The following is a 140,411-nucleotide window of genomic DNA, read 5'->3' on the forward strand; positions in this document are numbered from 1 at the left end:
CCCTCCCCCACCCATGCTGGCACAGGCTCTCCGCAGTTGAGGGTGAAGGAAGGATCGGTGCTCCCCTCCCTCCCCCATCCATCCCCTCCTCCCCGCTGCTCTTCCATCTCCACCCTGCAGAGGTGAGATCCGGCAGGGGCCGTGATGTCAGAGGCTCAGCTGATGTCACCGCCCCAGCCCTGTGACTTCACTTGCCGGCTTGGGCAGGAGGAGCCGCGAGGAGGCTGAAAGACGAGAAACTGCCCCCCTTTCCTCTTCCTTCTCCTTTTTCCCTCTCCCCTCCTCCCCAGCCTCGGCTTGGGGCTTGGGACGTGCTCTGCTCCCAGCCGGTCTGTCGGAGGGGCTGGGGCAAGTGCCGGGGAGGATGGTGCTGCAAAGGTAACGGGCGTGCGCGGTGCTCTCCCTCCGGTCGTGAAAGTTTGCTCTGGTGCGCGAGGCGTGCCCGCTGGGCGCTCCGCTGTGCCGCGCGGCCCGGCCCGAGGCTCCCGGGGGGAGGGGGGGTGCGGGCGGGGGCGGGCAAGGCCGGGCAGGGCCAGGGCAGGGCGGGCAGGGGCCTCCCGGGCCGCCTTCGCTGCCTTGTCCCCATCAAAGGCCGCAGCTGCTCGAGTGGCGGCTGCAGCTTTGAAACTGCCATAAAGAGCGAGAGAGGGAGGGGAGCGCGGGGGATGTTCAGAGCAGTGCCCAGGAGGGTGGCCGGGAGAGGAGGGGCGGGAGGGGGGCTGCTCAGGCAGCGCCGTGGCCCCGGGGCAGCAGCAGGGGCGTGAAGGGCAGGGCCCCAGGTCAGAGTCCCAGGGGCCGAGTCACCCTCCCTTGCCCCTTGTCCCCGGAGTCCAGCCAGCTTCCGCGGCCAGGACCCCGGCAGCCAGCGAGGGTGCCCGAGGCGGCAGGGCGCAGGGCTGGCTTCACCCCCCCCCACCCCCACCCCATTATTTCCAGGCATATTCTTCTACCTCCAGCAGGCCATTTGTCAGCGGCGATTCGGGACAAAGGAGGGGGCAGTGGGTGGTCTGCTGTAAGTTGGGCGATGGGCACGGAGAGCTCGGAGCGCGGGCCAGAGAGAAACGCCAGCAATTAAGAGGCAGATCGAGGGCTTTGCTCATTCAGGCTGTCGAGGGAGCCGTCATTTTGTGTTAGCGTGTGTGTGTCTGAGGTGGGAGGGGGAAGAGAGGGGAGAATGACAGGAGAAGGATTATGACATTGTGTTGTCTCTGTTTGTGGTAAATGCAAATTTGGCCCCAGCAGCTTCCCGGGAAAAGCAGCAGCAAGTAACCCAGGCCAAGGCCTTGGCCCAGACCCGCCGAGGGAGCCCATGTGGGGCGGTTGGGGGTGTTTTTTTTTCCCTTCCCTTTTTTTCTGTCTGGCGTGTGCTTCTTCCATTTATTTTTACAGTGAAGTACTGGAGACAGACAGGCCAGCATGGCGGGGAGGAGCTGGTCCTCCCTCCTCCCCAGCACGGCAGCCCCCTCCTCCCTCTGCGGGATGCCCAGGCTGCTCTTCTGACCCCCAGCCGTTGCCCCATCTTGGCTGCCTCCCTGCTAGGTCTCTGTTCCCAGCCAGGGTCACAGTCCCATCATTCTCTTAGTCCGGGCGGCCTGAGGTCTCGGAAGGCTAGTTCTGCCCACAGCTGCTCCCCAAGGGTGACTGGAGGCTGCGAGCCTGGGACCGAGGCCCAGATGGGGCTTCGGAGATACAAAGCCAGGCTGGCCAGGGGTTTCTGTGGCCAGGCCGGTGTTGACCAAGTGTCCCAGAACCGTGACTCCTCTGACGGGCCCAGGAGGGCAGGGAGCTGGAGCTTGAGCCTGTCCTGGCCCAGAGAGTGACCAGAGCCCAAGGTTCCGGGCTCCCAGAGGGCACAAGCAGGCGCGGTGCCAGGCCCAGATGGTTAGTCCTTGGAGCGGGTCTCCAGAGAACGCCCAAGGTAGGGTCTTACCAGGGCCAGGCCCCAGCTCAGACCCTACCTCAGGCTCCAGCAGGGGTGGAGAGTTCAGAGCCGCGAAGTGGAGGCAAGAGCGCTTCTCAGATGGAGATGCAGGGGAAGGTTATGGCTGGCTGGGTCCAGCCTGTCACACACCAGCCCTCGGGCTGTGGCCCCTGTACTTGTTCTCTTTCCCTGGAAGCTGGTTCCTCCCTCCCTCCTCTTTTGCCCTGTTGAGTCCTTCTGGACTCAGTTTACCTCCTCCAGGAAGGGGGAGGCCTCCCTCCACTTAGATGGGCTGGGGGCCTGGGCCATGCCTACTCCATCCGCCCCCTCACAGCGCTGATCACACTGTGGTCACTGAGAGGCCCTGGGGTACAGGGACTTTTAGGCCACCCTCCCAGGGTTCCCGGCACCTGCCCAGAGCGGAGCACAGAGGAGGTTATCACCTGGAGGCCAGGGGAGAAGATCCAGACCCACAGATTCCCCAGGACAGGGAGCCACCAGGAACAGTCACCCTGCCAAGCCCCCTAGGAAGGGTGTTCGACTCATTTCCTTCCGGCAGACCCACCCAAAGAGAATTTTTCCCCATGGAGCCTGACAGGTGAGGGCAAAACAAGCTATGCCTGCGAGGGGGAAGTCTGCCCCAAGCTGCAGAGCCTTTTGTGGCTACACAACGTCCCTTCTGGAACAGGCGGTGGGCTTGTTTATCCGCCCTGGCATTTCCTTCAGGTCCTGGGCCCATAAGCCAACCCCCGTAGGGGAGCCAGAAAGCACTGCAGAGACTGTGTGAGTTGCAGCTGCCCGCCTGGCCTTCCTATGGAGCTCCCTTTGCCAGATGGAAGAGGAAGGAAGAGTGGCGAGGCTCTCCCCAAGGCCAAGATGCTGAGTCCGTTCCAGGCCCCGGGCTCGAGAACGGTGTGGCCCGAGCTGCAGAGAGCCCCAGGCGGGGCCGGCTGGCCAGGCGGCTCACTTCACCCAGCCCAAGTTCGCAGAGCCTGCCCACTTGGAGCGGGCACCCCCTTGGCACGCAGGCCGGCTCTCTCTGGATGCCCCCGATGGGATGCATCCCAGGAGCTCTGGAGTGAGACAGTTTGGAGAGGCAGTCTTCCCCGGCCACTTCCTGTCTGCGTGACCTTGGGCAACTCTCAGAGCTCCAGTTTTAAAAGGCAGGGCCCTGGGGACGGTCACCTCTGCCTTCATGCTCGAAGAGACTGCAGGTGCGGTGCCTGCCCCCAGCAGGTGTTCAGTTAGTGACAGCTGTAGTTCTGTGGAAGCTTGGCTGTCCCAGCAACCCAGAGGCCCAGTGAAATATTCTCTCTGGGGTACACTTGTGAATTCTTACAGAGCAATTGAGAGGGGCTTCAAGGAGGAGGTGGCGTTTGAAGGCCTTGAAGAATGAGTAGGAATTTGCCTAGGCTATGGCAGGGGAGGGGCTGCCATCAGGGGGAGAACAAGGGCACAGCTTTGAGGTGTAAGAGGGTCGTCGCCTCATGGAGCTGAAGCTCGGGGAGGGCTTAGGGAAGAGAGGGCCGTTGGCCGTGGGAGCCGGTTCTGGAAGAGGGTAGGACCCTGACTTGATGATCTGGGTGGCCAGGCTTTACACACATGTCTTGATCACAGCAAGCCTGTGTCTTAGGACGTCGCACTGTTCTCTCCCCGATCCTGGAAAGCAGGCTTGTTGGTTTTAGCCCCTCCCAAGTCAGGCCTCTCAGGCTGGTCTTCTGGTGGTGGGCTTCCCAGACAGCCCCATCTTTGAATTGAAGCGCCAGCCTGGGTCTTCATTTAATCTGAAGTTTCAGGACCCCTGGGGGTCAGGCCCCACTGTGAGTCATTGCTGGGGAAACAGAACGGACGCCTGGAGTCTGATTTGGGGGAGAGCTCCGCCCGCAAGAGGCAGGGTGCTTACTCCTTGAGCGAGAGGGCAGTGCAGATGGGGGCCTGGCTGCCTGAGATCACCCGGGGCTCTGCTGTGGACCAGCTGTGTGGCTTCAGGCAAATCGCCTGCCCTCTCTGAGCCTCAGTTTCTTGGGGGTGATCATAGTTCCTAAACCACAGGGCCATGGTGAGGACTGTGCAGTTGGCTGCACAGGGGTACTCAGAAACTGTTAGCTTACAGAAAAAGCCCACGAGAGTGAAGCCTCTAGCTCTCGCTTCATATCTGTGGGCCAGTCAGTTCCTCCGAGCCTCATTTCCCCTAGCTGTAATGTGGTGATAATCGTGCCTAGTGATAGTAGCTAACATTTATGAGTATTTACCGTTAGGTGGGCTCTAATTCTAGAACTATGTAGTCGCTTATTGAACACAATCTCTCCAGCTCTGCCTACCAGGTGAGGGGAGTGTGGGGATGGGGAGTAGGACATCACCAGAACGGAAACCTACGGGGAAAAACTTAAGATTTGGTGTTTCCTGGGTGAGGCTAAACCGGCCCCCTTGGTAGTGTGGGCAAGACCAGAGAGGATCAGATGGCTGGGGTAGGAGGCATGAAGACCAGCAAAGGGCCCACCCTCCACGTTGAATGGGCCACCAGCCGCAGGACCTCTTCATGTATGGCAGAGGCACCAACACACTCTCGGGGCCCTTGAGGTCAAGGCCCCACCCTGGGCCTCAGTTTCCCCATCTGTATGATGGGGACTTGGGCTCACTCACCTCGCAGGGCCCCACCCCCTCGAAGGGCCTTTGATTCTCTTGTCCCTGACTTTCTTGTGTGGCTTCCATGCAGCTTGGGACTTTGAAAGCATCATCTGCCCATCGATTTTTCCAGAAAGGGTGCTAGCTTCCCTTCTATTCTACAGTCAGCTGTAGTGTCTAGCCTTCTGCCCCCACCCACACACCTCACTTAGACTGGAGTCGGGGGCCGAGGGCATCCATCTGGCCCGGTAGGGCATCCATCTGGCCCCACGCTGCACGAGCTTGTTAGGGGAGTGCCCTAGGAGTGTGAGCACATGGGGCTAGGGAACCATCACATCTGGCCCACACCTGGCTGTGTGCAGCTGAGTCGCCAGGGAAGACCCAAGGGGTTCATTTGCAGCCTCTCCTGGAGCCGGACAGACTGCTCACCCCTTGTTCCAGTGAATCCTCTGCCGGGTGCTTGGGGGCACCTCACTTCCCTGAGCCTGGCTTGCTCCCCGGATGAGCAAGTCCACCTCGTGGGGTACCCAAGGCCAGAGTGTTGGAAACCGCCCTTAGGTGCAAGGTCACCGATGAAACACCTGCGTGGACAGCGTTCCGTGGCAGGTGGTGATGTCCCTGTTCTGCAGGTGGGAATGCTGAGACTCCAAGAGCTTAGGGAGCTTGGCCAGCATTGCATCGTCTTCCGCTTCCCCTTTCTTTTTCACATCACACCTACTACCGAAAGGGAGCTGGGGCGGACTATAAGGCTGGGAGTCCATATGAGGTAGGACAGATGAAGGGAGCCCAGAGACCACTAGGGGAGAGAGGCTGGGGAGATGAGAAACCTGTGACAAGGTGCTTACCTGCCAGCTTGTCACTGCTGGCCCACGCAGGCTATAGCGGGATGGGAAGAGTGGTCATGACAGGTGTGGGGGAGGGGAATCCCCCCCAGGGTCCCAGCCCTTGAAGGATGTATGGTAGTTCTCCCCCCTGCCTGGGACCTCTCTGCTCACCTTGGCTGAGTCAGGGTGGTGTGGGGTTACCTAAGGGCTCTGTGTGGGTTCAGATCCTGGCTCTGTCGCTCACTGGCTGTGTGATCGCAGGCTAATAATTTATTGCTCTGAATCTCAGTTTCTACACCTGTCAATGGGGATATTGTCAGACTTGGCCCTTAGGCTTGTGTGAGGAGGACCTGACTTAATGCAGGTTTACTCCTTCAGCACAGTGCCCACACGAGAGCTGTAGGAATGTTCTCACCAGTCATCCCCTCAAATCCGTTCGGATTCCCCTCAAACAGTCGGTTTCCTGAGCACCTGCTGTGTGCCAGCCCCAAGGCCAGGGAGCCAAGGATTCATCAGTCAGGCCCCTCCTGTGCTCTGGGCGAAGCTGCCAGGGCCTGGGGCTGAGCGTGTGGGTCTGACGTGTACTGGGAACAGCCTTCGAGAATTGGTGTGTTGGCTCCCACTGCTGGCGTGACAGACATCCTGATGAAATATGTCATTTTAAAACATTTTCCAAAGAAATTTCTGGAGAGTTTTCTTAACCCCATGGGGCCATAAGTAGCCTGACCATTGTCAGGTTTTGGTCTTGGCTTTGACACGCCTTGCCAGGGACCCCTCCTTTCCTGGACCTCCCTCTCCTCATATGTGAAAGGGGGCAGGAGCCATTCCCACCTGCGCGGGTGGACCCTGGGTGAGACAGCACGTGCAAAACGGAGTGTGTGAGGTCAGGACCACTTTCTGGCTGTTGAGACTTTTGGGTTCTGTTTCTGGCTATTCACGAGATGGCCACGGGCAGGTGCCTGTGCCGTGTCGTGCTGGATGCCGGCTGCCATCGGGGGGGATGCTGGCTCTGCTCTCAAGGGCTCCCGGAGTAGTGGCCTTGCTAAAACCCTTGAATTTTGTGATTTCCAGAGAACATGGAAGGCCCCTCAGGCAGCCTGGCCCCTTCCAGGGGAAATGCTGGTAAGTGTCTTGTCCTCTCTGTTAGTTTGTTCCACACGTTTTTGGAGCGGTTGTGTGTGCTGCGGTGAGGTGGGAGAACCGGAAGTCAGCCCCTACCCTCGATAGCTCGGTCTAGGAGGAAGGCTTTGAAGACTCCGAACCTGACTCACCAGAGGTCCTGAGGTTCGGGGGTGGCTGGATGCAAAGTCTGGGTTTTGAGAAGGTGCTCAGGCACGGGGCAGGTGGCCGGGTCATTTACAAATGAATATTAACTGTTCAGAATCTTTCAATGGCTCCCCCTTTTTGCCTGGGGATAAAGTCCCCATACCTTCTGTGGCCTGCACCGTCTGATTCCAGCCGCCTCTCCAGCTTTCTCATTTAACTTAAATTGCATTGGCCTCTTTTCCCTTCCGGAAACACAACTCGCTCCCTCCTGCCTCAAGACTTTTGCCCAGGCTGTGCCCACCGCCTGGGGCTCGCGTCCAACCCCATCATGTGACCCTTTCCTATCTTCCAGGTTTCAACTCAAATGTCTTGGACCCCCCAGTACCCAGTGTCCCATTATACACCCTCTGTGCCCCTGGCATGCTTTCTTACTAGTGTGTACCCCAACTTCACCAAATGATCGTACGTGTTGACTCGTTCTCTCTAATGGCCCCCTGACAACAGGGGCCTTTGGACTTGGGGCCTGGCATATGGTAAGGGCTCAATGAATGTCTGGAATGAATTTATGAGGAGTACTAAGGTAAGGTTTCGTGGAGGTGGTGGCACTTGAGTCTTGGAAGAAGTTGTAATTTCGGTCTCCAGGGAGGAGGGAGGGACTGCCTGCCTCGGGGAGCAGCCAAGCACATGGCAGGAACACAGCTCGCTTGGCCTGGCAAAGAGGCAGAACCGGACGTGTGAGAGAAAGTTGGAGAACTGAGCTGGGGCCAGCCAGGGGCTTTGTGTGCCCGCTGAATGGGAATCGATTTGAATTCTGAAGCCACTTGGGGCCCTTTGAAGACTTCCACGCCAGGGGCAGGAGGGTCAAAGCTGGCTGTGGGTCACCGTGACGAAGTCTGCTGCAGGGATGGGGTGGGCCGGGAATGGAGGCTGCAGCCAAAAGGACCTGGTGGCAGCTGGAGAATCCATCAGCCGTGCTGCTTGCTTTTTCCGCCGGAATCACACATGTGCCTTGTCACTTATCCTCACAAGCCAGCAGGGAGAGGCAGGGCAGAGACCAGGAACCTCACCCCCCGTGACCGCTTCCAGAAGACCATCACCTCGGCGGCCGGACAGCCGTTCCCAAATCACTGGAGGGATAGATGGAGTCAGGGCAGGAAGGGGTGGGTGGTGCATTGATGTCCACTTTTCTCGGCTTCTCCAGCCCAGGAGGCAGCATCTAGTTATGCATCCCCACACCTCTGTCTGGGCGCCTTCCCCCGTGGCCAAGGGATTATGACTTGGAGTTACCAGCCCATGTCAGAAGACGAGCAGAAGCATTTCTGTCCGAGCCCAGCAAACAAGATGCACCTCCTGGCCCCCATGGGGGCACAGCTCCCGTGGTCAGAAGCGCCAGGATTCTCACGTCCCCGATGTACCACTTAGTGGCTGTGTGCCTTCAGGCCTCTTGTTAGCACCTCTGGGCTTGGGTTTCTCCGGCCGTGAAGCAGGGGCTGCTCGGGTTGTGAAGGTTAAATGAGAGGACATACTCAGAGCCCCAAGCGCAGCGAACCCCAGAGGCTCAGGAAGTAGTGGCTGTATCTCGGCTGCGGTTTTTCTCCTCCTTTTCAATTCTTTGCAGCAAGCTTGGGTTTCAGGCTTAAAAAGAAGAGCATATCAACAAAAGAGGATGGAACAAAGTCCTTTCCCAGCGAGCCTCGGCATGCACCTCGGCATGTGGCACTGCCCTCCCGGGGAGCCCAGCAGTGATGGGGCTAAAAGTCTCGGGCTTTCAAGCAGAAATAATCCCAATGGAACAGAACCTCCCCATTGTTACCATGTGATAAGGCGATGCAGGGGCTCTGCGGTCCGACCTGCTTGTGTCAATTCCAACTCTGTCCCTTCCTGGCTGCTCTGTGCCTCAGTTTCCTTATCTGCAAAACAAGGTAATTGCATCCACACGGGAGGGCTGTTGTAAGGATTAGGCGAGTTAATGTGGGTGAAGTGCTTAGAACGTATGTGTGTCACTGCTGTCGCTAGACCGTTTCATCTTGAACTCTTTGTAAGCACTGGCAGGGACTCAGTGGGGCCCTGGAGCCCAAAACCTGGGTTCAGATTCCAGCTCTGCTATTTTCTAGCTGTGTGACCTCAGACAAATCTCTTAGCATCTCTGTGCGTCCATTTCCTGCTCTGTACAATGGAGATGACAGTCCCTGCCTCCTAAGGTTGTTCGGAGGAGTGAATGGGGTTGCCCAGGGAAGGGGCCCGACTCCCTGGAGGCAGGCAGACCCTCTGCCCCTCCTCCCACCCCGATGGAAACACTGAGACTAGAGCCATTGGCGGACATATGTGGCTGAGAGCAGGCTGGGCCCCTAGTTTAGTGACCTGCGCTACGCCATCATGCCAGGGCCTGAGAGTCAAGCCACTAGGGACAGGAGTGCCAAGTGTGCTGAGGGGTGATCTGCCCTGTGGTCAGGCTGCGGGGGGCCTCCAGCTGCTCAGTCTCTCCTCCAGTGTTTTCTGTCTGCTCGCCTGTGGGAAGAGTGAGCCCCCACAACAGCAGCTGCCACTTGGGCAGGCCACAGTCTTCTAGGGGCGGGGTCTGAGAGCCCATCGCCTGCAAGCCGCCCAGTCTCCAGGGCTTGGACATGTCCCTAGTGGGGAAGGGCTGGTGCTGACCCTGCAGACCCTCTCCTATCTCGTGCCTGATCTGCCTGCAGACTTCGTGACCCGCCAACTGTGTGCGTCCATCCATCCTTCCAGTGTTTACTGAGTGCTGGGAAGCTTGGTGGTTAAGAGTGCAGCCCGTAAAGACCCGGGTTCCAGTCCAGCATGGCCTCTTCCAAGCCATGTGACTCGGGACAAGTTAAATTCTCGGTGCCTCTCTGTAACCGCGGGGCCGATAACAGTCTCAGCCAACCTCATCAGGTTGCCGCAAACCCACAGTGCCCATTCCCAGTAAGCTTGGATCCCTCAGGGCTGTATTGGGATTCCTAACGTTATCATTTTTATGGATAGGATGCCCTGCCCTGCTCAGGATGTCTCTGCCCTGTGGATACACACAGCCCCGTGGGAGAGATGGATACAGTCCTTCACAGCCCTGTGTCACCATTGGGAGCTGAGGAGGGAGCCACCGCTTTGATCCTGGAGGGCTGGCGTGGAGGGCAGGGTTGGCCTCCTAAGCAGCGGCCCCTGTGAGACCCTGTGAAACAAATTCATGCGAAGAAGCATGTCAATGTAGCATCCGACCCCGCCCCCCCTCTGCAACCTCAGCTCTCCTTCCCCTGTGTGTGTGCTGGGCACAGCCTTCCTGAGAACAGCAGGCAGCTGCACGCACACACGAGTGTTGTTATCCCTGACTCCCTCTAGAGCCTTCCCTATTCCCTTAACCTTAGAGCCTGCCCTACTGTTGCCCCAGAAGGACTTATTGTGAGCCCCTGTGCTCCCTCCGTCAGGACTCACGGCCTAGCACACAGCTAAGTGCTCTGTGTGGAAGGAAAGCATGTCTACAAAGGATCTGGCCACGCCTGCTGTTCGTGCCTGGCCTGGGACAGGTCTCACAGGAGGCTGTGGTGGGGGTTCCTCACTCTGTTAACCCGAGGCTTTTGTAAGTGGTCTCCTGGAGGACGGCGAGCAGGCATTCCAGGCCTCCCTCTTGGTGTGTTAGAGTTAGCAGGAGGCAACTCCAGAGAGGAAGGGGAGCTGGGACCTGGTGAAGGATAAAGGTGAGGGCTGTGCACGTGCTCCTGAGAGCCAGAGAGGGAGAGAAAGGCCATCCGCCTGCCGCTGAAGGCACTGACACCCTGGCTCACTTCGCACAAGTCACTGATCTGCCGAGCAGGCCAGGCTCCTCAATCAATCCGTGCTGTCAGATGGTAGCGGAATCAGTGACCTAGAGGCAGAAGGCTCCATTTGTAATCCTGGAGTGGCCCAGGCGCCTGGAGGAGGGCAGAGGAGTTTGTAATAAAGAGAGTGACACAGGGTTTCCAAAAGCCATCTCTGCGCCGGAGGAGGAGGGAAAGGATTAATTTTGCTTCTGGAATTGAAACCACTGATTCAGTTCAATAAGTATTTTTTCAGTAGACTAGGTTAGGAGAGGAAAAAAAAAAAACAAAAAACAGATCTACTGTCCCTTCCTTAAAGTGGTAGGAAAAACAAGATTCTCGCAGATGAGACAAGAGAACAATGAAGGAACTCTAATGTGATCAAAGAGGACTTCCCCAGTTGAGCTCCGGCCACTGTGGAATCTTGGGCAGTAACTTGCCCTCTCCGAGCCTCCGTCTGCTCGTGTGTCCTGTTGTGGCCATCTTGTGGAACTGTAGCTGTTGTTAATATGTGCCTGGTATTGTACTGAATTCTTTATGCACACCTCTTTAGGCTCCCATGATACCTTATTATCCCCTTTTACTGCTCAGGAAACCAGAGCTCAGAGAGGTGACGTGATTTGTCCAGCCACACAGCCCAAGAGTAACCCAGATCTATCTGTTGGCCATAATGCCCACATGTTCTTTTTCCAAGTGGTACTGAAAGGAAAAGTGACTCCAGGCCACCAGGGGTAAAGAGATCCAGGCTGGCCTGGCCCTGGGACTGGGGAAGTTTCCAGGTAGAGGTTGGCTGGGCAATATCCTGGCAGGGTCCAAAGGGGTTGGGAGAGAGGGGGCTATAGAATCGGTCCCAGGACCGGAGGCAGGAGCAGATGAGAGCCTGGACTCAAGTTCTCTATCTGCATTCTTTCCTTTTTGAATGAGGCTCTCTGCACAGTTTGTGACCATTCATTTCATGTTTCAGTCCCTCTTTCTGAGACCTGAGTGAACTGAGGAAGAGGGGAAAGGAAGGAAGGATGGGGCAGGAGACTAAGGAAAAGGGCTTCCTTTTATGAGTTCTCTCAAGAAATTGAGGGTGCCCCCAACCCTCTGCTTAGAAAGCTCCCCCGCATCCTTCTAAGTTTGTCCAGAAAACATGCATGTGTGCTGGGAGTCCCCCCATCCTTTCGCTCTGCAGCCCTGACCCAAGCAGAAGCCAGCACTGGTCTTTTAAAAGTCTTAGTGCCAAAGAATTTGAAAATGAAACTCACAGAACAATGGAACTGTCAGAGGGCAGGGCCTAGCAGCCTCTTCAGCTCTGCCCCGGAAGAGCCCGGCACCCCGTTTGGCATGCAGGAGGTGTTGGGGAATCAAGTCTCCAAGAATAGCCCTGACCCACATTGGAGCCAGCCCCCACTTTGTGAAATTGGACAGGAGCCAGGAGAAATCACTGCCTTACTCAGCTACATCCTCCTGAGTGCCAGGACCAACTGAGGCCCTGCCTCGGATTCCTTTACTGGGGAGAGGTGTTGCCTGGCCAGGACCCTCCTTGGGTGGGCTGAGGCAAGGTAAAGCATTTCTGTCTCTGGCCAGGTGAGGCTGGAGGTGAAAGGGTAGACCCAGGCCCAGGGGAGCTTTGTACCTCAAATGGACTAAAATCGGTCCCAGGTCACACCTGGTTCCTGTCAACTTGCACCTGCTGCCCAAAGCACTCTTCCAGTTCCAAATGACTTTCAAGTTCGGTTGCTTCAGGAAAGGAAGCCACATACTCCCCTAACATCTAGGGCAGATGGGGGCCTAATTTAGAATCAGCAATGTTAGCCAACATTGGGAGCACCTAGTTCAAACTCCCCTCATCATATACCAGTCGGAAACTGAGGCCCAGACTGGAGAGAGAATTTGGCCAGATCCCTACGTGAGCCAGAAGTAGGATCACAAACACTCCCAACACATCCCACCCCCATGGGCCTTCTCCCTTTTGATAGCAGTGGGTCACAGGGAACAAACATCCCAGTGGTGGTTCTACAACTGAGATTTTCTTTCAAAAAAAAAAAAAAAGCCATTCCTTTGCTCCATAAAACATACATGAGGTTTGCAAAAGAAGGCTGGGAACGGCCCGAGGCCTTGGCACCGCAAATCCTCCACCTTATCTCCAAATTAATTCTGGACCCTGGGTCCAGTCAGCCAGGCGCTGCAGCGTTTTAATGCCGCCGCGGGCCAAGGCAACTGGCTTTCGGTGAGTATCTATTTTACATGCGAGGTTGGTGGGCCTCCCAGCTCCTCGCTTTTATTGCGGAGGAAACTGAGGAAGTTATCTGCTATCTAGAGAGCCTAAGTCATTCATCCAAGGACACGCGGCTCTACGGGGCGGAAGATGGAAGGGAACCAGGCCCTCTGCGCCGGACGGAGGGCGCTTGGCGGTCAGGAGCTGCCCCCATGCCTGGCCCCACTCAGCAGGTTCCCCGGGGGAGGCCAGGCCCTAGCCCGCGGGTTCCCCAGGATGCCAGAGGCGCGATTCTGGCGTTGGAGGCTCCAGGGAACTCCAGAAATCCCAGGGAGAGATTCCGGGCCACCAACTCCCCAGAAAGTTGGCTCGCGGCCACTCCCAGGACGGCCCGGAGCCGCCGGCCAAGATGGCACTGTGCGGGCGGTCAGCCGCACGCGCGGCGCGGGGCAGCTGCCTAGGGGAGCCCCGCGCGACCCCTGCCGCGGGGCGGGAGGGTCTCCGCCGCCCCGGCCCCGCCGCGCGCAGGCCTCCGCGCCGCCGCACGCGGGTGGGCACGCGCGCCCCCGCCGGCCCCGCCCCCTGCCGCCCCGCCCCCGCCGCGCGCACCGCCCCGCCGCGCGCCCTCCCGCCCGCCCGCGCGCCGCGGCCCGGAGCCTCCCCATTGGCCGCGCGCCGTCACCTGACGCTCTGTTATTTCCTGTGTGTTGGGAGAATGGAGAGAAAAAACCCGGAGCCGAGCCGCTTTCGGCCCCTGCGAGGCGGCCGCGGCCTCCGCCGGGGGAGCCCGCCCTGAGGCGCGCCTGACCAGGGAGCGAGCGCGCGGGCCGGAGCGAGGCTCGAGGGGCCACGGCCCCGGCCCGCCCCGCCGCCGGCCGGGGCGCCCGAGCTGGAGGCGGCGGAGGCTCCCCCACCCCCACCTCGCGCCGCGCCGCCCGCCGCCGCCGCCGCCGCCGCTCCCTCCCCTCCCGCCCCCGGCCGAGGCCGAGGGACCGGGCGGGGGGCCCCTGCAGGTAACCGCCGCCCGGGCCTGAGGGGGAGGGGCAGGGGTCAGAGCTGAGCGGCTGGGGCCGGGCCGGGGTGTTCGGCCTCGGGGGCCGGGGGCAGAGGTCCTAGCCCGGCCGACCTGAAGTGCTGAGCCCCCTGGACTCCGAGGCCAGGGCACGGGGTGCTGAGGGGAAGGTCCCTGCCTGGCCCGACCCGGGAGTGCAGAGAGGAGCGGCCTGGCCTGGGGGTGCGGAGGGGAAGGGGCCCGGCCTGGCGTTAGGGCACTGAGGGGGTCTGAGGGGTCTGGCCTGGGAGTCCGGTAGGCTTTGGCACCAGTCCTAGCCTTAGGGTGTCGGGGGAAGGTACCTGCTTGTCGCGGCCTCGGGTGCAAAGGCGGCGGGTGTGAGCGGGCGGCGCCCAGGGGTCCGCGGGGTCAGCGCCGCCCACCCCGGGACCCCTGGCAGCCCCCGGCGTCCCGCGGCGCTCGCCTCTTGGTGGCGGCTGGGGGCGAGGCCGGCGGGCGAAGGCTGGGCTTGGGGCGGGAGCGGCGCTGGCAGCCCGGAGTCGGAGCGCGCCCTGCCGCGGGAGGGACGGGGGCCCGTTTATTGCCATGTGAACACCTGAAGCCATGTGGACGCGGCAGCTTCTCGCCTGTTGGGGGCGGAGGACAGGTACCGACTGGCGGGGCGCAAGGTCCAGGCGCGGGGGGGCGGGGAGCAGAGCGCGGGACACACTTCCTGCGTGGGGTTTTCTCCTCCTCCCCCGCCGCGGTGAGCGGGGCGGGTGTTGGAGCCGGTGGTCCCGGGTGCGAGCGAGCGCCCGTTTAGGGGCCTGAGGTTGAAGCCCCTCGTCTCCTTCGGGGCGGGGGGAGTGGTTGAAGGAGAGCGGCCCCTCTGGGCCAGCTCGCTCAGAAGCGGCTGGAGGTGGAATGCCTCCCGTGCGCTGCGATGGGAGTGGAATTCGGTGTGTTTTGGGGCTGGGGGAGCGCGGAGCGGTCTCCTTCCTGGGCCTGTGGGTGGGGATTATTGTCTGTTTTTGTGGTTGTGGATGCTAGAGCTATCTGCCGGTCTGTAGGCATCCCTTTCGTTTGCCCTTAGGGGACAGATAAAAATTAGGACTTTTTCCCCCTTTTCTCTTTGCCTCCCCCCCCCCCCGAGATTAGAGGACTCTGGTAACTGCTGTAAAATGGATGGAATTTTCAAGCTATTATCTAACAGGCAGATCTCTGAATGATAATTGGACCCTTATGTTAACAGCTTCAGTGAAGACTTTTATGAAACATCTTACATGGGGTGGCAGCGGTAGATCTTACGTGGGTAGAGTGGGAAACTGCTGTGAAGTCCAACCTGGGAGACCAGGAATCTACTTCCAGGTTTGCCCCCAAATAAACTGTAACCCCGGCCAAGTTACCTAACCTCTCAAGCCTCCCAGTTTCCTTCTCTATTAAATGAGGACTCTCTTCTAGGTCAAACACTGCAGGGCTTGTGGGTAGGTTTTCTCGTTTGTTTTGGTTTTTTAATGTTTGTTTGTTTGTTTTTGGTCTACTACCTTGTGCTTTTGTACAGAGGCAGCCTTCTTGAGAAATGCGGGATGTTTCTCTGCTGGCTTTTAAGATCCTGTCCCACTTTTTAGTATCCAGCCTTTTCCCTTCTTCAACAGAGCATTGAACTTGGTTAGCATAGTTTTTCCTCAAATCCCAGATACTGTTCTGTGCTTCTCAGAAAGTGTACTGTATTACAGTCTGTGTTGAGTATGTCTTATGTTTTTTTGTCTTTGTACAAAAAAGTTACCAGGAGAAAGATTTCAGAGAACATTTGACTGTTTGGAAGTGTGCATAATGTAAATGTATGCGGGTCTGTGTATATTGGTTGGCCGCAAAGAGTTACAAGGTCTTTTTATGCAGGGAATTGTGGAGGGACCTTATTTAAAATTTGTTGAAGGCATATTTGGCATTTGGCTAATTTTTGAAATTTCCAACTTCAGTATTCTCAAGAGTAGGGATAAAGTGGAATTCTGTAATATCTCCTGTGAAATGGTATGGTGGTGGAATTAACTGTCACCTCAGGGTGCACTAATTGTTTGCATCCCCAATTTATTCCATAATGGTGGCCGATGCTTCCTCTCAGATGCTGCAGAACCCCAATTAGTTTCACTGATTTTATGGTGTGTGAGAGCCTCAGGCCATGCTATCGACTGGTTAGCCCTTTTAGACCAGCCTCAGCTCTGGTCTTGTCTGTCTTAAATTTCTGGTACTGTTGATGCTTGGAGGGCATGTGCCTAATGTGGTGTAATGTGTCTTCTCCCACTTTTTTTATTCGGTCTGTACAGTTTCAGAAAGGGTCTCAGCAAGGGGATGTGTGCTCATCATGTTGACTATGGAGATGGATTGGTGTAATTTTTCTCATATGTTAACATCGGGCCTGTCACATAGGCAGACGCTTTAATATGGCTACACAGAGTAATAATTGGAAGTTTCTCAAAATAAGTAATTTATTCTGTATGGGTATTCGAATTATGACCTAGTGTTTGGGGTGGGATTTTAAAAATCCTGGTTGCTTAAGTCGTAAGTCATTCTCACACTCACACATGTTTGTATTTGTGTTATAACATAACGAGGAAAAGATTATTATAAAACTTAGAGGTGGGGCACCTGGGTGGTTCAGTGGGTTAAGCCGCTGCCTTCGGCTCAGGTTGTGATCTCAGGGTCCTGGGATTGAGTCCCACATTGGGCTCTCTGCTCAGCGGGGAGCCTGCTTCCCTCTCTCTCTCTCTCTCTCTCTGCCTGCCTCTCTGCCTACTTGTGATCTTTCTCTGTCAAATAAATAAAATCTTAAAAAAAAAAAAACTTAGAGGTGATTCGTGTGTGCACGTGAGAGAAGGTTGCTAAGGCAGTAAGATGTTAGGAGACATGGGTTTTAGGTTCCGTAATCTCTTAGTGGCATACTTTTTTCTTTAATTTCATAAAATGGAGTGGAATGTAGTTTAAATCACATCCATTTAAACCAAGAAATTAAAGTTGGATGTCTGGTAAGTCCAGCTTTTTCTTCATATGGATAGGAAAGAATGCTAATATTTGTGCTGGCTTTTTATGGTTGTTTTTTAAAACCGTTATGCTAGGTTCTGTCCCAGTTGTTTAATTTGTCTTATACAGAATCTACCCAGCAGACCTGAGAGGTGTAAGTGATCTCTCCTTTTCCTGAGAGGTCAAAGAGCTAGTGAGGGTCAGAGATTGGCTGCGACCATCCTTAGCGTGGCTGCAAAGCCTGACTAGATGGGTTATAGCTCACTGCCTGCGTATGGCACAGATCATGTGGTGGTAGGTTGGCCTTGGAGTCTATACTTCCTGCTGTGCCCTATTTTTTTTTTTTCTTAAGTTATAGTGAAATGGAAATCTGGACTTGGGCAAAATATTGGAAAGCATGGTTTTTGCAGCTATGCCACCGAATCAGACTCTGGTTTAGTGACCCCTGGGATGTTTATACACTTTCACTTTCCCTATAACTAGCCAGTTTTGCTAGTGTACCTGAGATGTAATCTAAAAAATTTCTCCTTCGTTCCCAATTCTGCCATTCTGTCTTTGAGCCAGAAACTTCTTGTATCAGCTCAGAGAATGGTATATAAGGGGCTGTCTTTCTTCCGGTCTGTGCTGCCACACAAGTTTGCACTGCATGGTCTGTGTTTGACCAGATGGGACTGGAAAGATACATTTCCAGAAGACAGTCCCTTGTGTGGCTTAAGTTCTCTTCCTTGAGGTTGCTTGTGTTTAAGGCACCTTAGTGCTCATTAGATCTGTCTGGGGTTTCTGACTCTGCTGCCTTCATTTTCTTTTTGTGGAGATAAAAGTAACAAAATGAAGCAAAACCGTAAAACCCTGTTTATGTCGGAGTATAACTGTACATCAAAGTTACACATTTGAAATATAATGAAGTCTTGGCTTTCATGGGGCGTAATTTGGGCACATTGCACTTAGACTGGATAGCTTTTTTATTATTAGTTAGGCTGCTTAAAAGTCCTCTTAATACCTATGATGTGTGCAGTGTGGGTGAAAAGGTTCTCATGGTGACAAACACAATCAGTACTTTTCGCGTTAGAGCTGTGTTTGCTTTGTAGGAAATGCGCGCAACCCAGCAGGAAGATGAACTAGAAAGTGACTTATTGGTGTATCTGTGGCTTGTTATCTGATGCTTCATTGTGGGGAAGTTAAGAAAGAGAAAACATTAGCTGTAGGGGGAAATATCCTTATTGTGGTGTGCACATGTAAGCTGTTCTATAGGGAAGGGTGGAAGTTCATTGGAACACTTGAATGCCACAGCGCCTGATGGGAAGGTGGTTTCCATGTTTGCACATCACATCCCTGAATGTGGACGCAGGCCCTCTGTGTGTGTTCTAGTTTTCATTAACAGGTGTTTATGGACGGTTTTCTAAGCATGGGCAATGCAGTGGTGGGCAAGGGGGAAAAGGAACCTGCCCTGGAGATGGGCTGTAAACAGTAAGTAAATAAGAATATCAGGTAGTGATAACTATGAGATGAGAATAGAAAGACAATATGGTAGTGACTTGGGAGAGTCAATGTTCCGTCTTCTGAAGCCTTTGCTGCCAGCAGGGCAGTCAGACTTGGTCTGTGGGATGGATAAAAATGGCATTAAACAAAGTAAGTAATTTGCTTTAGCCCTGAGTATCTTGGGAAGTTAATCCAAAGAATAGAAGTGGGTTGGTTGAAGCCTTTCCTCTGTTTATATCTTCATGCTTTGTGATTGGGGACCTGGCTCAAAGGAGCTGAGAGGGTAAGAGAGAAAAAAACGATTACCCCCTTGTAAAGGGTAGTTCTGATTTAAAAAACAAAAAAAAACAAAAAAAAAAGTAGAAATGTGTTACAATATTGGTGAGTGCTGGGCGTTATTAGAAACACTCTTCAGTTGTGTTTGTGTGTCTTTGTTGTAATCATCGACTTGGTTAAAGCTTCAGGTGAAACCAACAAATACGAGTAACATCTGTGTGCAGGGCGCTCTGCTAGGCATTTCGTCACACAGAGGATCCCGAGCGACTGAGTGGAACTGTGGGGGCTGTTGCGGGAAGCAAGGATAGCTCGGAGTCAGGGGGCTCTGGCAGGGAGAGGAACAGTGCAGGTCAGACGGGTAGTTTAATCATAGCCTGGAGGGTTCATCCTCCCAGCCCTTCCCAGCCATCCTGCTGGGTCCCGCATACCTTTACTCACCGTGTCCCTGCTCTCTGGTTATAGAGTTCTGTAGAGAGCTGAAAGAAATCTTAGAAATCAGCTAGTGTAGCTAGCCCTTTGGCTTTACAACTCAGAAGAGATGCTGAGGAAAGTGGTGACTTCCAGATTCATGCAGCTTTACGCTGACGGAGTCAAGGCCAGGACTCTGCTCTTCGCCAGTGAGGCTGGTTTTCTTTCCACCATAGCCCATGCTGTCACCAGAAGATTGACAATTAATAGTTGCTCCTGAGTGGAAAACGAAAGGAAGTCTCTGAGTACTAATGTACCCACTCAGTTTGAAAAAGCCCATGTCTGAAGATGGGCTGAAGATGCCCATTTCCAGTCTGAAGATGTCAGGGCATGGGCATCTGGGTGGCTCAGTTGGCTAAGTGTCTGACTCATGATTTCAGCTCAGGTCATGATCTCAGGGTTGTGAGATTGAGTCCTGTGTCCAGCTCCATGCTGGGTGTGGGGCCTGCTTGAGATTCCCCCCCTCCCCCACCTCACATTCTCTCTCCTTGCTCTCGCAAAAAAAAGAAGTAGTAGTAGTAGCAGTAGAAGTCAGATTAGAGGCAGCACATTAATCTGAAAATCAGAGTATGGAAAAGAATATTATACCCTTGTTACTTTTCACACAGAACTGTAGTGTTGGGTTTCTCAGGCCCCCCGGAGACCTGATCCCGTCCTGATCATGTCTTGGTCTGGAACACATGCCGCATTCAGCATTAGTTGTGAAGTTAGAGTAAAGCCCTTTAGGTACAGGGGGAAATTTCTGAAATGGGGCTGAGTTCTAAAATTCAAGAGTTAAGCCATAAGAGTCCCATGTTTTCACCTCCAGACCTTGGTTTCATGGAAGGTTTCTCTTCTGCCTTCTGAGCAGCCTAAGTACGAAACGTCACTGGAGTTTGGAGACAGTTCACTGTGGCGAGAGCAAGGAGTCCTGGCGAGCAGAGCCGCGTCCCGGGGCATTTCCCTGACTTAGGGCTCTGGCGGGCCACTGACCTGGGGACAGCTTTCGTATCCCTTTGGCAGGACTGTGAGAGGGCAGTCCTGCTGTGAAGAGGCCACATGACGGGCACTTCATGGAGGCAGCAGAGCGTATGTGAAGGAGGATGTCTAGCCACAGTCTGGCTCCATCACTTTGGCGGTGACATTTTGCCTGAGCCACAGTTTCCTCATCTGTAAAATGGAAGTGCACTTTCCTTGGGGCCGTTGGGAAGAGGAACTAACACAGGAACAGTATACAGTGGAGTGCATTACCTCTAGGGGACACGCAGTAAATGGTACTTGTCCAGGACACTAGCATTCAACACTGTGTGCCCTGTACCAAGACCCTGGCCTCGAGTGGGGGGGGTTCCTGCCGAGTGTGTCGGTTTGAGAGTACACTCGGGGTCTCACATACGTGCCCAGCGGAGAAGGGCACATAAACAGGGTGTCAGAACTGCTCTGACGAGGGAGTACAAGGTGCTCTACCACGATGTGGAACCTTAACTGGAAAGGTCACCTGGGGAACCCAGGTGGCCCAGTCAGTTCGGCTCTTGATTTCAGCTCAGGTCGCGATCTCAGGGAGGTGAGGTGGAGCCCCATGTTGGGCTCCGCACTTGGCGGGGAGTCTGCTCTAAAGACTCTCTCTCTCCCTCTGCCCCTCCCCCGACTCTTGCTCAGTCACCCTCTCTCTCTAATAATAAATTTTAAAAATCTTAAAGAAAAGAGAAAGGCAGGTCACAAGCGGCTTCTCAGAGGCGGATCATTTACTTCCTCTTCGACCCGCTTGTGCCTCAGCTCTCCCTTCCCACCTCTGCGGCTCACTCCACTCCTGCTGGGCCGGAGGTGTTGCCTGGACCCTCGTGTTGTCGTGTACTCTCTCCCCGGTGCTCTCGGATACCCCCAGGCTTTCGTGACTAGATCTGTGAGCTGACGAGCCCCACGCTGGTGACTTCCGCCGATCTGTCCGGCTCCCCCGGCTGCGGCGTGACAGCACCGCGTGCGTCGGTCACCAGTCGCTTGAGCTTCGGGAGTCCAAAACTGAATAGATACTCCTTGAAAGTTCTTTCTCCTTCACCTGTCCCCTTCTCCGTGAGTGGCTTTCCTAGCCAGGAAGCTTCCCAGATTAGCGTCCTCCCTCTCTGTCCCCTTCCTCTACATGTCGTCCATCACCAGGTCATTGTCAGCGCAGTTTCTGTGCTGTGACTGGAGTCTGTCCGTTCTCCTGCCACGGCCCTCTGAGCCACCATCAGCTCCTCCCTGGCACACGGCGATTGCCTCGCAGCATGGCCTGCCCATTTCTCCTCCTGTCTGCCTCTCCTCTGCTTTGCCTGGAGTGGCCAGGAGTTACCTGTCTCCCCTCCACTTCACATTTTTGTACGGTTTCTCACAGTGCTTGGAAGACAATCATTTCTCAGGCCCTCAGGCCCCTGGGCCCTGCCCGCCTCTCTGACTGCCCCTCCTGCTGCCTTTGCTTCCCGTCCTCCAGCCACATTCCTTCTCAAAAGTCTCCTGAAGGCACCCAGCTCATTCCCACCTCAGGGACTTCTTCATATGCTACTTCCTCAGCCTCGAGCACTCTGGCCAGCCCAGCCTTTTTCTTATCCTTCAGGATATTTGTTGAATGAATGAGTAGCATGAGATAGGCAGCAAAGGAGATGTTGGGGTAAGGAGGGAAAGTGTCCGTAGAGTCCATCTACAAAGATGAAAATGATGTAAAGTGTAAAATGATGCCACCACTTGGGAAAACTGTAAGTTTCTTCAAGAGCTGAATGAATGGGGTGCCTGGGTGGTGCAGTTGGTTAGGGGGCTGACTCTTGGTTTCGGCTTAGGTCATGATCTCAGGGTCATGGGATCGAGCCCTCTGTCAGGCTCCACACTGAGCGTGGGGTCTGCTTGGAGTCTGTCTCGCTCTCCCACCCTCCCTCTCTCCCTCTCTCTCAAACAAATAAATAAATCTTTAAAAAAAAAAAAAGCTGGATGTATGTCTACGCTGTGACCCAGCAGTTCTGTTTCTAGGTATCTGTCCAAGAGGAATGAAAATACACGTTCACAAATAAGCCTATACAAGAATGTTTGTAGCAGCTTCATTCATGGTAGCCAGAAACTCTAAATAGTCCAGAAGTCCATCAGTGAGAGAATGGATAAACAGATGCATTCATGCAGCGGAAGACCTGATACGCGTAGTAAGATTGACTCTCCCAGGTATTAATGCCGGATGAAAAACCAGACCCAAGGAAGTACATAATGGATGATCCCACTTACAAGAGCTGGAGTAGGCAAAAGCAGTCTATGATACCAGAAATCGAATCAGTGGTTGCTTCTGGGGTGGAAGGGGATTGACAGGGCGGAGACAGGAGAGAACTTACTCTGTCTTGATAGGCAGTCATCACATCTGATTGAATCATAGACTACATGTAATTTTACTGTCTGTACCTACAAATAACCTAGGAGTTGTCCTAGATTGCTCTCTTTCCCCCTCACTTCCAACTTTTAATCTCCCAGCAAGTTCACTTGATGTCCATAACCTATCCTGAATTTGTTTCTCCCGTCTCAGGCACCGCCCCCTCTTATCCGGACTGGACTGTCGCCTCCTGAGTGGTGTTCCAACCCCCTGTTTTTGGTCTCCTCCCAAACCATTTCTTGGACTTATCGGCTAAAGTGACCTTTAAAAATTCAGATTGGGTATGTCAGTTGTCTTCCCACAGTCCTTGAGTAGCTTTCCATTGCTTTCATGGTGGCCAGCTAGAGCCCACCTGCCCCGTCTCCTCTGAGCTCATCTGCCCCGGCCTCCTCATTCCGCACACTTTTCAGCCTTGTTGACTCTCCCTCTGTTCTTTGAATACCTGAAGTTGATTTCTGCCTTAGGACCTTTATACTTGGCTCCTCCCGCTCCCAGGAGCACTCCACTTCCCGGATCGGTGTGAGACTTGTTTGCGGTTCAGGTTCAGTTTTAAATGTTTAGTTTTCTGGGAGGTTCTCTCTGACCCTCTGTCTAAAGTAATGCCCCATCACATCACCCAGCTTTATTTTATTCATAACTTTGATCAAATCTGAAATTTGTCTGCCTGTCGCCTCCCTCTCAGAGTTTCTTTCTTTCTTTTTTTTTTTTAAGATTTTACTTATTTGACTGAGAGGGAGAGAGGAAACACAAGCAGGGGTGAGTGAGAGAGAGAGAGAGAGAAGCAGGCCTCCCGATGAGCAGGGAGCCTGATGCAGGGCTCGATCCCAGGACCTGAGATCATAACCTGAGCTGAAGGCAGACAGTTAATGACTGAGCCTCCCAGGCGTCCCTCCTCCCTCTCAGATTGAGCTTGACTTGTTCATTGCTGTATTCCTGGTGTCTGCAGTAGCATTTGGCCCGTACGGGACAAAAGGATTGACTGAGTGAAGGCGTGGGGCATGGTGGCGACCTGAGGAGCCTGCTCAGGAGGTCCCCCTGTGAGGCAGAAGGGGCCAAGGAGAGTAAGGACTTCGGGCGTGGGAACTAGGTCATGGTGGTGCCATTCATTGAAATAGAAAGTGGTGGAGAAAAAGTGATTGGGCTGGGGTATAAAGTGATGAATTTCATTTTGGACTTAAGTTTGGGGAAGGCATCAAGGGTTTGAGGCACAGATGTGACATTTAGGAGAAGGAACTGGGCTGTAGACTCAGACTCGGAGGTGAGCACATGTGGTCCGGCCTAGAAATAGATGAGGTTTTTCTTGGGATTGGACAAGGATGTGCCTATGAAGAGGGAGAGAAGCGGCTGCTTTTTCCCTGCCTGAGTGCTGAGCGTCTCCCAGCAGCAGTGACGGCTTCAGAGTTCAGCCCTTACTTGGGAGGTTTTGTAGTTTTAACCCCCCCCCCCCGTTATTGTTGCTGATAATGACAGTGACTTGGAGGGGACGACAAGACTGAGTAATACGAACATTTGAGGGAGGAGGGCAGTGTTTCAGGAGCAGGGGGGTGCAGCCCAACAGTTTTGGAGGAAAACTCAGAATGCATGGCACGAGGACAGAAAGTGTTCCAAGTCCGAGGCAGTGTCCAAGTGTCCATTGGGAGGGGAGGGGAGGGGAGGAGAGGAGATGGGGTAGGTGAAGCCGACTTGCCGTGTGTTCATGAGAAAGTGAGGTGGAGACAGTAAGTTTGGGATCAAGTCTGCCTGAAGTTTGGCTGTTAAAGGAGAGTAAAAAATAGCTGCAGGAAAAATCTGGGGTCAAGAGAAGACTATTTTTTTTCTTTATTTTTATTTTTTTATTTTTTAAAAGATTTTATTTATCTACTTGACAGACGAAGATCACAAGTAGGCAGAGAAGCAGGCAGAGAGAGAGGGGGAAGCAGGCTCTCCGCAGAGCAGAGAGCCCGATGTGGGGCTTGATCCCCAGAACCCTGGGATCATGACCTGAGCCGAAGGCAGAGACTTTAACGTACTGAGCCACCCAGGTGCCCTCTTTATTTATTTTTTTATTTTATGTATTTACAAGAGAGATCACAGAAGGAGAGGGAGAAGCAGACTCATTGCTGTGCAGGGAGCCCGACACAGGGCTGTATCCCAGGACCCTGAGATCATGACCTGAGCCAAAGGGAGATGCTTAACCGACTGAGCCACCCAGGCGCCCCGAGAAGACATTTTTTTAAAATGTGTGAGAACCTTGAACATGTGTAAAGGGAAGTGGGAAGGAGCAGTACAGGACTGTGTTGAAGTTGCAGGAGAGCGTGCTGGGCGGGGAGGCCTTCCGCAAGACCGCAAGACCGCAGGGCCTGCTGTGATCAGGGGCGTTGGTTCAGACGGTTGAGAATACTCTGGGAGGAAAGCAGGTGTGTGGGTGGGAAGCACAGGCCTGAGGGCTGGCAGGTAAGCAGTACTTTTCTATGTGTTCTGTGAAGATCCTGCTAAGGGACAAGAGTGAGGTGGGGAGTTGGAGGCTTGAAGAACGCAAGAAAGATTCGAGGAAACTGCTGTGGCAAGCAGGTAGAGCTGCTAAGGAAACAGGAATTACGGGCGGGGGGCGGGTAGAAAGTGGTTAGGATGAGCTTTCCATCTCTGGGTTTTTTTGAGAAACTGATCAGACCTTTACAATGCTTTGTCTGGTGCTTAGATTCCAGTGATTTGGACTTTTTGGCTTTTCCTGCCTTGTGTCTGGCGATTCCACTCCTTCTCCAGATGCCTCTGCTGTTCCCATTGATTAGACCAGTAACTTCTTTTTTTATTCTTTCCACAGACAGAGATCACAAGTAGGCAGAGAGGCAGGCAGAGAGAGAGAGAGGAGGAAGCAGGCTCCCCGCTGAGCAGAGAGCCCGAAGCGGGGCTTGATCCCAGTACCCTGGGATCATGACCTGAGCCGAAGGCAGAGGCTTTAACCCACCGAGCCATCCAGGCACACCCTTTCATCTCTTTCTTAGCTTTTGGGTATATGTGTAAAATTTTTGCTGGAAAAACTGCAAAATGTTTTCGAACACCACTGTACTAGGTGGTAAGATCTTGCAGTCAAGGCTGTGTTTTGTTTTATTTTATGGCCCCGGCATCTGGCATTTTGCCTGTCAGTGCGCTGCGAGTAAATGCCGGCTTTGCCTGTGAGGCTGTGCTCTGGAATGCCCATCTCCTCCTCTGTCTTTACCCATATGTTACAGTTACGTATGTCGTACATTGCGGTTGATAGAGCATGTGTCTTTCTCACCACAGAATTGTGTATTTTTAGGTGGCCTCCATGTCTTGTTAATCTTAATTCTTGATCTCTTTCACATGGTAGGTATTAAAAGTAATGTCAGATTTGGGGACGCTTGGGTGGCTCAGTCAGTTAAGCGTTGACTCTTGATTTCCGCTCAGGTCGTGAAATCGAGCCCCTGTGTCAGGGCTCTGCGGCTCCGGATTTCTCTCCCTCACCGTCAGCACCTCGCCCCCAGAATGCACGCATCTACATGGGCTCTCTTTCTCAAATAAGTAAATAAGTCTTTAAAAAAAGAATAATGTTAAATTTGGATTCGTTGTAAAAAAAACAAAGAAAACCAAAAACCCAAAAACGTGCAGAGTGTTCTTAAGAATAACGAAAATGGTTTAAGAATGGGGAAGAATTTCAAAGAAAATATCAGCCAAAGAACTGCGTTAATTTAACCTGATGAAGTATTCTACACAGTAAGTTACCAAGGGTCTTAGCATGTGTTGGAGAGTGACGGTCAGCTCTTTCTCAACCCTGCGAAGGAAAACAACAGCAGACGCGTGGGGTGTTAGTGGCTTAGGGGAACAAACCCAGTAACCGCCTGCTGCGTGAGGACGGCCAGCAGTTTCTCCCGGGGAGTTGTAGACCTTGGAACAGACTCACTTGTGTTCGTTCAGTAATCCCTACTCGATGGCAGAGGCCTAAAGAATCTGCCGTCTGTGCATCTCCTCCTCCTGCCGCCAAACAGCTCCGACAAGCACAGTGCGCCCTGGCCGTGGCGGTGAACCTGCCACATGGAAGGGTCTTGCAGCCTGCGGCATTTATTCAGTGTTAGTTTTTTTTATAAAAAATGCAAATATTTTTACATTGGCTAGCCATGGGCTATCTCTAAAGATAAGGGACACAAGGCTAAAGGAGGCCTATAGGAATGAAATATCAGAGAAAATGAAATTCCCATTTCACTTCAGCCGAGGTTGCTAACTTCCATGCCGTGTTAGGAACCAGAAATGCAGAACAAGTAAGACCCCTTCCCTTTCCCTGGAGTGCGGTGTTGTAGAAGAGTCTGACAGGGAAGATTCACGTTTATAAACTCTCTGTGGGATCTGTAAGGCTAAATAGTGGTAGCCTGAGTTCCAGGAGAGAATTGGGGGGGCAGGGGCTTTCCTTCTGCTTAGCTGTGGGAAGAGGATTGGAGAGCACCGTAGAGGGAGGGACAGACGTGCGAGCACCTCCTGGGAGCATGGCTGGGAGAGAAGCTAAGCGGCCGAGTCAGGGAGGAGCACTCCAAGGGAAGGTCCCTCAAGAACCAAGGCCCGCAACTCTGTGGCATATTAAAGGGAAAAGCTCAGGCTACTCAGGGGGCCTGGAAATGACAGCGAAGGGATGTCACAAGGGGCTGTGGGTGAAGAGTGAGCCTTGGATCTGGGCCAGGGCACTGGATTCTCATAAATGGAACAAGATTTTGGGAAGAGAGGTGTGATATTGAGACTAGTTCCGGGGGGGTGGGGGGGTGGGGGGGAGGGCTGGTGAACCGATCATCTGTGCTTCTTCCTCATCAAGATTCCAGTCTGCATGAGAAAGATCTGCAAAATTTAGCAGCTGGTTGAAATAAATGGATTTATAGGAAATTTTGGCATCAACCCACTTGATTGTAAAACAGGCGAGGATCTTTTATTTATAAAAAACTGGAATAAATAGTCTTAAATAATAGGTAATAAAATTATATAAATAATAATTCTAAGTGCCAGATACTGTTCCAAACACTTGAAGAATAGTAACTCTCTTAATTCTTAAAAAATCCTATGAGGGGGGCGCCTGGTTGGCTCAGTGGGTTAAAGCCTCTGCCTTCAGCTCAGGTCATGATCCCAGGGTCCTGGGATTGAGCCCCGCATCGGGCTCTCTGCTCAGCAGGGGAGCCTGCTTCCTCCTCTCTCTCTGCCTGCCTCTCTGCCTACTTGTGACCTCTGTCTGTCAAATAAATAATAAAATAAATCTTTAAAAAAAAAATCCTATGAGGTAGTACTATTATCTCCATTTTTATTTTATTTATTTATTTTTAAAGATTTTTTTAATTCATTTGAGAGGGGTGGAGGGGGAGAGAGAGAGGAGAAGGCATGAGCGGAGAGGAGAGGCAGAGGGAAAAGCAGACTCTCTGCTGAGCTGGGAGCCCACCGTGGGGCTCGATCCCAGGACCTAGAGATCACAACCTGAACTGAAGGCAGATGCTTAACTCTCTGAGCCCCCCAGGCACCCCTATTTCCTCCATTTGTTTAGATGAAGACACTGTAACAGGGAGGTTGAGCAACTTGCCAAGGTCTCATCTAAAAAGCAGCAGAGCCAGGATTTGGTATCAAGCATCCCGACTGCAGACCCTGTGCCCTTAATCTGTACACAGTGCAGTTCTGGGTTTAATTTAAATGAACTGGGTGATAACTCTTGCAGAATAAGTCTGTGACCCCTCTGAAGGGAAGGAGTTTGGGTTTGGATTGTAGGAGCAGAGTGGAGCCCAGGAACTGCCTGGACCTGCTTGTTAGAACACCATTTGTGTAAGGGCAGGGACTTTCTGTTCCTCATCATCTCCCCAGTGCCTAGAAGAGTGCGTGGCACATAGTTAGTGCTCAGCAAATAGTTTTTGTGTGTTTAATAAATGAATTTTGCTGCCAGTTCTCAAGAGAACATGCCATGGAAGCCTTAGTTCCTTTTTTCCCTTCGACTCTGTTCCTGATCCCTTTCTGAATTAATGAGTCCTGTGAGTTTCTCTCTTGCTTGTTCTCATTGAACTTATCTTGCTGGGCTTTCAAAGGAAGCCAGCTCAGTCTGCTGGTTTAGTGATTTTAAAAAAACAACAAAAAAAAAAAAACAGCAACTTATTTTCAGAATCAAAATATTAGGTTTTAAGATTTCAACAGTCTTTTAATGTAAATATGATTTCTTTTGTTGAAGCTTTTTTGGCTTTTCGTATGCCTGTGTTGAAGACGTAAAAGCTTAAAGATGTTACTAAGGAGAATTGGATATATTGTACACGTGAAACTAATATGACACTGTGTTAACTAACTGGAATTAAAATAAAAACTTTCAGGGGCCCCTGGGTTTCTCAGTCCGTGGAGCATCTGCCTTTGGCTCAGGTCGTGATCCTAGGCTCCTGGGATTAAGCCCCCTCGTGGGGCTCCCTGCTCAGCAGAAAACAGAGCCTGCTTCTCCCTCTCCCTCTCCTCCCACTCATGTTCCCCCCGTCTCTCTCTCTGTCGAATGAATAGAATCTTTTAAAAAAATAAAATAACTTAAAATCCAACCAAAAAAACCCCCCACTTATCTAGAAAGAGGGAGAATTGGAAGTGACTTCCAACGATTGTAGCTGAGATTACGTATTTATGGAATCCTTCTCAACAGACCAAGCATCATCTCTACTTACCCTTTTTTGCCAATATTCTTAATATTTGATACCAGTCCACATGCATCTGCTGCAGAAGCTTCGTCAGTGAGTGAGTGGTTAGGAAATCTCTTCCAGGCGCCCAGTGGTGGCACAGCTCGAGAGCTGTCTCCACTAATGGAAAACCACAGCATCAGCCCTGTAGAAGGCATATATCTGATTTCATTAGCAAATTACTAGGTCATATAGGCTCCTAAGGAGGAGCAGACTAATGTTTTCTCTCTGTTTTAGTTCATTCTAAATGAAATCATTTGAGAATAGGAGAATAGGAAGTTTTTTCTCCGTTCGTCTATAAATTCTCAGACTTAGGTCCGTAAGCCAATATATTCTTTCTTTTACTGACCTGATTCAGCCTAACATTCTGTGAAAATATATACCTCATAACATTTTATTTTCTTTAAGAATAAGGTTTGAGTCTTACCAATTAGAAATTTGAAAAAATCCTATCACTATGATGAAATGGTCATACGAAAATAGTTTTTTGTGTTTGTTTTTTTTTTTAATTTGAAAGAGAGAGAGAGCATGAGAGGGGAGAAGGTCAGAGGGAGAAGCAGACTCCCCGTGGAGCTGGGAGCCCGATGCGCGACTCGATCTCGGGACTCCGGCATCATGACTCGAGCCCAAGGCAATGGCCCAACAAACTAAGCCACCCAGGTTATTTTTGTTGAAGTAGTTACATAGAGAATTATGTATGTTAGAGAAAAACAAGTCAAGAAAGTTAGCATTGTGTTTTAGTTTAACTTTTATAACTGTCTTTTATTGACATGTATCTTTTTATTATGAAAATAGTATGTGCTTACTGTTTAAAACAGTACAGAGGTGTATAATACCATTCTCCAGAGATAACTTTCTACAGTTCAGTACATATTTTTCTGCCCTTTTTAAAAAAAAATTGCCTTTATTTTTAAATTTTTTTACTTTTTAAAGATTTTCTATATTTATTAGAGAGAGAGCCCGGGCACATGCGGCAGGGTAGGGGACAGAGGGAGAGGGAGACACAGACTCCCTGCTGAGCAGGGCTTCCCTACGCTGGCTCAGTGGCTCAGTCCCAGAACAGGGAGATTAACCCCAGAGCTGGTCAGATGCTAATCCAATCGAGCCACCCAGGCCCCCCACCTTTATTTTTTGGAGTGGTTTTAGGTTTCAGCAAAGTTGAGAGCAAAGGTACGGAGTTGGTTAGGGTTAGGGTTAGGGTGTGTGCCTCCACACACATGCAGCCTCCCCGACTGTGAGCATCACCCACCAGTGAGGTGCATTGTCACAACTGATGACCCTGCATGGACACATCGTTGTTACTCAAAGCCCATAGTTTATATTACAGTTACTCTTGGTGCTGTGTCGTTCTGTGGTTTTAGAGAATCGGAGAATGACGTGTACCCGTTACAGTATTACGAAGAGTAGTGTCACTGCCCCGAGGCTGTGTTCCACCTGTTCATCCACCCCCCCCCCCCGCCCCTCGGCAGCCGCTCATCTTTTTACTGTCTTATGGTTTTCCCTTTTTCAGAATGTCATAGAGTTGGAATCATACAGTATGTAGTGTTGTCAGTTGGCTTTTTTGACTCAGTTATATGCATTTAAGTTTCTTTCATGTCTTTTTGTGATTTGGTAGCTCATTTTTTGTCACTGAATAATAGAACTGCCCTTTTTTTTTTTTTGAAGATTTTATTTAATTATTTATTTGGCAGAGAGAGAGAGAGACGTGGTGAGAAAGGGAGCACAAGCAGGGGGAGTGAGAGTGGGAGAAGCAGGCTTCCCATTGAGCAGTGAGCCTGATGCGGGACTCCATCCCAGGAACCTGGGATCATGACCTGAGCCAAAGGCAGCCACTTAACAATTGAGCCTCCCAGGCGCCCCTAGAACTGCATCTTTATGTGTAGATGAAGGTGGTTCTTAATACTCCTTAATGAAATATTACCAGATGTGTTTTGTTGTTGTTGTTTAAGATTTTGCCCATATATTTATTTTAACAGAGAGAGACCTTGAGGGGTGGTAGGAGGAACAGAGGGAGAGGTGACAAGCAGATGTAGCACTGAGCAGCACTGAGCATGGACCCCAACTTGGGCCAATCCCTGGACCCTGAGATCATGACCTGAGCCAAAATCCAGAGTTGGCCGCTCAACCTGCTGAGCCGCCTAGGCACCCCAGTTCCCAGGTTTCTGTTATAGTTGGTTCATCTCCCAAAAACTTACTCGTTTTAGACAGTTTATAGGCAAATATAGCAGCAAGATAATTTACGTGTGTTCAACCACTGATCTAAGGGCTAACATTTATATATCTTTTATTAAGTGCACAGTATTTATATATTCAGTACTTTACCTGTAAAATGGAGAGAAAGAGATTCAGGAGAGATTAAGTCATTTGCAAAAGGTCACTCAGCCATTGATAGAATCCAGTCCTGAACCCAGCTCTTTGTGGCTCCAAAACCTCCTTCTCCCTTGTAATGTAAAATGTGCACCTTCTAGAAATGCATACTGCCTGGCTGCTTCCTTCCCCACCCACCTGAGCTCAGACAGCCCCCGTGTTTGCACTTGCTCTCGTCCTCACTCTCTCCCTTCACCGCATTTATCTGACATGTTGTCTTTTATCTCTTTCTTCCACTTGAGTGTAAGCTCCATGGGGTAGACCCGGGCTCCTTCCCCTGTGCATCGCTGTTGCCTAGCACTGCACATGGGACCCAGTAGGGGTTCACATATTTGGTGTGGGGAGTCTGTGCCATAGGTCCTATCAGTCCGTACGATGTGCCTCTAATCAGTTTTGTAGGACAGACTCTTACATTATTTTCCTTTTTAGTTAGTGATTTAAGCAAAGGAGTTCAAAGACGCGTCCCTAGAGGAGATGCTGAGGAGCAGCTGAGCAGGAGACGAGGCTGCTGTGGAGAGGCGAGCTGGGAAGTGGTTCGAGTGAGGGAGTGGGGGACCTGCCTGCGCTGCTGTCACGTGTCCCAAAGGGTGACTCTGCCCCACTCCCCAGTCCGGCCTCTAACCACTGCAGGACAGCGTCTGAAGCCCGGCTCTTGTCATGTCCCTCTCAGTTGTGTGCTGGCTTAAATGCGGACGCCTTGCCTTGCTCAGGGCTCCGCAGGAGGCCGCCCCCCTGCCCATCCCTGCCTTTCCCGGCCCATCTCCTGGTTTCCCTACACGCGTGCTGTCCTGCGGCTTCATGTCCTCCGTCCCGTGCCCGTGCCCCTGCCTGCGCTCCATCTGTGGAGCTCGTGGGCTTTCAAGGCCTTTTTATTTGCTCCTCCTTCCATGAAACCTAACATCCCCTTAACTGGGTGTTTCTCTCATGGAATTTTGTAATTGTCTTGTGTATATTTATCTTTGCTTTGTATTCCACTCTTCCAAACGCATTCTCGCCCTCCTTCCCCAGTCCTGTCGGAAGGCAAAGACTGTAGTGCCCACATCTTGACATCCTCTGTGGTGCACTGACTGTGTGAGCGGACTGGGAATCGTTCTTGAAGTAGAGAAGAACAAAGGTAGACGAAAGACAGAATTAATGGCATTTAGTTTTGGCACAGGACAAGGATTATTTTGGTGATCAGGAACGTTTCTGAAGAGAAGCTGAGTTTGGGCGCAGGGGCGGGGAGGGGGTCGGTAAAGCGTGGAGTCCAGTGGCTCTGCTCTTCTGCGGGAGGAGGCGGGCAGCCAGCGGGAAGATGACTAGAGGAGGAGCCGTTGATTCTCAGAGTTCTGGGACCAGTCGCAGGACTTGCCCTCAGGGTATCAGCAGTCTAGTGAGGGAAATGGACGTGTTAGAACAGTGTGAACCTTATGAAAATATAGCCATGGAGAAGGGAAGACCCTAGAAGACAACATGTGATTCTGGAAAAGGGGGTTGGGGTAAAGAGCCAATGACCTTAGTAAGATTGAGGTCCCAAGGAGATGGGCAGAAGGGTTGGCATCACACAGTGGGAAGCAGCCTTCGGGTCAAAACAGTTGTTCTGTCCCTCTTAAATGAGCATTACAGAAGGTATCCAGAGATATTTTAGGACGATGATGGTGAAAGGTTGGCTTTTAGTGTTTGAGCTCAGATCTTACAGGAGAAATAGGTCGATATTAAACAATAGTGAATTCCGTGTTTGAAACTTTCATAGCGACTTGTTCAGTATTTCCAAGGTCTGCAGGGCTGGAGACTGAAATTCATGGGAGGGAGCCAGGATTCATGACGAGGAGCGGGAGAGAGCAAGTCATAAAATTGCTCACTCTTGAGTGTCCTGGGTTCTTTTAGACTGAGATGCATCCTTGGGTTTGGTTTTGTGTGTGTTTGTTTAAGATTTTAAGGTTTTATTGTTAAAACCTCAAGTGGGGGCTTGAACCACAACTCTGAGATCAAGAGTCAAACACTCCATCAGCTGAGCCAGCCAGGTCTTCGTTTAATTAATGTGAAGTTCACAAAACACAAAAGTAACCCTTTTTAATATAATATATTATTAACTGTAGTAACCATGCTGTACTTGTAGTTTCCAGAATTTTTTCATCTTACAACTGTGAAGTCAATACCCTTTGGCCAAAATCAGCCATTTTATTATTTTTAAAATTTAATTAATTATTTTATTTTTGAGAAGTGTTGGGGGAGCAAGTGAGGGAGGGGAGGAGCAGAGGGAGAGAGAATCCCAAGCAGGCTCTATGCCTAGCATGTGAGCCCGACATGGGGCTTGATCTCACGATCCTGAGATCATGACCTGAGCTGAAACCAAGAGTCACATGCTTAACTGACTGAGCCACCCAGGCGCCCCAGAATTAACCATTTTTAAGTGAATCGTTCAACAGGTCAGTGGCATGTATTCTGTTCACAGCGTTGTGAATGTACAATCTCGGCTTCAAAAGATTTTTATCACTCCCAAAGGAAACTCCACGCCCCATAAGCAGCTAATGCTATCCCCGCCCCCTGCCTGGCACCTCGCAATCTGCTGTCTGTCCGTGGGTTGACCTGCTGTGACGACGTTATGTGAATGGAATCATAGGATTTGTGACTTTTTTACCCCGATTCTTTGACTCAGCAAGTTTTTGAGTTCATCCACATTGTAGCATATATCCTGACTTTGTTTGAATACCTGTTTTGGTTCTTAATAGTAAGTTAATAATGTTCAGTTACACTAAATGTACCCCACTCATCCCACTGCTGGGAGATGTTTCTAGTTACTCGCATTGCTAGTTAGTGTGATGCACTTGATAGAGTTGATGAACTGATATTGACATCTTACTGTTGACTAAAATCCATGGCTCTTTTTAGGCTCGCTCTTTGTTGTATGTTCTGTGGATGTTGATGAAGACATAATGTCCTGTATCCACCATTACAGTATATGTCATCAGACAGAATGCTCTCACTGTCTTAAACGTTTGTTCTGACCCACCTGTTCATCCCTTCCTTCCCCTTGGGCCCCTGACAACCACTGATCTTTTTTTTTTTTTTTTTTAAGGATTTTATTTATTTATTTGACCGAGAGAGAGATCACAAGTAGGCAGAGAGGCAGGCAGAGAGAAGGGGGGAAGCAGGCTCCCTGCTGAGCAAAGAGCCCCATGTGGGACTCGATCCCAAGACCCTGAGATCATGACCTGAGCTGAAGGCAGAGGCTTAACCCACTGAGCCTCCCAGGCGCCCTGATTTTTTTTTTTTTTTTTGAGATTTTATTTATTTAACAGAGACACAGCAAGAGAGGGAATATAAGCAGGGAGAGTGAGAGAGGAGCCTGATGGGGGGCTCGATCCAAGGACCCCGGGATCATGACCTGAGCCAAAGGCAGACACCCAAGGACTGAGCCATCCAGGTGCCCCCAACCACTGATCTTTGTACCGTCTGTAGTTTTGCCTTTCTTAGCATGTCATGTAGTTGGAATCCTCTAGTTATGTAGCCTCTTCAGACCCGCTTTTCACTCAACCATGTGCATTTAGGTTAGTTTGTGTCTTTTTGTGTCTTGGTAACTCATTTTTTTTTTTATCACTGAATAGTATTCCATTGTATGGATGTACCACAGCTTACATCCATTTACCTTTTGAAGGACATTTCTATTGCTTACAGGTTTTGGCGATTATAAACAAAGCTGCTGTCAGCATTAATGTGCAGGTGTTTGTGTTTACAGAAATTTCAGCTCATTTGGGTAAACATCTAGGAGCACAGGTGCTGGTTTGTGTGATAAGAATTTTTTTTTTTTAAGGTTTTATTTATTTATTTGACACAGAGAGAGAGACAGCAAGAGACAGCAAACTGGGGGAGTGAGAGAGGGAGAAGCAGACTCCTCACTGAGCAGGGAGCCCGATGCGGGGCTCCATCCCAGGACTCTGGGATCATGACCCGAGCTGAAGGCAGACGCTTCACGACTGAGCCACCCAGGTGCCCCCTTGATAAAAATATTTTAGCTTTGTAAGAAACTGTCAAATGATCTTCCAAAATGACTATTAACTTTTTTTTTAAAGTTGCAATTTTAACCCATTTTTCAGTGTATATTTCACTAGCATTGATTACTCATAGTGTTGTGAACCCGTCACCACCGTCTGTTTCCAAAACCTTTTCATCCCCCAAACAGAAACTGTGCACCTGTTGTACAGAAACTACTCATTCCCTCCTCCCCCTGGCCGCAGGCTGTGGTACCTCTAATCTTCCTGTCTCCGTGAATTTGTCTGTTCTAGGTATCTCGTGTGGAATCATCCAGTATTTGTCCTTTTGTGTCTGGACACAAAGCTTAATGTTTTCAGAGGTCATCCGTGTTGTAGCAGCTGTCAGAGCTTCATTCCTTTTTATGGTTGACTAATACTTCATTGTGTATGTGTCACATTTGACTCCTGCATTCATCTGATGGGCACTTGGATTGTTTTCACCTTTTGCCTGGTTTGAATAATGCCGCGGTGAACATTGGCATTCAGGCATCTTTTGTATCTCTGTTTTCAGTTCTTCGGGGTGCATACCTGGAATGGATTTGCCGGGTCGTATGGGCAGTAACTCCGTGTCTAAACGTTTGAGGAGCTGCTACACTGGCTTCCAGAGTGGCTGCAGCATTTTACGTTCACGTCCGCACGTGGGAGGGTCCCGGTTTCTCCACATCCTGTAACACTCGTCATTTCCTGGGTCTTGATTGTACTCACAGAAGTGGGTGTGACGTGGGATCTCACTGTGGTTTTGATTTGCGTTTTCCTAAAAATGTTGAGCATCTTTTCATGCACTTATTGATCATTTCAGTATCATTTCGGGAGAATTATCTGTGGAAGTCCTCTGCTTATTTTTTAGTGGTGTTGTCTCATTAGTGTTGGGTTGTAGGAGTTCTGTATATATTCTGGATACTGGATCCTTATCGGACATCAGATAAGGCAGTTTTCATTGGGAATTTGGAGTTCTTTTCTTCTAATATCATTTGAATAAGTTACTTTAGATACATTGGCTTAGATATGAATAAGCCTGTGTGCAGGTTCGAACAGTAGTGGGATCCCAGAAATAGAAGCAATTTTGAATGATTTTGAAATTTGATGCCTGTATTATTATTTACTCACTGTATTTTTTTCGCCGATATCTTTGAAGCCTCTACAGCTCACAAGACCCAGGAGATGTGAAGAAACCAAGCTCGGAAAGTGGTCCCAGCATACGGAAAATTCTATAAACCACTTGATTCCTAAGACCAAGACATTGAGGGTTATGTGTTGAATCATGTCATAGTAATTGACAGTCATACTCTAAACACAGAATGACGGGAGCACTGCCAGTGATAGACAGCCTGTCCAGAAACTTCACTAGAACTTTGCTTCGGAAAGGATTCCTTTCGTTTCATCCACACGTTGGTATATGTATCACCTGCTTCTTTGCAGGTCAGCTTTCCACCTTGGGAGCAGGGTTTTCTACTTACCTTCCAGGCAGTTCCACTCCTACTTGAGTCCCTACGTGGGCATGTGTTGTGTTCTAGAAGCTGTGTCCGTCTCTTTAACCTTCTTGGAGGAGAGGGTTCATTTAGCATTTTGAGCTTAATAGAAGGCAGAGATCCTAGGACTTTTTTTTTTTTTTTTTTTTAAGATTTTACTCATTTATTTGACAGAGAGAGATCACAAGTAGGCAGAGAGGCAGGCAGAGAGAGAGGGGGAAGCAGGCTCCCCATTGAGCAGAGAGCCCGATGCGGGGCTTCATCCCAGGACCCTGAGATCATGATCTGAGCCGAAGGCAGAGGCTTTAACCCATTGAGCCACCCAGGTGCCCCCAGATTTATCATTCTTAAAAATCCCTTATTAGGTGTAGGGTTAAGGGGATAATATGAGGAGAAGATTCTTTGAGTTTCTCATGCCAAGGATTTTCAGTTCAGATTGTGAGGGGAGCTTGACCAGCACTGTAAAAAGAATGGAAATAGCTTCTAGGCCTGGACCATTGGAGAACATTGGATCCTCCATATTGTTTCTCCTTCAGTGCCTTTTCCAGTTTTATCGCTTTTTACTTCATTGGGTTTTCCTTTTAAATACTTCTAGCATTTTTTCTTGCCTTTTCCCTTTCTCCCCCTTATTTTTGGTAGCATGTGAGGTGGAGTATATTAGGTTATGATGATTTAACAGCTCTCTTCTAGGTGCTTGACTTTGAACTCATCTGCCTTTCTATTTCCTGTGTGCAGCTCCTAGTAGGACTGCAGTAGGATCTGGGTTAACGAGCTGCAGCACTATGCTTAGAGAGTGGGCCGTGCCGTTTTTAGAAGACAGTCTAGATTTCTTGAGTCTGTGGCTGGTGTCTCTTCCCGGAGAATTCCGGAGAATTCCCAGCCGTTCTTTTCCATATTGCTTTGCCCCCATTCTTTTCTCATTCCAAGGCTCCAGTTACACGGATGTGTCAGACCTCCTCTTTGTGTCCTTTTCGTCACTTCCCCTGTCTTCTGTATTTTTGCCCCTCTCCGTTTTTCATTCTGGGTACTTAATTTTGACCTGTCCTGCATTTAACCAGGTCACTCTTTGACCCATCTGTGCTTAGTTGAAATTAAGAACTCAGTGGATGGGTTTATTACCTTTTTCATTTTGGGTTCTTTTCAAATCTGCTACATTGCTTTTTTATGGAGTCTTGTACCCTACTAAGTTTCTCAAGCTTGGCTTTTTTAAAAACAGGAAATAGAGTTGTTCTATAATCTCTCAGTTCCATTATCCGGAGTTCCTTTGGGTCTGTGACTGTTTTTGATGGTTCTTACTCATGGTATTTTGTCTATTCTTATGTTTGTGTGTTGAACGTGGTATTTGAAACATTATTTATAGAAATAATTAGAGGCCTTCCATGTCTTTTTCCAAGGAGGATTTTTATTTGCTTTTTCCAGGTGCTTAAGGGTACTAGCAAACCAGGATCACGTTAATCCAAGTGGAGAGTTTTAGATTTTCTGGCCTACCCGTGTGATTTGAAGCTGAATCCATGGGGAGGTGGACTTCCTTCCATTTCACTCTTACTCCTGGGATGCTGCCCATTAGAGCCCCAGTCCTCTGATAGGTGTGGGGCAGCCGACAGAGTATCTCCCTATGCAGGGCCCTGAAGGACCAGACCTGCCCCTGGACCTCTTTGGCCACCACTGGCAGATCAGCAGTTACCCTGGGTCTTACGTCTTTGGATCTCTGTTCTTTTACAGTAATTCCTCACTCCCCGTTAATTTTTTGTTACTTTAAAAAGATACATGTGTAAGTTACCCAGTTTCTGTGTCACATTACTTAGTCCATCATTTTTGGTTGCAGAATATGAGATCTTATTTTCTCGGGCTCGTGTTATCCTAACATTCACCTAGAAACAAGTGACCATAAGGTGAGAGACATGACACCGTAGTCTTGTTTACACCTCAGTGTGACGCTGAGTGTGTAGGAGATGGCAGAACTGATTGGGAAACCCACGAAGGGTTTGTGGGAGGGTTCTCAAGAACCGTCTGTCGAGCAAGCCAACTGCAGGACTTTTGAATCCCACCTCTACCACTCACCAGCAGTATGCTCTTTTTTTTTTTTTTTTTAATTTTAAGCAGTATGATCTTAATCAAATAACTGTTCTGTGCCTTTGTTTTCTTGTCTAAAAATAGAAATATTAATTGTACTTCCCTGTGGTTGTACTGATTCAAGTAGTTAATCATGAAAACTTTTAGGATATTGCCTCTCTCATAGTAATCACTAGATAAATTTTACCTTTTATTATAACTATCTAGAAAATTTGTTAGTATCTGATATTTCAGAAAACGTTTATGTCATTTGGCTTTTATTGTCAAAATTTGGGATCACAGGCAGTGGTGCCTTCTCATCGGCCACCTGTTCTCTGTGGGCTTATTTCAGAGTCACTGAAGTTGGTGTTTGCTCATTTCGTGCCAGTGGGTCGGGGGAGGGCGAGGCACTCTCTCCTGTACTTCAGAGACCCCGTGGGTCTCCAGCAGCCAGGCCACTGCCCCTCAGTGGGGAGGTAGGTGTGGGGATTGGTCCTGGCTGTGCCTCTTGACTGTGGAGTAAGAATGTGCCCTGTTGGCATTTTGATTGTGAATTAGGAGGACTGGTGAGGATTTAACCCTGCTGTGATTTTTATGAATGGGCTGTAGATCCCAGGGTGTGGGAGCTTTCTTAATTAGAGAATGACATAGGAATTAGCTGTCATAGAGTGGTTTTCTATCAGTCATAGCAGTTTTTTGGCTTTTTTTAGGGTTTCGTTGTATTTCATTTGTTTGCTTGACTGACAGCTAGTGCCTCTTCCAGGATTTTTCCTTGTCGTTTTTCTTGTGCCTGTTTTTTTGATGGTTCAGACATTTACCTGGAAGAGTCAGAGAGGATGGTAAGACTAATAATGATCATTTTAAATTAGGTGGTACTTAACAGTTACACGTTTGTTGTGGAACATTCCTGTTCTACAGTAAGGTGGGTTAACTGCCATTTTTGCAAATGAGTAAAGTGGGACTGGCAGGTTAAATAACTTGGCCAAGTCACAGAACAAGTGGCAAAAACCAGTAAGTATTTAAATATAAGCTTCCTGATTCTAAATCTAGTATTTTCCCAATGCATCACTCAGGGGACTATTGAAAACAAGTTTGATAGGGAAAGCAATTGTATCTTGCTAAAATAAAGTTGTGTTTTTGCTCATTCTGCCTGCTGAAATGAAATCTATTTTCAGTTGATTTTTGAAACATGTTTTTCTTGGTATCTTTCTTCCAGACGTTGAGTTTGACTGTCAGTGAGAGAGCAGTGCTCGATGCTCTTGTGGTCCTGGAAGTGGTTGGGAGAGGTGGCTGGACGGTTGTGTACTGGCTGGAGCACACCCTCTGGCTCCTCTCTCCGATATGGCCCATTGAACCGAGGCCCAGTTGAGGAGGGTTTTATGGCTGTTGCTTCTCAGATCTCTTGGGAAAGAGCAGTTTGTAGGAGCAGTTTCTTTTCTCTCTCAGCGCCTGTTACATGTGTACTTGACACCCTCCTTCTTACAATTATGTCCTGCTCCCCCAATCTCCCTGCATTTTGAAACGAAATGAAAACCTGAAATACAGTCTAGAGCTAAAGCCACTTGCAAAGATCTTAAGGTACTGAAATGATGTCTTTTTCTTTCTTTCTTTCTTTCTTTTTTTTTTTTTAAAGATTTCATTTATTTATTTGACAGAGAGAGATCACAAGCAGGCAGAGAGGCAGGCAGAGAGAGAGAGAGAGAGGAGGAAGCAGGCTCCCTGCTGAGCAGAGAGCCCGACACGGGGCTCGATCCCAGGACCCTGAGATCATGACCTGAGCCGAAGGCAGCGGCTTAACCCACTGAGCCACCCAGGCACCCCAATGTCTTTTTATTTCTTAAAGATCCTCCAGCCCCAGATTAATTTGCTGATTTCTTTTTTTAAAAATTAATTAATAAAAATATTTTATTTATTGGGACGCCTGGGTGACTCATTTGGCTAAGCAGCTGCCTTCAGCTCAGGTCATGATCCCACAGTCCTGGGATTGAGACCCACATCAGGCTCCTTGCTCAGCTAGGAGTCTGCTGCTCCCTCTCCCTCTGCCTGCCGCGCCCCCACTTGTGCTCGCTCTCTCTGTCAAATAAATAAGTAAAATCTTTAAAAAAATAATTAAGAAAAAAATTTTGTTTATTTATTTGAGATAGGGAGAGAGAGCGCACAACCAGGGGGCAGAGGGAGAGGCAGATTCCAAGCTGAGCAGGGAGCCCAGTGCAGGGCTCCATCCCAGGACCCCAGGATTATGACCTGAGCAAAAGGCAGTTGCTTAACTGCCTGAGCCACCCACTGTCCCCCAAGGTTTATTTATCTTGGAGAGTATGAGCATGTGGGGGGTGGGGGCAGGAGAAGAGGGAGAGCGAATCTCAAGCAGATCCCTCACTGAGCACGAAGCCTGATTTGGGGCTCTGCTCAGGACCCTGAGATCATGACTTGAGCGGAAACCAAGAGTCTGTTGCTTAACCAACCAAGCAACCTAGGTGCTCCTAATTTGCTAATCTCTTAAACCACGTCTTGGAGACTTAGAGGTGACTCTTTAGTTTGGGAGTTGCAGTTTTGAAGTTTGTACCATGTTTGAAACAATCCTCTGAGCTATTTATAGGTGTGGAATTTTCTTGGGTTTTTTGTTTGTTTTTCTGGTTTTTGTTTTTGTTTTTTAAGATTTTATTTGTTTGACAGAGCAAGATCACAAGCAGGCAGAGAGAGAGGAGGAAGCAGGGTCTCTGCCGAGCAGAGAGCCTGATGTGGGGCTCGACCCCAGGACCCTGAGACCATGACCTGAGCCGAAGGCAGAGGCTCAACCCACTGAGCCACCCAGGCGGCCCTGTTTTTCTGTTTTTAAGCGGAAACCTTAATAATCTTTAGAAGGATACTTAATTTACAGATGGCGTTTAACAAGAACTAACACTCTGCTTCTCAGGATTTTGGAGTGTGGTCCGTTGGAGGCAGCAGTGCGAGCTGTGGTGTGTCCGCTCAGCTCAGCTCCTCTTGTGCTCTTCCACAGGAATGAATCGTCCAGACGGTGGTCCTCCCGTGCCTGCGTCCCCAGCCACACGGAGAGGACCCCAGAAACTGTAAAAAGGCCCATTGGCTTTTATCTGGAGTGGACTCTCCATGCGGAACTCAATCTAGCCTTTCCTTCATTTGACAGGTTGACCTATGGTGTTGGTACCTCTCATAAAATCAAGTCTTAATGCTTTGGTTGAGTGCGTTTCTCATTGCTTTGCCCAAGCAGGCCAAGGACATGTGAAAATCTGTTTGTCCCATCCTATATTTCCTTTCTAGGATTGTTGGGCTATTACTTTTGTTTTTTTGTTTTTTTGTTTTTTGAGGTTTTATTTATTTCACAGACAGAGACATCACAAGTAGACAGAGAGGCAGGCAGAGAGAGAGGGAGAAGCAGGCTCCCTGCTGAACAGAGAGCCCGATGCGGGGCTTGATCTCAGGATCCTGAGATCATGACCTGAGCTGAAGGCAGAGGTTTAACCCACTGAGCCACCCAGGCGCCCCTGTTTTCTAATATGTTGATTGAACTCAACTACTGTTGATAATTTCAGATGTGGTCAGTTGGTGTTGAAAGACCTTTTTGCATTTTAAACACATCTGATTCACTAGCTCATATGTCTCTGTATATATGTGAAGTATCTTTGAATATTTTTACATTTCTTTGCACTGAACTTAAAAAGTGCTTTCTTTTGGCACCTGGGTGGCTCTTGTCGGCTAAGCGTCTGTCTTGAGCTCAGGTTATGATCCCTGGGATCCAACCCGCCATCAGGCTCCCTGATCAATGGGGAGCCTACATCTCCCTCTGCCCCTCTTCCCTGCCCATGCTCTTGCTCTTTCTCTCTAATAAATAAATAAAATCCTTTTTTTTTTTTTTTTTTAAAGTGCTTTCTTTCAAAGGTGAGAACCTTTGGGAAAAGGTAGCAAATTTTCAAAACCCTTTAAAACATTTTTAAAAAACTTTTTGATTTATGTTATTTAGTAGTAAGTTATTTTTATTTATCCGAAGTGGTAGCTCTTGTGTTCAGCCACTTCGTGAAAACGGTCTAGATCAGCCTCCCTCTCCTCACGCGTCAACGAGAGGTGGGGCTCAAAGCAGGGAGGGAGGGAGCGGTGATAGAAACCGTTCTCAGGATTAACCTCCCTCACAGGTGAAAACTTTCCGTCTCCGTCTGTTACCTTAGCTTTTGTCAGAAGGAGAATTTGTATTGTCAACCTGACTCAGCCGGCATTTGTGTGCTTGCTATGTGCATGGCAAGAGGAGAGCCCAAGTCCCAAGCTGTGGGGCAAGGAGAGGGCGGAGAGCTCGCAGATAATGCTGACCGAGGCGCGGGCCGCAGGGAGGAGTTGGGGGAACGTGGGATTTGCACTAGACTTTCAAGGTCAGTGGTATGTCAGCAAAGCTAGTATTACTCAGGCAGAAGAACCAGCTGGAGCGAAGGAAAGGCTGCAGAAGGTGCATGCGGGGTGGGGTGGGGCCTGGAGAACACAGAACATGACTAAGAACAGGAGAGGTAAAGGGCTCATTCTTTATGAGACCTGGGCTTACATCGCAGCGTGTCTTCTTCACGAATAAGCTGCGTAACCCTGTGAGAGCTGAGCTTTCTGAGCCTCATTTTCCTCATCTGCACAGTGGCTAATGACTACGTCATGGACTTGTTAAAATTAAATGAGACTGTAGGAAATGCGGTCATGATTCCCAGGGTTGTGAGTTTGAGCCCCGTCTCAGGCTCTGAGCTAGGCGTGGAACCTGCTTAAGGTTCTCTCTCCCTCTCTCCCTCTGCCCCTCCCCCCTGCTTGCATGTGTGCGCTCTGCTCTCTCTTCTCTCTCTCAAAAAAAAGAAAAAAAACTGTACTATATTGCCTGGCATGTAGTGTAAGCCCTCAATAAAAGTGACTGCAATTGTCAAATTTCTTTGCTATTTAAATGATATTTCTTTTTTAAAGTTAATATGCTCATTAAACCACTTCCTAGAAGGTGACTGTCCCCACAATCCCACCCCAGGGACAGCCACTGTCAAGAGTGTGGTGGCTGTCTCCTTACGTTAGTCTCTGAGCACCTTTTCTTCTTGTACACGCATCCCTCAGAGTTACTGTGGGTTTGCTTCCAGACCACCGTGGTAATGTGAGTCACACACTTTGGTTTCTCAGTGCAGATGAAGGTTACATTCATGCTGTGCTGTAGTCTGTTAAGTGTACAGTAGCATGATGTCGAAAAAAATAAACAAGGTGCACACCTTAATTTAAAAAATACTTGCTGCCAGGGGCGCCTGGGTGGCTCAGTTGGTAAGCGTCTGCCTTCGGCTCAGATCATGATCCCAGGGTCCTGGGATCGAGCCCCACATCAGTCCCCCTGCTCAGCAGGAAGCCTGCTTCTCCCTCTCCCATCCCCTCTGCTTGTGTTCCCGCTCTTGCTGTGTCTTCTATCAAATAAAATAAAATCTCCAAAAAAAACCCCAAAAAACTTGCTGCTGAGAAATGCTGTAAGCAGCGCACCGGAGCTCGGCCAGCCGCCATCTTTTGGCTGGTGGAGGGTCTTGCCTCCCGGCGTGTAGCTCCTGACTGATGAGGGTGGTGGCGGTTCCCTAAAATGAGGCAGTCACGAAGGCTGCCACACAGACGGACCCTGCTTCCCCACGTGGTTTCTTTGTGGCGGGGGATGCCGTTCCATAGCATTATACTCCCTGTAGAACTTTCTCGGAACCGCGGTCCGTCCTCTGGGGCTCTGCCACTGTTTGGGCAGCTACATGTGCGTCTTGTTCTCAGTCCTTTGTCGTCCTCGCAGCCGTCTTCACAGCAGCTTCGCTGGGACCTTCCGTCTCAGGACACGATGTTTTCTGCTCCTCATTCGTTTGGCGGTGACACGGCCGCACTTCGTCCTGTCCTCAGGCCCCACTTCTGGCTGCAGTTCTCTTGCTCTGTCCGCCACATCTGCATGGTTTCTCCGCTCAGCCCTGAACCACTCAGAGCCCTCTGTGATCGTGGGGTGGAATCAGCGTCTTCCAAACTCCTGTTCATGTCGCTATTTTGACCTCTTCCCATGAATCATGACTGTGCTTAATGGCATCTAGAATAGTGAATTCTTTCTAGAAGGTTTTCCATTTACTTTGCCTCGGTCCATCAGAGTGATCACTGTCTATGGCAGCTAGAGCCTTGCGATACGCGTTTGTTAAATAGTAAGACTCGAAAGTTGAAATGACTCTCGCTCCCTGGGTTCGGCATGGATGCTGTGCTGGCAGCATCGTGAGCAACATTCGTCTCGCAGTCCCTCTGCGTCAGAGCTCTTGGGTGACCAGAGGTACGTGGTCAATGAGCAGTGATAGCTTTTTCTCTGAGCAGTAGCTCTCGACAGTGAGCTTCCGATATTCAGCAAACCGTGTCGTAAATAGGTGTGTGACGTCCAGGCTTTCTTGTTCCATTTAGAAAGCCCAGGCAGAGTAGACCTAGCATAATTCTTAAGGGTTCTAGGATTTTCAGACTGGGGAATAAGACTGGGCTTTAGCCTGAAGGCACCAGCCGCATTAGCCCCTCAAAAGAGAGTCGCCTGCCCTTTGGAACTTTGAAGCCACTCATTGACTTTTCCTCTCCAGCTGTGGCCATCCTAGATGGCATCTTCTTCCAAAGTGAGGCGGTTTGGTCTACATTGAGAACCTGTTGTTTGCTGTGGCCACGCTCATTATTTCAGCTCCGCCATCTGGAGAACTTTCTGCAGCTTCCGCATGCCCCCCTGCCTCACCTTGCTTGCACTCTGCTGTTGCGAAGACAGCTTCTTTCCCTAAATCGCACAACCCACCTGTGCTGGCTTCAGACTTCTGTGGCTCCCTCCCCTCTCTCAGCCTGCCCAGAATGGAGAGTTTTGCTCTAGATTAGGCTTTGGCTTAAGGGAATGTTGTGGCTGGTTTGATCTTCTACACAGACTACTAAAACTTCTCCCGTCAGCAAGAAGGCTCTTTCACTTTCTCATTCATGTGTTCACTGGAGTAGCACTTCTAATTTCCCTCAAGAACGTTTCCTTTGCGCGCACAACTTGGCTGTTCAGCGCAAGAGGCCTAGCTTTCAGCCTGTCTTGGCTTTTGACATCCCTTCCTCACTAAGCCTAATCATTTCTAGCTTTTGAGTTCAAGTGAGAGATGTGTGACTCTTCCTTTCACTTGAACACCGAAGGCCATTTGTAGGGTTATTAATTGGCCTAATTTCAATATGGTTATGTTTCAGGGAGTAGGGAGGCCTGAGGAGAGGAGAAGGGCGAGAGAAGGAAGGAGGAAGACGCAGAAGACACACATTGATTCATTAAGTTTTAGTTTGCCACCATATATGGCCATGGTTTGTGGCTCCCCAGAACAATTACAGTAGTAACATCAAAGGTCAGTGGTCACAGATCCCCATAACACATATAATGATGATGAAAAAAATTGGAAATACTGTGAGAATTGCTGAAACGTGACACAGTCCTGAAGTGTCAAATGCTGCTGAAAACATGGCCAGGTTGACACCAGCTTACCATAAACCTTCAGGCTGTATAGAAAAGAAAAGAAAAAATTGAAATTCAGTGTCTGGAAGTGTAACGAAATGAGGTATACCTGTGTTTGCTTTGATAGCCACTGTCCCGGCTTTAGGGTGCTGGGGGTGTGGGAGCAGGGAAAGGAAGGGCTCGTGGCATGTCTGAGAGGACAGGACGGGCTGTATGTGTAGTCTGCTGGTAATTGGAGCCAGTGAAGGTTTTAGAGGCCAGAGTGACTCGGTCGGACCTATTTCAGTAGCAGTGCTGAGATGGAAGTTGGATGGAAGTCTTGTAGTGTGGGGAAGCAAGTATTTGTTTGGCTGTTAGAGTGCCTTGTCCATGTTAGACACCTTTGCTATATGCCTTCAACATGTGTGTCCTAGTTTCAGAAATGAGCTCACACGAGGGAGGGAAGTAAGGACAAGGCAGCGACCAGGCACCGGAGATGGTGTGTGAACAAGAAATGCTGTAGCTCTTCAGGAAGGGCAAGGTCATGGAGCGGAGTGTGGCTCGAAGGCTTCCGTGAAAAGGTCAGACCCAAGCCAGGCTTAGGAGAGTGACTCAGATTTAGGGAACACTTTTGGGAGGAGCAAAGCACAAGTCAAGAGGTAGGAGTACAGGTACTGAGTGTGCAGTCTGGCCGGAGTGGTGGGCGTGGGCCGTGAGCACTGTGGTTGGAGAGGAGAATGGCAGTGACCCACTCGGCCTCGCGGCCCTGATGTCACTGTCCTGCAGCTGCCTTCCTTCCTCCTCTCCCGCAGTCTTAGTCATCCCTGTACTCCCAGGCCTGGTGAGGAGCCCGGCACAGAGTAGACACTTAGGAGACTCGAACAACTGGATATTTGCGCTTTGCGGAAATTACACACCGGATAGCCTGCTGTCCCCTCGCACTCGGGGTCTAGAATAAAGTCCTAATCTTCTTTGTCTCCACTCTCCCTTCCACTATGCTCCCAGCCAGCAGGCCTTCAAGAGGTCACCTTCCCCGTGCTCCCACAGCGCTGCGTGTTTCCTCCCTGTCCCGTAATTACTTCTGGACACCTGTTTGGGGTCACTCTGCGTGACTGTCCCCAGCCCACCCCTGTCCAGCATGTCACACTCACTCAGCCCTGGGAGCCCCACATTGCCTTTCTCTCGCCCCCACTAGCTCCTTTTTTCCCTTGACTCTCCTTCTGTAGCTGCTTTCCCTCTTTCACAACTCGAAGTGCTAGAGTGACTCAAAGATCGATCCTGTGCAGAATCCCTGGACCTGCGTGTGGCTTAAACCTTTTTTTGACCAAACCAGCCTGGTATACACGCCCTGCCCTCGCCAGTGCACACAGACACAACTGAAACAGGAGTCCCTCAGAACGGTTCCTCGTCTCACTCTGGCCCATGGACTCTGTTATTTTGTAAGTGCTGTTCATGACCCACTAAATTGATTTCACAACCTTTGGTTTGAAAAACTGCTCTAGATGATCTCATCCACTCCTTTGACTTTAAACACGGTCTTCGTGCTGAGGACGTTATCTCCGTCCCTACCTTTCCCTGAGGTCCAGACGTGCCAGCTGTCTACCTGACATCCCCACTTGGATGTCCACCAGGAACCTTACAAGGAACCTGGCCAGCAGAGCACCCTTGATTCCCGCCACCCTTGCTTCCCTTGATTCACCCCGTCGCGTCCCGCTCCAGCCGCGGCGCGGGGTTCACAGTGGCTCTGTCGAGGACGGTGCTGGAATAGAGGCTCCGGGGCCCGCTGCCGGGGCTCAGACCCAGGCGGCCGTCGGACAAGCTGGGAGGCCTTGGGCAGTTCCGGGAGCGCTGTCTGCCTCCTGGTCTTCATTTTAATACAGTGGCCTTGCTGGCTGTCCCCTCCCGGTGGGACTGAAGTTCTACCTGCGGAGGCCATGGGGCGCTCAGGGGTGTCGGCTGCTGCTGTCTGTGGTCGTTGTCGTGTCCCTCCCGCTCACTTCTGGTCCATTCGCAGTTTCCTGTGGCTCCAGCGTCAGAACCTGCCCTTTCTTTGGCCACATATCAGCATCTACATCAGCGCCGCATGCATCTGGGCGGCCGGCGTCCCTCCTCCAGACGACTCGAGTAGCCTCTTAACCAGCTCCCCGCGCCTGCCCTTGCCCCTCCCAGAGCCTGTTTTCCACAGAGCAGAGTGGCCATTCGAGAATTGAAACCAGAGTATGTCCTAATAAAATCCCGAGTTCTTGCACGGCTTGCAGGGCCCTTTGTCAGTACTTCCCAAACTGTAGCAGGCATGCGCCTTGCTGTGCAGCTCGTTACGTGCAGATTCCGACCGGCTCGGCCCTCAGGACCTGAGCCTCTGCCTCTCCAGCAAACACCCCCTCCACAGTGGGCCCCATGTAGCAAGGCCTGTGCTCGGGCCCCTTTCTCTGGCTGCCTCTCCCTCTGAGCTTTGGCTTTTTTTTTTTTTTTTTTAAGATTTTACTTATTTATTTGACAGAGACAGAGCGCACAAGCAGTGAGCAGAAGTGGAGGCAGAGGGAGAAGCAGGCTTCCTGAGGGAGCCTGATGCGGGACTCGATCCCAGGACTCCGGGATCATGACCTAAGCTGAAGACAGAGGCTTAACCAGCTGAGCCACCCAGGCGCCCCTGAGCTTGGCTTTTGCCACTTGGCTCTTCTTCTCCCCGGCTCGCTCTGCCTCTGGCCTTGTGCTCACCTTGGGGTCGTTGTGTGGCCTCTCCCTGAGCTTGTTCAGGTCCCTGTCACACTTCCCGTCCTTTCCTTTCCATCCTTCTTTCCGTCCCTTCGGCCTCCCTTATTTCCCTTTTAGCTTCTCCTGGTCCCCGGCTTGCACGTGTCTGTTGGTTGGTTCGTCTCTGCTTGAGTGCGGATTTCAGAGAGGGTTGGGACTTTGTGTCTTCTTTAAAGCTGCATCCCCAGAACCTAGAATCGGTGCCTGCGATGTAGTATTTGGTTAGGTGTGTATCGAATGATGGATATTCGTATGTGTAAATGTTTCCCCTTTTAGACGTGGGCTCTTTGAGGGCAGGGACTGTCCTTACACTTTCTCTTTGCCCCCTTCTTAGGTCTTTATCTTGAAGCCTCGCTCTGGTCCTCTCTCCTTCACGCTCAGAGCTTCAGCTTCAGTGTTAAATGACACATGACTATAGTCTCTCTTTTTTTTAAGTCCCTCCCTTAGTTAATGTTTTGGTATGTATCCTTTCCAGCTATTTTCTGCCCTTATTGATTTTGTGGTTTTTTTGTTTTTTTTTTTTTTAAGATTTTATTTATTTATTTGACAGAGAGAGATCACAAGTAGGCAGAGAGGCAGGCAGAGAGAGGAGAAAGTAGGCTCCCTGCTGAGCAGAGAGCCCGATGCAGGGCTCAATCCCAAGACCCTGAGATCGTGACCTGAGCTGAAGGCGGAGGCTTTAACCCACTGAGACACCCAGGAGCCCCTGCCCTTGTTGTTTTGAAATTTATGAGTAACGAAAGAAAAGATGGAGCTTGCTTCCGGTTCAGGAGAACTCTTGGCAGAATAATGCAATGAATTGTTTGCCTTACAAAGGGCAAACTCCTGGGCTGTTTCTTTTCTGCAGTTGAGGAAACTGAGGCTTTAAGAAGTGAGTATTTTGCTCAAGCTCTCACTAGCAGTGAGCTACAAAACGTGTTTCAGAATCTGACCTGTCTCGGTTCAGAGTCCGTGCTGCCAGGAGAAGGCAGCTTCTGGAGAATGGACTTGTGAGCTCATCTTCACAGGAGTCTGGGTAGGCAGGTAGTGGAAGTGGGCAGGGAACCAGCATTCCACACATGGGTCACCACTTGGGCAAGGACCTGGGGGGTCTGAAGCACACATGGGGAAATGGAGAGAAGTCCAGTGGCCCTGGAAGTAGTGTGCAAAGGGAGGTCATGGGAGGTGAAGCTGGAAATTCTGTTGGTGTCAGAAACACTGAAGGATCTTTAGGGATCATGAGCTCTGTGGTACATTTTCAAACTGGCCAGGTGGGAACCAGAATTTTATTTGCAATATATGTCAAACATAGAAAAGCATCCAGACTAATAATGGTGCTTGTGTACTCATCACTCAGCCCTCTCTCCACTTAGATCCATGCTCCCAAACACCAGGCCTTTTTCGCATCTGTTGTTTCTAAAATTTATCAATATTGGGCGCCTGGGTGTTTCAGTGGCTTAAGTGTCTGCCTTCAGCTCAGGTCATGATCCCAGAGTCCTGGGATCAAGTCCCACATCGGGTTCCCTGCTCAGCAGGGAGCCTGCTTCTCCCTCTGCCTGCTGCTCCCCCTGCTTGTGCGCACTCTCTCTCTGTCGAATAAATAAAATCTTTAGAAAAAAATACCTAAAATTTATCGATATTCACACACACAGTTGTAGGAGCTAATTTGGAAAAATTCCATTGTTAATTTATCTAATGCAATAAAAGAAAAAAGAGCCCGGTTCTACAAAATCTCAAGTTACCCCCTCAGGCTTCTTTGACACGTCTCCTTTAGACCGGAAGCATGTCCCAGCTTTCTGGCACACTCAAGCAGTGTAGGTGTACACCTCGGACTTGGCCTGCCCCTTGGAATATCAGCCATTTTCCCAAGAAGCCTTAGTTCCGTTTAGTGAAGAATGACATTTAGCTGCCCAAAACTGAATGTCAGCTGGGTTCCTTAGGATTATTAGTGTTTTCTTCCAAAAACAACCATGCCTGTGTGTGTGTGTGTGTGTGTGTGTGTGTGAGAGAGAGGGAGAGAGATTTAGCTTTTTCATTCACCTGGGGCTTGTTTTTTATGAATATTGTGAAATGAGGTCTAACAATTCCTTTTCTCCCCAAAAGGTAGCATGCTGTCCCAATAGCCTTGAATTTATTTTAATTATAATTTAGAAAAAGTTATGATAGTAGAGCAAATATCTCCTGACTTCTCAGTTTTCCACGTTTTCTTGACTACCTTTGCACATTTTCCTTTTCCAAGCTGTAGAATTTATCAAAACCTGTGGGGGCACTGCTGTGCAGAGACAGGGGGCGGTCCCATTCCTGAGGAGGTGCCAGTGCAGAGGTGTGAAGGGTGAGGCTGCAGAGTTTGGGAGATTACATTTCTTACATTGCAGAAGCGTAAATTGATTAAGCAGGTACGTACGTGTATCTTGAGGACAATGGGAGCCAAGTTTCTGTCTGAGGAGGGAGTTACACACAGGGAAAAGTGGAAGGTTGAGAACTCTGAGGGTGTTGGATTGAATTGGAGGCATCAAAATGAACTCCTGGTTCTTCACCCTCTCACCGTGTCAACAGAAGTAGTTGTAGGTGTGGGTGTTGATGTACATAATATTTTCTAGCTGGAAGCAGTGAAATCCCAGTAGCAATGTGTTTATTCACCACAATACTAGCCCCCAGTTCTTTGTTTCTAAATATTCTCCTCCTCCAAAAGGAATCTGGTGTCCTTGGAGAAATGGCTAGTTGCAGGGCTTGGGCAGGGAAAACACAAGATGAGCCCAAGACGTCTTGTGCCAGGAAGTAAGGGAATGTTCAATGGAATGAGTCAAAAGGGAACAGAGGCCAGTCTGAGGAGGTTTTCACTGGTCAAATCTGGGACAGTTGGAGCATCAAACAATGAACGAATAAATGGCTGAGGAGGGAAATGCCCGCTAATGATGAATAGAGAATCACCGTCTGGCACCCATCAGAGAGGTGGGTTGATTCACGTCGGAGTCATCGAGGGTGGTGGTTTGACAAAGAACAAAATACTGGCAAAATCTCAGGATTTCTTTCACTATACACTTACGGGTTACAAAGAGTACGGTAGTGGCTTTGCAGTGGAGAAACCTGGCAGAGATGGGTTTTGACCAGGTGGCAGTGGTTGGCTCGCCTTGTGTGTCTCCTGCTGTGGTCGATAGCCAGAGCCGCACCGCCTCTCTGGTCTTGCCGCAGGGAGCGTGAGAGCAGAGTCTGGACATGCAGGGTGAAGGCCATCCTGTGCGATGGGAGGGGCGTGGAAGTCAGGAAAACACTGAGAAACCATTCCAGGTCAACAGGACACCATGAGACATGACAACTTGTGTTCCTGGAGGGGATCTTGGATCAGAAAGAAAAAAGAAATATTGTTTGAACAGTTTACCAGATTAGATTTGTGGTGTTGATTTCCTGATATGGAGAGTTAGGTGCTGATTACATGCAAGAGTGTCCTTGTTTTTGAAAATATGCATACTGGAATATTTAGGGTTGACAGGGTTTTATATCTTCAGCCTACTCTCAGAAAGGTCAGGAAAAAACTGATGGGTGTGGGTGGGTAGGTGTATGTCGGGGGTGGATATGTTATAGGTAATGAGCATACGTCGTTACTAGAGCCAATGACATAAAACATGAGTCGGGGAATCTTACTGAAGGGAGTGTGTGAGCATGGTACTGTTCTTGTACTTTTCTGTACACTTGAAATTATTTCAAAATTGTTTTTTAATATATTACTGAGATTTTTGACTGGAACTCTTAGTTCTATGAACTAATCCGGAGACTTGATCTCTGTAAAATGGGTCTCTTTTTGTCTAAATACATTGTGTATTCTGGTTTGTCTATTTCATTGTGTTTCCAGCTCTCCTTTTTTTGGGTCCTTCAGTAAAGTTTGTAATTTTCATCATCTAGCTTTTGCCCATTTCTCCTTTGGATTAGCCCACTGGTATCTTTTTAATTTTGTTGCTATTATAAAACGAGACACTTTTTGCCTCTGAGTAGCAACACTGATTGCTTTTTGTGACCCTTTTGTCCGGGAAGGTTTAGAAATTATGTACTCAAACAGTCTTTTAATGGGGGGAAAATTCAGTAACATCTTCAAAAGCCCTCAAGCTGGGCAGTTAGGAGAAATCCACCGGGAACCCCAGCTAGCCCCTCATCCTGCTCCTGCCCCCTTTCCAAGAACTCTTGGCCATCCTGGCCACAGATGTGATCATCGGAATTGATCTTGGGATGCCCCTGTGAAGATGACAGTAGCCATCAGGTGGGGATGGGACGCAGCCTCTTTTGGCCTAGCCAGGAGCAAATGGATGGCATTTCTGTACAGTTACAGAAGCGTACAGTTGATAGGATGCTACAACCTCGTGGCTGTTTGAGATTGTGTCTAAAAATAGGCCTGCCCACTGTGGAGTGGAATTCAGCTGTTTTTAGGCCTGATTCTGAAAAATAGCTCCAAGCTGGTTATTTTTGCGCGCACACTTGCTTGGGCACCACAGCTCTGCGGTGCGCCCGCGGTGTTGGCGCCAGGCTTCCTGGAGCAGAGATGCTGCCTGGCAGGTGCCTCTGCCTCCAACCTGCTCTGGACTTGTGGGCTCTCCTGTGCCTGCCTTTCCTCCCCGTGGCCAGGGTAGGGCTTTGCTGTCAGTAGGAACAGATAGAGCAAAGGTATTTTTGAAATAGGGTGAGGGGTAAATTTTTAAAATGAGGTTAATTAAATTTTAAAGTGATTATTTTCTTCACAGACATTAATGTAAATAGAAATGGAAGGGAAGAAAATGCATACCACAGTTCTGCCACCCTGAATAGTCACAAGGTTTTAATTTTCATACTGTTCTCTTTGGCTGTGGACCAGATGAATGTCTGATTTCGAGAGCGCTGTGACCATAATACAGGTGCGTGCCTACAGGCGTCCTTGTTTTACTGAGTCCCCTTTACTGCCCTCCGCAGATTCTCGGCAGATACTGTGGTGGTTTTGTTTTTTTGTTTTACAAATGGAATGTTCGTGGCAACCCTGCACCAGGCCAGTTAGTCAGTGCTATTTTTCCAACAGTGTTTGATTTAGGATATGTCTGTGTGTCACATTTTGGTAATTCCTGCAATATTTTTTGCATTTTCAATATTATTATTATGTTTGTTATGGTGTCTGTGATCAAGATTATGACTTGCTGAAAGTTCAGAGGATGGTTAGCATTTTTTAAAAAAGATTTTATTTATTTATTTATTTGACAGAGAGATCAAGTAGGCAGAGAGAGAGAGAGGAGGAAGTAGGCTCCCTGCCAAGCAGAGCCCCCAACTTGGGATTCGATCCCAGGACCCTGAGATCGTGACTTGAACTGAAGGCAGAGGCCTAACCCACTGAGCCACCCAGGCACCCCTGGTTAGCATTTTTTAGGAGTATTTTTTATTAAGGTACATACATTATTTTATTTTTATTTTTTAAAGATTTATTTATTTGAGAGCGGGCAAGAGCCCTGGGGCAGGGGCAGAGGGAGAGGGAAAACAGAGAAGCACACTCCACACTGAGCACAGATCCTGACACAGGGCTCGATCTCACAACCCCGAGATCATGACCTGAGCCGAAACCAAGAGTCGGACGCCTAACCGACTGCGCTGCCCAGGTGCCCCTAGACATTGTTTCTTCAGACACAGTGCTGTTGCGCACTTGCGACTACAGTAGAATATGGCCATCACTTTCACACGCGCTGGGTAAAACATTCACTGGACTTGGCTTTATTGGAACCCAAACCGCAGCATCTCCGAGGTGTGCCTGTGCTCGCTGCACTTCCGCCCTGGACTGTAGACGGTGTGCACGTCCGCACCGTTGTTTCTAACCAGTGTGTGCTGTTCTGTTAAGTGGATTTACCGTACTTTAAAAATTTTTAAATTTAAATTAAAAAAAAATTAAAAATTTTAAATTCATTTAAAAAAATGAAAATTAGTAATTTTCAAATGATAAAGAATTCGGTTCTTGCCAGAATTTAGGTTGTCCAAAGGAGTGTGGCCCCCGGTGGGCCGTCTCAGACGGCCTCTGTGGCTGCAGGGTCGGAGCCCTGAGAGCGGGGTTTTTCTCTTCACTCTCCCGCTGCCTCTTTTCTTTTTATAGAGATCACTGGAGTCAGTAGGTTGGTACTTTAGTTTTCGCTTGTTTGTTTTGAGATTTCCCTAGGATAAAAATCTAGTAAACAGAATTACTTAGGTCAAAAATACCAATGTTTCTATTAACCAGATTGCTTTTTTAAAAAGTTGTAGTAACGTACACTGCTTTTGTGACTGTACCAGCTTCATCCTAATCTCACCAGATGGGGTATCATCTCTTAATTTGGGGGGGAAAATTGATAAACATTAATTTTTGCCTCTAGTTTTTGCTGGCATTAATTTGGTCACGGTCGAAGGTAAATATTTTTTATCTTACGTCCTTATAATACAGGTTTGGACCCTCAGAGAGCAAACTTTTTTGATCTGTAGCACTCTGGTGGGTTTCCTTTCCTCTGGATAGCTGCCTTGCACATTCCGACTGAGTCGGTTCTGTAAGCTGCTCTCTGGGCTTCTCGGCCATGGAGCCGGTCAGCAAGTACTGCTGGCGCCTCCTCTTATTCTGAAGGCCTGATTGTACTGAGATCTGTCAGCCACTGAGAAAAATCCAGACTCTGCAACTCTGCAAAAAGGATATAGAATTTGAAATATCAAATCACCGGGCAAGTCTTTGTGCCGGATTGATCTCCTTAGGAAGATCCCACGTTTGCACATAACCTAAAACAGCACGGATAGATCCAAACTGTGAACTCCGAGCAAATTTCAAGATTTCTTTTTTTAAAATGCTTCCCAGTTTGTAAGTGTCTTGCTGCTGGAACAAGGCAGGCGTCTGCCAGAATACAGACGGGGCTTTAGGGGTGAGCATTCCATATCTCACCTCTCCATTTATGATGAATGTGCCGCTTGTTCTCATCTTTGAGCCTTAGTTTACAGGAAGGACCAGTAATGCTTCTCGGCACATGGCGAGGGTGAGCTGCATTAACGTGTGTGCAGGGGCGCCTGGTTGGCTCAGAGGGTTAAGTAAGTCTCTGCCTTCGGCTCAGGTCATGATCTCGGGGTCCTGGGATCAGGCCCCTGCATCAGGCTCTCTGCTCAGCAGGGAGCCTGCATCTCCTTCTCTCTCTGCCTACCTGTGATCTCGATCTCTGTCAAATAAATAAATAAAATCTTTTTTTTTTTTTAAAGTAGATGAGAATCAGGGGCGCCTGGGTGGCTCAGTGGGTTGAGCCGCTGCCTTCGGCTCAGGTCATGATCTCAGGATCTTGGGATCGAGTCCCGCATCGGGCTCTCTGCTCAGCAGGGAGCCTGCTTCCTCCTCTCTCTCTCTGCCTGCCTCTCTGCCTACTTGTGATCTCTCTCTGTCAGATAAATAAATAAAATCTTTAAAAAAAAAAAAAAAGTAGATGAGAATCAGTTTTACTAAAAGCAAAACAAAACGTGTGTGTGCAGTGCCTGGCCCAGTACGGGGCTTGTGGCAGGTCTGCAGTGAATAGGACGGAGCTGGGCAGTGTAGTAAATCTGGCACAAGTGTTTGTCAGGTTTTTTAAAAACCCGGATTTGGGTTTTTGCTGGATTTGTGCTGCAGTGAAAGAAAGAACGTGGGCTTCAGAACTGAGTTGTAGCCTGTCCGTTCCAGTTTATTCCAGAAGAGTGACTTCCGGCAAATTCTGTTATTTATCTGTTTTTTGTTTCCTCATCTGTGAGAAGTTGAAATATACATAAAGCCACACAGCGGGTGACACGTAGAATCAATGGTAGCTGTTACCACATTAGTAGCACGTATCTTAGGCCGTGATTAAAGGCAAATATACTTTACTATGTTTGTTATCACTGAGCAGAGAAAAGCCAGACAATTCTGTTTTTAAGGGAGAGTTGTAGAGAAGATCACGTTTCCGGAGCTCTTAAGGTTCCGAGAGCCATGTGACTGACAAAGGAAGAAGGAATTTTTGGACCTGGGGATGCCTCAGAGGAGGCTTTGTGGAGAGAAAGGCAGGCGGCCTGGAGGGGACTGAGCAGTCTGTGGGAGCCGGTGGAGAGGAGCAGAAGTTGGGTTGGGAAGACGCCAGAGGGCTTCGGGGCATGTGGGGAGGGGACACTGTCAAGACTTGGGTGAAGAAAAGCCATCCCGGGTGACTGGTGCCGGGAAAGAGAACTTGCGGAGCTGTGACTCCCCAGAAAGGTGAACGCTGTGGTGACAAGGGCCAGGGGAGTGAAGCGCCAATGCAGGATGTGGCGAAGCGGCAGGATGAGGTGACATCTTAAAGGGTCACAGGAGGAGATGAATTTGGGAGTATTCTAAAGCTTCTTGCTTGGGACAGCTGAGAGCTGATTGTGGTTTTCCTGGAGGATGGGAAGTTAGGTCAGTTGAGGAAAGAACATTTTTGTCACTGAAAATGAGTTGGTGACAGCCTAAGAATAAATACATTTTGTCATCTTTATAGAAATTATTCTAGCCACAAGTGACTGTTCTGTCCCCCCACTACTACCTAAAGAGGGCCGGAGGCCTTGTCTTCTGGCTCCGCATGGGCCCTAGAACCACAGCCACGTGGTTGGTAAGTGCTGTGGACCCCCCACCCCCCACCCCAGCCCTGGCTGCCAGAGCCCAGCACCTGCTTACCTCTCTGTTTCTGGTATCCCAACCGGTTTTGAACCCTGGGCATTTCTTACTTGCAGCTTGGCTGTACATTTTTTTCTGACATTTCTAGGTGTTTTGTTTTTTAGTTCCTCTGGTATGCCATATTGCATGAAGTAGAAGTCTCTCACTCTCCAAGTGATAATATCCTACTCTGAAATCCCAGGACTAAGAGAAGAACTATATTAGTCAGGGTCCTATAGGAAGCAGATGGCACACTCAAACAGGGTAATTTGAGGAGCATTTAATTGTATCATTGAGGAGAAAGGAGGCTTTCTGTTCCAGATATGAAGAGTTTTGGTAGAGGAATTAAGGGTTTATCCCACTGTCAGAAGAACAGGGGGTTGAGAAGGTCAGGGAAGCTGTGCCCGACCAGCTCAGGCTTCGGGACCACAGTGAGTGGTTCTCAGGAGCTTGTGGGGAAGCCACCAAGCATCTGCGTCTGCTGGTGCAGCTCCCTCTGGGGCTACCAGTCTCTCCTTTTTCCTCTGTTCTTCAAATCTCTCTTGTGCTCTCTGCATCTGTGCTGGAAAGAAGTTTATGGGAAGTAGCTCCCAGCTTCTGATCTGCAGAGGAGGGCTTAGAAGGAGGGTCGTCACGATGCCAGGCTGACCGCGGTTCAGAACTGCGACTTTTCACAAAGGAGTGAGCAGGGATGGGGGCCCCAGTGGGGAAGGCAGGGCCTCCTGGGTCAGCGGCAGCAGTTGTTACTACCTCTGGCCTGAAAGGCAAGAGGAGGAAGCAGTTCCTAGGAACTGGGAGAAATTCCTGGTGAAAGTGGCTATTAGGTTTGCCCGAAGGGGACGTGGCCATTGGTGACCATCTGAGCCAGGCCAGCCGCAGCAACTGCAGGGTTGGAGCTCAGATAGCACAAGCCGCCCCCCACCCCCAGCTCTCTTCCTGCCTTTTCCCCGCTCTTCCCAACCAGGCTGGGCCAGAAGCCAGGGGTACTGGAGCCTCTTAGGGTCCTTACTGGGGCCCCTCCCGGAACATAGGGCAGGGCGGAGATGGGTGAGGAGGGAGGCTGGAGGACAAACAGTTACAGCAGAGGCCGGAACTAGGAGCACAGAGCGTGTTTTTATCTTGGGAGACGAAGCATTTTTTCCAAGGAGGGGAAGGAGAAGCAGCAGAAAAACAGTGGTTAAGCCTGAACTGAAAGAGGAGACAGGTGCTTAAAAAGACCGTGGAGGGGAACCTGTGTTGAGGACAGTTTGTAGAACTTGTGGAGAAGAGTGGACGGGGAGTGGCATGGCATTGGGCAGGCGAAGGAAGGAGGACAACGGGAGTCGCCCTCGTCCTCCGGAAGGTGGCGCGCTCGTGGGCCCTGGGATGGGGTGGAGAGAGGGCCCCGGGCAGGTGCTGTGGTTGCCGCGAGGTCGGTGTATGGACCCAGGCTGTGAACATAAAGGCAGTAAGTTCGGGACCTTGCTAGTCAACTCCACAGCCCTCTGAAACCATTCGAAAAGCTAGGAAAACAGAAGAAAATCGAAAAAGGGGAAGTCAGGGAAAGGGAGAGTTGGGGAGGGAGGTGCATTGGGAAAGCTCCCTTCAGAGCGCGTGCACAAATTCCTCATGGGTGACTGACTTCCTTTGGAGCATCAAACTTTCTTCAGCCACATCGGTATTCTTTCAAACAAGGAAATTCAGGCGCTTGTCATTATTAATCATGATGCTTCAAAACTAACCATATTTGCTTTTTTAAAATGATAGGCTAGTATACTGGAATGATCTCTATTAGTAGCTTGTTTTATAATGCTAATACTAAAATTACAGATACTCTGGGCTGACATTTTCCATTACTGGTATACTTGGTTTTCCTGATTGCTTTACGTGGAATTTCTCAAACAGATGAACTTGGTTCACTTTCTTGCGACCGGATCCTTCCTATATACTAAGAATATTTAGCATGACCTGTACCTTGCAGGAGGTACTTGGCTGGGAATTTCTTCTTTTTCGTCGGGTCCATAAACCAGAACTATAAGAGGGAGAAGGGCATCCGGCAGGACAGGGAACCTCCAGAGAAGGGCTGAGCACAGGCTTCTGAGAAACGGTATCCAAATGTCTGCCCCTGTGCCGCTAGGGTTTCCCAGGGACCACGGTAGGACTGGCTGGTGGGAAACTGCTCTTCAGCTCTTAGAAGCTCCTGCTAAAGAAAAATTTGGAGCAAGTGACGTTGTTTATACACACAGATTTTCAGTAGCCTGATTTTATTTACAGAAGGCTTTAATTAAACAACATGTAAAATATTTAGTTGTGGAGAGGTTATCTCTTGAGAAAGCTTTTAGTTTCACTAAAACTTCCAGATTTAAGTCTTTTTGTCCACCATAACCCATCTCAACTGCTTTCCATCATGCAGAGGAGGCCACCGGCCCCGAGAGCCAGAATAGAGGCACACCACAAACACGGGACACACCTGTGCGGACACAGTGTTTCTGGCAGTGCTGGGAATAGTGGGGAAGGTCCTGGTGAAGGGAGAACAGAGAAGGGACACGCCGGGAAGCATTGTTGGTGGCCGCCCACTTTCACGGCCGACCTCTGACGGGCCCGGTGGCCGCTGGTGCTGACCGCATCCCGGATCCTCCGGGTAGTGTAGCATTAGGAACGGGACCCGAGGGGCCTGCTGCTCAGCAGCCTGGTGAGCTCCGTGCTTTGGTCTCATCATCTGTAAAGCGGGGACGTCCATGCTGTGAGGGCCAGTGACGGTGCGTGTGAAGGGCGCCTGCCGTACCGGGCGGGCTCTCCGTGAGCCGCCGTCTTTGCCCAGCAGAGTCACTGGAGCACAGAGAAGAGCAGCCAGGTCTGTCGCAGAGCCATTCTGAGGACATGAGAAGCGGTTTCCTTTCGCTCCTGAGATTATTTGTACTGGAATGTTGAAAGATGATTTGGGGTCATGTGATTATGTAATCAAACTTAATATCAAAGTCGTAGACTCTGGTCTAGCTATTTTAGACTGAAGGTATTTCAGGACGAAGTGGGGCAGCGCTCTGAGTTTGGAGTTAACGGACCGTCTTCGGCCATGACCCACGTTTACTCTCTAAAGCCTCTTTAGGGCTCTCCTGTAGATTCAAGTTGGAACTGGGCCTGGAGGATTTTTCAGGCAGGGCGTTAGCATCCTCCAGCTCTGCTTTTAGATCGATCATGTTCTATTTTCTCTTGCGCAGCTCTCTCATCTCCCCACCACACCACCACCTCTGAGTAGGTACGTTCTAGCCTAGTTCTCTCACACCCAGTTCTTATGCCATTCGCGGGTTCACCGAATGCCTGCCGTGCGCTCTTCGCCATTCTGGTGACATGAGGGTTCAGCAAGGCACGAAGTCTCCGGCCTTCAGGAAGCTGACATTCTAGTGGGGGTGGGGAGACGGAGAGCACGCAAGTAGCCCATCTGTGTCTGTCGGGCCAAGTGCTGGGGAGGGAGATGGAGAGAGCCGTGTGGAGGGAGCTGTTGTGGATAGGATGGCCGGGGGAGGCCTTCCCAGTCCGTTGACATTTGCCCAGAGACCAGAGAAGAAAGGGGGCAAGCTGTGCTGCTGCTGGGAAGCACATCGCGGGCTGGAGCAGGAGTCCTCTAGAAACGTCTCTGGTGCTCCCGGGAGCAGGATGCACGCAGCAGGACTAGAGCTGAGCGCGGCAGGGCAGGAGGTCAGAGAGGTAATGGGCTGGAGACAGGGCTCCCGAAAGCAGCTTCACTTGAATGAGAGGGGGAGCCCCCAGTGGGGTTGGAGATAAGGAATTCAGCTTACCGTTTAAAAGGGTCACTGACTTTCCTGCCAGCAAGTTTATGCTAGCTTAGTAAGCCATTGTAGTAAAACTCTGTCCTAACTCACCCTAACCCATAGGTATTTCACAGCTTTTTTTTTTGGTAGGGGTGGGGGAGGGAGAGGGAGAGGGGGAGAGAGACTCTTAAGCAGGCTCCATACCCAGCCTGGAGCCTGACCTGGGTCTCGACCTCACAGCCCTGAGGTGATGACCTGAGCCGAAGCTTAAGAGTCGAGCGCTTAACTGACTGAACCACAGGGGCACTTCTCGCCACTTCTTTTTTAAATAATTGATTTTAAAGACTTTTATAGCAGTTTGGCCATGTTCTACTCAGCTGACTCTGAGAAGGAGATAGGCCCAGGCAAAAGGCAAAATAAAATTATCTCTTGATTAGTTTTCTAAGAGGAGTGGTACATTATATGCTAATTACATTAGCGAAGGTAATACAAAGTGTCGACCCAATCAGATGCCTTTGGGAAGCGTCTAGGTCCTAGCTTGATGAATTTTTCCTTTCCTCCGTGTCTCATACTATCCTCCAAAGCGACCGTTGCAATTCCATTTTTCACAGTAATGGCCAATAATAACTCTGCAAATACTAGATTGGCAGATAAAACACGATGTGGGCATTAGAGGTGCCGGAACTTCTTGCACCCTCCAGAAAAATCTGGAAGAATGGTCACTGCTGCATTAGCTTATTGCTTAGTCCGGTGTCCCTGGGAGTTAAGGATAGATAGTTGAAGGGAGGACTGCCTTGCGCACAGTTACGGGTCAGGACAGAGATGAAGCCCTAGGCGTGTGCTGCAGCCGTGAGCAATCCAGGTAGTGAGAAGACTGGAGTGTCCTGGGGTCGCCGGTCCTCACGGGTAGTAGGTAATCACAGGAAATCTGCACTAACGTGCATTTGGACATGAGAGACTGATTTCTGTTCCCCGGGCGAGTTCTGTTTCTCAAAGTCAGGGAGGGCGGGGACAGCCAGTGGAGGGATTGCCTCGTCATTGTTTGAGACCTTAGTCCCGTGATCAGGCTAATACAGGAAAGCCAATAGATGAAAGTGTTTTTTTCAACCTCCCCAACATAACTAGAAGATTGACTTAAAAATTGTTGTTTTTTTTTTAATTAACAGTAATAGCACAGCCCCATATTTTAGCCCAGTTGGATGTTGGGGGCTCATTTATTTAATAATGAGGTCTGGTTTTTTTGTTTTTTTTTTTTCTGTACCAAATTTGTGTTTACTCAGAATGTTTCTTTTCATACTCCCATAGATGTCTGCCTCACCATTGAGGCCATTTCTCTGCTTATTGGCACTTTCAGAAATGGACAGGACAAGAAATGAAAGGAAGTTCAAACCGGTCTCCTTCATCTGGGCATCTGAATTATTGTATCCCCTCCATCACCCAGACTTGATTTCCTTTGTGCAGAGGAGATGCGTGTCTGATATTTTTCTCTCTCCTCTTCCATTTCCAGGAGGGCTGTTGGCCTGCTGCCGTGCTGCTGAACAGTATGCAGTCCTTCCGGGAGCAAAGCAGTTACCACGGAGACCAGCAGAGCTACCCGCAGGAGGTACACAGCTCATCCCGGATAGAAGAGTTCAGCCCGCGTCAGGCCCAGATGTTCCAGAATTTTGGGGGTGCAGGCGGCGGCGGCGGCAGCAGCAGCAGCAGCGGTGGTGGGCGACGAGGATCGGCGGCTGCGGCAGCGATGGCTAGCGAAACCTCTGGCCACCAGGGCTACCAGGGCTTCAGGAAAGAGGCTGGAGACTTCTACTACATGGCAGGCAGCAAAGACCCTGTGACAACAGGAACCCCGCAGCCGCCTCAGCGAAGGCCTTCGGGGCCTGTGCAGAGCTACGGACCGCCCCAGGGGAGCAGCTTTGGCAATCAGTATGGGAGCGAGGGGCACGTGGGCCAGTTTCAAGCCCAGCACTCGGCCCTCGGTGGGGTGTCTCACTATCAGCAGGATTACACGGGGCCTTTCTCTCCAGGGAGCGCTCAGTACCAGCAGCAGGCCTCCAGCCAGCAGCAGCAGCAGCAGCAGGTGCAGCAGCTGAGACAGCAGCTCTACCAGTCCCACCAGCCTCTGCCACAGGCCACCGGCCAGCCGGCGTCCGCATCGTCCCATCTGCCGCCGATGCAGCGGCCCTCCGCGCTGCCGTCGTCCGCTTCCGGGTACCAGCTGCGGGTCGGTCAGTTCGGCCAGCACTACCAGTCCTCCGCCGCCTCCTCGTCCTCCTCCTTCCCTTCGCCGCAGCGTTTCAGCCAGTCCGGCCAGAGCTACGATGGCAGTTACAGCGTGAATGCGGGGTCCCAGTACGAGGGACACGGCGTGGGTTCTAACGCGCAGGCGTACGGCACGCAGTCCAACTACAGCTACCAGCCTCAGTCTGTGAAGGGCTTCGAGCCGGCCAAGATTCCACAGGGGACACAGCAGGGGCAGGCGCCCGCGCAGCCCCCGCAGCCCCCGCCGCAGCACGTGATGCAGTACACGAACACCGCCGCCAAGCTGCCCCTGCAGGCCCAGGTGGGGCAGTACAGCCAGCCCGAGGTTCCGGTGCGGTCGCCCATGCAGTTCCACCAGAATTTCAGCCCCATCTCCAACCCTTCCCCTGCGGCCTCTGTGGTGCAGTCTCCAAGCTGCAGCTCCACCCCGTCCCCCCTGATGCAGAGCGGGGAAAACCTCCCGTGTGGGCAAGGCAGTGTGCCCATGGGTTCCAGAAACCGAATTTTACAGCTAATGCCCCAGCTGAGCCCAACGCCCTCCATGATGCCCAGTCCCAATTCGCACGCCGCAGGCTTCAAAGGGTTTGGCCTAGAAGGAGTGCCGGAAAAGCGCCTGACAGACCCCGGGCTGAGTAGTTTGAGCGCCCTGAGTACGCAGGTGGCCAATCTTCCTAATACCGTTCAGCACATGCTACTTTCCGACGCCCTGACACCTCAGAAGAAGACCTCTAAGAGGCCCTCCTCCTCTTCGAAGAAAGCGGACAGCTGCACAAACTCCGAAGGCTCCTCCCAGCCTGAGGAACAGCTCAAGTCCCCCATGGCCGAGTCGCTGGACGGAGGCTGCTCAAGCAGCTCCGAGGACCAAGGCGAGCGGGTGAGGCAGCTCAGTGGCCAGAGCACCAGCTCCGACACCACCTACAAGGGCGGGGCCTCCGAGAAAGCGGGCTCCTCCCCAGCACAGGGCGCTCAGAGCGAGGCCCCCAGACTCAGTGCCAGTCCCGTGGCCAGAGAAGAGGCTGCCTCGCCTGGTGCTAAGGACACACCGCTGTCGTCCGAGGGCAACCCCAAAGTCAACGAGAAGACCGTTGGTGTGATTGTCTCCCGGGAAGCCATGACAGGTCGGGTCGAAAAACCTGGTGCACAAGATAAAGGCTCCCAGGAGGAGGATCCCACAGCCACGCAGAGGCCACCCAGCGCTGGAGGGCCAAAGGAGACCAGTCACCCATCGGTCCCACAGCCAGAGCCCCCGGGGGGAGGGAGCAAAGGAAACAAGAATGTAGATAATAACTCCAACCACAATGGAGAGGGAAATGGCCAGGGCGGGCACTCGGCGGTGGGCCCCGGTTTTATAGGCAGGAGTGAGCCCAGCAAATCTCCTGGCAGCCTGCGCTATAGTTACAAAGACAGTTTCGGGTCAGCCGTGCCGAGAAACGTCAGTAGCTTTCCTCAGTACCCTACAGGACAAGATAAGGGGGACTTCGCTGGCCATGGGGAGCGCAAGGGGAGGAACGAGAAGTTCCCCAGCCTGCTGCAGGAAGTGCTTCAGGGCTACCACCACCACCCGGACAGGAGGTACTCCAGGAGCGCGCAGGAGCATCAGGGCATGGCGGGGGGCCTGGAAGCAGCCACGAGGCCTAATGTCTTAGTCAGTCAAACCAATGAGTTAGCTAGCAGGGGCCTCTTGAACAAGAGCATCGGGTCCCTATTAGAAAACCCACACTGGGGCCCTTGGGAAAGGAAGTCAAGTGGCTCGGCTCCCGAAATGAAACAGATCAATTTGGCTGACTATCCGATTCCCAGAAAGTTTGAAATAGAGCCGCAGTCATCAGCCCATGAGCCCGGGGGTTCCCTCTCTGAAAGAAGATCCGTGATCTGTGACATTTCTCCACTAAGACAGATTGTCAGGGACCCGGGGGCTCACTCACTGGGACACATGGGTACCGACACCAGACTTGGGAGGAGTGATCGGCTCAATCCAAGTTTAAGTCAGTCGGTCATTCTTCCCGGTGGGTTGGTATCCATGGAAGCAAAGCTGAAATCCCAGAGCGGGCAGATAAAAGAGGAAGACTTTGAACAGTCCAAATCTCAAGCTAGCTTCAACAACAAGAAATCCGGAGACCACTGCCATCCTGCCAGCATCAAGCACGAGTCTTACCGAGGCAACGCCAGTCCTGGAGCAGCTCACGATTCCATCGCAGACTACGGCCCCCAAGACAGCAGACCCACGCCAATGCGGCGGGTTCCTGGCAGAGTCGGTGGCCGGGAGGGCATGAGGGGTCGGTCCCCTTCGCAGTATCATGACTTCTCAGAAAAACTGAAGATGTCTCCTGGGAGGAGCAGAGGCCCAGGGGGAGACCCTCATCACATGAACCCACACATGACCTTTTCGGAGCGGGCCAACCGGAGTTCTTTACACGCTCCCTTCTCTCCCAACTCAGAAAGCCTGGCCTCTGCTTACCATGCCAACGCTCGGGCTCATGCTTACGGGGACCCCAACGCAGGTTTGAATTCTCAGCTCCATTATAAGAGACAGATGTACCAACAGCAGCAAGACGAGTACAAAGACTGGAGCAGCAGCTCTGCTCAGGGAGTGATCGCCGCCGCGCAGCACAGGCAGGAGGGACCACGGAAGAGCCCGAGGCAGCAGCAGTTTCTCGACAGAGTGCGGAGCCCTCTGAAAAACGACAAAGATGGTATGATGTATGGCCCACCAATGGGGACTTACCATGACCCCAGCGGTCAGGAAGGGGGGCGCTGCCTCATGTCTGCCGATGGTCTGTCTAACAAAGGCATCGAGTTGAAGCATGGCTCCCAGAAGTTACAACAGGAATCTTGTTGGGATCTTTCCCGGCAGACTTCTCCAGCCAAAAGCAGCGGTCCTCCGGGGATGTCCAATCAGAAGAGGTACGGGCCACCCCACGAGGCCGACGGACACGGGCTCGCCGACACGCCGCAGTCATCCAAACCCAGTAATGTTATGCTCAGGCTCCCGGGCCAAGAGGATCATTCTTCTCAAAACCCCTTAATCATGCGGAGGCGGGTGCGTTCCTTTATCTCTCCCATTCCCAGCAAGAGGCAGTCACAAGATGTGAAAAACAGTAACACGGAAGATAAAGGGCGTCTCCTTCACCCACCGAAAGAAGGCGCCGACCGAGCGTTCAATTCCTATGCGCATCTCTCTCACAGCCAGGATGTCAAATCCATCCCGAAGAGAGAATCCTCCAAGGACCTTCCAAGTCCAGATAGCAGAAACTGCCCTGCGGTTACCCTCACCAGTCCTGCCAAGACCAAAATTCTGCCCCCTCGGAAAGGCCGGGGCTTGAAATTGGAAGCTATAGTTCAGAAGATCACGTCTCCAAACATCAGGAGGAGTGCGTCCTCAAACAGCGCGGAGGCCGGGGGAGACACGGTCACTCTGGATGACATTCTGTCTTTGAAGAGTGGCCCTCCCGAAGGTGGCAGCGTTGCTGTTCAGGATGCCGAGATGGAGAAGAGAAAAGGTGAGCTGGTGCCTGACCTGGTCTGTCCAACAAGCCAGGACCTGAACATCGAAAAGCCCCTGCCAAGGGCCTCAGAGGAGTGGCGTGGCGGTGGGGACGACAAAGTGAAGACCGAGACGCACCCGGAGACGGTCACTGCTGGAAAGGACCCCCCTGGCGCCATGACATCAGTGACCTCACAGAAGCCTGGGGGTAACCAGGGGAGACCAGATGGTTCCCTTGGTGGGACTGCACCCTTAATCTTCTCGGACTCAAAGAATGTACCTCCAGCGGGCGTGTCGGCCCCTGAGGCAAACCCCAAGGCTGAGGAGAAAGAGAACGATACAGTGACGATTTCCCCCAAACAAGAGGGTTTCCCCCCGAAGGGGTACTTCCCATCAGGAAAGAAGAAGGGGAGACCCATCGGTAGTGTGAACAAGCAAAAGAAACAGCAGCCACCACCTCCGCCCCCTCAGCCCCCTCAGATACCAGAAGCTTCTGCGGATGGAGAGCCAAAGCCAAAAAAGCAGAGGCAAAGGCGGGAGAGGAGGAAGCCTGGGGCACAGCCAAGGAAGCGGAAAACCAAACAAGCAGTTCCCATCGTGGAACCCCAAGAACCTGAGATCAAACTAAAGTATGCCACCCAGCCACTGGATAAAACCGATGCCAAGAACAAGTCTTTTTTCCCTTACATCCATGTAGTAAATAAGTGTGAACTTGGAGCCGTGTGTACAATCATCAATGCCGAGGAGGAGGAGCAGACCAAATTGGTGAGGGGTCGGAAGGGGCAGAGGTCGCTGACGCCGCCCCCCAGCAGCACAGAAAGCAAGGCGCTGCCGGCCTCGTCCTTCATGCTGCAGGGCCCCGTGGTGACCGAGTCTTCTGTCATGGGGCACCTGGTGTGCTGTCTGTGTGGCAAGTGGGCCAGTTACCGCAACATGGGCGACCTCTTTGGACCCTTTTACCCGCAAGATTATGCAGCCACTCTCCCGAAGAACCCGCCCCCAAAGCGGGCTGCGGAGATGCAGAGCAGAGTGAAAGTGCGGCACAAAAGCGCTTCGAACGGCTCCAAGACGGACACTGAGGAGGAGGAGGAGCAGCAGCAGAAGGAGCAGAGGAGCCTGGCCGCGCACCCCAGGTTCAAGCGGCGACACCGCTCGGAAGACTGCGGCGGCGGCGGCCCTCGCTCCCTGGCCCGGGGCCTCCCCTGTAAGAAGGCCACCGCCGAGGGCAGCAGCGACAAGACTGCTTTGGACTCGAAGCCCTCCGTGCCCACCACTTCGGAAGGGGGCCCCGAGCTGGAGTTACAAATTCCTGAACTACCTCTTGACAGCAATGAATTTTGGGTCCACGAGGGTTGTATTCTCTGGGCCAATGGAATCTACCTGGTCTGCGGCCGGCTCTACGGCCTGCAGGAGGCGCTGGAAATAGCCAGAGAGATGGTGAGTGTGCCCTCCCCCCACCCCCAAATCCGGGGGGCGGGGGGGCTCGCCCTGCCTCCTCCCGCCTTCTGCTCCCCTCTTTCCCTCCTGCACTCGCCCCAGCCCTGCCAAGCGGACTGGCCATTCCCCCAGGTTGGAGCCCCTAAGCCCACAAGAGGGGTGGAAAATGAAGTGATTTGGAAGATTTGTTTAACTTTCGTTTTTATGGGTATTGCGGACCCTAGGTGGCAGAGTCCTGCTGGGGCAGCCCTGCAAGGCAGAGCGAGCGTGTGTCGTGTCATTCGCCCCCCCCCCCGCCCCCCAGCCCGCCCAGTGCTCTGCCGCCTTCCTCTGTTTCTGCACCATAAGCTTTTGCTACTAGTTGTTTTATTTATTGGTCCTTTTCTCCCATTTTTCAACATCTGCCTCTGTTATACTTACAGAGTACACTGGGATTCTGTTTCCTTTCCTCTCAAACTCTTCCCTTCTCTGGAATTACTCATTCACGTTAGGCTTCTCTTGGACCACATCTCTCTAATCCAAGCTTGACAACAGGGTGTTCATTCTTTAGGTCGGTTTCGTAACTGTTATCCTGGGGTGTTCGTCGTCATTGTCACTCTCTTCTTCCTTCCAGCGAATGCCTTTCTTAGTCTTTGCCTGTCTTTGCCTTTCTTAGTCTGCACCCTCATCTAACGCTGCGCATTGTCCCTCGGGAGTTTCCCGAGGTGGGTGTGTGGGAGAAAAAATACTTGGAGACTTGTCTTGGGTGAGAATATGTCTCTGTCCCATCCTCATGTTTGCTTGAGGGTTGGGTATGGAATTCTAGATTTGAAATCATTTTCTCTCACTGTCTTAGAGTCCTGGCTCCCAACTTGGCCTTGAGCTTCTGGTGCTGCAGTCAAGGAGACGGGGGCCGTTGGTGGTTTTCAGTCCTTGGTATGAGTGTGTGGGCTGCCTTTCTCCTCTGAAGCGTTTGAGGATCTTCTCGGTTTCCCTTGGGGTGGGTCTTTTCATTCTCCACTGGGAGATCTTGCCATCTGTAAACTCCTGTGTCCCACTTGGGGAAGTTTGTCCTTTGTTGTTTCTTGGATAATTTCCTTCCGTCTGTTTTCTTGGTTCTTTCTGGAATCCTGCGAATTAGGTACCTCCTGGATTGATCCTCTGGCTTTACCTTTTCTCTCCTGGGTTTTCTCTCTCTTTCTCTGCCTTTTTGTTCTCATTTCTCCACGCTCTCTCCAGCTGTACCATCTAACTTTTTATTTATTTATCTTCGTTTCTGATACTCTCAGAACATCTTTCTTCTCTGAACGTCTCTGTTGCGGGGACCTGCTTGAATTAGGCTGGGTTAGGGACCTAACTCCTCTTAAAATTTTGAGCCAACGACCTGGTTTCTGGCTCCACTTTCTGAGACTCCTGCTTCCCCGGCTCTGTGCCCCTCAGTGGCTGGTGTTCTAGTGGCCCCTCCCCTGCACTCGCTCGTTCCTCTCCCTGCCTTTCAGACTGCTGGGTCATACCCTTTTTGTCTGATTTCCAGCGTCCGGAAATGGGGACATCTCTCGTGTGTGTTCCCTTTCTCGTTCTTGGTGTCCTCAAGAAGTTGCCGTATAAGTTCGTCCCTTTATCTTTGTGGGAAGGGAAAAGATGTGGAAATGGACGTTCAGCCTATAGTGCTTAGTGACATGAGATTTTTGTGTTAATTCATATTTAAAATTTATCATACTTGACAAATACACTGATGATTTTCAGTCATAGTGAAGAAGGGTCGTATCAGCCAGGATCCATATTATTTTGGGGTACTTTATACTATTCTTTTGCTCGCCCCCTACACTTCACCAGAAGCACTCTATTTTATCATTGCATTGTTTCCAGAATTTACCACAGTGTCTGATAAAAAGGAAGTCAAAGCTATAAACTATAGTAAAAAATGTTATTTAATATGAAGTTTATATACTTTTTACATTAGAACATTCTAATTCAGTCACATGAGGAGCTTGCTTTCCCTCTAAGACCCTCCCCCACCAGGGGACTTTTTTTCCCTCCCTCCTTCCCTCTCCATCCCCACAGTCACTCCCAGTCCCCCAGGTTTGAAATAGATTGACTTCTCAGACACGGTGACATTTCATAATGCAAAAGTCTTAAAGGGACATGGCATTTAAGACCCTAAAGTACAGAATTCTTTAAATAGTTGTGGGTACTACCTAATCCATCAGTCATCGTCTCGCCCTAGTTGGTGGCCTGACTGCCATATTTAGTGGTTTGTTTTGTTTTGTTTATTTGTTATTTTAGGTATGTGTCCCTGCCCATCTGCCAGTGTTTTCTTTATTTCAACGGAGAATATTATTAATATCTCTCAGAGTAACTTCTGTGTGTAAATGGTTGAACATTCTGTAGCAGTAATTGGTAACTGGTAATCAGCAGGCTGACTCCTGCCCGCCAGACCCTTAAATCCTATGTCTCAGTCTAGGTCTAGTTGATAGAAAGGAGGGGCACCTGAGAACGCTGTGACCACCCTAACCACAGGTGGCCCCTGTGTCCCAGAAAGGTTGGTGACCCACAGGCCTGCCTTTTAAAATTACTCATCAGGAATCTGTGTCCTCAGAAAGTGGCTTACTACTCGTCAGCTTTGATCCCAAAGTAAAATCTGGCATGTCATAATTAGACCAGGTATACTGAATATGAATAAATCATTCTCTCTTGCCCATCTCCCCCCACCCCCCGCATTGTCAGCTGGGTGGTTAAGATGACATGAAGCAATTTAGGTAGAGAATATTGAAGGTGTTTTTTGTTTTTTAAAATATTAATTCCAGCCTCTGCCACTTCAGAAGTACTTCAAATTGCATGTTTTAAGGGATAAAAAGTTGGGACACTTCATTTAAAGGTTAAAGATATAAAAGCAGGTATTTTTTGGGTGCCTGGGTGGCTCAGTGGGTTAAGCATCTGCCTTCCGCTCAGGTCATGATCTCAGTGTCCTGGGATTGAGTCCTGCATCAGGCTCTCTGCTTGGCAGGGAGCCTTCTTCTCCCTCTCTGCCTGCCTCTCTGCCTACTTGTGGTCTCTCTCTCTGTCCCACAAAAAAAAAAAAAAAAAAAAAAAAAAAAAAAAAGCAGGTGTTTTTGTGCTTAGGCTGCTCCTATATAGTAGAGGCTCTGAACTAGATTTTTGGGTTCTCTGGTCGCCCCCCGAGGGCTCACACGCCACCATCTCTTTTGATAACATGTTTTATTTTTTTAATTTTTTTTTAAAGATTTTATTTATTTATTTGACAGAGAGAGATCACAAGTAGGCAGAGAGGCAGGCAGAGAGAGAGAGAGAGAGGAGGAAGCAGGCTCCCTGCTGAGCAGAGAGCCTGATGCGGGACTCGATCCCAGGACCCTGAGATCATGACCTGTGCCAAAGGCAGCAGCTTAACCCACTGAGCCACCCAGGCGCCCCTGATAACAAGTTTTAGAACCCAAACAGTTGACCAGTCTTTTTTTCTTTTCAGTTGAGATGTAATTGACTTATAATATTGTATTTGTTCCATGACAAATCTTAGATAAATCTCTGTACTGTAGCTTTACGATTATTTCCTTACATTGTACTCACATGATGCCAGGCCCTTTAAAAATACTAAACTTTCTCTTCCCTCGATTCTGTTCTGTTTATGTGACAATCCCGTTTTAGAATAGAATGCTAGCTTTGTATATTGAATTTAATTTCTCAGTACACTCGCACATCTGTTTTACTCCCACAAGCCACCCAGTGAGATGGGAAGGGAAAAGAGAGAGACAGTACCATCCCGTTACCCTCACAATAAAGGATGACTTGGCTTTAGTGACACACGCTCAGGTGCTATATAGCCCAGGGATGTGTTGATTTTAAAAATGGTTAAAAAAAAAACCTCTGCTTTGCCTTTTTGAGCTGACTGATGTTCCACTATGACTACAAGATCTTTTTCTGTTTTATTTGCCCTAGGTTTATATTCTCCTTTTCCTGATGTACTTGAGAACAAATTAAAATTACACTAACTTGCCTTTTCTTATTTAATTTGATAGATGCTGTTTCAATTTGTCAAGGCCACTCTGAGTCTAGTTTTATCTTAGGTTTTAGCAGATGCTTTCAATTTCAGTCCGCTTAACAGGCCTGCCCAATCCTATCATGTTGAGATAAGGCCACATACATTTCATTAGAGATCCATTTTGGCCCATGTATTTATCAGGTGTTTTGACAAGCATGATATTATAGCAAAATCGTATGAAGTCCTGGAGAGACAGTAGCTCCCTCCCTATAGGTGTCATACTGTGAAAATTAGGGAAAACTAGAACATTCCTGTTCAAGCAGATGGCCTTTGCTCTCCTTCCTTTTTTGAGTGTGGGACTTAATCCATTCATTTCTGCACAGTCGTCTTTGGTTTTGTCTGACTTTGACTTCTGCTTGTTGATCTCGGTGTGATTATATATGTGAGCCCACGGTGATCTCTGATCTGGTGTGGATGGCGTGATAGAGGCACTTGCCTCTTAAGCAGACGTATATAGGACTTGGTATGTAAAAGTCATGTTTGGTACATTTAGGAATGTGAAGGCCTTCAAGGTTCAGGGTTGTGTTGCCAGGAGAGCTGACCTGTGTTTATCCCTTCCCTTCCTTCCCTCACCACCTGGGCTGACAGATCCCCCTCCGAACAGATTCTTAACAACCTCCATGGGAATTTGTGTATGTTAACTGGATCTGGGTTAATTTCCTTTTTTTTTTTTTAAGATTTTATTTATTTATTTGACAGACAGAGATCACAAGTAGGCAGAGAGGCAGGCAGAGAGAGACAGAGGGGAAGCAGGCTCCCTGCTGAGCAGAGAGCCCAATAATGTGGGATTAGATCCCAGGACCCTGAGATCATGACCTGAGCCGAAGGCAGAGGCTTTAACCCACTGAGCCACCCAGGCGCCCTGGTTAATTTCCTTTGGATCAGTATATTAAAGATTATATTTAAAGGGTTTTTTTCCCCAAGTTTTATTTATTTAATCCCTGCACCCAATGTGGGGCTCAAACTCACAACCCTGAGATCAGGGGTTGCATGTGGTTTCTGACTGAGCCAGCCAGGGGCCCCTGAAGTTTATTTTTAATACAAGTTTAAATAGATCATCCTCCATTTCTAATTTACTGTAAACTTTGACCAAAAAAAAAAAAAAAAACTGATTTGACAAGTGTAAAATATTAATAGATCAATAACATTATGAAAATGTAACCGCATGTTAAAACATCAAAAACGGGCACCTGGGTGGCTCAGTGGGTTAAGCCTCTGCCTTCAGCTCAGGTCATGATCTCAGAGTCCTGGGATCGAGCCCCAAGTCGGGCTCTCTAAGAGCCTGCTTCCCCAACCCCCACCTCCCTCTGTCTGCCTCTCTGCCTACTTGCGATCTCTCTCTCTCTGTGTCAAATAAATAAATAAAATCTTTAAAAAAAACCCCAAAACATAAAAACAGATCAGTTAGCCTCTCTGGTGATGTGTGAAATAAAGGCATTATCCTTTATGCTCCCTGAATTTCCATATGTGCTCTCTAAGTTAGTAGTGGGCCGCCCCCGTGCCGAGGTCCTGCTGAAGCCTTCCCATGGACACTCCTGGTCTCTGCTTTTGACTCACCAGCCACACGCGTGCCCCACAGTGACCAACCCTCCCCTGTATCTTCTCCTCATCCTTCCTCCCCGTCGCCCTCCCCTGGCTTCCTTACATCCTTTGCTTTCCTCTCTAGTCCCCTCTAGAGGCTGTCCCCTGATCTTTGTTGCCACAGCTCACACAGCTGTCCCAGCCTGACTGTGTTAACACGTTGGGGCACCTGGGTTCATTCATCCCTCTGTTCCTGTGACTTTCAGCAAGTAGCACAAAGTTGTGTGATATCTTATTACCTGTTTTTCTTAACACTACCTGTGTGTGCTCTTACATCACTACGCGATGACCTTGAGACTAAACCTCCAGAGAAAAGGGTCATTTTCTCTCAGGATTTGGTTTTTCTGCATTCTAAGGAATATCATGAAATCTGCAGTTTGGGAATTTTCTTGCTTATATAACGTTACAGAATAAATTGTGACAAATTGAAAGAGTTTTCCTGTAGTCTATTTCCTTATTTCTTTTAGGGGTGGAAGGATGATGAGAGAAGCTTTACACCTGATTTTTTTTTTTTTTAAGATTTTATTTATTTATTTGACAGACAGAGATCACAAGCAGGTAGAGAGGCAGGCAGAGAGAGAGAGGAGGAAGCAGGCTCCCTGCTGAGCAGAGAGCCCGATGTGGGACTCGATCCCAGGACTCTGAGATCATGACCCGAGCCGAAGGCAGAGGCTTAACCCTCTGAGCCACCCAGGTGCCCCTACACCTGATTTTAAAGTAAAACTTACAGGATCGCCTGGGTGGTGGAGTCAGTCAAGTGTCCGAGTCTCGGTTTTGGCTCCCGTCATGAACTCAGGGTCTGAGGTCTCATGATCTCATGCCGGGCTGGATGGAGCCTGCTTAAGATTCTTTCTCCCTCCCTCTCCCTCTGCACCTCTTCCTAACCTCTCCCCCATACTCTCTCTCAAAAAAAATAAATAAAAACTGAAAATGGGTGGACTGTTTGAAAATGCTACAGGTAGGGCGCCTGGGTGGCTCAGTGGGTTAAGCCGCTGCCTTCGGCTCAGGTCGTGATCTCAGGGTCCTGGGATCAAGTCCCGCGTCGGGCTCTCTGCTTGGCGGGGAGCCTGCTTCCTCCTCTCTCTCTCTGCCTACCTCTCTGCCTACTTGTAATCTTTCTGTCAAATAAATAAATAAAATCTTTAAAAAAAAATAAAAAAAAGAAAATGCTACAGGCAAAGGGCCATAAAGAAGAATATCGATAGGTTGCTATATAGTATATACTAGACCAAATAATTCATCTCTGAGATGTTACACTAGTTACTGCTAATGTGTTGAAAGAGCTAACACGATCGGATGGCGTGCAGAAGTAGGTGTTCATTTCAGTTCAGCAGCTAGCCGAGTTCTTGCTAGGAAACCGATGCAAATCTGAATTTAGAATGCTCTAAGGGCCCTTAGCTCCCTTCATGGTTTGGGAGGCCTCAGTCCCCAGTCCCACGGCTGGCATGTGAGGAGCAGCACTTGGCGGCAAGGCTCCTGGACCTTGTCAGGAGGGTTCATGTGATTCATGCAGAAAGTGACACCTTGCCACACAGTTCCTGCACGAGAGCTTGAATTTTCCAGGATGCGCAGCTTCCTTTATTCCAGACTCTTAAGAAAAGTGGAGCTTCCCCCTCGCTGCCCCCGGCCTAACCTCTTGCCCCAATCCAAGGCCAATTTTATAGGACCCTGAAGGCCATCAGCTGCAGGCCAGCTTCTTCCCACCTTCCCATTTTTTGAAAAGAAGTCCGGCAGGGGAAAATCCATTCAGCTTAATCGTGCCCTCAGAGATCCGCCTCAGCTTTCTGGCTTGGCCCTTCTGCTCACCAGCTGGGGAGGCGGGGGATGGGTGAGAGTCCTGCAGTCCCCCTGCTCCCCTGCTCCGCGGGAAATGAGCATTTCCTAGCTGGTCACGTGCTCAAGGCGCTTAGCCTGCGTGCTTCACCTTCTTAATCTATAAAGTATGGAAACTGCTAGTGCCCACTGTAAAGAAGGCCGTTAGAAGCACGAGTGACTCTTCGGAAGCTTCGTAGAGGAATGTGGGCCAGTGCTGTGGGCCAGCATCTGCCCTTGGGTCGTGTCCTTACGTGTCGTTCGGGTGTATGTTCCGGTTCGCTCGCTTAGCAGACCGTGGCTCACGGATCCTTCCAGACCCACACAACTAGCTCTTCTTCCCGGCAAGGGAAGTTATCCTGCACAGGAAACCACCATTGTCTTTTCATTTTTACTCTTGTGGGAAACTCAGGTTTGTGGGGAGCAGGGTGTGTGGTATTTAGGGTGCAATGTTAATTAGTGTCCTATGAGCTGGCGGCAGCCCGCACAGACATTCTCAGGAGTTAGGGCGTTCAGAGGAGAGGAGACAGGAGAAGGGAATAAACTCTACCTGGCACATTAAGTAAAAGCATTAATGTGCTTGTGGGTTGGTCATTTTTTGATAATGAGTACCTAAAGCCAAAGTAAAGAGTGTACGTAGTAATACAGTTATTTTTTAAGTAAACATTTTTGATGGGTCAGCGCTATAAGGGAGATCCAAAATAATTAAGAATTCATAGAATGGTTCAGAACAACCACACTCCACCTCCCGCCCCACTCCCCCCAAAATAGCTAATACGTACAGGAGGACTGGAGAGGGCTCTGTTGTAGTCTGAGGATTGAGCCTTTGATTTATGGGCAGTGGGAAGCCACCAGCAGTGCTGAGTGTGTAATATTACACAATCAGGTTTGTGGCTTATAAAGGCAACTCAGGAGAGACGCGGGGAGAGGAAAGAAGCAGGCCCAGTGGTTGAGAGGCTGTGGCATTGATCTCTCTAGAGATGATAAGGGCTGAAGAAGGAGCAGAGGAGGGATTTATTGGAAGGAGCATACAGATAGTAGGATCGTTTTGGAATTTCAAGTCGATAGAATCCAGAAACGGACTAGGTGTGGCAGGTAAAGGGAGGTGAGGAATAAACCCGAGGCTTCCCTTTTAGCAGGCAGGTTGGCCAATGGAGTGGGCTGGGTAAGACCCCAGTAATGGCAAAGGGGGGCTATCGAGGAAGAGAAGGGAGACCTTAGTTTTGTAGCTATTGTGTAGTGGGCAAAAGAGACTACCGGGTGTGGAATGCCCAGCCGAATCTGCATGTTCAGGTTGTCAGCACTCTGGGGCTCTAGTACAGTGATTTTCATAAGCACTGGCTGGTTTTTATTTAGCTTTTTGCATAAACGTAAAATCAGGAAGCTTAATCCGCGTTGCAAGAAAGTGGGAGGAAATAGAAAATCATGAGATCTGTCTTTTTTTTTTTTTTTAAATTCCATATAGAGAACTCTGAAAAGCTATCAGAGACATTAAGCTACCATTTGAATTATTGCCTGTAATATGGTTGGGAATGGGAGGGGTCACAGAAGAAGTCATTTGCTATTTTTGGTTTTCTTTTTTTTTTTTTTTAAGATATTATTTATTTATTTGACACAGAGAGAGAGAGATCACAAGTAAGCAGAGAGGCAGGCAGGGAGAGAGGAGGAAGCAGGTTCCCCACTGAGCAGAGAGCCCGATGCGGGGCTCGATCCCAGGACCCTGAGACCATGACCTGAGCTGAAGGCAGAGACTTAACCCTCTGAGCCACCCAGCCACCCCTATTTTTGGTTTTCTAATAACTTTTCAAGACATTGACATTATTGACAACACAGTGGAATGCCCAATTGCGTTTAGTTATGGTGAGAAAGAGCTGATAAGAAACATTACTTTGGGGGCCCTGGAAAAAGCTCTGTTGTGCACGGTATCTCCCCATTTTCTGAGAGTCCTAGGATGTAGCCCAAGCCTCTGCGTGTTGAACTGAGACTAGACAAGGTGCACTTCACTTTGAGGTCACATGGGTTCAGAGGTTCAGATAGTCATAATGCACGGATACTTATTTTTGGAGGGTCTGGGACAGTTCCACTCATAGGAAGTGACAGGAAACCAGGAAAGGACAGAAGAGCAGGCTTAACAGACAGGGTTTAGAGGGGGCACTGGGTACATCTGTGGACTTGAGGCTCAGTCTTAACTCCTGAGGCCTGAAAAGATAAAATACTTTTTTTTTTTTTTTTAAGATTTTGTTTATTTGACAGATCACAAGTAGGCAGAGAGAGAGATGGGGGAAGCAGGCTCCCCGCTGAGCAGATAGCCCGATGCTGGGCCTGATCCCAGGACCCTGGGATCATGCCCGGAGCTGAAGGCAGAGGCTTTAACACACTGAGCTACCCAGATGCCCCAATAAAATACTTTTTTATGAGGGAATTACACAGTATTCACATAAGAGTAAATGTTAACAATGTTATTCATACTGTAAAACTACTAGAACTGTAGGTAGAAGAAGGCCACAATCCTGATAACCCAGTAAATTAGCCTCTTTTTTAGATTCCATCCATGTGCTTGTTTTACTAGATTTGGTAATAGTGTAGTAACAACTGACATGGGTTGAGTGCTTTCCAAGTGCACTGTGCATGCATTCTCACATTTAAACCTCAAAGCAACCCTCTGAGGTGGGCTTTCTCCTGGACAAAACGGAGTCCGGGATCCACATCCAGAGAGTCTCTGCCATTAACTAGACATACGAGGCAGCACTGCGTTTTTCACTTGCTTTTGTAATTTTAGCTTGTGTAGTAACTTACGGTATTTTGTTTTAATATGTATGTAATGTATCTTCACTAGGTACTCTGCTGTTAGACACCGAGGCCTTCGGTTACTTTACTGTTTCTGATGCAGTGGTAGACATTTCTATTCATGGAGTCATAGTTGAGGGGAAATCCCCAGATGTTAAACTGCGAAGTCAAAAAGTGTGACTATTTTATGGGTTCTGATTGTCATTGTCTCGTGGGTTAGCCAAAAAGGGTCATGCTGAGCCATGGCCATGGCCACGGCCACAGAGATCATCCACAGTTAGACACCAGCCCACTAGGACCTCAGCGCTGGGTATTTTTAAATTTTTAATTTCTTCCTTTAAATTTTGTTTCTTGTATTGGTGATATCGCTGCAGTTCCCTATTAATTTTAATGTTTTACATCCTTTGGTCATTAATTTGGAATTTTAAAATTTCTCTTCAGTTTGTCACTTCTCTGCACATAATTTCCTGAGTCTGAGTAGCTCCCTTACCTGGCAACTGGACAGGAGCCCTTTCTTCAGGAGTGCCACGAAATGAGGCGTTTGGAGAGCTCTAAGACAAAGTTTTCTCATCTATAAATAGGACGGTGACAGAGGACTGTTGGGGGCAAAATTGACTTTGCCGGAGATCAGGTAGCTTCTTGGGCACCAAACGATTCCTAGAGGCTTTGAGCTGAGGTGGTTTTAAAGGAAGTACGTGCTGTGAGCTGGGGTCAGTTCTGGAAGGTGTCCTTACGTGTGGTTTTAGTGGAGACACATCCCTGTCATTAAGCTTACTGGATGGAAATCAAGTTGAGGAGAAGGAACTCGGCCCGGCGTGACCCTGTCCCAGCCAGCCAGGTACTGGGGACTGATTTGGGCTGTGTGCGCTTCGGGGCTGACACTTTATCTGAGTATGTTGGCAGCACACTGCTGTCAAGGAATGTGCCTTGTGAGAATAGAACCCCCGAGCTGCCACATAAGCAGATGCAAGGGACCAAGGTCAATACAGTGACACGTTTCCGTCTGAAAGAACAAACTTCGGGATGGGCGTGGGACCAGCTGCGGTGACATCAGCTTTGGAGGCGTTTCATTTCTTACGTGTTTTCACTAAGCGGCCGGTGGAAGAGTTTCTAGTAAAATGTCTGTGTTCATTTAACTCGCAGGCGTACTCCTTGTGACTCGCTCTGTGGCGTCGCCAGCTGGTTCTAGACTTGGAGGCCTGTGCCTGTGAAGTTCAGATCTTGGTGGAGACGGAGGTCAGGCGTAGGGCTTCGCTTCTCTTGCAAGTTGCTTTCGTTGTTGTCCAAAAGCTACTTAAAGCTGAGTTGGTGGGATAATAGCTCGTTGACAGAAGCAGCAGGAGCGTTGCCAGTTGGTTCTGCTTGCTTGTTTCCTAAGTAGAGTTCCCTCTGGAAGAAATCAAAAGATATTAATGTTTTGAAAAGGCAGCCCCTTCGAAAACAATGTATTTGTTTGCCAAAACACGGCTCTGCACCTCCCAGCAGGCCTGGGCATTTTAAACGCTGCTGTTCATGAAAAGCGCATTTGAAAAAACCAGCTCACCTGCCACCCGGTCCCCCAGACAGCAAGTGCCCAGCACTCCCGCTACACCTGCTGTGCCACTGAGCACCATGTATTGTGATAGTTTTGCCCGCCGAGCCCACCATAGTGCCTGCCGCATGGCTGCTGAGTGCCGTGTGGGGTGAGCCTGGGGCCAGCAGGCTCACTTAAGCCACATTAACGAGCAACAGACGCTTCGTGGTAGGAGGTGGGCCTTCGGAAGCCACTTAAAGTACTTGTTTTAAAACATACACTTGAAAATCAGGAAAATACCGGTTAGGATTTTAATCTTTGCATGAGAGAATTGAAGAGAGGAGTGAAAGGGTGTTTTGGTCATGAGACGGAGTGACAGCTTTTGTCCATCTGCCACTTCTTCATTTCCGGGAAAACATTAATGGGCGAGAGATGGATGACCAGTCTGAATTGCTTTTCCCCAGTAGTTCTTTGTGGGGTGCAGCGTGCTGGGAACCATTGCCACGGGCTCTGCCCCCCATTAAGGGCATCTGTGCCAGGTTCTGTTGTGCCTGTGTCTCAGTGTGCGCCTCTTGAGACAAACACAGACATGCAGAGAGCAGTCACCTCGGGGTCCTACCACCGGTGTTGATTATCCAGCCCGACCGTCTAAAGGACAGCCTGCCCTTTGACCCAGACGGGAGAACAGTTTCTGAATGCGAACCTCACCTAACGGCACTTAGAACTCAGGTTTGAGAGCTGTCCAGGCACCTGCCAGAGTCCTCACGCTAAACCAGAACACGCAGACGCCAGTGTCCCCCATGTGGTTCTGTGCCACCCTCTGCCCCAAACAAAAACCTTGGAGCCATCCTCGACTCCCCTCCCCTGTTACTCCTGTCCAGGCACTCACTCTACCCTGTTGTTTTCATTAGCCAAATAATTCAAATCTCTCCTGTCCGCCTTGTCACCGCCTCCCTCCCCCAAGTCCAGACCATCATCTTTTCTCATCACAGTAGCATCATGATTGGTCCTACTACCCTTTACTTTGAGCCCCTTTAGTCTGTCCTGTGCTCTGAAATGCTAGTTCTAAAACCCAAGTGGGGCCCTGCCAGCGCGAGCTTACAGCCCTAGTTTACTAACACCCTGCCCTTGTCCATTCAGCCAGTGCACGTTGGCATCTGTTATGTGCCGGGAACAAATCCACGCACACAGTTAAAATAAGACCGTATGAGAGACAGTGACGGGTAGCTGCTTTGTCATTATTGTTATTATCATCATCATCATCATCATTATTATTATTATTGCTATTTTAGAGAAAGAGTACGTGGAGTGGGAGGGGCAGAGGGAGGGGAAGAGAAAGAATCTTAAGTAGTTTCCACACCCAGCCTGGAGCCCCACAGGGGACTCAATCTCGCGACCCTAAGATCATGACCTGAGCTGAAATCAGGAGTCGGACGCTTCACCCACTAAGCCACCCAGCCCCCTGGGGAGCTGCATTGGATTGGGGGTCCAGGGAAATTGCCCTGAGGGGTTGAGGTGGGAGTGGCCTGTCCAGCCAGCCTTTGAGATCAGAGGGCATTTTAGAGCATCCAGGGGCTGTAGCGGGGGAGCTGAGCTTGGTGGATGTGAGGAACAGAAAAAGCAGTGTGGGGAGGCAGTACCGGATACAGAGAGAGGGTAATGAGGTTGGAGAGGTCAGCAGGAGCGAATTCCTCTGGCCTGTGTGAGTAGGGGCGGCAGCAGAGCAATGGGCCGATTGGGGTGCCCTTGCTTGAAAGTGGGAAGCCTGGAGGGAAGAGCAGGTTTGGTGGGGGAAATCCGGTGTGTTATGTTCCCATCAAGTCTGAGATGCCTCTTAGACATCCCGGTGAAGTAGGACCATGTCAGAATTAAGGAGGTCTGAGGACGGCTTCTTGGAGCTAAGGGCGGCCCGAGCTTTGCTTAGGTCAGCACTTGTGTCACGTGCTTGAGGCTGTGAGTGCGGCACCCATGCAGGCACCGGGAAGCCGCACCTGACTTGGGGCAGGAAGGCTCAGGGTGCGCTCAGACCTGCCAAGAGGTCAGATGACTTCGGGAGTTTGAAGAGTGAGTGGGAGAGAAACAGGCACACGGCAAGATCCACGCCTTCCTCCTTTCCCAGGACCTTCGCTCGTGCCCTCGGAAACCCGAGGTCCACCGGGAGTGCACACTTCGTTCTCTGCTCTGAGCACCTCTGGCTCTCCGCATGCTCCTGTCCCTCAGCCTTCTCAGGTGGCCACAAGCAGCCATTAGGATTTAGCGCCCTCGCTGAGGGCCAGGCACTGTCCAAGAGCAGACTTTCTCCTCCGTGGGGACAGGACAGGCCCGGTCGCGTGGCAAGCATGCACAGTAGTGGTGGAGGAGCACTGTGCAAGGCAGCCATGTGGGTGTGGGGCAGCTGTTGCTTCCACTTCGCCTCCTGGGCGAGGCTTTACAGTGCTATAGGCCCCTTTCTTCATGAGAGCCACTAGCTTCCAGGGGTCTTCTCTCTCCAGCAAGGGAATTCCATTTTCCTGGACCCAATGCACCCCACACCCTCGTTTGGAAACAAGAGTTCCATTTATAGTGACTGTGCCAATATGAATTTGTGGGTGACTTTTTGGAGACTCTACATTCAGAATTAATTTCCAGATTAACTCTAGGGAATGCCAGGGAAAAAAAACCACGCAGACACACACACACACACACACAGACACACACACACACCCCCCAAAGGCTCTGAGACCACTAGCAAACATCACTTGTTGCCTTTAGCTCTTTAATTTGACTTGGGAATTCTGAAATGCCATGGTCATTGATAGATTTTCAGACAGTTTAAATAATTTTGCCAATGCATCCTGTGTGTGTTGCCTTTGTAATCTTAGTCATGAAGGAGGAGAACCCGTGTGCTGGAGCTCCCTTTGATTGCATAACCACCGCGCACTGACCGGGCTGCCCACGGCAGAGGGACCGCAGGGTGAGCAAGCGGGATTCTTGCGTTTACCCTGGAGGAGGTCTCTGAAAGGGGTCATGATTACCAGCTCTTGCAGGTTTCATTTTATCCTTGAATTATTCATAAAGATTGGCTACTTGGAAAATTGTAATGGTAGACAAGTCATTGAGCCTCTTGTGGCCCAATTTTTTAACCCTTAAGATGGAGATAATAACTAGACTACTCTTTCAGGTTGTCTTAAGGGATAAAATGAGACCGGTCTTCACAGTTAGTTGTCATTTAAAAATTGGAGGTGGAGGGGCGCCTGGATGGGTCAGTGGGTGAAGCCTCTGCCTTCGGCTCAGGTTGAGATCTTAGGGTCCTGGGATCAAGCCCTGCGTCGGCCTCTCTGCTCAGCGGGGAGCCTGTTTCCCCCCTCTCTCTGTCTACTTGTGATCTCTCTCAGTCAAATAAATTAATAAAATATTTTTAAAGATTGGAGGTGAGGAGGTATTTGTTGAATTTAGTCAAGATCTCTGATCTTGGTCATGTCCGTTACAAGTTTCAATTGTCTTCCTCTGTTGAAGTTAAGATTAGCCTTTTGCCAAGTATCTTAAACTCTGGGATGGGGCGCCTGGGTGGCTCAGTGGGTTAAGCCGCTGCCTTCGGCTCAGGTCATGATCTCAGGGTCCTGGGATCGAGTCCCGCATCGGGCTCTCTGCTCGGCAGGGAGCCTGCTTCCTCCTCTCTCTCTCTGCCTGCCTCTCTGTCTGCTTGTGATCTCTCTCTGTCAAATAAATAAATAAAATCTTTAAAAAAAAAAACAAAAACAAAAAAAAAACTCTGGGATGAAGCTTCAGAACTAGAAAATAAAGAAGAAAATGTCCATGTCCATGAAGCTGGTTTAGTCAGTAGTACTTAAACTTTCCCGGGGATACGAAACACCTGGGATGCTGCACATTCAGTCTTTCCGGGTCATGGCTGTGGTCTGCGTTATTAGCACATGCTTCGGGTGCTGGACTAAAAGTGACTCTGAGAAGCTGGTCCGCTAGAGCTAGGTCGAGAGCTAGTCAGTTAATTCTGGTAGCAGTTTCCACACTAGGTTTGGCCCAACTTTTTCCTTCCGGCGTAAGGTTTCTGGGAAGAAAGTCATGAGAGTTGAGACCTGAAGGGAGGTGTCTCACTCCTGATCACCTCCTGAACTGGCCCCATAAAGGCCCCAGAGATGGTTGTCGGGATCTGGCGGCTGGCGTTAGGGTGTGGGGCCCGGCAGCCCTGTGGAGAGTTGCACTGGAGGGAGTTTAAATAGGCCTTGACATCCTGGTTTTTTCAGGTTCCTTTTTGCTGGATCTCTGATCCCGTGTAAAAGTCCCTTCCCTGTCCCTGCCTTTGAAGAACTTGCGTGTCGGGAGTAGGGTGGCGTTGTGGAAAGGACCGTGACTTATAACTGTTTAGTTGTTCAGTTGAGAAGACACGGGTGAGGACTGGCGAGGTGGAGGTAGATCTGGGCAGGAAAGGAGAAGACAAGCCAAGAGGGAAGAGAGGCAGTAAGAACAAACAGGAAGACGACCTCCAGGGCCAGGAGTTCGGAACTTCTGCCGAGATGGAAGTCCCCGCGTGGGTTGCGTGGATTTGAGATCCTGTTAAGGGGGGCCTGTTGTGACAGCACATTTGTCATCTCTGCCACTGAAATCTCCAACAGTTAAATGTGAGCATCTTGTGAACGAGCAGCTCCCCGTAACTGGCTTTCTGGAAGCATAGACCCAACTCCTTGGATGAGTATGGAGGGAAGGAGGATTATACGGAGAATTGCTTTCCTGCCGGGCAGTTTCTTTCAAAAGATGCCTTTCTACCCACAAAAGATTATCATTTCTCCTTCTAATCCAATCCAGTGTTTGAGCAAAGGGGAAAATAAAATTAAGCTAGTACGTAGTCTTGTGCAACTTTAATTTCAGTGTTTCCAGCTCTGTCCATAAGCATTTATCTCTGTACTTCTAGAAAAGGCTCTTCTCTTTCTTCTCGCTCCTGCTGGGGGCAGCCTTTTTTCAGGTTCTCCGCTGCTGTTCCGAGCCAGCCTGCTAATTACTGCTTTAAAAACCTCCCCCAGCCTAAGCCCCTCCTTTCTGATTTCTTAAAGGGCACAGATCTCTTGTCTTTTTGAAAGATTTGTCTGAAAATTCCCCTCAACAAAATATGTAATGTTTTATCAAAGTCACAGCTTTCTTCTCTGGCTCTAAAAGAAACCCTCTGATTAGAATTATTTTAATGTACTTGCGGGTAAAATAAAATGCAGACTATGTGTAGGATAAGACTGCAAAGTGGGGGAAACCGAGGTCTAGTTAGCCCAAAGAAACATCCTTAGCAAAACCTGTGCAGACTTTTTGTTAAGTGGCATTATGAAGAATATGTATTAATACATATTTTGTGTAAGAGAAAAACAAAACCTTCTTCCATAACACTTTGGTATTCTAGAAAGGGGAGGGGATGAAGATTGGTTTTAACTTAAATGGTGGCAAATGGATGCATTTTACTAGGGAAATTGCTTTGTTTTGCCTGTATATTATTACTGGAGCTGAAGACTGTAGACTCAGGAGAGTTAGACAGGGAACCATAGAACATGTAAAACCCACGGCAGGTGGCCCGTGTCCATGCCTGCCACATCCACAGGTAAAGTTCCTTAGCTCCATGTGTGGTCATTATAAATAGTCTCAGCTTTGTGCGCTTCTGGTAAAAGTAATCAGGAGCGGCTGTACTGGTGTCAGTCGGTGTTTAGAGAACAGTATCATCAGGAGAGTGTTTCTGTTAAGACGTGTTGTTGAGGGTGGGAATAAGAGGGGGTGAATACTGTGCCTGACCTGTTACAAATGTTCCAATAAAAAGATGAATGTTCAGAGCAAGTGCACATGAGTAGCAACTGAGCTGCGTTGAAGTGTAACGGCTAGTGGCGTGCATCGTCTTAGGAGCCGGCCCTTTCTGGATGTCTGTGCTGCTGCCCACCTCCAGCTTCCCACGCACAGGAGCCCGGGAGACTCTGGTTGCTCAGGGGGCCTGCCACTCCGTGTGGGATCTCTGCTGGGGCTTTTTTCCTTCCGTTTTTCTACAGGGTGTCTCAGGAGTACCCTACATGACATTTCAAAAATACTCTTTCCTTCATTGTCAAACACATTCAGGGTGTTGTTTGATTTAGGGACACCCCCCCCATCAGTTTTCTTAAAAGATTCTCCATCCCCTTCCGCTTTTCCCATGGGGGGGGTTTATCCTTGATTTACTGTTGTGAAAATTGAGGCTTAAATGAATGATCTAGGCCAAGCTCATTTGGCCGGTGAGAGTCCAGGCCAGGCAGGGGTTGGTCTCCCGTCCCGTGCAGCCCCCACTGTGGTGAAGAACTCCCAGGGCCTTTTCTCCAGCCCAGCTTTCTCTCCATTTTTCTCATGTCCCGTCTTCATTTCTTTTTAGACTTGCCTATATTTGAGGCAGGAACCGTGATTCCCCACTGAGTACAGAGAGGGCAGACTGAGGAGATGTGCGCTGACAACCCGAGTAGGCCTTCAGCTGCATTGTTTTTGTTCTCGTCTCCACTTTAAAATAAACAAGAAAATGATGAGGAGAAAAGCTTGCTAGCAGAGATTTATTTATTTATTTTTTTTTTTTTTACTATTTTGTAAAGATTTAATTTATTTGGTAGCGTGAGCACAAGCAGGGAGAGTGGCAGGCAGAAGGAGAGGCGGGCTGTCTGCTGAGCAGGGAGCCCAGCGCGGGGCTCGATCCCAGGACCCTGGGATCATGACCTGAGCTGAAGGCAGACCCTTTACTGACTGAGCCACCCAGGGTCCCGCAGATATTTATTTATTTTAAATTTTTTTCTTTATTTATTTGACAGACAGAGATCATAATTAGGTGGAGAGGCAGGCAGAGAGAGAGAGAGGAGGAAGCAGGCTCCCTGCTAAGCAGAGAGCCCAATGTGGGGCTCGATCTTAGGACCCTGAGATCATGACCTGAGCCAAAGGCAGAGGCTTAACCCACTGAGCCACCCAGGCACTAGTGTCTTCCAAGAATATTCCTGATCATGGAATCATCACTCTGTGGCAATAGAGAATAATCAGTTTAATTCAGAACATGTAGACTGATGGGTTCCAGAAAATGTCTTTTGAAATTAAACCCATTCCTGATCATTCTAGGTGAGATTTTGCTCTAGGTCCAAAACATTCTATTCTGTAAATGGAGCATTTTAAAGAGTAAATAGGTTTTAGACCTGGGGCCATGTGTGTTCTCTGTTCCTCAGAATCTTTCTGCGCACTGATGCCCGAAGGGTCCTCCCTTCCACCATGCCCACCAGTGAGGTGCCCACCACCACACACCAAGACACGCCTCACAGACCCCCTGTCTGTAGCTCATTACCACGCCCTACCTATTTTCTTTCTAAAGTGTCTCTAAGTGCATCCTCTTGTATGCCTTTCCACATCCTCCTACACACACTTCCATGACATCCCTAAGCTGGCAGTGACGTTGTCGGCCCCACCTTCCTGCTCTGCTGTGCCCTGCCCCTCCCTTCAGACTCCAGCTCCCCCGCATGCGCCCTCGACACCCTGAGCCCTCGTTCCTACAAGGCGGTTTGTTCTCTCTGCTCTGGAAGACTCCCCTGCCCCCTTGCCCAAGTGGTTCCTACTCCTTCACAACTGCTCAACAATACTCCCTCAAACATACTTTCCTAGGGGCGCCTGGGTGGCTCAGTGAGTTAAAGCCTGCCTTTGGCTCAGATCATGGTCCCAAGGTCCTGGGATTGAGCCCCGCATCGGGCTCTCTGCTCAGCAGGGAGCCTGCTTCCTCAGCTCTCTCTCTGCCTGCCTCTCCACCTACTTGTGATCTCTGTCTGTCAAATAAATAAATAAAATCTTTTTTAAAAAAAAAATGCTTTCCTGACCATAAAGAGGCTGACATGCTACTACTAACCTCTTGGATCCTGCTGACGTCATATATAGCCCATCACAGACTGTTCTGGAAGTTCCCTGAGGACAGACACTACTTGGACTTTGGGTCCTCAGTTTGGGGCCCCTTTGCCTTGCCCATAGGCATGCTATAAAAATGTGTTGAGTGAGCAATGAAAAGGAACGATCTTTACATTTCTGAAGGCGATACCATTTAAGAAAACCGAGATACCAAGCAAAGTCCACTGAGAATCAGAGGCCCCTGGATTACAGGGTCTCTTTCAGCCTTTAGAGACACGAGTATGGTTATGTTCAAGGGAGGGTAGGGAGCAGAGAAAACAGCACGTAGAGACCAAGCGGATCTGGTGGTTCCTCATTTTCCTCCAGCCCTTGTTTCCAGTTTCTGGACTTGGCAGTTTTGTGCCACAGACTGAGGGTCAACATGCTAATGAGGCAAATTAAAGTCCCAAGAACAGCTTGTCAGGAAATCAGATCCTTTCTTCATATTCAGTAGAATAACTCGCATCTTGTGATTCTGTAAAGAAGCACCAGCCTGACTCACCTGCTCGCCCCTAGTTACCATGCCAGCTGATGGAGAGAAACAGATGGACCTTGTTTCCAGCACACGGACCTGTGGGAATCTGGATTTACCAAAGAGCATCCACAAAAAAGGTCTATGTGATAGAGCCTTCCAGAGAAAAGACACCCTTGCCCAGTTGCATATGAGACCTAATTTTACATTATTCATTTGCTGTATGATAGAATGAACAAATCCATTGTATAGAGGCATGTGTACACTAAGTATGTTTTCCGTGTGCTCAAGGTTATAGCTAAATCCTGGCTTCCTCTGTTTGGCAGATGAAGTGCAGAAAGACAGGGAAGGACATTGTTAATGAAGAGAAAAGAGTCCTTTAATCGCGAGCCCTCTGGCCTAATTCAAAGCATCATAACTTTACTGTAAATCCATCTGCGGGTACAAAGGCAGTAGGAAGGGTATTCAGGGAACAGACTCTCCTCGTGGATCAGGGATATAACTAGGAGACGGCCAGAGAACAGCTGCACGTTGACTTTGACCTTGGTGCTGCTGTCCTGCATTTTGTTCCACCTCCAGGGCCAGCCTCCCCTCAACCCTGACTCAGCCATAGAGACACTTAGTGTAGGTTTTTAGTGTGGTTTGAAAAGCTTTCCCAAAGAAACTAATAATTTCAGGGTCAGCAGCAGAACCACTTTTTGATCGGGGACTTTTTGATGGGATGGAAGTGGGGGGGTCTAAAAGGATACTTCTAATTCTTTATGTATCTGAAAGATAATGATCAGATTAGGGAAGATTGGACATGTGTGTTTTTTCTTCTGGTTTTGGTGGAAAGTAGATGACCATCCCAGGGGACAGAGGTGAACTGTTAGGCTCTAGAAGTGTGGGGAGGGGCACTGCTAGGCCTCAACCCTTTGTGGCAGCAGGAGATCCAGAAGCAGCGGGAGAAATCATTCTAGATCATTCTAATGTGGGTGAGTGGGGTTGCATAACAAGGGTGGGGATAGGCTGGGAGAACCCAGGCTAGGAGCATGGGGCAGGTGACACTGGTGCAGGCAGCCAGAGCCCACCGTCCACGGAACAGGCAAAGAGGGAAGGAGCTGCTGACGCAGCCGACCAGCCTGCCGGGCACTTGTCCTCATCCTGGTTGTACTCAGTGTGCCGCTTTTGGGATAGTTTTCAATGCTTCTGACCTCCTGCAAGTGTTTAGTTAGGATTTGATGGTGCATAGTTTCATTTCTCCTTGTTTATTTAGTACCTTCCAGTGCAAAAGTGCTTCCCCAAACCCTAAGAATAATTGCTGTTATTTATAGCCAAAAGCTGAGTGCACACACCCTCGGAAGTTGCAGTGGGACCGTGTGACAGATGTTCAGGCCCCCCGGGGGCTGCTTGTTTCAGGCAGGATTCTAAGGGGGAAAGTTTCAAAAAATCCTTGTTTACCCAGTTCGTCCTAATTTAATAGACTCTACTTGGTTTCTGTTCGGTCTAATTTCGACATCAGTAACTGCCAAAAATAGGATGTATTATAGATGGAGAGATGTTTTATATGTTTTTATAAGTCCTAATAATTACATAACTCTGTAAGACATTGCAGTTACTTCACACAACAACCTCATGAGAAAGGCAAAGCAAATATTGTTGTCCCCATTTTACAGATGGTAAAATTGATGTGCTGACTTTCTTGGCCTTCATACAAGAGCTGACACCCTCAGGTTCTCTTCCACCGGCCCTGGCGCTGCTCCAGATCTGGACAGTACTGAGATGAGGCCATCCACATTTCTTCCAAAAAGCCACGTCCAACCTGAAACTTTGTTTTCTTGTACACACATCCTTTTAACGCTGACGGATGGGCATTTGCCCTGGTGTCGTAATTTATTAAGAGGTGCATTTAATGGGTTCAGTTTCTGAAATCAAGGAGTTTCCTAGAAAAGCTACGGGACACAAATGCACCTTTCAGACCCATTCACTACACCTCCCCATAGTGCCAGAGAACTTTCTGGCCCTTCAGCGTTGGCTAGGAAACCTTGGTGCTCTGGGCTGTGGTGTGGGTTCCAGAGTCTGTTGCCAAGCCCGGCTCTGGAGTCTGAGCACGGCAGGCAGCAGCAGAATGCTCTGGCTGGTCTCTTGGGCTTTCTCGAGGGAACGTAAGGAGATTATCTAGCTCTGAGAAAGCAAGGACCCAAAACATATAGGGTTTTATATGGATTGCTTTGGCCGACTCCTCGAAGTGCTCTTGAAAGAAAATCGGTAGGATGCAGAGTTGCATCAAAAAAAGATGCTTTGGAGGACCTTAGAGGGTAGCTCCTTGTATGGGAACCTTGTCACTGCCACGTAGCTAGGGTAGGTTGCTCTGGTGGCAGAGGCTTCTGTCCTAGATACAGGAAATGTAATTAAAAGGGGGGCGGGGAGCTCTGGCCAAAAATGAGCCCACACCTTGTTCCACATTCTCCAGGCTCTGCCAGCGCCGGCTGTGTACTCCCTGTTGAAGAGGGGCCTCGTTCGTCTTCTCGGGCGCTCAGATTGGTTCGACGTTGCGTTCACTCCATCGGGCCACGTTTACGGTCCCTACGCGGTGCTGGGCCCTGGGGACACAAGAGTGAGTCTCCCGGTTCAGGGGAGGCGGACAGACATGAATAAATAACGTGAGCATGAGCAGAAGTGTGTGTGGTGCTCTGTGAAAGCCGCCTCGGGCCCGGCGGGGGCAAGGCGCGGGATCGGCAAGCCTCGAACAGAACCAATCGCCAGCCCTAACGACACTCTGACCCAGATGCTTCGGCGCTCTGAGGCTGCTTCGAGATGCTCATTAAACACAGTGATGATTCAGGTCGCTGTTACATCTCCTAGGAAGGAGCCTTTCTGTGAATGAAGAGGCAAGCAAAATTCTCCCTCAGAGCTCCTGTCAGATGCGGGTTAAACTGCTCTTAGGTGATTTAGCGTCTGGCCACCTCCTGGACAGTGACAAGGGCTGGTGAAGGGATCAGGGTGGCTGTTTGGCCACTCTCTGTTGTTCAAACTAAGAATACATTTTATAGCCGATTTCCCAAGATGACAGTGTCAGAAATGTCAAGATTTCTTACTTATTTTGTCAAAGGTTTTATTTATTTGTCAGAGCACAAGCAGGAGGAGCAACAGGCAGAGGGAGAAGATGGCTCCCCGCTGAGTAAGGAGCCCGATGCGGGACTCAATCCCAGGACCCTGGGATCATGACCCGAGCCAAAGACAGATGCTTAACGGCTGAGCCACCCAGTGTCCCAAATGTCAGATTTCTAAAAAATAACTATATTTCTTTCAGTAATACATGAAAATTTTGCTATTTGGAAGACTGGGCTGTTGCTTGTTTGAAGAACATACCTTGATTTAGAAACTGTGATTGAAGCCCCACTGTGTCTCATGTGTGGCGGGAGCAGTATTATGTGGACTTCTCCGCCACTAACGGCAGCGCAGTCAAAAACAAAGGACATGGGGCACCTGGGTGGCTCAGTGGGTTAAAGCCTCTGCCTTCGGCTCAGGTCATGATCTCAGGGTCCTGGGATCGAGCCCCACATCGGGGGGTCCCTGCTCAGAGGGGAGCCTGCTTCCTTCTCTCTCTCTCTGCCTGCCTCTTTGCCTACTTGTGATCTCTGTCAAATAAATAAAGAAAATCTTAAAAAAAAACAAAAAAGGACATTAAGCTGTGCAGTGACTTTATTCTATCATTTGCATTATAAGAGAATGGTAGTATAGTTTCTTCAGGTAAAAGGTAAAACAAAACAAAAAACAATTAGAAATGGTATTAGCCTGGGTACTGATTTGGGGGTTGGAAGGGGAGAATAGAAACAGAGGACACTATAGAGATAAGTTTTTCTATTCTGTCTTTGGCACCTGGCATGTAGAAAGTACTTTCCGACTGTTGGATAATTGTGTGAATGAGGGGGACCAGCAGGCCGCGTGGTACAGTACAGAGAAGGTCAAGCTTGGGGTGTGTCGAAGTTGTGGGTACTTCTAGTCACCTGATCTCCAGCAGGCCACGTTGCTTCTGGCTGTTTCTTAAACAAGAAACAAGGGCACTAACGACAGAACCAGTGTCCCTTCTAGTTCCGGTGTCACTGATGGTGCCAGGACTTGCCCAATAAAATGGGAGTGAAATTGTGGGTATTTCCATGAGGGAGAAATGTGTTATATTGAAGAATGCAAAAGGAAAATGTGAGATTTTCACAGGAAGTCCCCCCCGACTAGTCTCCTGTCGCTGCTGTAACACACGACTACAAACTCAGCCTTCCAGTTTGGTGTCTCGGGTCTGGCACAGGTCTCCCTAGGCTCAGGCTGCGGTGTCAGCGGGACTGAGTTCCTTTCTGGAGGCTCCAAGGAAGAAATTCGTTTTCTTGTCTCCAGCTTTTAAAGGCCATCCCCATTCTTGGCTCGTGGCCCCTTCTTCCGTCCTCAGAACCAGCAGCATCTCTGACCCTGCGCCATTGCCCCATCACCCTAAAGCCCTCAATGCTCACTGCCTCCGGGGGGGCTTCTTTGCCTGCATGGGCCCGTGTGACTAGACGGGAGCCCCCTGGATAACCTGGCGTACTCTCTCCATCCCAGGGTTCTCGACTTAGTCATGTCTGCAGACTCCCTTTACCATGTGCGGAGGCCGGTCCTGGGGATGAGCTTGGACATCTTGGACGTGTCGTGGGGAAGCCAGCGGTAAATCTCCCCCAGGACACCTGAAATCCTTATTCATCCGGTTGTCCCGTCTCTCTGGGTCTTTGTTTTCCTCACCGAAAAAGCTGGGGACTTGACATTGAACCCGTGGCTTCTCAAATTGTGTCCTGTTTCAGAATTGCCTGGACACTGCCCCAGCACGGACTGAGATGGGCCTTGAGGACTTGCATTTCAGCCATCAGCCACCGGCCTTCTCCAGAACTCTTCCATCTAGCAAAACTGAGACCGTACCCATGAGATGCTCCCCATTTCCTATACCCTGCCCCAGGGCAGCCACCCTTACGCTTTCTCTGTTTTAACTGTTTGAAGGATCTCATGTAAGTGGCTCATCCAGTATATGTCTTTTTTGTACTGGCTTCATTCAGTAGCACGATGGCCTCGGCAAAAGGCTCCCCGCTCGTAGCAGCTGGCGGAATTTCCTTCTTTTAAAGGTCGAATGATAGTCCGTTGTACATATGTACCGCGTTTTGCTTATCTCTTCATCCATCAGCGGACACCTGAGTTGCTTCCACATTTTAGCTTTTGTGACTAATGCTGCCGTGAACACAGGTGTGCAGGCGAGACCTGCTTCCACTTCTGGGGGTCTGTGACATTCTGAGGAGCTGCCATCCTGTTCCCCGCGGTGGCTTTGCATTTTTCATTCACTCCGGCAGTGCCCAAGGATTCCAGTTTCTCCACATCCTTACCACACTTGTTGTTTCGGGTGGGTTTGGTTTTGTTTTGTTTTGTTTTGTCTTTGTTTGTTTTTTTTGTAGTAGGTGTTCTTTTGGGTATGAGGTGGTATCTCGTCGTCTTGATTTGCATTTCCCTGATCATGAGTGACGCTGAGCTTCCCACTTCGCGCGCTCGTTGGCCGTTTGTATGTTGTGACAAATACCTATTCAGGGCTTGTTTTGCTGTTTTGTTGTTGTGGAGTTTTATTTATTTACTTATTCTGTGTAAGATTTGCAAATATCTTCTCCCATTCCGTAAATCACCCTTCTACTCTGTCGATGGTATCTTCTGATGTATATAATATTTTAATTTTCATGAAGTCCTGTTTGTTTCTTTTTTCTTTTGTTATGTGGGCCTTGGGTGTCATAACCCAAAAATTGCTGCCATACCCAGTGTTGTGAAGCCCATGTTTTCTTCTAAGAGTTCTGTTGTTTTGGTCTTAGGTTTAGGTTCTCAATCCATTTTAAGTTAATTTTTGTATACAGTGTTAGGAAGGATTCAGCTCATTCTTTTGCGCGTGGATATCTAGTTTTCCTGGCAGCATTTGTTGAAGAGACAGTCCTTTTCCCCACTGAAGAATGGTCTTGGCACCCTTGTCAAAAATCATTTGACCAGGGGCACCTGGGTGGCTCAGTGGGTTAAAGCCTCTGCCTTCGGCTCGGGTCATGACCTCAGGGTCCTGGGACCCTGCATCGGGCTCTCGCTCAGTGGGGAGCCTGCTTCCTCCTCTCTCTCTCTCTCTCTCTCTCTCTCTCTGCCTGTCTCTCTGTCTACTTGTGATATCTGTCAAATAAATAAAATCTTTTTTTTTTAAGATTTTTAAAATTTATTTATTTGACAGACAGAGATCACAAGTAGGCAGAGAGGCAGGCTGAGAGAGAGGGGAGAAAGCAGGCTCCCCGCTGAGCAGGGAGCCCAATACAGGGCTCGATCCCAGGACCCTGAGATCATGACCCGAGCCGAAGGCAGAGGCTTTAACTCACTGAGCCACCCAGCGCCCTTAAATAAATAAAATCTTTTTAAAAAAATCATTTGACTCTATATGCAAGAGTTTACTTCTGGACACTCTATTCTGTTCTCTCGGTCTGTATCGTTTTTTTATGCCAGGACTACACTGTTGATTACTGTAGCTTTTGAAATCAGGTAGTATGAGTCTTCCAGTTTTTCTTCTTTTCCAAGATTATTTTGGCTCTTCGTGGTCCATTCATTCACCCAAATGAGTCAGAATAGGTGTTTCTATTTCTCTGAGTGAAAAAAGTTATTGGGGTTTTGATAGTGATTGCATTAAATATGTAGATAACTTTGCATAGTATTCGTACTTGAGTAATACTGTCTTCTAATCCATGAGAATGGGATGGGTTTCTGTTTATTCGTATCTTCTTTAATTTCTTTCGGCAGTGTTTTGTAGTTTTCATTGTATAAGTCTTTCACTTCCTTAGTTAATTCCTAAATATTTATATATTTTTTAAAGATTTTTATTTTATTTATTTGACAGCAATCACAAGTGGGCAGAGAGGCAGGCAGAGAGAGAGGAAGGGGAAGCAGGCTCCCTGCTGAGCAGAGAGCCCAATGTGGGGCTCGGTCCCAGGACCCTGGGATCATGAACTGAGCTGAAGGCAGAGGCTTTAACCCACTAAGCCACCCAGGCGCCCCTGCTTTTATTTTTGATGCTACTGAAAATCAAAAGCATTTGTCTAATTTCCTTTTCAGATTGTTCAATTGTTTGTATGTAGAAGTGCAATTGATGTTTTGTGTACTGATCTTATATCTTGCTACTTTGCCAAATTCACTTATTAGTTCTAACAGGTTTTTGGTGTGCTTGAGAGTTTTCTATATATAAGATCGTATCATCTACAGAGAATTTTACTTCTTCCTTTCTGGTTTGGACACCTCTTGTTTCTTTTTTCTTTCCTAATTGTTCTGGTTAGAACTTTCTGTATTATGTTAAGTAATGGTGAAAATGGTTAAGTCTGGTGAAAGCCAGCATCCTTACCTTGTTCCTCATCTTAGAGGAACGGCTTTCATCTTTCACCATTAGGTATGATAATCCCTGTGGGTTTTTCCTATGTTTCTCGTTATGTTGAGGTAGTTCCCTTCCATTCCTAGTTTGTTGAATTTTTTTATCATAAAAAGAATGTTGAATTTTGTTGGAACCTTTTTCTGCTCCAGTTGGGATGGCGATCTGGTTATTTCCTTCATAATGTTCATGTATTACACTGAGCATTTATCTTGTGTTGAACCTTCCTTGCATTCCAGGAATAAATCCCACTTGGCCCTTGCGTGTAATCCTTTTAATGTGCTGCAGAATTCTGTTGGCTAGTATTTATGTTGAGGACTCTTATGTAATTATTCATAAAGAGTATTTGTAGTTTGTTTTTTCTTGTAGTGTATTTGTCTGACTTTGGTTTCAAGTAATGCTGGCCTCAGAATAATATTGAAAATATTCCTCTAATTTAGGGGGGAAGGGTCACAAGAATTGGTATTAGTTCAGATAGTTCAGTCAGTGTTCAGATGTTTGGTAGAATTCACCAATGAAGCCATTGGGTTCAGTGCTTTTCTTTTGGGGGCAGATTTTTTTTTTTTTTAAGATTTTATTTATTTATTTGACAGACAGAGATCGCAAGTAGGCAGAGAGGCAGGCAGAGAGAGAGGAGGAAGCAGGCTCCCTGCGGAGCAGAGAGCCCGATGCGGGACTCGATTCCAGGACCCTGGGATCATAACCTGAGCCGAAGGCAGAGACTTTACCCCACTGAGCCACCCAGGCACCCTGGGGGCAGATTTTTTTATTACTGATTCAAATTCCTTAGTAATTATAGGTGTATTCAGGTATTCTATTTCTTCATGATTTAATCTTGGTAGGTTTTTGTGTTTCTGCAGATTGGTCCATGTCCTCTAGATCATTCAATTTGTTGGTGTACAGTTTCTCATAGTACTCTCTTTTAATCCCTTTTGTTTTTCTTGTTTTAAAAAATATCTTATTTATTTGAGAGGTACCTCTGTTCCTCCCCCACTTGCCCTCTCTCTCTCTCTCTCTAGTTCTCTCAAGTAAATAAATAAAATCTTTTTTAAAAAAATCTTTTTTGAGAGAGAGGGAGAAAGAGTGTGAGTGCATGAGCAGGGGGAGCGGCAGAGGGAGACAGAGAAGCAAACCCCGCCATGCACAGGGACCCCAAGGCAGGGCTCAATCCCAGGACCCTACGATCATGACCTGAGCCAGAGGCAGACATTTAATCAACTGAGCCACCCAAGAGTCCCAGTCTTTTTTATTCTGTAGAATCAGTAGTAATGCCCCATTTTCATTTCTGTTCTAGGAATTTGAGACTGTTTTCTTTCTTTTTTTCTTTTTCTCATCCAGCTAAAGTGTTGTCTATTTTGTTAACTTTGCAAAGAAGCAACTTTTGGGTTCACTGATTTTTCTCTACTCTGAGCCTATTCTCGGTTTCAGTTATCTCCACTCAGATCCTTTTTATTCCTTTTTCCTCTAGCTTTGGGTTTGGTTTGTTCTTCTTTCTGTAGTTACCTAAGTCTTTAAGTCAGGTTGTTGCTTTGAGATCCTTCTTATTTTTTTTTTTTTAAGATTTTATTTATTTGACAGACAGAGATCACAAATAGGCAGAGAGGCAGATAGAGAGAGAGGGAAGCAGGCTCCCCGCTGAGCGGAGAGCCCGATGCGGGGCTCGATCCCAGGACCCTGGGACCATGACCTGAGCCGAAAGCAGAGGCTTTAACCCACTGAGCCACCCAGGTGCCCCCAGAGATCCTTCTTATTTCTAATGCTTATATTTCTAATATAAGCATTTATAGCTATTAATTTCCCTCTTAGCACAAATTTTATTGAATCCCATAAGTTTTGGATGGTTGTGGTTTTCTTTCCATTCTTTCCATTCATCTCTGAATATTTTTATTTCCCTTGTGATTTCTTCTTTGATCCATTTTATGTTTCACAGTATGTTGTTTAGGGACATGGCACTGCATGGCGCTATTGGTTAAGCGTCTGACTCTTGGTTTCAGCTCAGGTCATGATCTCAGGGTTGTGAGATTGAGCCCTGTATCCGGCTCCGTGCTCAGCACAGAGTCTGCTTGAATCTTTCCCGCTGCGTGCACGTGTGTGTGTGGGTGGGTGTGGGTGTGTGTGCATGCTCTCTCTTTCTCTCTAAAATGAATAAATAAATCTTTTTTAAAAAGAAGTATGTTGTTTAGGTGCACCGGGGTGACTCAGTCATTTGCTGGGTGGAGAGTCTCCTTGGGATTCTTTCTCTCCCTCTGTCCCTCCCCCACACCTGTGCACACACTCTCTCAAATAAATAAATCTTTTTTTCTTTTAAGATGTTTAATTTTCACAATTTTGTGAATTTTCCATTTTCCTGTTTACTCATTTCTAACTTTATCTCATTGTGGTCAAAGAAGATACTTTGTAGGATATCTTTTAAAATCATTTGGGACTTAATTGTAGCTTAACATGTGCTGCATCCTGGAAAATGTTCCATGTACACTTGAAAGAATCTGTACTCTGTTGCTGGGTGGTATGTTCTGTATATGTCTGTTAGACAAGTTGCTTTATTTGTGTGAAGCTCTATTTCCTTCTGTATTTTTTAAAAGATTTTATTTATTTATTTGACAGACAGAGGCAAGTAGGCAGAGAGGCAGGCAAAGAGAGGGGGGAAGCAGGCTCCCTGCTTAGCAGAGAGCCTGATGCATGGCTTGATCCCAGGACCCTGAGATCATGACCTGAGCCAAAGACAGAGGCTTAACCCACTGAGCCACCCAGGCGCCCTATTTCCTTCTGTTTTTTTAATGCATAAAGTCTATTTTGTCTGATATTAAGATAGCCACTCCTCCCTTCTGATTACTGTTTGCATAGAATATCTCTTTCTGTCCTTTCACTTTGTCTATTTGTAGCTAATGTAACTCTCTTGTATATAACCTATAGCTGAATCATAAGTTTGTATCCATTCTGGCAGTCTCCATTTTTTGATTGGAGAGTTTAATCCATTTACATTTAAAGTAATTATGATAATAGGCACCTTCTGTCGTTTCACTATTTTGTTTCTAGATGTCTTGTAGTTTTCTGTCCCTCATTTCCTGCATTACTGTCTTTTTCTGTATTCTGTTTTTATAGTGAAAGTTTAAATTTCTTTCTCATTTATTTGACAGAGAGATCACAGGTAGACAGAGAGGCATTGGCGGGGGGGTGCAGGTGCCCTGCTGAGCAGAGAGCCCAATGCGGGGCTCTATCCCAGGACCCTGATCATGACTCACTGAGCCGAAAGCAGAGGCTTAACCCACTGAGCCACCCAGGCACCGCTTTTTCTATATATTTAATATTGATTTTCTTTAAGGTCACCATGGGGGTTGTATGTAACATCTTAACATTATTAACACTTTAATTTGAATTTATACCAACTTAATTTTAGTGACACACGAAAACTCTGCTCCTTTACAGTTCTAATCTTTTCAGGTGTTGATGTCTCAAAATTACATCTTTATATGTTGTATACCCCAAAACATAAACTAATAATGTTTTAAATGTAGTGTTCTCTTAAATTATGTAGAAAACAAGATTTGTAGTCACAAACCAAAGTTACAATAATAGTAGCTTTTACACTGATAATTTTTTTTAATTTAACTGTTTTAATCTCTTAAATCGTGTAGAAAAAATGCATTTATGAGCCTTTGCTGCAGTAGCACTTGGCTTTTTTTTTTTTTTTTTTTTTTTTTGGCTTTTTAAATTGCCCATGTGTTCACCTTTATTAAGATTTTTATTTCTCTGTACAGCTTCACCTGCAGACCCCCTTGAGCACATCTTACAGAGGAAGGCTAGCAGTCATGAACACCCTCGGCTTTTGTTTATTTGGCAATGTCCCGATTTCTCCTTCATTCTTTTTTTTTTTTTTTTTTTAAGATTTTATTTATTTGACAGAGATCACAAGTAGGCAGAGAGGCAGGCAGAGAGAGAGGAGGAAGCAGGCTCCCCGCTGAGCAGAGAGCCTGATGTGGGGCTTGATCCCAGGACCCTGGGATCATGACCTGAGCCGAAGGCAGAGGCTTTAACCCACTGAGCCACCCAGGCGCCCCTCTCCTTCATTCTTGAAAGACAGCTGTGTCAGGTATAGGATTCTTGGTTGATAGTTTTTTTTTAGCCCTTTGAATACATCAGCCCACTGCTGCCTCAAAGTTTCTGGTAAGAAACCAGCAAATAATTTTATAGAGAGGATTGTAACAATTCTCTTCTCCCAATGTTCTCTCTTTGGCTTTTGAAAATTTGAGTATAATTTGTCTCACTGCAAATCTCTCTTTCTTGGAGTTTACTGAACTTCTTGGATGTTTATATTCATATCTTCCATCAAATTTAGGAAGTTTGCAGTCATTCCAAAATTGTCTCTGCCCCTTGCTCTGTCTTCTCTTTCTGGGACTCCCTTAGTACTTATGTTGGTCTGCTTAATGGTTTCACTTAGGCTTTGTTCACTTTTCTTTGGCCCTTTTTTTTTTTCCCTCCCCCGTGTTCCTCAGACTCAGCAATTTCCATTATCCTATTTTCAGGTTTATTGATTCTTTTTCCAGCCTGATCCAGTCTGCCTTTGAATCCCTTTAATGAATTTTTAAATTTCAGTTATTACAGTTATCAACTTTAAGAAGAATTTATTTTGGTATCTTTTTAGGTTTTCTTTTCTCGTATTTTTATTTGTTCACACATTGTGTTCTTGACTATCTCCCTCTCTCTTTAATTCTTTTTTTTTTAAGATTTTATTTTATTAAATTTTATTTATTTGACAGAGATTACAAGTGGGCAGAGAGGCAGGCAGAGAGAGAGGAGAAAGCAGGCTCCCTGCTGAGCAGAAAGCCCGATTCAGGGCTCGATCCCAGGACCCGGAGATCATGACCTGAGCCAAAGGCAGAGGCTTAACCGACTGAGCCACCCAGGCACCCCACCATCTCTCTTTAATTCTTCGAGCATTTCTGAGACAGTTCTCTTCAAGTATTTGTCTAGTGTACCTGCCCTTGCGTCTTTTTCAGGGAAGGTTTCTGTCGATTTATTTATTTCCTTTGAATAGGCCATACTTTCCTGTCTCTGCATATGCCTTATGAGTCTTTCTTAAACACTGGATATTTGAATTTGATAATGTGATAACTCGGGATGCCTGGGTGCTCAGTGGGATAAAGCCTCTGCCTTCAGCTCAGGTCATGATCCCGGGGTCCTGGGATCAAGCCCCTACATGGGGCTCTCTGCTTTGCAGGGAGGCTGCTTCCCTCTCTCTCTCTGCCTGCCTCTCTGACTACTTGGGATCTCTGTCAAATGAATAAATAAAATCTTTAAAATTAATAATAATAATGTGATAACTCTGGGGGCCCCTGGGTGGCTCATTCAGTTAAGTGTCTGACTCTTGGTTTTGGCTCAGGTCATGATCTCAGATTCCTGAGATTGGGTCCCATGTCAGGCTCAATGTGAAGTCTATTTGAGATTCTCTCCCTCCCTCTGCTCCTGTCCACTCGCTCTCATGAATGAATAAATAAAATAATGTGATAACTCTGAAGATTAGATTCTCTCCCTTTCCCAAGCATTGCTTTTTGGGAGGTTGTTAATTGTTTTGGGTTTGGTGGTGGTGTGTTTTTTTTATTTGTTTTTGGCTTTTTTACTATTTATGCTGTCTCTGTGCCTAGGATCAGCCTGAGGTGTCAACTTAAAGTCTCGGGTCTTTTCTGAGCCTTTCCCCAGGAATACATGGGTCACTTTCTAATCATACCCATGTATGTAGTTGTTGTTCTTTTTAACATCCTACTCTTTAATGTCTAGCTCTCGAAAGGGAAAAAAGCAAAAAATTTGGGGAGAGGGTGCCAGTCTTTTCAATCCCTCGGAAGTCATTTCAGCTTGAGGGGGAGGGGCTTGCAGCAGTAGCTACCCTCCTGTGTTTGCACCTCCGTGATCGAAGGGATCATCAGCAGTCAGAGCAGGGATCCCTCCTGATACCTGGAAGACAGGGTTCTCTCTGCCTGCCCTCCCCCTCTCGCTCCCACAAGCTGTGTGCAAGCTGCTCCAAGATCGTGTGCACAGCTGCCTGCCGCTTGGCCGGGCGTGGGAGATGGATAGCTGCCGCTGTGCTCCTAGGAGTTGACATTGACCAAAATTAGCTGCCGTTTACCACCCAAGTCTTCCCCCGGAAGCTGCACGCCTACAACAACTCCAGAGTTCCAGAATAGTTGTATCAGCCAGAGTCAGCCAATGCAGTTGTTGTCCAGGAGGGAGAGAGAGATTCCTGGTGCTGCCTACTCCCCCATCTTCCCAGAATCCCAAAATTTCCATTTCTAGTAAGTTCCAGGGTGATGCTGATGTTGCTGGTCCAAGGATTACACCGTAGCCACTGAACCGAATTCTTTTAATGTCCTTTCTCCAAGGCCCGAGTATACCATACAGGGTTTTTCTCCTCTGGATGCAATGTAGTGAATTAATTGTGCTTTTTACCTGAATGAAGCAAGCGTCATTTTATTGATGTAATTTCTTGGTGAGGGGTGAGTTTGCTTTCTTTTTGCAGAAGATGGGCACCGTGGCCTATGGACTAGTTCAGGGCCGGGAGCAGTGAGAAGGCCCTGCAGGGGACAGAGACCTGTGCTGAGCTGAGGTGGGAAGATGGACCTTGTTCAGCCCGGAGCTTGGTTGTTTCTCCTTCCTGTCCGGGAACTCAGGTGATGACAAGGCCAGCTCTGCAGGTTGCTTCTCACCGGTGGTCTGTGTCACTCACATTTACCGATGCTTTTGATCCAGACGCTGTCTTCAGCCTTGATTCACACGCTAACCTTCCCAGCTCTATGGGGTGGATAGTACTGTTAGGTAGGTTCGTGTTTGCCATTTAAGGAAGCAAAGGTTAGGAATTGGCCAGGAGCACATAGAGGCGGCAGTGGGAGCGTTTGCCAGCGGGTTGCTTAGGTTCCACAGCCTGCACACGGGACCTTCTGCGGCCGTGCTTCGGATATTAGTCACTTCCAGTACCAGTGATGACTGTACATTAGAAAATTTAAAAGTGACTTTCTTTTTTTTTTTTTTTTTTTTTTTTTTTTTTAAGTTTCATCTCCTTTAGCAGTCTGGAGATCAGGATGGTTCTGGACCTGGTTAATAGAGTCGTCAGCAGCGTCACAGAGGGTCCAGGTTCCCTCTGTCCTGTAGCTCTGCTGTCCTCAACAGCTTGGGTTTTGTCTTAAGAGCTGTCCCTTCATGGTGATAACGGGATTTCACCAGATCTCTTCATCCCACTAACCGGTGGAGTGAGCAGCCTATTCCTGCCTCTTGTCCCAGTTAAAGAGAGGTGAAACTTTCCTGGAAGTTCCTTAACCTGCAGCTTCCCTACCAGGAACGCTTGCTACACCCATTCGTAAATGGCCACCACTGACTGGGGTTTACCCCCTGTCCCTCAGGGCGGGGAGGGCCTGGAGCAGAAGTGTGGGGAGCTGATCCAGCTTCTTCAGTCAGAAGGGCCTCCAGTGGAAACTGCTGCAGGGGGGCGACTGACGGATGAGCCACAGTTGTCCCCTCCAGTTAGCAGGGAGACCTCGCTTTTGAACATCCTCTGTGGCACGGACAGGGGTACAGTCGAGGGCTGTTCAGAAAGCTGCCAGCGGTCCTTGGTTTACTCCAGCCACGGAGTAATCTTTTGTTTCTGGGCAAAGTAAACGTTTCCGGATCCTCAGCACCCAGGACGTTGGTCTTCTGAGAGAAAGGCAGAGCTCGTGGAGGACATGGCTTACGGCCCTCTTCCTGCCCCCTTGTCTTTGGAGGATGCCGGGGCCAGTCATTTTGGATGGGCTCTGACCTGGAGCAAGAACTTCCGCTCCGGGTGCCTCGGGCACCTCATCTGTGGAAGGGGGAAGCTTCCAGGACCGAATGACTGGGTTTATGGCTCTGGCACACGGCGACACCCGTGGCATGGCGAGGCCCCGAGGTGGTGCCGTGGCTGGCCCTGGTGTGGATTTAGCGTCGATCTGCGTTAGGGAAACTCGGTCCGGGTGAGCTTTACTCCCACTGGAGCCACACTGACTTCTGGGCCCCCAGCTGGGCTCTGCCTTCACATGAGAAAAGGGGAAGAAGGGCACCCTCTGGGCTTATTGCCCCCGGGAGGGTGCCGGCCCCTGCGGGGAGGCCTTCTCCACCAGCACGACGGCTGAGGGAGCACTTCCGTGTTATTTTTCCTAGAATCAGGAGCAAGCGTCTGTATCACTCAGGTGGCCTCATCCGGGTGTGCCTCGGCCACCAGAAGGATTTGCAGCCTCCCTCAGTAGGGCCGATTTGGCTGAATTTTACAAATAATGATTATTGTTGCTAGGTCACATTTCGCATGCCGACAGGACTGAGCGATCACAGGGATGATAGAGATGTGCCCCACTTTAAGAAAACCTGCCCATATAAGGAGGAACATCTCAATTACGGAATAATGTCTCACTTAGCCAGAAATTTGTGGCAGGTTTCCTAGTGCATTTAAAATAGGATTTGTGTATAAAAATACCATTTGCACACAGGAGCCCATCTTTTCTGAAGAGAGAAATATACTTGTATTGGGCATTTGGGATAAGTAGAACAAAAATAAAATCTTACAAATACAAGAACTAGAAACCAAATTCCACTTTTAATTCTAAAAGGTTTATATATAACTCTACTATCCTACCCTCTCCTCCCACCCCAGACTTCCACAGCAGAAATAAATAGGCAAGATCTGGCATTTTAAGAAGCAGGAGGAATGAGGAAAGGACGGGCAGGCACGTGTGTGGGCGGGCTGGCGACAGGAGCTCCAGGGACCGGTCTGGGTACCCCACCCCATTGCCTTGTTCTGTTGGATCTATTTGTGGCCATTTACGAGGCCTGGCCTAGCCCGTCTCTGCTGGATCCTTTCCACGGTGCGGTCAGTGAGTAGCGGTTCGCAAGGGACCAGCCCAGCCCCCCACCGCCGACCTGTAACCACAGAGACGAGCTGGGGTGTGACGGCCGGGGCTGAGGGAGGGCCTGGAGGACAGCGGTGGATTCTGGGATGCTGACGTGCCACACTTCTTTCTTTTCAGAAATGTTCCCACTGCCAGGAGGCAGGTGCCACCTTGGGCTGTTACAACAAAGGCTGTTCCTTCCGATACCACTACCCGTGTGCCATTGACGCAGGTAAGATGGGACCACGGCCCTTGTCCAGAGCGTCCGAAGGCTGGGCCGGTCACTTTGACTCTCTCTGCCTTCTTTCCTTGATCATTCTTTTGTGACTCTTCTGACCCCGTTCTGTTTGTGGATTCTACAGGAATGCAGAGAGGATAATAAAAGGAGTGAAACAGGGTCATAATAACAGTTTTATTTGTATAATTCACACGTGATTCACTCTTTAGGTGTACAGTCCAGTGGGTTTGAGTTAGTACACTCACAGAGTCGTGCACCCGTCACCGCAGTCAGTTTTAGGACATTTTCGTCACCTCGTAAATTCCTACCCATCAGTGGCCACACCCTCTCCACCCACCCGAGTCCCTGGCGACCACTGACCTACTTCATATCTTGATGGATTTGCCTGCTCTAGGCACTTCCTGTAAGTGGGATCGCACAGTACGTGTTCCTTAGGACACCGGCATCTGTGGCTTCACATCGCGCTTTTCCAGGTTCGTCCGTGTTGCAGCAGACATCAGGCTTCATTTTTATTGTCCAGCAGTGTCTTGGACGCGCATATGTTACAGACCGCTCATCAGTCCGTGCACGTTGAGATGGTTTTCTCCTTTTTGATTATTATGAATAATGCTGCAGTGCACACTCCCAAGTCTTTCTGTAGATCGAATGTTTTCACTTCCTTTGGGTTTAAACCCTGGGAGTGGAATTACTGGGTTGTATGGTAACTCCGCGGCAGGACGGTCAGACTTTCCCCACAGGGCTAAGTCCTTTCCCGTCCTTCCAGCAGTGTAGGCCACCCCAGCATCTCATGGTGATTGGAGCATTTCCCTGGTGGCTGATGACGGCTGGCGTCTGCATGAAGTTCAGTTCATCCATTTTTTTCTTTTGTTGTTTTTGCTTTTCATGGCCTGTTCCCTTTTTCTTACGTCTAAGAAACTGTTGCCTAATCCAGAAAATCACAAAGATATATGCCTGTGCCTCCTCCTCTGAGAACTTGTCTCTTACATGGGTCTTTGATCCACTCTGAGTTAATTTTTATATATGGTATGAAATAGGACTCCGGTTCCCTCTTTTTTTTTTTTTTTTTAAGACTTTATTTGACAGACACAGAGCAGAAGCAGGGGGAAGCAGCAGGCAGAGGGAATGGGAGGAGCAGGCTTCCCGCCGAGCAGGGAGCCTGATGTGAGACGCAATCCCAGGACGCTGGGATCATGACCTGAGAGCTTGTTTGGAGGTTCTAGCAGGGGAGCGCAGCTACTCGTATACCCTTGACCGAAGAACGGTCCTCTCCTCTGTCGGGGATGGTCGTCCTCTTCGACCAAGCGCGCAGCTTCGGGAGGGACGCACATGGAGCGGTGAGGGAGGAAGGGGACACCCGCCTAGCCAGCCAGATCAGCCGAATCAACCCTGGCGATCAATGGGGTGACAGATGTCGCAGCCAGATCGCCCTCACATCCTGGGATCATGACCTGAGCTGAAGGCAGGCGCTTAACCCGCTGAGCCACCCAGGCGCCCACTTCACTCTTTTGTACATGGATTCCAGTGTCTTAGGGCCATTTGTAGAAAAGATGACTTTTTCCTCATTGAGTGATCTCGGCACCTTTGTCAAAAACCAGTGGACCATAGGTGTGTGGGCTGATTTCTGAACTTCGTCCAGTCCCACACTGTCTTGATTACTGGAACTCTGTAGTAGATCCTGAAATTGGAAAGTATGAGTATTCTGAATATTCCTTTTGTCAAGATTGTTTTGGCTGTTCTGGGTCCTTGGCTACTTCTTAGGAATTTTAAGATCAGCTGGTCTTTTCTATTTAAAAAAAAAAACCAAACAGCAATTAAAACTCTAACGATTGCCCTGAGTCTGCAGGTGCGGCAGGCGGTCTTACCATCGTAACAACAGCTTCCAGCCCATGGCCAGGCAGCGTCTCTGCCTTTGTCTCATTCTTGAATTTCAATCAAGTGTTTTGTAGTTTTCAGAGTGTAAGTTTTGCGCCTGTTCATTAAATTTGTTCTGAAGTATTTTATTATTTTTAGTGTGATTGTAAATGCAGTTGTTTTCCTAATTTAGTTTTCAGATGGTTTGTTGTGAACATATAGAAAAACAATTGATTTCATGTATTGATCTTGTATCCTGCAGCTTTGCTCAGCTCATTGATTAGTTCTAATAGTTTTTTAATGGATTTCTATGTATAATATATGTCATCTGCAAATGGGTAGTTTCACTTCTTCTTTTCCAGTCAGATGCCTTTTATTTCTTTTTCTTGCCTAATTGTCTTGGCTAGAACTTCTAACGTAATGCTGGGTACCATCAGCGGGAGCTGACATCCTTGCCTTGTTTCTGACCCAGTAAGTGTGGTGATAGTTGGGGTGGGGGGGTTTCACAGATGTTCCTGACGAAGCTGAGGAAGTTCCCTGTCTTCCTGCTTTGCTGAGTGTTTTTATCTCTCAACCACGGCTTTTGCATCCTACCATCTTTTCCCTGTCTGTTGAGATGATCAGAGTAGTGTTTCGCCGTATCATGACTGTTGAAAGAAGGGGAAACTCTTGTCCATGAAGTTCCATCCAGTGAATGAATGATGCGGAACCCTTAAATTTTGACTTTGAGCTTTAGCCTCAGAAAGTCCTCTCTGTCCATCTGGAGTCTTTCCCTTTCAGTGGACGTTTTCACCAGTTCCTTTCTGAGCACATGTCTCCCCTCACCGGCCCTCATAGTCCTTTCATTCAGGAAGGAGGGGGAGAAGGATAGGGAACATCAGCGAGGGTCCAGCCAGTGACAGGGAGCAGGTTACCTCTAAGTGCTTGAGAGAGAGGCGGGGAGGGCTTGGCCGTCCAGGTGTGGGAAGCAGGTACAGGGGCGTAAGCTCAGAGTGGGATCTGACAGGTGGGGGGAGGGGAGTCCGAGTTCACCTGGACCACCCTTCCTTCCGGGGAAGTTATTTGAGCTACATGCCCCTGGTCCTTCTTGTTCCTCCTTTCCCTGCCTTTCTTTTCTCTTTCCAAGTTTCCATAGGAGGCATAGCTGAAGAACCGGAAAAATACAGAAGGATAACGTTTATTACGCCACAGTTCGATTCTCACAAAAGTGTGTGTTTGCACTTGCTGAAGAGCGGCCGGTGGCCAGGGCACTGTATGGCCAGAGGGAGTAAGAAGAGAGCCTTGAAATGTCAGTTCAGGGAGTTTGGGTTTTAGTCTGTCCCTTTCCGCTCTCTTTCTTCCCCAGCATGTTTCTGTGCTGCGTCTGAGCTGTAGTCCACCCTGCGTCGTGGTCTGGCACATTCCGTCATGCAGCCTCTCTGTCCTCTCTCTCACTCTCTTCCTCGCTCTCAACAGCCAGCCGTTGCCATTTCTCTTTTTCATGGCATTGCCCCTGAATTCTTTTTTCTAGTTTAAGCTTCATGATTTTTTTTTTTAAGATTTTATTTATTTACTTGATAGACAGAGATCACAAGTAGGCAGAGAAGCAGGCCGGGGGGGGTGGGCATTGGGGGAAGCAGGCTCCCTGCTGAGCAGAGAGCCCAACTCGGGGCTCGATCCCAGGACCCTGGGATCATGACCTGAGCCAAAGGCAGAGGCTTTAACCCATTGAGCCACCCAGGTGCCCCTAAGCTTCATGATTTTTAAATGAAGATGTTTAAGTATTAAGTTTGTAGCAGTTATTTATAATTTTATGCCAGGCTTGGCTCTCGCAGTCAGCAGCCTGATAAGAGGTGGTCTGCACTGAGGCTTTGCAAACCACTGGGGCACCAGCCGGTTTAGGGACCAGGCTCCTGGCAGTTTCTTAAGGGATTCAACAGCGCTGCTCAGGAGGAGCCTCTGCCGTGACAGGAGTGTTCAGGATCCACGCGCTCCAGCACAGTCGCCACAAGCCTTGTGTACTACTGAGTGCTTCAAGTGTGGCTCTTTGGGAACGAGGAACTGAATTTTTGTTTGACTTTGTTGTATTTAAACTTAATTATCTGTCCGAGTGTGGCTAGGAGCTGGAAAGCACGGGCTTAGCCCCGCCTTGATCAAGCTCAGGCCGTGGGGATGGGGTTCTCGGGGAAATGCACGGGGCCCTGCCTCCCCTCCAGAGAGAGCTTGCTCAGTCAGCCGCTTACCGGTGAGGGTTAGTAAGTAAGCCCTGTTGGTCACTCTCTGTCTGCGCCTGTCTTGTGTGGCCTGCCCAAGTGACTGGGTCGCATGTGTATTTGGCAGAAGTTGGTGGCCAGGTATCCAGTGAGAAGAAGGCTGCCTGGGTCGGAGGGGTGGGGGCTCAGGCAGGCCCTCGGCCCCCCGGCTTTGCTGCCCTCGCGGCTGCCTGCTCTGCTGCTCCATCTAGAAATACAGGACCAAGAAAGTAGCACTACAAGGTGACTGTGTCTTGGGCATTTATCAATCTTTGTGATGCCCGGAGTGCCAGTGACCCAGAAGTCTGAACTGCTCTGTGGGACGGATGCTTATGTTTAGGGTCTTCTCAGGAGTTCTCTTCTCGATACCATGGATCTTGTGTCCAGGAAGGGCATTCGTTGATTGACATCCTAAATAAATAAATGAGTCCCTGAGTTTGAGAGCTCCTCATCTCCGCGTGGAGTAAGGAACAGATTAAATGTCCATCTTTGCTCTGCTGCTAACCGCCCAAACCTCACGGAGCTGTTCAAGTCTCAGGGGGACCTCTAACTGCTGGGGCAGCTCCATGGAAACAGGATCGTTTCCGCTGAGGGTCTGTGGCTGCTGCAGCACCCCCCACCCCTGGCCTGTTCCTGCATTCGTGACATCACGGTCAGCCACCCCGTGCTGCGCAGGTCACAGGGGCAGACTGTGGCTTGGGGAAATGAAGTGACAGGAACGTGAGCCCTGGCTTTAAAAAAGTGATGTATTAATGCAACGAGCCACAGCAATTAAGACCAAAGGGAAAAAGAGCCGCAGTCCCATGTTAGTAAGTACTGTGCACGAGGAATGCAGCCTGGAGGGGTGTCTCTTACCCTCAGGAGGAGGCCCGGCGGGGACGCGCGCTCTGCAGTCACCCCTGCTGCTCAGCGCAGACTCTGAGGTGGACGCGGTGGGTTCAGGCCCCATGGGGTTATAAAAGGACTGGTGTCCAGCCCTTCCCCGGAGAGGCCTCCGCTCTGCACCCCAGGACCAGTGCCAGGGCTTGCCCGGCTCTGATGGTCCCCTCGCCGGGCCCAGGAGCCCCTCGACAAGGTGGGTGCGGCTCGCAGGTCCCTAAGTCCCGGGGTGATCAGGCCAATCTAAGCACCAGCCGTAGCTCTGGGAGAGTTTGCAGACGAGCTGGAGACGGCGGCCGGGGGCTGGCAGGTCGGAGCCCAGCAGCCCTCCCCTCTCCCATCTCCCCCGCCTCGAGCTTAGTACCACCGGCCCGGGGAAGGTGTGGCCGCACGTGGGTGCAGGCAGCTCCAAGTCGCTTGTTGTGAGGAGAGCGGTGAGGTCCACTGTGCAGTTCGGCGAAGTGCAGGGAGGGGAGCGCATCCTCCGCGGGGTGCGGTGTTCGCGTTGGGAGCCGTCTGGTGGACAGGACAACCCTGTGAGTCGTTCCCAGCACGTGTGATGCCCCAGCACGCCATTTCCTTGACTTCACTGTGTGGAAGTGCTGACCGGCCCTCCGGCCAGTGTGGGATGTGGCCAGAGGCTTGAGGAAAACCAAGCGCCGGGCGGGCCGGCCGTGTAGGGCAGGCGCCCGCTCAGCGACCTCGGGCCGGGCCCCTCCGAGCCTCTCGCCGCTCTTGTGCTCCTCACAGCAAGGCCTGGGTCAGGGCAGCCGAGAAGGGGCTCCCTGGGCCCTTGCGGGTGGCTGAGCTCTCTGGCCCCGGTTCTCGCCCTGCCAGGAGCGTGAATTGCGGTTCCTGATGGCCTGTGGACATGACGAGGACGGAGGGGAGCCCTGGTCTGCAGGCTTGTGCCGGAGGCCTTGTCCAAGGTGGACGTGGCCTCTGGCAGATTTGTTCAGGAGACTCCCCTTTCCAGAAGTGCCTGACGTTAGCTCCAGTTGCCTTCAGTGCACACTTACGTTGTCTTACTTCTTTGCTTTCTAACTTAGAGGGAGCATGTCTCCTAACCTCAGACGCGTTTCACTCATGGTCTGTCACAGCTGGCCGCTCCTCCGTGGCTGGGCGGGGAGCTGAGCCGCCGCTGCCTTTCCCATGGCACCTTTTCCAGCTAATGCGGTCTCCCCTTCTCGTTTCTCTGATGCCTTGTGGCACAAAGGTGGCCGAGCCCCACAGGGGCTCTGCGGTTTCTCTGGCCCAGACTAGAGACTGCCAGCAAGCAGTGCTGCCAAAGCCCAGGTAAGGAGCGAGTGCTTCCTGCGCTCCGGTCGCCTGGCCCCTGCTGTTCGTAAGCTCTCCGGCAGATGGGAGCAGCAGGGGCCTTGGTCACGCCGTGTACTTGTGGGTTTTAAATTAACACATTTCATTTACTGCCATGCTATTTGCTTGCGGCGGGGAGGGCTTGGGGGTTAGCCGGACTTGCTGGGCTCCTGTGCCTGGAGGCCGGCCCTGGGGGCAGAGAGGCCGCCTTCCCACTGCTGGGTATTCAAGGACTCCATAGGGAGGCTGCTATGGGACAGGCCCAGCCCAGTTATGAAAGGGTCTTTTCCATTTGTTTAAGATACAAAGGACCTCAGAAGTTCTCGTTTGTGTGTTCCCTTGCTTATTCCTCTATCCTGTGAAATCTGCGGATACACAGGCTGCTAATCCGGACCTCAGTTTAAACTGGAGTTAAATCGTACATTTAACAAGGCTAAGTACCATGGCTGCTTCCCGCCACGGTGCCCGGGAGCTCTCTGAGAATGTGTGATCAATATTTATTAACATTCTGCCACCGCATCTCGCACCAGTGACCTGGCTGTCGGTCTCCGGGAGCTGCGGTGTGCAGAGTGAATTCATTAATTAGATTTCCTCGCCCTGCTCCACACACCACCCTTGTGCCACGGAGCTCAGCACACCTGGAGGCGGACGCGTGTCCTTGCTGTCAGCGAGGATGCTGTCACCACGTTAAAAGTTGGAATGAATCATTTTCCTTCAAGGATTAGTAACCCCCTCATGGGATTTCATTTTCCCCTGAAGCATTTAGTGTGGATTATGTGGCTCATGTTGGGAACTTCTTCCGTGTCTCCATGGGTCGTCCAGCAAAGGTGGCAGCCGGGCTCTGGACGGAGGAGAGAGGTGCCCCCAGGTGGAAGCTTTGGCTCGGGCCTGCTGGAACGGGCTTAGCCGAGAATCAGGGATTTTAAAAATAACATTTATTGGAGATGGTTTCTGTTAGTGTAATTGTGGAAATACATAAAAACATAATAATAATAAAGTCACCTATAGTCTTGCTAGCCAAAGAGAACCACTGGGTAAGTTTCCTTTGTCTTGTTTTTCGTGTACATAATACATTTTGATAAAATGAGGACTGTACCTCTATATTTACGTAAACTGGTTTTCAGGCCATTCTGTGTCATGGGTGTTTCCCCGTACCATTAACTGTTGTGAAGCATTAAAATGTTGAGGGACTGATACTCCCATCATGTTGCAGTACCGTAGTTCATTTGGGGGCGTCTCTGATGTTTCAGAAATCACAGTGTCGGGTCGGCTTTGGCTCAAGCGGTTACTTCGCGTACAGTCTTCAGAAATCACAGTGTGGGGGCCTCTTACCTCCCTGTCTGACACTGTCAGTCCTGGCTAGTGTGGCCCCCCTCACCCCGGGCTGTACCACCCGCCGCCTCGGTCTGACTGTGCCTTTCTGTCTTATAGATTGTTTGCTCCATGAGGAGAACTTCTCGGTGAGGTGCCCCAAGCACAAGGTGAGTCAGTGCATGTGGCCCCCGCAGGCCTGGGGCGGGGGTGTTCCTCAGGGTCTACAGACCATACACGGGAGGCCGCTGCCTGCTCTTGGCCCTGAGAGAGTGGAGAGGCCTGGTGCTGGAGGGAGCCCTGCACCCCAGGGTGGCCCCCACGTGCTGTGGTAGGAGTCTGGGAGAACCGTGGGGGAGCGGAAGGTATTTGTGGATTGTTAAGAGAAATTCAAAGAGCAAACTCAATACAAGCTGATTTCCATTTTAGTTTAGTGGATCTGCAGTTCCCAGGTTGGCACGAGGTAAGCCCGTAGGCCTTGATACATAATCAGAGGCATTTTCCCCGACTAAAAGAAGTAAGAGTTGACCCCATGGTTCAGGGGAAACTCCGTCTTTTCTAGGCTTGACCTCAGCAGAAGTGACCGGTGGTGTAGCTGGTGGGGGCTGCCGCCTGATTTCCCCAGTAATTCAAGAGGTGGTCTGTTGGTGTGACCCTTTCTATGAAAGGATGGAAGATAAGGGGCGCCTGGGCTGTCGCCGACCTAGCACGTGGGGCAGGGAGGGGGTCCGAGAAGGCAGCCCCGCCAAGGATGGGGGCCGCCCGGCTGGTCTGGCGCCACCTGGCGTTTACTGTGGCGGTTGCGCTCCTCTGGCTGAGGTCACACTGACACCTGGTGGGCACGGGTGGCTCGCAGGCTCCGGGCTCCAAACATGAACCTGAGAAGCGGTCCTCCTGACGGGTCTGCCCCCAAAACGCGTCGGAAAGATGCTTGCTTATGCTTTTCTTTAAAAATTATTTTCAGAGATGGACCACAGGATCTTATAGTATTCTCTTTTAATTTACATGTTTTTAGTTTTAAAACTTCTCTTTTTTAATGGTCACATTTTGCCTTGGAAAACCCTGTCTGAATATCTCCTGTTTGTCATTCAATACTGACTCTCTGCTTTTTCTTTCCTTTTCTGTGTGCCATTCCTCTCCTCGCCTCTGCCCTCCCTGACCCCCGCACTGTTCTTCTTTCCCTCCTGTCTTGTCTCCTTGGCTTTGCCGGCGGCAGCCTCCCCTCCCGTTCCCCCTCCCCCCATTGCAGAACAAGACAGCGAAAGGCAGCCTCAGCACAGAGCAGTCGGAGCGGGGGTGAGGGGGGCAGTGTGCTCGTGGGAATGGAAAGTACAGCAAGCACAGGTGAGTCGGGGCCGCACCCCTGCCAGAGTCCCAGTGGGTGTCACAGCCTCTGCCCTCCTGCTTGCCCCAGGCCAGGCTGCGCCACCGGTCTCTAAGCGCGTGAATCGTCGAAACCGGGTGGATTAAGTGTTTCTCCGACTGTCATTTAGCTCCCCGGAATGTCCGTGGAGACATATTTGAGGCTTTAAAACTGTCCCATTGCCCGTCAGAGTTCACGGTGACTGAGCGGAGGTCAGGCTTGTGTGGCACTCTCGAAGGCTTCTGGGCCAGAGCCTGCCAGCAGCCCACCCTCTGTCCCCAGCTCAGAAAGGCTTCTAGCCAGTGGGCTGTCCTTTCCAGTTTGCTCCCTATCTATAAAGCTTCTGGTGGCTCTTCCTTTGAAAAACAAAATATTCCTCAGTTTTGTTCTTTGAAATCTTTTCCCCAAAGTACTATGATGGACTCCTTTGCACAGAAGTACAAAGGGAAGGGAAATCCCCTCAAAGATTTAGGGGACTTTAGCATCCGATTTAATTTTACTCTTAAAAAACCTCAAGAGATTGAGCTGTGCTTTTTGTGAGTGTGTCTGGGCTTGTGGTCAGGGCGGCGGCAGCGCGCGGCTGTGGAAGCGGGATTAGTGGACTGACGTCCCCCGAGGCAGCGCGCCTCCCCTGCTCCCTGCTTGCTTGGCCCCTGCCCCCCCCAACAGAGTCATGAGGGTTGAAGAAAATAGACCATAAAGAGAAAAAAAAAAGAGAAGAAAAAGAAAAGCCAAGATGTAACTTGAAGCACTTGGTCCTCGGGGATGGGGTGGGGGGACCAGTTGTCTCAGAAACGTTCATTAAGGGATTATTTCTCTTCAAATGAAGGGCTTCTGTGTTTACTCCAGGCGCCCAAGAGCCACACACAGACGTGCTAGAGTCCACGGCACGTTCCCTCCCGGTGACAACCGGCAGGTTCCACCTTGCTCCGCAATACCTACCAGTCACTTGAGAAGAAAATAATTCCTCTCAGACGGTCGCACTTTTTCTCCTTTGTGAAGTCCTCTGTTTCTTCAGAGGGTCCCAGTACTGAATTCCAGAGAAGCCCGCTGTGCTCTGCTGCGAGGCCGTGGGGCTGTAGAGAGGCCTGTCCAGCTTTCTCCAGGGGGGCTGTCGAGTAAGGCCTCTGTGCCTTTGTTTTCTCTCTTCCTCTTCCAAGACAGGGGTTGGGAGTGGAAGGGCAGGTGATCGGGTCCCAGGAGTCAAATGAGCGAGCTGGGAGCAGCAGCGGCCACTGGATTTCCGGAACACACCGGGGCCCGCCGGCTCCTGCACGCCTTTCCCCCGAGCAGCCCTCAGCGCACAACAGCAGTCTGGACGGTTCTCCAGCATGTTTCTCTTGGCCTTTGTTTCGTGCCGGGGCTCTGCCTTCCTCCCGTCAATTCCTCTGGCTGATGGGTAGAGCCGTGTGCTGTGGGGACTGCAAGGAACATTCCTGACAGTGTCCTGGCGACCCAGTCAGGGAAGGAACCATTTGATGTCACGTGCATTCCACGTGTGTCGTCCTGGCATTCCAGCCCGTGTTTACGGGGGGGAGACTGAGCCATGGCCCTGCTGGGCAGATCTCCGGCTGGGAATTTTAATTTCATTCATCCTCTCCTTCCTCTCCTCCCAGCCTTGGGCGCTGCCAGCTGCCAGCCCTCAGCCCCCAAGCGGAGCAGTGAGCTTCGTCGTCCAGATCTCAGTCAGTGTGGGCAGGAGTGCCCGTGCGGACGGGAGACCCTGCCTCACCGAGCGGTCACGCAGCCGACCCATCGGTGTGGGGTGGTTTCTCGTCTGTTGAGGTCCGACCGTCCACCTCTTGGAGGGAAGGGGTGGACATAGGCTGCATCCAGTTGTGTCCACCTGAAAGGATTTTTCTCTTTGTGCCATCCCCAGGGCGGGACCCTTGTCCTGTTTCTCGGTTCAGCTGTCCCATTGTGAGTGGTGGCCCTCAACAGACTGTACAGGAGCCCCAGGGATTGGGATGGAGAACATTTCATCTTGGGGTCCGTTCTAGGGACAGAGAGCTACTGTCATTGGGTTCCCGGACATGGCAGGGAGGGGACATGAGTACCTGGGTCCTGCTTCTCGGGCCCCCGTTTTCTCATACAGTAAGAGCTGTGTAACGGGGAGCACTTCTGTTTCTGCTTCTGTTTCTTCGGTAAAGAGAGGAGCAGCGGTGGCCAGCCTAGTGAGGATTCAGTTAAGAAACGTCTCTAAGGTGTCCACGTGGCCTAGCGTGGGGTGCAGCTCGTGCAGGTCCTGGGGCCCTGCAGGAGCCGGAGGGGTCAAGGCCTCGGGCTGGACCCTGCTGCCGCCCTGTCTGGTGGAAAACTGGGGGCTGGGAGATGGGAGATTGAATCCCCCCCAGCCTCCAGCAGCATATGAGGTCCCTGCACTTGGCCCTCAGCAGACCAGCCGTGCCAGACAGGAAAAGTCTTTGGGCCGCCATCCACGCAGCAGGCTGCCGCTTGCGCGTTTCTGGGCGTGAGGAAGCCTCGGGAGGCCTGTGGGAGCCCACCTTCTCCCTGTGCCGACTGCTGATGCCTCCGCCAGGGCCTGTGGGCGTGTCTGGCGAGCTGCTCAGAGGCGGGACTTCTCCCTGTGGGCTCTGGCACATGCCATTCCCTGGGCCTGGTCTCCTGCCTCCCATCTTCCGTGACAGGCTCCCTTTCCTCTCTGGGTCTCAGCTGCAGAGGCCTTCCCTTCTGGGTCGCTGTCGGGCTCCTTTGCACGCCGCAGCTCTCCTGTGCCAATTTGGAATCATTCATTCGTTTGCTTTGTGCGTCTCCACTAGCCTGTGCACGCAGTGAGGACAGGAACCGTGTCTGGCTCCGGCTTCTCTGCTCTAACCTGGAGCGCACACGTGGCGGGCCGGCCGAGGGCGTGGCAGAGGGCGTGCCCCGCAGAGCAGCAGGTGCTGGACACCCTGTCTGTGCCTGGATAGGTGCGGACGACGGCCCCACCGCACAGCCCCACCGCACAGCCCCATCCCTGCAGGAGGGAACCGGCCGGGCGGGGAGGACGTGGTGGATTCTTGCTGCGCTGGGAGAAGGCTGGAGGAGGCCCCGCCAGGTTCAGGCCGTGGAGGGGCCGCTGAAAGCCAAGGAAGGTGGGAGCGTGACAAAGGTGAGCGAGTCCTGGAAGGCTGTGGCCCCAGGTGAAACTCTCCTCACCGGCAGCTGGACATCGAGATGCCTTTTAAAGAGAGTGTTGAAAACCTGCCGGCACGGAGTGGCTGCCCGCTCGCGGCGCTCTGGCCGGCTGCAGCGGGCCCGCGTCCGCCAGCCGAGTCCCACGCAGTCGAACAGGACCACACGTGACTGCGGCTCGAAGGCAGAGTCCTGGGGGCCCGGGCAGAGGGCGTTGCTGGGTGGGAGCCCCAGTCCCACTGCTCGGCGGCCCCTTGGCTTTGGGTCCCTCCGCTTCAGCTTTGTCTTCTCTGAGACTGGGGGCAGGGGGCGGTCAGGCCTTGGTGTCACCATGAGATAACTTCTTGGAAACTCCTCGCATAGAGCCTGGCACACGGATTTCCTTCCTAAGCTCCCTGTTGAAGGAACAGTGTTTGAGAAGTAACTGAGAAGTTAGGGTCCGCTGACCTTGAAGTTGTGTGACGTCAGACCCTGGGGAAAGGTCCCTTTAGGAAGACAGAGCCACAGCAGGGGGCGGCTGTCAAGACTGGAGCTGCCCGGGCTACCGGGCGCACCCATGGCCCACAGAGCGCCCCCAGCCGGGCAGGCCCGGGGTGCCAAGTGTGCTCCGTTCCCAGGTTGGGGCCAGGTTGGGCCTGCTCTCCTGAGTGGTTCGCGGGCCGGAGGTACAGGCCCAACGCTGGCAAGCCTGGGGGAGGGCAAACCCTGCCCTGTCGCCCACTCCACAAGCAGAGCCTTCCAAGGAGTGCCTGGACATCTGTCCTCTGTTCACGTGGTCCCACATGCCCAGCAAGATGTTGCCCCCCGGGTTGTTGCTTGAGGCTTCCTGTTGGCTCCGCCCTTATCCTCGCATCTCCAAGGGCTTTTGGTTGCTGGGGTAACATGGGGAGGCCGCTTCTGTCCCCTCTCCTGGCAAGCAGCCTTAACCCTAGGACAACCAGAGGGCAGGACCAGCAAGCCTCCCTGGGCTGGAGGCAGACCAGAGCGTGGGCCAGCAGGGCTGGGGCAACTTCCAGGGAGGGTCCAGAGCCACCTTCGGAACAGGGAAGCCAGGCTGTCACCGTGGACATCCTGAGTAAGCATGGGGACAGTGTCCTGCTGTCTCTGCAGGTCTCCCCGTATGGTCATGTCTTACCCCGAGCAGTTATTGCGCCTCTTTGGTCCGGGCAGGTATACCTATGTGGGTGCTTTCAAATAGAAGGTTCGTAGCCCCTGCACACAGACCAGCCTTCTGAACGACTTTGCCCGTTAGTAAGTTGTGTGAACCCAGGCAAGGGATGGTGCTGCCTGGGTTTTCCCCAGGGGTTATTCCCGAGGGCACCAGAGGGGTCTGAGGCAGGAGGGAGCGCTCTGACTGGCAGGGAGCAGGTCGGGGGAGGCCGCCGCCCCTGCTTCTGCTCTAATTGTTCTGCCCCGATCCTTGCCAACCTCCGTGTCCCTCGGAGACCCCTGCACACGTCGTGAGCCATGCCGGGCTCCGAGGAGGCCTGTGGTCCAACCCCACTGCCCCAACGGGTCATCGGGATCGCCTTTCTGAGCGCGGAGCCTGGGCTGGAAGAGGAGCAAGTGCAGGGGACGCCTGGGGAGCCCCAGAGCAGGCTCTGCCGTCCGGTCGGAGCCGGCTGGAGAGGGTTCTTCGTGGAGTGTGAAGGATGCACTCTTGTCACCGCGAGCAGCCGTGGCGGGTCCTGAGCTGGTTTTCCCACAGACCGCCTGCGCGCTCAGCTGCCTCCGTGAGGACTGCTCCCGGCCACCAAAGTGCCGAGCCCCACGGGAGGCTGCCGGTGGGTCACCCCGAGAGCTGGAGGGTCGGGGAGCTCCTTCGTGGTCTCCGTTCCTGCCGCGCACTGGGGAGGCCGCCATGCCGCGAGGGGCCCGGGGTCCGTTCGCAGCACCGCAGGCCACGTCACTGCCGCCCTTCACTGTGTGCCAGGGCCACGTGGTCTGGGCCACACGGTGGCTCCGCCACTGGTCCTGGGGGTCTGCTGCTGCTGGACCCCCCGAGGAGGGGCTGTCGGCCCAGCACCCAGTGTCGGCTCTGTCTTGCAGGTGAGACTGTGGAGATGAGAGGTGGTGGACACTCGCGATGGAAGGAACCGTCCTGCTGTGCGGCCCCGCCCTGCCCCGCCCGCCCCGCCAGCACCTCCTCCCCAAGTCCTTACATCACACCCAAACCGTGACACCACAGGAAAGAAAGACCCAAGAAGTTGGAATGGCTGTTTCCATGGACACAATCTCCATAGTGACAATGTGGGGGGAGGGGGGAGGGGGGGATGATGGGAAGGGGGGGTGCAAAGGGTGGGATAAAAATATATATATATAAATCTATTTTTAGTCTGGAAAGACTTTGTTTAAATGAAAGGTGCGCTATCCCTTTTGATTCTATTTTAAAAATTCTCTAGTTAAAGAACTCCAAATTTGTTCCAATAACAGTGAAATTTAAGTGTGAAATTGAACAGGCTGGTCTCCTAAGAGGCGGGGCGTGGCTTTGATCTTTCGCCTGTCTCGCGCCGTTCAGAGAGCGGCAGACCCAGGGCTGAAGAGCAGGCAAACCACGCCAGAACCATCCTTTGTCATTAAGTTGTCTCAAAAGTGGGAAGGTTTGGGGCGGGGGGAGGGGGGATATGGGGGACAGTCCGTGTTTTCAAGAGTGGGGGAATGATGTTTAAACACAAAAATAAATTTTTTTCATTTCCAGAAACACTATTTATTTATTATTTTTAAAATTTTTATCTTTTTGGGGGGTGAAATTGGCAGATGTCCCGAAGTCACAGCTGTGTCCTGGATCACTGTGGCCAGTGAGACCCTCAAGTGCCCCACTAAGTGCGCGTGGCAGGCAGGGTCGGGGGTGGCCCGCCACCGGGTCGCGTTCCTGGCAGCTGTGCCCTGCCCACCCCCACCCCCCACCCCAGGACGGAAGGACAGGACAGGAAATCTTGAGCTGTAGGAGTTGACACAGGGGAGGGACTGTGTCCAGTGTGATCAGTGTGGGTTACGCTGACCAGGAAACACCCAGTTAACCCTTTTTTCTTTTGCTTTCATTTTTATAAAGGAAAAGAGGGCCTGTCAGGTGAGCAGCCCCACGCTACATGGTTCTTTATGTTGTATTGTTTTGTTTTGTTTTGTAAATTGTATAATTTTTAAATATCTGAGTTTTAAAAAAAGAAGAAAAAAGTACAAAAAAAAAATCTTGTTAAGGCCTTAAGAAGGGGTTAGTGCATCTTTCAGGGGTCACTCTGCCGTGGGGATAAAATAGCTGTTTCACAAACAGTTTTATTTAAAAAACAAAAAAATCAAAAAATAATAAACTTCATTTTAACCTTGTTTCCTTTTTTGTTTACTGTAAAGCAAATGCGCCTCTTCCTCCTCCCGCTCCAGCCCCCCAAGGTGGCTTTGCTCCACCGCAGAGAAGGCCGCCCTGCGACTGTCCAGAGGAGCCCCAGCCTCCTGCCCCCCCCCCCCCCCCCCCCCCCCCCGCAGCAGGGCCTGGAACCAGTCAAAACCCTGGGGCTCCTCCCTGCAGCTCCACCCCGGGTGGGTGGAACTCAGCCAGTGTGTGGGGATGGTCAGATTTACTTAAGTTGGTATGAGGACATATTTCCAATCAACATTAATTTTAAAGGTTATAAAAAAATAATGCGATGTTAATGGACTTTTTTCGAGAACAGAAATACTGGAAGGAATGTTGTGAAGTAGAAATAAGCAATTATAAATGAGTTCTTGTGTGCTCATCAATTTGGGGCTGCAGAAATGGCAGATTAATTCTGTTTTAATGGCTCCATCAAGCAGTGCGGCCCATTTCTCATCTCGCTCACCAGGATGGAGGCGTGGGCGGGTGTGCTGCGTGGGCCCTAGGACCTGCGTAGAAGTAGCTGGGTGGCTTTACGTCCAGTCTTGACCGGGCATTAACACAGTTCAAATGAAATTGATAGATTTCAGGTGTCAGGGGCTAAACCACAAAACTTGAAAAATACGTATCTTGAGGAAAATATTTTCCCGACAGCAAATGCTTCTTTGTCATTTTGCTTTTCTTCTCCTGTTGCCTTTTGACTTGCTGATGATCCTTGAGCAAGGCACTTGTGATGATTCTAGATCTTTCCTCAAACTGGCTGGTGACACGCCCTTTGATGGGCGTGGCCGTGCTCCACGCACCCCTGCTGGCTCCAGCTTTCCCCCTTCTGCAGGAAGCCTCGACTCCTGTGCATTTCAGCTTTCGCTTCTTTTAAGTTCTATGGATTTTTTTTTTCATAGACTTGGTTTTTAAAGATTTTATTTATTTATTTGACAGAGACCACAAGTAGGCAGAGAGGCAGGCAGAGAGAGAAAAAGGGAAGCAGACTCCCCGCCGAGCAGAGAGCCCGATGTGGGGCTCGATCCCAGGACCCTGAGACCATGACCTGAGCCGAAGGCAGAGTCTTTAACCCACTGAGCCACCCAGGCGCCCATTTTTCATAGACTTTTTTAGAGCAAGTTCAAGTTCACAGCAGTATGGAGCAGAAGTTACAGAATGTTCACATGTACCCCCTGCACCCCAGACATGGCCTCCCCCAGCAGACCGCTACATTTGTGGCAGCCACTGGTCCACCTGCGCCAACATACCCTCGTCCCCCCGAAGCCCATGGTTAACATTAGGGTCCCTTCTTGGTGTTGCGCATTCTGTGGGTTCAAACAGTCTGGTGAAGTGTATCCACCGTTAAGTGTCGCCCAGAGGAGTCTCACTGCCCTAGAAGTCCTCTGTTCTGCCTGTCCTCCTGCCCTCCTCCCAGCCCCTGGGCTTTTTACTGTCTGTATAGTTTTGCCTTTTCCAGAACGTGCTGGGGTTGGAATCCTACCGCATGCAGCCCTGTCACGCTGGCTTCCTTTGCTCAGTGATAATGCATTTAAGGTTCCTCCACGTCTGTTCGGGGCTTGGTAGCTCATTTCTTTTTAGTACTGAAGAATGTTCCATTGTCCGGATGTACTACCGCTTACCCAACTACCAAGACATCTTGGTTCCTTCCGAGTTTGGGCAATGATGAATAAAGCTGCTATAAATACCCGTGTGCTGGTTTCTGTGTAGACATCGGTTCACAGCTCCGGGGGGGGTCAATACCAAGGAGCTTGCTGGATCTCGTGGTAAGAAGCTCTTGTGTAAGGGGCCACGGAACTGGCTTACACATCAGCTGTCCCTTGTTGCGTCCCCACCAGGCAATGTGTGAAAGGTGCTCCACAGCCTTGCCAGGCTCTGGCGGTGTCAGTGTCCTAGATTTTCACTGTTCTAATGGGTATGCAATGGGGATTTTCATATATAACTTTTACGTTGTGGTTAAAAACATAACATTTACCATCTTAACCAGCGCGCAGTTTATTAGTGTTGATTATATCCACATGGTCATGCACAGGATCTCAGAACCTTTCATGCACCCAGCAGAAGCCCTGCACCCTTAAAACACGCCAGGGGGCGGGCCCTGCGCCGCCACCACCCCTGGCAAGCTGGATGCCGGTTGCTTTTCCTGTCTGCGCCCAGGAAGGAGCGGGAATTGGGGGGCTTACTCTGGGCGCTGCTATGCCTCGAGGAGGAGGCAGGGGCAAGGTGAGCAGCAGGCAGCCCATGTGCCCAGCGCCCCCTGCTGGGTGCCTGGCTCCTACCGACTGTCTAGAGCCCTGGTGCCACATGGCGGGGGCCCTGGGCGAGAGCTTCCCAGCCCACCATGTTGCTGGTGTCCCTCCCCAGCAGAGGACCCACCCCTGCGCAGGTGAACACACCCGTGACCATGACCGTGACCAGGGGTGGCCCCAGGAGTCCCCTCCGCTTCACCAGAGCAGTTTCATCACCCGCGGAGGTGGGCCCGGTGTGTTCCTAAAGCTCAGGAATGTGCTGGCCCTTGAAGAAGTTCACGTCCAAACTGTATACATAACTCAGAGCGTGCGTTTGGCGTGACCCCTGATACCGCTCTAGGATTCTGACCTCCTGACATGACCTGAGATTCTGTCTCCTCGGTGCTTGGGGATCACGAAGCTGAATTGCCCAGAGATGGCAAAAAGCCACAGGCCTTGAGATGGCAGGTTCCCTCAGGGCCTCCCCATCCTGGACAGCAGGCCCCCAGGACGGGGAGGCCACCGCCCTTCATGACGCATTCGGGTGACCGCTTGGGGAAAGCCGCCAAGACGATGGGCAGATACAGGCGGTGTATCCAGGGCCAGCAGGCGACAACGCCCTTGGCCGTCCTGCCCACTGTGCTGCTTTCCGGGACAGTCAGCTGAGACAGATGAGAAGCCCCAGTGTACCCTTGGGTCTCGCCCTCCCGGTCTGTTGAGTGGCCTCCAAAGTGGGCTCTCTGCCTCCTGGAAGCCCAGAGACCCCGGTTTCCCAGTCGAGTCCTCAGCCTGGCTTGCAAAGGCCCTGTCAAGCTGCCCCACACCCACCGCGCACGGGGCCTTGTGGGGCTTTGGTCCCGCTGCCAGGTCACCTTGACTTGTGTTTCAAGCCAGCCAAAATCTCCATGAACTGTTGCCAGCACGTCCTGTCCCAGCCCAGGGGCAATGTCCCCATGACCCTGCCGCTGTCTGACTCGCCACACCTCCTCTGGGCCCTGGATGCTGGAGCAGTCTGACCGTGGTCTCCTCCTGCGTTGCCATACTTAGCCCTACACCCGGCACAGGGTACCTCTGGCGTGTGGGGTCGGGCGGTGACGGAGTTCAAGCCCACCCAGTGCTTGGACCAAGGCAAGGTGCGGGGAAGTCCCGGCTGGGCCCCAGCACACTAGGCCTTGTGGCCCTGGGTCTGGCAGGAGAGTAGGGACGTGGGCATTCGGGAAGGGCGCAGTGTTCACAAATCAAGCAGGAATTGCGGACTTTGGAAACCCAAACCCCTGGGCTGCCATGTCTGAGAGGCATCTCTGAGTCAGGAGTATTAGGAGGCGCCCCAGGAAGATCCTGGTCCTCCTACCGTTGGGGAGGCAGAGAGAACAGGGTGGGGGATATGGGAGGGCGGTGGGGAATGCCTCCTCCAGGCCCCGTGTCAGCCTGGGAGAGGGTAATCCAACTGTTTCCAGAACGGGAGTGCCTCATACACCCCTGGGGTGGGGGAGGGGGCCGATGCCTACCCAGGAAATGTCTCTTCCCCACCCTCTGGGTACTTGGACCTTCTCATTTGACCTCAGTTCCCTTCAGCCTCGATTTAACAACTCAGCCTCAAATCAGCCCTCTCATTGTTGAAGAAGGAGCCTGAGGTCTGGCACCATGTGGTCAACCTCCCAGAGGAGGGGCAGAGAGTCTGGGCAAGAGGAAGGATCTGGTAGGCACGACTCCAGCCTGGAGGCGGCAGACACCGGTGTGGGTGGTACAGAGGTTCGCATCTTTTCCAGAGTCCAACCCCAGAGTCTGGGCTGGAAGGGACGGGGCTGGAGCCAGGGGGACGGGGCCTGGGAGAGAGAGGAGCTGACACGGGGCGGGCAGGGGGACCTGAGAATTCATTCCCTGTGGTCCTCAGGAGGGGACGCCTGCGAGGGCGTAAAGAAATTGTGGTCCGTTTGACTTCCATCCCCTCGTCTTCCAGAATGAATTTGAGCAGCTGATGTTCAAGGACAAATGAGGAAGCAGGCCCACTCCTCAGAGGACAGAGACACATCTTCTCTAAGTGACCCTCATAGCCTGAGGTCAGCAGCAGCTCCGTCCAGAAGGGCAGCCCCACCCCACCCCCCGCCCCATTTCTCCAAGTCAGGAAAAAAGTGGACAGGCCCAAGGAGACGCATCACGGGTGATGCTAGGAGGTCCCAGGACCAACATGTAACGAACTTAGGGAACAGTGTCCCGGCCATTGAACTGGCTAGTCTGGGCGACAAGGGAGCTCTTGTCAACCCAGCTGCCTCCCCAGCCCCAGATGCAGATTCACTAGGCCAAGGTCAGGCCAGAACTGGGGAAGCTGGGCCAGTGATCTACCTGGTGGGGGGCTTCAGTACCATTGCGGGTGGCCTTGGTGCAGGAGGCTGGGGTCCGGCCCAGGCAGCCACTGGAAACTAGGGAACTTGGTGCTGCGTCCAAGTGTGTGCATGCGTGTGTGTGTGTGTGTGTGTGTGTATGTGTGTGAGAGAGAGAGAGAGAGAGAAAGAGAGAGTGGTGCATGTGTGTACCATGTGTGTGGTTTTCCGTGTGTGGGTGTGTAATGCGTACCTATGATCGTGTGTCAGTGTGTGAACATGCGGGTAGTGTCTGTGAATGTGTGAGCACTTGGTGATTGTGTGGTTCTGTGCGTGTTGAGTGAACTGGTGTGAAGTGCGGGGAAACTGAGAACTTCATTTCCACGCCGCCCCCCCACCCCCCCACCCCCCGCACACCGGGGGTGATCACTGTGACCTCCCTACAGCACCGGGCCAGGGCCAGTAACAAACTTGGGAGGCGAAAACCAGTTGGGAGGAGGCAGGTGAGGGCAAGGACGCGTTCTGGGGACAAGGCTGCAACCATATTACAGGGTGTGATTCGTTTGATGGCTGGGTGGCAGGATCAAGTCCAGTGACCCCTGGTTTTTCCTGCAGTCAGGCTGAAGGGGGGTCTTCATCATCTCTCCCCTACCCCCACCTCACTAGCCTGGGGAAGCACCCGGAGAGGCCAGGAGGGACCGGACTCCTGTGGTCACCCCCGCACCTGAACTTCCCTGGCCCCTCCCCGTACCCTCTGGCAATGCAATCGCCCTGACATGCTGACTCAGGGCGGAGGGCAAAGGCCAGTCTCGGCTCCCTTCAGAAAGCGGGGCGGGCTGGATGAGCTTGCTCAGTGTGGGAGAGTGCCCTGTCTGACTGGTCCTGGGTCCCTGGTGTGCTAAGCGACACCCGCGTGCCAGAGGAGGCCAGCGGGCACTGAGACAACCATGGGGCTGCTGAGTGGGGTTGCGCTGGGGCCCCTGGCCGTGGCCGTGGCCATCTTCCTGCTCCTGGTGGACCTGATGCACAGACGAAGATGCTGGGCTGCACGCTACCCACCAGGCCCCGTGCCACTGCCCCTGCTGGGCAACCTGCTGCAGATGGACTTCCAGAACACGCTCTGCTACTTCGACCAGGTAACGAAGGTGGGGGGTTGGGGAGGAGAGATCCTGGGACCCCACCTAGCAGCAGACAGCAGGTGGTGGAAGCCCCGGGCTGCACAAGGGCATGGGCTGAAAAGAGGAGGCAGGTTTGAAGGGCTGACCCAGGGAGGGCCTTGGTGCCTCAAGGACAGTTTGGAATTTCCAAACAAAGATCAGAGAGAGCAAAGGCCTAGAGTGGAGTGTGGTCTTGGCAGTAGATTTGAGATCCAACTGGACAGCACTTAAATTATGTGACCTGGTCCCTTCTGATTACATCAGGGGGAAGGAATCTGGACATGAGCCCCGTTTAAATCAGGGAACAGGCTGACATCGGGAGAGGGACAGGTTCAGCTCTGGGTCTGTGGGTCCTTGGACCTCAGTGCTCACCTCTATGAACTTGAGTTTCTTCACCTGTGGGTTGGGATCCTAACAGCCTAGTGACAATATTGGTCACCTTTGCAAAGTCATAGCTAAGGGGTGTGATCCAGCATCAGCGCCCCCCTCCAGAGAGGATGTGACCCCACTGGTCACCAGGCCGAGCTTGCCTGGGCGCCATGAGACTGAGTCCGGCAGCCTGGTGGCCACCTGGCTTGACCAACACCCTCCACCCTTGGCCTGCAGCTGCGGCAGCGCTTCGGGAACGTGTTCACCCTGCACCTGGCCTGGACGCCCATAGTCGTGCTCAATGGCCTGGACGCCGTGCGCGAGGCCCTGGTGTACCACAGCGAGGACACAGCCGACCGTCCGCCAATGCCCATCTATGAGCATCTGGGGTTCAAGCCGTACTCCCAAGGCAAGCGGAGGAGAGGGACCGACCGGGACTGGCCGGGACTGAGCCAGCAGTGACTCAAACCCCGGCAGGCCCACGCGGGGGCAGGATCGTGGACGTCCAGTGCAAGGAAGAGGCAGCGAATTTGGAGGGGCGACAGGGGAGGATGGAGCTGGTGCCAAGTGCCTGGGTGGGACGTGGGAGGATAATGGCGGGGCCTGACCGAGGCCGCGTGGAACCCCGGCTCCGGGGAACAGGAACAGGAGGTCAGAGTCGGGCAATGAGGAGGACAAAGTCTGTGTGGGTGAGGCAGGGGGCGGGCCAGGACTTTCCCTGGCGGCGAGGGAGTCAAGTGGGCAGAGCACAGTGGGGCCAGCACCTGCCCCCAGCTGGCGAGCAGAGCGGGGCCGGCAGAGCGACCTGAGTGGTCGCGATTTAGTGGGGGTGGGGAGTAAGTTTGGGTGTAGGGGGGCAGGGGGCGGGGCCTGTATCAAGGGGGCGGGGCTGTGAACGGGGCAGGGGGCTTCGTGAAAGGGGGGGCCGGTCACGCCATCGCTCCGCCCACCGCCCCGCCCCCAGGGGTGATCATGGCGCGCTACGGGCGCGAGTGGCGGGAGCAGCGGCGCTTCTCCTTGTCGGCCCTGCGCAACTTCGGCCTGGGCAAGAAGTCGCTGGAGCAGTGGGTGGCCGAGGAGGCCTCGCGCCTCTGTGACGCCTTCGCCGACTACGCCGGTGAGAGTTGCGGCCGAGGGACACCGGGGACAGGGATGGACGGAGGGGCCGCGGAAGGGGCGGTGGAGGCGAGCCTCGGCCCCGCACTGCCCCCTCCCAGGACGCCCCTTCAGCCCCCGCGCCCTCCTGGATAAAGCGGTGAGCAACGTGATCTCCTCCCTCACCTACGGGCGCCGCTTCGAGTACGACGACCCGCAGCTCCTCAAGTTGCTGGACCGGCTGCACGCGGGCGTGGAGGAGGACCAGGGCCTCCTGCGTGAGGTGCGGGGCGAGCGCCGGGGAGGAGGCCTCGCCCTAAACCGGGCCTCCGGGAGGAGGGCTTGGGGAGAGGGGGTTGCGGGAGAGAAGCCCTTCCGAGGCGGAAGGCCTGGAGGTGGGGAAGTCCCAGAGGAGGGAGACGGCGGAGGCGGGCCCAGGATCCCGGGAGAAGGCTACGGAATCTTAGCACCTCCATCACTGGAAGCCACTAGAGCCCATGAGATCGAGATTTTAGATTTATCCTACTGGGCCCCGGGCCGGGAAAAAGGATCAAGGCCAAAGTTAGGAAGGAACCATGTCAGTGGTGGGGACACTCCGGAGGCTGGAGGCCGAGCGGACACCCTGGAGGCGGTGTGCTGACTAATCAAGAAAACACCTGGGCACAGGAAGGTCCCCGATCTGTGGCCCGCACAGATCCTGAACTCCATCCCCGTGCTCCTGCACATCCCCGGGCTGGCTGGCAAGCTCTTCTCAGCACAGAAGGCCTTCATGACCCTGATAGATGAGCTAGTCCAGGAACACAGGACAAGCCGGGACCCGACCCAGCCACCCCGAGACCTGACTGATGCCTTCCTGGATGAGGTGGAAAAGGTGAGGTGTCCGGGATGATGGTTGTGGGTTGAGGGCGCCGTGAATCAAGACCCAGGCAGGGGGGATGGTGGGGGCTGTATTAGCCCGTGATCAGCCATTACTGCTGGCTGCGGGCTGGGAGACCATTTGGGGGCTCCTTCCCTCTGCCCCAGAGCTCACCCTCTCGGCATGGCCCAGGCCAAGGGGAACCCCAAGAGCAGCTTCAATGACGAGAACCTGAGCATGGTGACATCCGACCTGTTTGCTGCCGGGATGGTGTCCACCTCCACCACGCTGGCCTGGGCCCTGCTGCTCATGATCCTGCACCCGGACGTGCAGCGTGAGCCCACGCTGGGGGCCCGGTGGGCTGGACGAGGGAGGAGAGGGACAGGCTGGGGCCTCTTGAACATGATTTGCAACCCACCCACCACCACCACCACCACCACCACCCCCCCCGCCCCACCAAAGCCCCAAGCAGAGGCTGGGCTCTGGTCGGAGGTAGGAGTTGCCAAGTCGTGGGCACAGCCTTCCTTGGGAGTCAGGCAGAGGTGGGGCCCAGACCCCCGGGTTCTGACTGCTGTGGGGGCGCGTGTCTGTCCAGGACGTGTCCAACAGGAGATAGATGAGGTGATAGGGCAGGCGCGGCAACCGGAGATGGGGGACCAGGCCCACATGCCCTTCACCATGGCCGTGGTCCATGAGGTGCAGCGTTATGGAGACATCGTGCCACTGGGTGTGCCCCACATGACGACCCGAGACATCGAAGTGCAGGGCTTCCTCATCCCCAAGGTAGGTGTGCGAGGCTCCCCAGCGCGAGCTCAGCACCACCTCTGGCCTGGCAGCCCCAGCATGGCTGACATCCCAGGGAGGGGGGCGTCTGGATCCCCCAGTCCGCATTTCCCCACACAGTGGGGGTGGGGGCGAGAGCCGCGGCAGGGCTGGCCCTGTCCCTTCAGAGCCCCCAGTCTCCTGGGGAAGACGAACTAAAATCTACCACAGGGTGTTGGAGGAGCCTGGGCTCAGGAACGGTGACAGTGTGGGCGCCCGTGGGTCACGAGACACTCAGCCCCGCCCTGGGCACAGAGAGGGTGCCGAGAAGCTTCTCAGGCCGAGGGGTTACTTGGTAGAGTCTGGGCGTGTGCCAGGCAGAGTGTGCGCCCATCCGTGTTTGGTGGCGGCATCTGGGCTAGGGACGCCCAGATCCCACTCATGCCGGCTTCTCCTGCCAGGGGACAAGGCTTATCACCAACCTGTCGTCGGTGCTGAAGGACAAGGAGGCCTGGAAGAAGCCCTTCCGGTTCGACCCCGAGCACTTCCTGGGCGCCGAGGGCCGATTCGTCAAGCAGGAGGCCTTCATGCCCTTCTCCGCAGGTGCCCAGGCTGCCCGACTCGCCGGCCCCTCCGGAGGGAGCCCGGGAGGGTGGGGCCCAGGCCCGCGGGCTCACGGCGCACCCCTGGACTCCCGCAGGCCGCCGCGTCTGCCTCGGGGAGCCCCTGGCCCGCATGGAGCTCTTCCTCTTCTTCACCCGCCTCCTGCAGCGCTTCGTCTTCTCGGTGCCCCCCGGGCAGCCCCGGCCCAGCGACCACGGCACCTTCTCCTTCCTGGTGACCCCCGCCCCCTACCAGCTCTGCGCCGTGCCTCGCTAGAGGGAGGAAGCTCCCCCACTGGCTCCTCAGCAGGGCCCTGCTGTGCCAATAAACCGGTTGGGTGGCTCCATCCCGGCTTCCAAGTCCCCTCCAGGGACCCCCTGACCGCCCCAGCTCCCCCCAGCCGTGATGGGGCCTCAGCAGCCTCCCCAGGGCCACCCCCTGCCCCTGCCCCGGCCTGAGCCATCTTGGCCTGAGCCATCCTGACCTTGCACGTGATCCCAATTGAGAGATGGGGATGCTGAGGGCCGGTAGATCACAGCTTACCCCTAGTTACCCACGGGGGCCCAATCCTGGCAACTTGGGATAGGGACGATGTCTGTCCTTAGGTCTTGACTCATGCCAGGCAGAGCTAGAACCGGCTGCTGAGAGCCCTCAGCCAGGCCCTGGTGGGGGTGCACAGGGCCCCACTCAGCCTGGACACCCACCTCTCAGGTCCAGCGCCCCCCACCCCATGGCCCAGCAGCTCCGCCAGCAGCACCAGCTCTTTGGTTTTTTTTAAAAGATTTTATTTATTTATTTGACAGAGAGCACAAGTAGGCAGAGCAGGGGGGAAGCAGGCTCCCGGTTGAGCAGAGAGCCCGATGTAGGGCTCCATCCCAGGATCCTGAGATCATGACCTGAGCCGAAGGCAGAGGCTTAGCTCACTGAGCCACCCAGGGACCAGCTCTTCTGTCCCCTTCATCTACGACGCCCTCAAAGGTGGGGAAACCCAGGGATGGCCATGAAGGGGGGGCCAGGTTAACACCCAGGGCTCAGTCCACTGGTGCCAGAACTTTCCCTGGGAACCCTTTGGCAGTCCAGGAGTGAGCCACCTCCCTAAGCCTTTCAGTCACCCCAAGCTAGGTGAGACACCTTTCCCAGCTTCTCAGGGACGCCTGCGTCTAGGCACCTGCCAAGAAGTTACCATTCGTGGCCAGGCTGGAGCAGAAGGAGGGCAATCTTCGGGGCTCCAACCTAGGGCACGGTCCTCTGAGTGGCTGAGTCAAGCTAGGCTCTCAGGAGACTTGGCCAGGGGTAGGCAGTGAGACCTGGGGGCCCCAGGTACCCTAGGGACAGGGGTCAGCCTCGGACCCACATGAGAGTGGAATGGCCAGAGGAGGCAGCGGCCACGTGGAGACTTTTTGGAGGAGGACACCCTGGATTTCATTCTTGCTCTGCCGGGATGCTCTGTGGCCCCGGGCCGGTTCCTGCCTGTCCTGGGCTTCTGGTTCCCCCTAACCCAACGGGATGATCGCACCAGATTAGCTGCTGGGTCCGGTGGTCCTGCTCTGACTTCCAGGGCCGTGACCCTGTTATCCTAGAGCCCCGGCCGAGAGCAGGACTACTGTCCCTCCACCGTGCCCACAACTGGCCGGTTCTGGACTGAGCGCCCGGAGGCACCCACTTAGCCAGGTCCTGGGCAGACCACTTGGTGCCTTCAGGGAACTATTTGTGGACCAGAGAGGTCAGGGTGTCTCTTTCGCCAGAGGACACCCCTCCGCCCCGTACCCAACAGCACCCTGACGGGGGCCCTCCAGCACCTTCCGAGTGTGGTCACGCCATGGAGCTCCCCAGCTCTCCGCCCTCGGGGAACTTGCTCTGCCCCTTGGCACGGGGCCCGGGGGCCTCTCCGCAGGACCAGCAGTTGTGGGGGCGGCTCAGGGGCAGCTTGTCTGGGCAGGGAGTGTGGACCAGGCCTTGCTCCGTTTAGACAAAGCCCCTGAAAGGAAGCGGCTGGGCCGGCAGAAGCAGCAAGTCTCCGGATTTATTGGACACTCGGTCACTCGTGGTTCTGCGTCTTTGGGATGTCAGGGGCTGGGAACCAGTCCAGCCAGAGCTTCTGCAGGAGCTGGGGGACCCAGCCCCCAGGCCTTTCCTCCTCGATGTCCTCCTCAGACACTTCTACAAAGCACAAACGGGCGTGCCCTGTGGGTCCCTTTGGGGCGGTGGGTCCCCAGGGCCGGGGCGCCCTCTGACGCTGGGGGAGCAGGCCGGCGCTGTTCTGGGCGCCCAGGGCAAGAGGCCTCAGGTTCCTACTGACCGGGTAGGAGGCAGGAGGCAGCGGAGACCTTCAGGCAGGACAGGGCATCTGGCTACCTGGGCCTCTTCCCTCCCCTCCTGAGTGCCGGGCTGGAGGCCTGAGAGAGGCCGGGCCCCTGGGAGCTCTGCAGGGTCCCTGGGCAGCCCGGCGGGTCTGCCGTCTTACCCGGAGGGTGTGCCGCGGTCTCCTGTCCGACGGCTCTGCTCACCTGGGAGGAAGGACGGGGCACATGGTGGGAGCCGCATCGCATAGCCGGGGAGGCCAGGGGAAGCCAGGGGAGGCCCGGGGAGGCCCGGGGAGGCCCGGGGAGGCGGTCCGACGCGCACTCCTCGCTCGCACCGGGGCTGCTGCTGCTCCGCCCCCTACGGCTCCTTCCTCCCTGGGCTGGCAGTTTGGGCAGCCGTCTCCCTCCCCAACACGGTCCTCATCCCCCCCGCCCCAGCGCCTGGGGTGTCGCAGAAGGGCCCACGCTGGGGATGTTCCTGTGGGGGCACCAGGCTTCCTCACCTCCCAGCCTGGGGTCCCCGCCGCCTCTTGCTCCTCGGCCACCTCCTTGGCCGCGGGGCGCAGGCTGCCCGCTTCCTCCTCTGGGGGCCTCACCTCCCCCTCACGCTGAGACCAGAGCTCAGTCTCCTCCGTGGGGGCAGCACTGCTCAGTCCTCCCGTTGCCTTGGGGGTCATGGCCTGCAGGGAGGAGGTACACGGGCGGAAGGGCCCTCAGAGCGCCTCACCCTCCTGCCCCGTCCTCCGCACCTTCCCAGGGAAGCCCTTCCCTTCTCAGCAAGCTGCAGGTTTGGGGGGGGGGGGCTGCCACCATCCCTGGGACTCCCCCGCCACCACCAGCAGGGGTGTCTCGGGGTCCCATGGAGCTCTGACAGAAGGGAGCCTCGCCTACCTCAGAGGCTTGCTTCTTCCCGCTCTTGACTCTGCGTCTCTACAGGGGGAGACAAAAGTGACTCACGCCAGGAGGGGCCGGTCCTCCCACTGCACCTGCCCAGGAGGCCCACTCCAGGGAAAGTGGGGTCCCCCGGTCCTGACCTACCTGAGTGGTCACAGGGTAGCACTTATCCATTGGCCCCCACACCGGTCTTAAGGTCTCCCCTTCAAGCTGTGTGACAAGGAGAGCGAGGAGGGAGAGAAGGCTGAGGTGGCAGGCGAATTCACTGTCGAGGCCCACACACACAGACACCAGACCCCTAAGGGCTACGCGTCCTTAGAAAGCTAAAACTTGGCATTCGTGAAACAATAGGCCCTAAAACAGAAACAGTCAAAAAACGTCTAATTCTTGAAAACAAAAATATAAGAATAATGGGAATGAAAAATCCAATCAAAATGTAGGAGGTAAAGTTGAAAAAAAAAATTTTTTTCCCAGAAAGAACAGAGAGAAGAGACCAGAAGCTCCCACAGCTAATTCATAGATCGATCTTTCTTTCTTTTTTTTTTTAATTAATTAATTATTTATTTGACAGGCAGAGGCAGGCGAGGGTGGGGCAGAGGGGAAGCAGGCTCCCTGCTGAGCAGAGAGCCTGATGCAGGGCTCGATCCCAGGACCCTGGTATCATGACCTGAGCAGAGGCTTAACTCACTGAGCCCCCCAGGCACCCCTCATAGATCTTTCTGCGAGGGAACAGCCAGCAGGCCGAGGGGACGGGGAGATGCCAGGCAGCCCTGTGTCATGAAGAGAATTTCCCAAACGTGAGAGATATGGGTTTGCAGAAGACGAGGAGTCAGCAAGCATCCAGGACAATGGATGGCAGAGATGAGCCCCGGATTTTGTCATCAATAAATCTCAGAACACCGAGGACCAGGAACCAAAAAACTTCCAGAAATACAAAGGAAAAAGTCTGTTCTAGGAATTCAACTTTTCTCAGACCTTTCTTTGAAAGTCTTTGAAGCCAGGGGCGCCTGGGTGGCTCAGTGGGTTAAGCCGCTGCCTTCAGCTCAGGTCATGATCTCAGGGTCCTGGGATCGAGTCCCACATCGGGCTCTCTGCTCAGCAGGGAGCCTGCTTCCTCCTCTCTCTCTCTCTCTCTCTCTGCCTGCCTCTCTGCCTACTTGTGATCTCTGTCAAATAAATAAATAAAATCTTTAAAAAAAAAAAGTCTTTGAAGCCAGAAGACAATGAGAATCTTCAGAATCTATGAGATTATTTCTAGTCTAGAACCCTATACCTGCCCGAACTCTTAATCCTTAATACGGATTAAGACTGTTTCAGACACGTGATATCTCAGGACTACCCCCCAGGAAGCAGAGGTTCCCCTAGAGGGTGTGTTCCATCAAAATAAAGGGGTGACAGGGGCTCCCCAGAGCGATGAGAAAGGGAGGTCCCAGGACAGCTGAGCAGCGAACCTCCAGGACATGCTGTCAGTGTGGGGACAGCAGGAGGACGGGCTCTGGGAGGTATGGCTCTGCAGAGACCATCAGATAAAGCACCTAATTTGTCTAAATGTACTGTCTAATGTAAAGACGCCCCCCGAATGGCCAAAAACTCATGGCGAGTGCTGGCGCAGATGTGGAACCACTGGAAGCTCGCCCTCAGGGCTGGTGACCGAGCAGAATGGGCCGCGACCCCTCTGAAAGTGCTGGGGTCTTACCAAACCAACCAGTCACCGACCCCATGACCCACTAGCCTCACTGCCGGCACAAAGGGAAGGGAAAACCGATGTTGACACAAAACTTATAAATGAATATTGACAGTGGGGCTTTTAAAAAGATTTTTTTAATTTATTTTGGAGAAAGCATGAATGGGGGACGCCCGAGGGGAGAGAGAATCTTGAAGCAGATTCCCTACTGGGCGCAGAGCCTGAGGCAGGGGCTCGATCCCATGACTCTGAGAGCATAACCTAAGCAGAAATCAAGAGTTGGACACTTAAGCAGCCTGAGCCACCCAGGCTTTCATCTATGACCCTTAGAGGCTTTATTTGTGATCGTTCCCAACCAAAAACACCCAGATTTCTCTCAGGTGCTGCACAGACAAACTGCAGCAGCCCCCCTACGAAGGACACCCGCCCAGCGCGGAGGAGGAACAAATGAGCTGCTGCCGCCCACATGCCGAGAGAGGCTTCACCTGCCCCAAAGTCAGTGAGAGACCAGACGACAGGCAGCTGTCTCCACTTACAGGGCAATCTTGCAAAGGCTACACTATCAGAACAGAAAACTCTTCGCCGGATGTCGGGGTGGGGGAAGGGCTGACTGCACGTGAGTCCGGAGGAACTCTTGGAAGGGATGGAACTACTCTGTTTTTCAGTTGTGGTGGGGGTTACCCAGGTGCCAACAATGAGCCCCCTACAGTGGGGGGGGACTTAAAAGGCAAAATGATAGAAAAGTCACCCAAATGGCAACCATGTTATTTAAAAGATTTTAACGACTGAAAATGTCATTCCTCAGGTTAGAAATTTTATGATCCAAAAGCCCGGCTGTAGCCATCCTGGAAGGCTGGAGGGAGGTGATGTGTGTGTTGGGGGGCGGCACAGGGGCAGCTGTTTCAAGAGCTCAGTCCTCCGCTCCCACTGTAGGAACTCACTGGCTGCGGCGCCTGGGTGGCTCAGTGAGTTAAAGCCTCTGCCTTCGGCTCAGGTCATGATCTCGGGGTCCTGGGATCGAGCCCCGCATCAGGCTCTCTGCTCAGCGGGGAGCCTGTTTCCCTCTCTATCTCTCTGTCTGTCTCTCTGTCTACTTGTGATCTCTGTCTGTCAAATAAATAAATAAAGTATTTAAAAAAAGAAAGGAATTCACTGGCTACTGTTTAAATCTGAAAATTCAAGACAAAGCAGGATGAGCTTTGGTATTTAGAAACAGGAAAAATCAGGGCGCCTGGGTGGCTCAGTTGGTTGGGTGACTGCCTTCGGCTCGGGTCATGATCCCAGAGTGCTGGGATCGAGTCCCACATTGGGCTCCCAGCTCCATGGGGAGTCTGCTTCTCCCTCTGACCTTCTCCCCTCTCATGCTCTCTCTCACTGTCTCTCTTTGAAATAAATAAATAAAAATCTTAAAAAAAAAAAAAACAGGAAAAATCAAAGGCTCTGGCTGGAAAGGTTGGAGGCTGGGAAGGTCCCCACCCTGGGGCGCGGGGATCGTGGGTGGGGCACAAGGCAGCCATTTGTTGGTTTCAGGTCTTAAAACTTTGAAGAAGCAAACTGTGTACATGCCTACCTTTGATGACATTGAACCTTTTTTTAAGTGGGAACGTGACCAGTTACTTTAAACAACAACAACAACAAAGGAAACAAGTGGCCTTGTTTCCAAGGCACCCGCAAGGCACCTGCCAACACGGGCCTTCTTAGGGGCCCCCTGCCTCTGAATCGTCAGCCCCAAAAGGTGTAGCACATACTTCTCAGTGCTTCTGAGTCACCGACGCCCTTGTCTCTATGGGAATCCCCTCTTCCCAACGGCACTGTGCAGAGAGCCGGAGGCCTCCAGAGACCAAGGATGTGGTTCTGGCCTGTCACCTCGGGCTGCCTGGCTCGTCACTGTCCCCTGGGGGCCTGCTTGCCGTCTACATGAAGTGCTAGCGTGCCGCCTGGGCTGGGAGCAGGGGCTTCTGCACTGGGTTCTTAGCTCTGGGACATGGAGGAGAGTATGAACCCCAGGCAGGCGTCCTGCTCCCCGCCACCCATCCACATGTGAGCACAGAGTCACGTTCCAGAACTACTCACATGAATAAGGGACCATCTCCTCCTTTTGGTTTGTGGACGTCACGGCCACAGCCACGGCCACGGCGGCAGAGCCCCGAGGCGACTATACAGCCAGCCCACGAGGGATGGAGCCTCAGTCTGAGACTTCGCCAGAAACACAGCCGATTTCTGCAGAGCCCTCACGTTCACACGCACGCACGCACACACGCATGCCTGCACACACACACAGCTGGTTAACAGTTGAGGTCAAGGAGCGTGACCTCTACTCAGGCTATGGTGAGACCACGCCGGCCTCCACTGCGCTCACCTGTGAGGGCTCCTCAGCCATGTCACGGCCAGGGGCTGTCTTCCCCACAGGCCCCTGACAATAGTAGTACACAACACCTGCAGCGGTGGAGAAAGACCGAATGAAACATTTAAGAGCAAGACAGTCACATGACAATGCCAGGATTTACAATGTGCCAGAAACCCCATCCTTCTAAACTGAACTGGAAGTGAAAGACATTAGGTACTGAAGCATATGGGAGGAGACGTGATTTCCCATTACTGGTGTGCAGGCCAGCGTTGAAGGTCACTGCCACAGGACACGAGGCTGTGCGGCTTCTGGTTTGTGGGTTTTCTGGGGAGGGAGGAGGATGGATTTTCGAATCGAATGTGGGTTCAAATCCGCTTCACTAGGAAGGTACCGAGGAAGGAAGGGGACAGAGGGCAGCCCTGACTCTGAGCAGCACGGCCAGTCCCTGGGAGCCCGGGGTGTAGGCAGCTGGAGAGTGGGGCGACCTTGAGGTGAGAACCAGCACCCCCCATGTCCCCCCCACTCTCGCCATGGCCCCAGTGCCCAGGCCCTTACCCGCAAGAATGAAGAGGTGCGCTATGTACAGGGGCTTGTAGAGCCTGGAATGAAAGTGGAGTTGAGGGTAAAGCTGGGCACCTCGTGCCCTCACTGCAGGGCCGGGTGGGGGGCACCGGGTTCCTCCAATTCCAAACCCCATGGCCAACGCCGCCTGTGCATGTCCTGACGCTGCAGGTGAATAAATCCCTCAGCTGTAACCGGGCTCGAGGGGGCTTCCCGCCTCCCTGGGATGGTGTAGCGGGGACCAGGCTCTGTGCCTCCGCTGAGAGCCAGACGCAGAGCCTGGAGCACACCCCTTCTCCTTTCCTTCCGCATTTGTCCCCTGGGTCCACCTCGCCTTCCCAGCCAGAAAGCAAGAACCCAGCCGTGGCTGGGTACTCAGTGCCTGATCAGCTCTTCCCCACCCCTCCAAGGTCCTCCAAGTCCCCCCTGCTCTGGACTGACAGATCCCACAATTCCGATCAGAAACTGTATCCCCATGACTCCCCCACCTCTTCTGGGCCCCCTCCCCTGGCACAACCGGAGCACCTTGACACTGCTGGGACAGTGGCTCCCTGTGTGCATGCGCACACACACACACACACACGCACACGCACACGCACACATGCACACATATACACGTGCACACATATACATGCACGCATGCACACACATGCACACATATACATGCATGCGCGCACGCGCACACACACGCACGTGCACACATATACACACATGCGCACGAACAGGCAGGTCCCAGCTGCCAGGACCAGGCCTTCCACCCCAACCCTGAGTCCCAGAGCTACTGGAACAGTCAAGGAAAGGGGAATAGAAAACCCTATTTTCCCTCCCTCTTAGACCCAAGTGGGGGTCCCCCACCCTGGTCACTCGAGGCCCTGTGGCAGGGCCATGTAAACTTTACCTCTCTCTCTGGCAGCCCAGTCCAAACACCATTTTCAGCCTAAGAAGAAAAGATGGGTCCACAGTCAGTGCATCGCGCAGGCCCGGGATCCCGTGTTCCTTTCCTGGGCGGCTTACAGAGAGGGCGACGGGCCAGAGGCGATCGGGGAGAGGCCAGGACCTCCACCCGCAGGGCTCAGCCAGGGCCAAACTGAGGACAGACTGAGCTAGCCCTGGGAGCTTGGAAATGCTCGGGAATTTCTCCCAAGACCTCGGAGTCCCAAACAAAAGCTAGTTTTCAATGCCCTCGGAGCTGGGAAGGTAGTTCTCAGAGAACCGGGTTGAGGAAAGGGACTTGGGTTAGGATGAAGGAAAAAGGAATCACCCTATTGAACATTTGGTGTAAAATGACCCCAGATGTAGGTAGCTACTTACTTCAGAAATGCTGTGTAACAGGAAATATTTGAAAGTGTTCGTTTTTAATCATTATTATTTACTCTTGTAATTTGGGGAGTCCTGGGGGAAACCCCTAGTCTCTCAAAAAGATCTTCTCCGTCTGAAATCCCATCGGCAGGGTTGAACTCCATACAAGTCAAGGGCACAGTAAAGTCAAGGTCTCCAACGTAAGCCAGACCCCAACGTAGCCTGGGAAGCCTCCACTTCCCAAGGGAGCTCCCTAGTCTCCCCAGGGACAAGTTCAGAATCTCCCTTAAGCCCTGCACCCCCACGTCCACATGTTCCACTCATGTTCTCAGCAGGGAACTCAGGCACCCCCAGACGGGAGTTCCCCCACTCTCTGCCGCCAAACCCACCCATTCTCTGCTCCCCCCTCAGGGAGTCGGCTGCCCCCTGCTCTCTGGACCAGCCCCACTCTGTGCTCCGTGCTCGGCTCCGTCTGGTCTTCTCCCCGCCTGGGTGTGTGGGGGCCCCTGTCTCTCACTGATACATTCAGCCTTTCCTTCTCTTTAGGCTCCTAATCAGCATTTCACACACAGCTCATCTCTCCCATTAAAAAAAAAAAAAATGCCACCTGGGTGGCTCAGTGGGTTAAAGCCTCTGCCTTCGGCTCAGGTCATGATCCCAGGGTCCTGGGGTCGAGTCCCACATCGGGCTCTCTGCTCAGCGGGGACCCTGCTTCCTCCTCTCTGTCTGCCTGCCTCTCTGCCTGCTTGTGATCTCTGTCTGTCAAATAAATGAATAAAATATTTTTAAAAACTTTTCTAGAAAAAAAAAATGCCTTCTCCCTTGAACCAGATCCCTTCCCCAGCGACCATTGTAACGGCCCCCACCGTCCACCCCAGCCCTCCAGCTGTCTGTCCCGGGTGTCTTCACTCCTCTTGGCCTCGCCTCACCCCACAGCTGCCTCCATCTCTTCCCAGCCCTGCAAACCTCCCAGACTCTCCCACCAAGGTCGCCAGTCCGCTCAGCGCCACACCAAACCCTGGGGGCCTTTGCCAGGCTTGGCTCGCTCCCCTCTCTGCAGGGCCCTGCGCGCCTCCCTTCTCCCGGCCACCTTCTAGGAGAAACCCGCCGGCCGTGTATTCGCCAGGAAGCTTTTTAGTCACTTATAATTTAGTGTGAGCAAAGTTACCAGGCTCTTCCTGAGAGGTGGTCTGGAGAAGGAGAGCAGAGTCCGTGGGTCCCGTGGGAGCGAAGAAGGGAAGGGGAGTGCAGGGTAGGAACGGGTGTGGCGAAGGGAAGCTGAGAGCTGGAAAGACAATTTCACCTGCTTGGGAGCCTTACTGAGCGCAGCCTTCGAGACTG

The 140,411-nt window shown here is 51.2% G+C and overlaps 2 protein-coding genes across 4 annotated transcripts; both read left to right on the plus strand.

Annotated features, from left to right (window-relative positions):
• Positions 1-13,371: 13,371 nt before the first annotated feature.
• TCF20 (transcription factor 20) lies at positions 13,372-119,515 on the plus strand. 2 transcript variants are annotated; one of them, XM_044228243.1, is made up of 6 exons: positions 13,372-13,652; positions 62,843-68,515; positions 105,056-105,149; positions 112,865-112,914; positions 113,961-114,088; positions 119,292-119,515. In XM_044228243.1, exons 2-5 carry the CDS (start codon positions 62,879-62,881, stop codon positions 114,042-114,044), a joined length of 5,865 nt encoding a protein of 1,954 aa, XP_044084178.1. In that variant the 5' UTR covers positions 13,372-13,652; positions 62,843-62,878; the 3' UTR covers positions 114,045-114,088; positions 119,292-119,515. The 2 variants fall into 2 exon arrangements, with proteins under 2 accessions (XP_044084178.1, XP_044084179.1); XM_044228244.1 differs by lacking the exon at positions 113,961-114,088.
• Positions 119,516-125,966: 6,451 nt separating this feature from the next.
• LOC122891125 (cytochrome P450 2D15) lies at positions 125,967-130,568 on the plus strand. 2 transcript variants are annotated; one of them, XM_044226585.1, is made up of 9 exons: positions 125,967-126,276; positions 126,904-127,075; positions 127,631-127,783; positions 127,884-128,044; positions 128,456-128,632; positions 128,810-128,951; positions 129,213-129,400; positions 129,841-129,982; positions 130,151-130,568. In XM_044226585.1, exons 1-9 carry the CDS (start codon positions 126,088-126,090, stop codon positions 130,438-130,440), a joined length of 1,614 nt encoding a protein of 537 aa, XP_044082520.1. In that variant the 5' UTR covers positions 125,967-126,087; the 3' UTR covers positions 130,441-130,568. The 2 variants fall into 2 exon arrangements, with proteins under 2 accessions (XP_044082520.1, XP_044082522.1); XM_044226587.1 differs by having other exon boundaries at positions 130,080-130,328.
• Positions 130,569-140,411: the final 9,843 nt, after the last annotated feature.

This window comes from Neovison vison, chromosome 12 (assembly GCF_020171115.1).
Source record: "Neovison vison isolate M4711 chromosome 12, ASM_NN_V1, whole genome shotgun sequence".
NCBI classification, from domain to species: domain Eukaryota; kingdom Metazoa; phylum Chordata; class Mammalia; order Carnivora; family Mustelidae; genus Neogale; species Neogale vison.

Bases quoted from the DNA above. Each gene is read 5' to 3' on its own strand.
- TCF20 (XM_044228243.1), top strand. From the start codon at position 62,879: ATGCAGTCCTTCCGGGAGCAAAGCAGTTACCACGGAGACCAGCAGAGC. The intron at 68,516-105,055 runs GTGAGTGTGCCC...CTTTCTTTTCAG, and splicing joins TGGAAATAGCCAGAGAGATG to AAATGTTCCCACTGCCAGGA. The intron at 105,150-112,864 runs GTAAGATGGGAC...TCTGTCTTATAG, and splicing joins CCCGTGTGCCATTGACGCAG to ATTGTTTGCTCCATGAGGAG.
- LOC122891125 (XM_044226585.1), top strand. From the start codon at position 126,088: ATGGGGCTGCTGAGTGGGGTTGCGCTGGGGCCCCTGGCCGTGGCCGTG. The intron at 126,277-126,903 runs GTAACGAAGGTG...CTTGGCCTGCAG, and splicing joins CGCTCTGCTACTTCGACCAG to CTGCGGCAGCGCTTCGGGAA. The intron at 127,784-127,883 runs GTGAGAGTTGCG...GCCCCCTCCCAG, and splicing joins CGCCTTCGCCGACTACGCCG to GACGCCCCTTCAGCCCCCGC.